Source organism: Moschus berezovskii, chromosome 11 (genome assembly GCF_049115385.1).
Source record: "Moschus berezovskii isolate FMDL1 chromosome 11, NW_MosBer_1.0, whole genome shotgun sequence".
Lineage (NCBI taxonomy): Eukaryota > Metazoa > Chordata > Mammalia > Artiodactyla > Moschidae > Moschus > Moschus berezovskii.
In genome coordinates, this window is record NC_142470.1 from 42,888,323 (window position 1) to 43,032,501 (window position 144,179).

At 41.7% G+C, this 144,179-nt stretch overlaps 1 pseudogene; it reads left to right on the forward strand.

The window, feature by feature from the left end:
* The first annotated feature begins 59,253 nt into the window (after positions 1 to 59,253).
* LOC129539696 (inositol hexakisphosphate kinase 2 pseudogene) lies at positions 59,254 to 60,526 on the forward strand (annotated as a pseudogene).
* The last annotated feature ends 83,653 nt before the right edge of the window (positions 60,527 to 144,179 follow it).

Here is a 144,179-nt window from a genome sequence, read left to right on the forward strand (position 1 = left end):
GTTTGATAGTTCTGTTTCCTACCTAAATGCTAGAATAAAGGGAGAGAGCTCTCTTATGTATGTTGCTTTTACTGTCCAGTGATGCACGGAAAACCTACCCTGGGTGATATTCCAGTTTCAGTTCTCAGATGAACAGATTATGGCCAGAGGAGTCATCATGTCACAGGCACCAAAGATTCCCCCGCAGCCACCATCCATGGACCCAAAGCAGAATCAAACAAGTCCAAAGTCAAGACTGAAGGAAGCACCTCTGTGTCATATGTCAGGGGTTTCAAGCCAGTGTTTGAAATCTCCATCCCCCCAGAGGCCTGCTGTCCCGTGAGGACTCACTTCCTCAAGGACATCTAAAGTTTCCCTAAGTTTTCAAGTTAATAAGGGACAGAAAGGGGCCGAGGGCAGCCAGTTGAAGGAAAGAGGGAACAAGTACAAGAGCTCTATTAAAAACCAGAGAAAGGAATGGCCATGATATCCGTTCCAACCATGGTAAAACAAAGGCTTAAGACAGACTCAGCTTTCTGCCAGGCTCATGTTTACTTGGTAACATTCACCCCCTCACCCCAAGTACGAATGATTGAGGTAAATGAAGCAACTGTATTTCAGCAAATGAACACTATTCCGGTCAAGGAAAGAGTAAAGAATCAGAAAATTCCCATGCATAATGGAGAAGATTCTTATAAGAATCATGGCAAGTTATTGCACATTTTTACCTAATTCTGGCTTAGGGTCGTGGCAGTTCACAGCTTATAGAAATCATCCAGTCCATTTGATCTGGGAAACTGAAGGCCAGAGAGGTGAAGTTCCCTGTACTAACAGAGGACTCTTGATCCTCAACCCAGAGCTGGTTATATCATGCTAATATTTCTTTCTCCCAAATGCAGAAAACAAGTGCGCACTTACACACACTCACAAACACACACAAAAGGAAGACACAGAGGAGTAATCAACACATCACGAGACAGCCATTCATGGAAAATATATGTGACAAAATATTCTCCAAAGAATATACAAACACAGACATTTAAGATTATTATTCTAGTTGCCAAGACGACAAAAGAACAGTGTCAAAGAAAGAAAGAAACAGGAAATCTTCCCCAAGTTCGACACCAAACCACAAGAGACTAAGCATGAGGTACCTCTCACCTTGGGACTGTGTTTGTAGGGAAGGCGCTCAGGACCAAGATATACTTGATCACAGAAACCTGAGCTGCTCCCAACCATGGAAGTACCACACAGCAAAACTATTCCATGCCAGTGTGCTGCAGGCCAGAGTGATCTGAGGACTAATTCCACGCACATGTGCCTAGGAGGTTTGTTTAGGGGAAAGCTATCCAAAAGCCAACTGCAGAGTTCATTTTAATAGCACTGAGGTTGTATGCATGTCTAATCATGGGATCAGCAAATTACATGCCTGGTGCATGGACCATATGACCTTTGTGGGATTGTCGAACAATTGAGTGCATTTCGGAGAAGCACTAAGAATTCACTGAGCACGAGGCCAAGCTGTGAAGCTGTTGCACAGGGAAGACAAGCAGCAGTGATGAGCAACAAACTTGTGAGAATCTCCTAAGCCTGGGGCACTAAACTAGGCACTGGAGGATGATTCACCCCACCCCCAAATTCGCTGTAGAGAAAACTGCATTAACTCCTTTAATGAAAGGGCACCCCACAAAGAAGGTTCTAAATGCTTGTCATCAAAGACAGAGAGATCAGGAGGGGAATAGGGTTGGGAAAGAAGAACCTTCCATCCCTGGGTGTGACCCCTGGGCTCTCTCAGAACTTACTGAATAAAAAGGCCTTGAGGATCTTGAACATGCAAAGGCCCTAGCAGACTAGCACAAAGTTAGTTAACCAGGCATTGCTGATGGTGAGTCAGGAAAAGAAGAGCTAACAGTTTCACAGCATTCTACTCTCTTTTCTGCCTGACCAGGTTTGCATACCTCTCTCAGGACATCATCATCTTCACACAGGACCATATGTGCATGCACACATGCAAACACACACACACAGGACACACTCACAGGAGTTACCAATCTGTGATTGTAAAAAGGCTTGGGCAAGATTAAGTCCTAGAACTTTGGCAATAGGCTATCATGAGATAGGCTGGAAACATCAGGAAAGAGGAGCCTACATACAGGGTCTGAGAAGCCTCTGACTTGAATTTAGAAAAGAAAAGTTAAGGAAAAAAAAAAGAAAAGATGTCCTTTCCCCAAGAAAATCCTCCAGAACATAAAACCCATCCTGACATACAAATGTACATGTGTATGCTCAGTTGCTTAGTCTTTTTCGACGGTTTGTGACCCCATAGACTGTAGCACACCAGGCTCCTCTGTCCATGGAATTTTCCTGGCAAGAATACTGGAGTCAGTTGCCATTTCCTACTCCAGGGTATCTTCCCAACCCAGGGATAGAACCCACATCTCGTGTGTTGGCAGGCAGATTCTTTACTGCTAGACCACCAACTAATTACAAATAGTGCTGTCAATACCGGAATCTTTCCTCCTCTTATTTAATGTTCCCCGAGTTGACTCACTGGAAAAGACTCTGATGCTAGCAAAGGTTGGGGGCAGGAGGAGAAGGGGACGACAGAGAATGAGATGGCTGGATGGCATCACCAACTCGATGGACATGAGTTTGAGTGAACTCCGGGAGTTGGTGATGGACAGGGAGGCCTGGCGTGCTGTGATTCATGGGATCGCGGAGAGTCGGACACGACTGAGCGACTGAACTGAACTGAACTGAACTGAAGGATACACTCTGTGCTGAGGACTAATTTCAAAGCTCCTAAGAAGCAAGGCTTTGTGAGATTTGAGTTCCTCAAAGGTACAGGACATATTTCCATCATCTTTGTGTATCAGTTGTCAGCACTGTGCTATGGGAATGGCCTGCCCACACCACATGCTCACACTCCAAAGAGGTGTTCCCCCAGTGAACACCTCTGCCTCTTACCTGAGATTATGTAGTATAATATCATTAATATCATCTACACTGACCTGGTGGCAAAGCCTGAATATGGCCCCACTTATTGGAAGGACCATGGTGGGAAGTGAATGTTGCCTACTCTGCCATTACTCAGGGATGTCTTCTCTAGTTATTAGGTTAATCAGGACACCTTGATTGAAAGCGACAGAAAAAAAAAATGACAGCTGAAACTGGGTTAAACAAAAAGGATATATGTTGGCTAAGTTCCCCAGAGGATAATCATAGTTCTTTACCAGGAGAAAGGTGAATAGATACTGAGTGGCAAAAAAAAACACAAGTTCACTAGCGTCTTCTGCTTTTACAGCATGGGTGACCCTCATCTTTCCAACTCCTCTCCACACCACAAAAAAGTCGGTCAACAAAACTACACTCTTGACCCACCAGCTGTCTATTCTTCCTCCCAACCAAAAGTTTCTCTCAAATTATTTGTACATATTACACATGCTAGATACTTAAGTTACCCCTTCCATGCCTTAGCATTTTAAACCAATGCAGTGAGTCTTTCTGGAGGTCACCGTGAAGGCTGAATGTTAAAGGCGGAAAGGTGGAGAGTGTGGAGGAGTGACTGACTCCTCAAGGCTTTTTCAGGCCCCTGAAATCATACCATAGGGGCAGCCAGCCATATTGGGTCCAAGTCCTAGGACCCCAGAAGCGAGGTTAAGTGCCAAAGTACATCCAAGGGAGAGTGCTAGGGGTCAAACTGCTAAGGAAAATCAGGTCCAAGCAGTTCACAGAGGAAGAAAGCTCTGAGGTGAGCATTTACTGCTGGAGCTCAGACACCAGGGATTAGAGAGCCACAGAAAGCAAGAGCAAGGAACAGTGAGAGGGGCTAAGCATGGGCTGATGTTGGGGATGGTGGGCATTCTGAGCAGAAATGCTGGTGCTGCTTTCTGCTGGCCCTAAGGTGGGCTGGCTCTTCATATAACGGACTAGATAAATAAAACTTGGTTTCCATCGAAGGCTATGCCCCAGGGCCCTGCTCAGCCCTTTCCTTGGGTCTAGGTTTTTACTCCCTATCCCCATTCTAATGTTTTTCCTAGAACTGAGCCTGCACATAGTGGTTGATCTTCACAAACAACTGAAAATCCTCAATATTTACCAAACACCAAGCATTAGCTCAGCCTTGGGCTATGTGTTGGTGATACACAGATGAAAAGGATGTTATTTTCAACCTTGGAAGAATTTGCTGAGGGTGGGTGAAGCAGTTGAGGTGTTGTTGTTGTTTTTTTTTTCCTTAATGATGATAAAATATTGGTTCTATGACAGAGGCTTATACAAGGTTACCATAGGAACTCTGAAGAGGAGCAATTAACCCAAGTGCTCTTAAGGTTGTGGGAGGGAACAGTAGTCAATGAAGGTAGAAGGAAAGCTAGGCTTGATCCTCCATGGAATGGCACAGAGTGGAAAAAGGAAAAGCAATAGGAATTAAGAGCTGGATCAAAAAAACATGATGATCTGCAATTCTTCCCTAGAGCATGAGCTTTTTGGCATGAGGCCTTCTATCTACAGGGGGCTCCATAAATGTTTGTGAATTAAACAATGAACAGAACGCCTTTGGAACAGAATGCAGACCTGCAAGACCAAGGGGCATTGGTTCCTAAATATTATCACAGCCTTGAATTTCTCATTATGACTCTCTGAGTAGTTTAATTAATAATTGCTATGGGAAGAGGAGTGCAAAGTGATAATTAATAGCTATTGGCCAGAGCCACTGCTGAATTAACAGTCCAATTACAAAATGAACAAAGCACATCCAAAAAGAAGCATGAGTTCCAGGAGCAACGAAAGCCCATGGGTACCAAGGACCCTGGGGGATTTTCTTTATCTGAGCAGCTACTAGGTGAAGTGTATTCCAAACAGAATGAATGAAGAAAGGGTAAATGTGAATATTTGCCAGGAAATGACTCCCTCACCATGGTTTGCACTTCCTAGAAATGCAAAATTTGCCACTGGGTTCCTTTTCCTCCCAACAAATAGCAGAGATTAAAATAAAAACAGAAGACAAGGGGCAGGTTACAGCCATCTTATCCAGGGTGTCAAATGTCCAGGATGCTTCCAGAAGTCCCAGAGCCCCGCAGCACTTCTGAGGTCCACAAATCCCTATGACTTGATGGCTTGTTGATTCCTCCTTCCAAAGGCAGTAACATGTGTTCAGGAAAATGATTACTACAGGACTGTTCATACACAAAGAACCTCAAAAACATCTGTTGTGTAAATAGCTGGGTGGATGACCATTCCACTGATCTCTGGGGGTTAACCTGTGTATTTATCCCCATCGTCCCCATCAGGGACCCTCCTGTTGCTGTCTTTTCCATGCACAATGTCTCTTCAATAACAGCTGGCTTCTCTCCACAATCTCTTCCCCACAAAGCAGGTCTTCAATGTTCAGTCTTTCAGAAAGTTATCACACCCAAACCATTAATATAGCTGCATTTTTACTTTCTTTTATGAAGAGCCTTCTATGAATATGAAATCTTCAGTATTAGGTAACTTAATGAAGGTATGGAAACAACCCAAATGTCTAACAAGAGATGGATGGATGAAGAAGATGTGGTGTATATATATATATACAATGGAATACTACTTAGCCATAAAAAGAAGTAAATGATGTCATTTGCATTAACACTGATTGACTTGGAAGGCATTATACCATTTGAAATAAATCAGAGAAAGACAAATGCCATATGGTATTGCTTATATGTGGAATTTTAAAAATACAATAAACTAGTAAATAAAACAAAAAAGAAGCAGATTCATAGATACAGAGAACAAACAAGTGGTGACTACTGGGGAGACAGAAGGGGAGGGGCAGCACAGGGGGGGAGGCAAAAGGGGGGTTATTATGGGATTGCATGAAGTCAGGTGTGTGAAGATTTTAAAGACTAAAACAGTACAAAGAATTTGAAGAATCGTTCAATAAAAAAGAATTTCTAAACCTGAATCTTTAAGCTGGTGAAATAAGATTGAAAGTTTCAGATTTTTTAAAGAAAAAGGTGTAATTTATAAAACTGTATGTGGTATACTAAAGAAGAAATGGAGCAAAGCAGTAAACACAATAACAATACTCTGGAAAAATTAGCAGAAGAGTAGAAAGGAGTTTTTTTTTTAATAACAGTGATTTCTATAACTTGAAACGACTTTAACTGAAGCACTGACTGAGACAATTCTGTGTTTTTAAAGGTAACTTCTTTTTAAAAATCCCTCTTTTTCCACCACCTAGGAAATGTTGTTAAATGGAGAGGTACATGATATGAAGGTGACATTCTGTGGCTGAGCCAAGGAACTGCAATGGTTTAATCCAAGTGCCCTGGTCTTCCGCACACCCTTCCCCTGCAGAGCTCCATGAACTTGTAGGCTGTAGGCTAACAAACTATTTCTTGACATTTCATAGACTGAACTTCAACTAGGACTCTAGTGGGAGCCTTTCTTTGCAGGTTAAGATCTCAGAGTCAACACTAATTACTTTCAATTCGTCCTTATCAGAGTTTACGTGGCAGAAAGATAGGGATGGTTGAAATTAGAAAGCTAACTTCTAGTCCCATACCTGCTCTCCCTACCTGTTCTCTTGCCCTCTCAGGGTCACTCTTCTCGTTTGTAAAGTGTGGGTGATCATGCCTGCAGTTTCCATCACATAAAAAGGTGTAAATATTTGGAGAGTAGGGGAGTAGACATGATACACAATAGAAATGTGGTATCAAGAGAGTGATTTCCATGGTGCAATGAAAAAGAACTTTCTTTTAGGCAAGGAACTCAATCCACTTGCCAGGTAAACTACAAAGCACCTTCTCCTTGAACCTTTCTCAGGTTTCCCCAATCTTCCTGCTCCTGTCACAGGCCTCAGTTACTGGAAATATCTTGGTCACATCATTCCTCTACATAATGTATATTGTAAATTCAATGTCTAGCTCATTTCCCAAGGCTTGAGTTTCTAGGACCAGTATATTAACATATCAAGAAATGTTGGGCTGGATGAAGCACAAGCTGGAATCAAGATTTCCAGGAGAAATATCAATAACTTCAGATATGCAGATGACACCACCCTTATGGCAGAAAGCGAAGAGGAACTAAAGAGCCTCTAGATCAAAGTGAAAGAGGAGAGTGAAAAAGCTGACTTAAATCTCAACATTCAAAAAACTAAGATCATGGAATCTTGTCCCATCACTTGATGACAAATAGATGAGGAAACAATGGAAATGGTGACAGACTTTATTTTCTTGGGCACCAAAATCACTGCAGATGGTGACTGCAGCTATGAAATTAAAAGACGCTTACTCCTTGGAAGAAAAGCTATGACCAACCTAGACAGCATATTAAAAAGCAGAGACATTACTTTGCTGACAAATGTCCATCTAGTCAAAGCTATGGTTTTTCCAGTAGTCACATATGGATGTGAGAGTTGAACCATAAAGAAAGCGGAGTGCCGAAAAACTGATGCCTTTGAATTGTGGTGCTGGAGAAGACTCTTGAGAGTCCCTTGGACTATAATGAGATCCAACCAGTCAATCCTAAAGGAAATCAGTCCCAAATATTCATCGGAAGGACTGATGCTGAAGCTGAAGCTCCAATACTTTGGCCATCTGATACAAAGAACTGACTCATTAGAACAGAGGATGAGATGGTTGGATGGCATCATCGACTCAATAGACATGAGTTTGAGCAGACTCTGGGAGTTGGTGATGGACAGGAAGGTCTGGGGTGCTGCAGTCCTCGGGGTCACAAAGAGTAGGACACAACTGAGCAAATGAACTGAACTGGGCATCAAGAACAGAGCACTGAACTTGAATCCAGGGTCCTGAATTCAGCAAACCAGTTCCCCCCAAGTTTATATTCCAAGCCACAGGCCAACTTTTACATCATTTGATTCTTTTCTTTGTGGAGGCCAGGAACTAGCAAAGGCTTACTTGGCTAAGCATCTTCCAGAGTGTGGAGGCTTGCTGAATTCCCCTGCGAGTTTTATCTTGACAGGCAGAAGTTTCATTTTCCAGATGGGAGCTTAGGATTTCTCTTTTGCCCCTCTAAAGCAAAAACCAAAACCACTAATATACTGAAACTCTAAATAGATTAAGTCCCAACACTACCTGGCTTCAATTCATCTTTGTATTACCACAGTTGTCCTTTCTCCTCTTCTACTTTTTTTTTTTTTTTTTTTACTTTTATTGGATTTCTGCCTTCCCATCTGTAACAGAAGAGATAGGAAAGAGCAAAATAAGGTAGGGACTTAAAATCAAAACCTATGACGTACTCTTGCCTTTTTCATTTCTTTTATCAGAAGAAGAACACAAAGGTCTATTCGGGGGAGTGGAGAGAGAGAAAAAGAGAGCAATGCATCAGTTATTACCTTCAATGAAGTAAAAGTAAAGTGAGAACGAGTATTTTTCTCCAACACTAAAGACAGATGAAGATCTAGGGTGTGGGATGGTAAAAGATGACAGACTAGGGAAAACTGGTGAGAACTGTACTCACTGTGTTCTTATCTGTGTTCAAGAATACATGATTTTTGGATTTTTCAGTTGTACTGAGATAGTTTCTCCCTTTCTTCTCGAAGATGCCAAAAAGAATTGCACTCAAGGGTAAGGAAACACCTGACAGCCAGGGGATTCTGACAGTGCCCTCGCAGAAGCCACCTTGCAGCTCTGCCCATGACTGAAGGTTTTCAGAATCTCTTCCCCTAGCATAAGCATATGTTTTTCCAAGCCAGTAGTGTTGGCATCAGGCTTCCTTGGTGGCTCAGTGGTAAAGAATCAGCCTGCAATGCAGGAGACCCGGGTTTGATCCCTGAGTTGGGAAGATCCCTTGGAGAAGGAAATCGCAACCCACTCCAGTATTCTTGCCTGCAGCATCCTATGGACAGAGGAGCCTGGCAGTCTACAATCCATGGGGTCGCAAGGAGTCGGACACAACTGAGTGACTGAGAACAGTGCTGGCATCAGCTTAGAGAAGAATCAAACACAAGAGTCCAGTTAGATCCCACTTTATAGGAATTGGATATTGGAGAGAAGACTGGCTAAGGACAGGCCTGCAAGTCCTATCTCTGAAGGTGAGCATGCCCTGCACACACCAGCCCTCCAGGGAGGCTGTGTCCTTGTCTGCGGTGAAAACCAAAAGCCTAATACCTATGTACACCCTGGCAGACTCTCCTTGGTACAACACTCAGGCCTTAAAGGGTTAAAGCACAGCGCTCAGCTAGAGGGAATAACAGAGCTTACTGTGGAGTTTAAACACATTTGGATGGTCATTTAGGCTTTGCAGGTCGTATGGTTTCTTTCACAATTTGTGTTGCCACTGCTGAACTCTGCTGTTGTAGGACAAATAAGTCATGGATATCATGTAAACAAATGAGCATGTATCTCAATAAAACTTTATTGACAAAAGCAGGCAGAGGGGTGAAATTATAGTTGTTTTCTTTTTAAGTGAGGTTTGCTCAGTTGGGGGGAAAAAAGACATATTCAATTAAGAGCAAGGTAAGAGATGGGGGCTTCCCTAGTGGTTCAGTGGTAAAGAATCTGCCAGCCCATGCAGGAGATGCAGGTTCAGTCCCTGGGTGGGGAAGATCCCTTGGAGAAGGAAATGCAACTCACTCCAGTATTCCTTTTGTTTTTTTTTCTTTTAATATTTTTTATTATATATATTTTTAATTGGAGGGCAATTACTTTACAATACTGTGGGGGTTTTGCTGTACATCAACATGAATCAGCCATAGGTATACGTGTCCCCTCCCTCTTGAACTCCCTTTCCACCTCTCTCCCAACTCATCCCTCTAGGTTGTCACAGAGTCTGGGAAATCCCATGAACAGAGGAAGCTGGCAGGGTACAGTCTATGTGGTCACAAAAGAGTTGGACACGACTTAGCGACTAAAACAACAAAAACAAGGCAAGAGATAGCCAATTATGACACTTGCTCATGAAATGCCATAACATCTGAGACCAGTTCTTATTTAAAAACATACCTGTGGCCATGAGAGTTCTGCAATTCGACCACAAAATGTAGATAAACACAATTATCTAAAGTCTATTTTTAAAAATGCCTTTTACTTTGAAAGCTTTGCTACCATCTTATTTAAGCTTCATGCCAAGTATTTGGAGTAGATAGCATATATCTGTTCATGTTAAAGAGGAATTTTATGTAGAAAAGGAAAATGTTTTGCCTGAGAGCTCACAGATTCATCCTGTGTCCTTGAGTCCTACATTGGTGGATTCTCAATTAGTAACTTGCGGAATACAGAAAACTGCTGCTGTTGCTGCTAAGTTGCTTCAGTCATGTCCGACTCTGTGTGACCCCATAGACGGCAGCCCACCAGGCGCCCCCGTCCCTGGGATTCTCTCAGGCAAGAACACTGGAGTGGGTTGCCATTTCCTTCTCCAATGCATGAAAGTGAAAAGTGAAAGGGAAGTCACTCAGTCGTGTCTGACTCTTAGCAACCCCATGGACTGCAGCCCACCAGGCTCCTCCATCCATCGGATTTTCCAGGCAAGAGTACTGGAGTGGGGTGCCATTGCCTCCTTCGAGAGAAAACTGGTTCATCTCATTTTTAAGATCACATTACATCTCCACGACATTTTTTTTTTTTTTACTGTTTTATGTAAACCTTTGAAATGTTTTAGGTGCTGACCTTGCAATTTGCCACCTAAGCACTTGTTTTTCCTTTCCATTCTGTACATGAATGTGAGTCTGAACTGGTTCTACCAGCTCTAAAATATAGCAGTTGGGTCACCACGACAATAAGGTGCTATCACTCATAAAAAGAACAAGCTGAGTCACCTCCTGGACTTTTCACTCTTCAGGTCCCAAACCCCTCGGATTAGATAACTCTCTCTTATTTAGGGGAAAAAGGAGGGTTAGGGGTTAAGTCTCATATCTCAGGGCAACACCTCAGTGAAGAAATACAAAAGAGAAATCCCAATCAGGTAATAAGAATAAGGCAAGGCCACGTTTTGGGGTCCAAGCCACACCTCGAGACAAGCTGAGCTGAACCTCTCCATGACTCCTTCCTGAGAAAACACAAATTGGTAGGAGGAGTCATCCTCCTGACAGCAGTCCCTGGCTGGGCCTCCAGCTCCCAAGACAGCCTTCCTAGCCAGGCGCCTTCTCCTTCTCTGGGCCTCTCATCCTTTTGTTTTCCTGTTGGTCCATTCAGCCCAATAAAGCCAGTTTTTTGCATATTAAAACTTAATTTGTTTAAGAACAAACAGTTGGAGGCCTGCTACCCAGGGGCCCATGTGACAGATCACACAAGGGGCGCATCAGCCTCGGGGACTGCCAATTTGGTAGGTGCCCGACTTGTAGGAGAGACCAGCCCAGCCCGCGAGCTCCTCACTGTCAGGACTCCAAAAGGCATTACCGTGAGCTCCAAGGTGGAGCTGTTTACCAATACCATGATGTCTCCCCAGATGCAGTTGCTGCTGTAGCTAATTAAGAGAACAATTAAGACTCAGGCAATCAGTCAAGTACACAGACCTCAGTCATCTTCCCAGCTCTCGCGTGCCGCGCTGCTCCCAGAGGGCTGAACCATACTCAGTCATTCAGAAAATGACAGGAAGAAGCTATTAGATATCTGAAAACCATAAAAACACAATCATACTGTTCTTTAGCTTCGCCATCCGCCAGAGACCAATGCCCAGCAACTTTAGAAACTTAGCAGTCCTCTCAAATTCACACACTCACAAATAAGATTAATCAAAAGCAGCTCAAATGAAAATTTAATTGTAAGGTGGGAATGGGAGAGGCTGGCCATTCTCCTGGTTTGGTTTTGTTTTGCTTTATGACTGATCAATACCCCTCGTATCAGCCAAATGCATGACAAAGTCCATGGGGTGTCTTTAGAAAGGAAGTAACAGATTAAATATTGAGCTAAACAATTTAATCTTCTTCTGAAAGAATTTTCAGATATTTGTAAATGTAAATCCTATTAGAAGGGTACAGTCTCCACGTGCTAGATTATAATGTCTCATTGGGAGAAGTTCATACACAGATATACAACTCACTAAAACCAAACTTCTCTTAATAGCACAACATACAGATCAGGAAAAAATGCCTTTAAAAAGTACATATACATGTATATATGTGTGTGTGTATTTTTTTAGTAAACATCTTGCAGGACAGACTAAGAATTCTTCCTCTAAGCAGGTATTATTCTCTTTGAGCCCTTGGTGATCTGGAGCTAAGAAATGAGGCTGACCTTCTTAAAAAAAAAGCACCATAATCAAAACATTTCTTATTAAACACCTACTATAGTAATCCAGGCCTATGCCCCAACCAGTAATGCTGAAGAAGCCGAAGTTAATCGGTTCTATGAAGACCTACAAGACCTTTTAGAACTAACACCCAAAAAAGATGTCCTTTTCATTATAGGGGACTGGAATGCAAAAGTAGGAAGTCAAGAAACACCTGGAGTAACTGGCAAATTTGGCCTTGGAGCACGGAATGAAGCAGGGCAAAGGCTAATAGAGTTTTGTCAAGAGAATGCACTGGTCATAGCAAACACCCTCTTCCAACAACACAAGAGAAGACTCTACACATGGACATCACCAGATGGTCAACACCGAAATCAGATTGATTATATTCTTTGCAACCAAAGATGGAGAAGCTGTATACAGTTAGCGAAAACAAGACCAGGAGCTGACTGTGGCTCAGATCATGAACTCCTTATTGCGAAGTTCAGACTTAAATTGAAGAAAGTAGGGAAAACCACTAGACCATTCAGATATGACCTCAATCAAATCCCTTATGATTATGCAGTGGAAGTGAGAAATAGATTTAAGGGACTAGATCTGATTGATAGAGTGCCTGATGAACTCTGGACGGAGGTTCGTGACATTGTACAGGAGACAGGGACCAAGACCATCCCCATGGAAAAGAAATGCAAAAGAGCGAAATGGCTGTCTGAGGAGGCCTTACAAATAGCTGTAAAAAGAAGAGAGGCGAAAAGCAAAGGAGAAAAGGAAAGATATAAGCATCTGAATGCAGAGTTCCAAAGAATAGCAAGGAGAGATAAGAAAGCCTTCCTCAGTGAACAATGCAAAGAAATAGAGGAAAACAACAGAATAGGAAAAACAAGAGACCTCTTCAAGAAAATTAGAGATTCCAAGGGAACTTTTCATGCAAAGATGGGCTCGATAAAGGACAGAAATGGTATGGACCTAACAGAAGCAGAAGATATTAAGAAGAGGTGGCAGGAATACACAGAAGAACTGTACAAAAAAGATCTTCACGACCAAGATAGTAACGATAACGTGATCACTGACCTAGAGCCAGACATCTTGGAATGTGAAGTCAAGTGGGCCTTAGAAAGCATCACTACGAACAAAGCTAGTGGTGGTGATGGAATTCCAGTTGAGCTATTTCAAATCCTGAAAGATGATGCTGTGAAAGTGCTGCACTCAATATGCCAGCAGATTTGGAAAACTCAGCAGTGGCCACAGGACTGGAAGAGGTCAGTCTTCATTCCAATCCCAAAGAAAGGCAATGCCAAAGAATGCTCAAACTACCGCACAATTGCACTCATCTCACACGCTAGTAAAGTCATGCTCAAAATTCTCCAAGCCAGGCTTCAGCAGTATGTAAACCGTGAACTCCCAGATGTTCAAGCAGGTTTTAGAAAAGGCAGAGGCACCAGAGATCAAATTGCCAACATCCGCTGGATCATGGAGAAAGCAAGAGAGTTTCAGAAAAACATCTATTTCTGCTTCATTGACTATGCCAAAGCCTTTGACTGTGTTGATCACAATAAACTGTGGAACATTCTGAAAGAGATGGGAATCCCAGACCATCTGACCTGCCTCTTGAGAAACCTGTATGCAGGTCAGGAAGCAACAGTTAGAACCGGTCATGGAACAACAGACTGGTTCCAAATAGGAAAAGGTGTACGTCAAGGTTGTATATTGTCACCTTGCTTATTTAACTTATATGCAGAGTACATCATGAGGAACGCTGGGCTGGAAGAAGCACAAGCTGGAATCAAGATTGCTGGGAGAAATATCAATAACCTCAGATATGCAGATGACACTACCCTTATGGCAGAAAGTGAAGAGGAACTCAAAAGCCTCTTGATGAAAGTGAAAGAGGAGAGTGAAAAGGTTGGCTTGAAGCTCAACATTCAGAAAACAAAGATCATGGCATCTGGTCCCATCACTTCATGGGAAATAGATGGAAAAACAGTGGAAACAGTGTCAGACTTTGTTTTTTTGGGCTCCAAAATCACTGCAGATGCTGATTGCAGCCATGAAATTAAAAGACGCTTGCTCCTTGGAAGGAAAGTTATGACCAACCTTGATAGTATATTAAAAAGCAGAGACATTACTTTGCCGACCAAGGTCCGTCTAGTCAAGGCAATGGTTTTTCCCGTGGTCATGTATGGATGTGAGAGTTGGACTGTGAAGAAAGCTGATCGCCGAAGAATCGATGCTTTTGAACTGTGGTGTTGGAGAAGACTCTTGAGAGTCCCTTATACTGCAAGGAGATCCAACCAGTCCATTCTAAAGGAGATCAATCCTGGATGTTCATTGGAGGGACTGATGCTAAAGCTGAAACTCCAATACTTTGGCCACCTCATGAGACGAGTTGACTCACTGGAAAAGACTCTGATGCTGGGAAAGGTTGGGGGCGGGAGGAGAAGGGGACGACGGAGAATGAGATGGCTGGATGGCATCACTGACTCTGTGGACATGAGTTTGAGTGTACTCCGGGAGTTGGTGATGGACAGGGAGGCCTGGCGTGCTGTGATTCATGGGGTCGCGGAGAGTCGGACACGACTGAGCGACTGAACTGAACTGAACTGATATGCCTTGTGAGGGATAATGAAGGAATAAATAGAAAGTGTTGCTATATTTGAGCTTGGACTTTCGGAGTCAAACTGGAGTTCAGATTCTCACATATAAGCCTTCATTCTGTTTCATTATTGGTTAAGTAGAAGCTAGTAGTCTTCCAGTTTTAGGGGGTTGTTTGAGGTTTAAATGAGATAATACGTGCAAAGTTCTTAAAACAAGTTCTGACACATGGTAAGTACTCAATAAAGCTATGACAATGATGATTTCTAAAAACCACAATTTGCAGATGACTTGAATAGTCACTGATTTCTATACATGATCTTATTGAATATTCATTACAATTGTATACAATGAATATTATTACTATTATGGTCATTTAAGAGATGAAAGATCGTATCTTACGAAGCCAGGGCTCCCAAGCTAGTGAGCAGGTACCAAGTGAACCAGTCTGGCATTCACAAAAGACTTGAATTTAAGACTTTTGTTTTTAACACCAAATGAGGGCATACGCGGAGAAGGCAATGGCAAGCCACTCCAGTACTATTAACTAGAAAATCCCATGGACGGAGGAGCCTGGTGGGCTGCAGTCCGTGGGGTCGCTAAGGGTCGGACACGACTGAGCGACTTCACTTTCACTTTTCACTTTCACACATTGGAGAGGGAAATGGCAACCCACTCCAGTGTTCTTGCCTGGAGAATCCCGGGGATGGGGGAGCCTGGTGGGCTTCCGTCTATGGGGTCGCACAGAGTCAGACACGATTGAAGTGACTTAGCAGCAGCAGAGGGCATACGATCACAGACAGAAAAGAAGCCAAGATCACTGAAAGAGAAAAACTTAACCATTTTCTCTGGTTAAAGTCCAGGAGGACACATCTTTTAATGTACTATGAATTAACAATTTTTACTAAAATTTAAAATTATCTTATAGACAGAATCATAATACATTGTTTTATGTATTAAAATGTAGATTTGTTCCACGTGAATATTTAAAATGTACCATGATTTTTTAACCTATTCAGGCCTTTTCATCGTTTTTTGTACATCAAAAGCCTCAAAAAAAGGTTGGGGGGAGAATGTCCTGGCTTTGTGGTTCACCTGATTTCACATTATTAATGGATGCCAGGAATGCAGAGGGCTTCCCTGGTGGCTCAGAGGTTAAAGCATCTGCCTTCAATGCGGGAGACCTGGGTTCAATCCCTGGGTCAGGAAGATCCCCTGGAGAAGGAAATGGCAACCCACTCCAGTATTCTTGCCTGGAGAATCCCATGGACAGAGGAGCCTGGTGGGCTACGGTCCACGGGGTCGCAAAGAGTTGGACACGACTGAGCAAGCGACTTAACCTAACCTGGGGAATGCAGAGCTACAGAGAGATGCATCACAGAATACTACCAATGTTTCCACCACAGACAGGACAGTGCCAAGCATCCTCAAGAGCATGTGTTGTGCTGTGCTTAGTTGCTAAGTCATGTCCAACTCTTTGTGACTCCACGGACTATAGCTCATCAAGCTCCTTTGTCCATGGGGATTCTCCAGGCAAGAATATGAGAGTGGGTTGCCATGCCCTTCTTCAGGGGATCTGCCCAACCCAGGGATCAAACCCAGGTCTCCCACATTGTAGGTGGATTTTTTTACCAGCTGATCAACCAGGGAAGCCCCCTCGAGAGCACAGTGCAGCTCAGTTTAGTCACTCAGTCATGTCCGACGCTTTGCGACCCCATTGACAGCAGCACACCAGGCTTCCCTGTCCATCACCAACTCCAGGAGTTTACTCAAACTCATGCCCATTGAGTTGGTGATGCCATCCAACCATCTCATCCTCTGTCGTCCCCTACTCCTCCTGCCTTCAATCTTTCCCAGCATCAGGGTCTTGTCAAATGAGTCAGGTCTTTGCATCAGGTGGCCAAAATATTGTACTTTCAGCTTCAACATCAGTCCTTCCAATGAACATTCAGGACTGATTTCCTTTAGGATTGACTGGTTGGATCTCCTTGCAGTCCAAGGGACTCTCAAGAGTCTTCTCCAACACCACAGTTCAAAAGTATCAATTCTTTGGTGCTCAGCTTTCTTTATAGTCCAACTCTCACATCCATACATGACCACTGGAAAAACCATAGTCTTGACTAGACGGACCTTTGTTGGCAAAGTAAAGTCTCTGCTTTTTAATATGGGACTAGATCTGATAGACAGAGCGCCTGAAGAACTATGGACAGAGGTTCGTGACATTATACAGGAGACAGGAAGCAAGACCATCCCCAAGAAAAGGAAATGCAAAAAAGCAAAATAGCTGTCTGAGGAAGCCTTGCAAACAGCTGTGAAAAGAAGAAAAGCCAAAAGCAAAGGAGAGAAGAAAAGATATACCCTTTTGAATGCAGAGTTCCAAAGAATACCAAGGAGAGATAAGAAAGCCTTCCTCAGGGATCAATGCAAACAGAGGAAAACAATAGAATGGGAAAGACTAGAGATCTCTTCAAGAAAATTAGAGATACCAAGGGAACATTTCATGCAAAGATGGGCTCGATAAAGGACAGAAATGGTATGGAGCTAACAAAAGCAGAAGATATTAGGAAGAGGTGGCAGGAATACACAAAAGAAATGTACAAAAAATATCTTCATGACCCATATAATCACAATGGTGTGATTACTCACCTAGAGCCAGACATCCTGGAATGTGAAGTCAAGTGGGCCTTAGGAAGCATCACTATGAACAAAGCTAGTGGAGGTGATGGAATTCCAGTTGAGCTATTTCAAATCCTCAAGAGCACAGGTAACAGTAAAATTGTAATAAATTAATTAGCAAGGAAAGAACATGGAGCACTTATTACCTTTGTTTTTAACATTCTAAGTTTATACAATTTAATTTTTACTAATGTCTGTATTTAATAACAGCTTGGAAATTTTCTGAAAATCTAAAAAAGAGCTTTCATGGTAAGCAGGAGCCAGATGTAGCACATTACTGACTCCACACAAAGGAGTTCTGTGTACAAAGTACAAACATGAATCTTTTGGAAAGCGCATGTCTCCATATAATAACACTTTAAAGCAAGTCACTTCTGAATAGCTGCTGTTGCTAAGTCACTTCAGTCGTGTCCGACTCTGTGTGACCCCATAGACGGAAGCCCACCAGGTTCCCCCATTCCCTGGGATTCTCCAGGCAAGAACACTGGAGTGGGTTGCCATTTCCTTCTCCATCTGAATAGCTACATACATTTAAAAACATATGCTCAGGTGCATTTCTTTATATTTATAAAAGAATACATGCCTCACACTAGTGCAGGTGAGCTCTCCACAGACACTGCTCTCCCAACCCCCCAAACAGTGTGTTAGTCCATGTGTGCAAACACTGGCACTGCCTGCTACAAAACTTTATTGGAATTGGCCGGGGATGAAAAATACCCACATCCACATGCAGCTGACAGAATAAGCTGGGCTTCACATTGTTAGCTCTCAGCAGACCTAACTTGATGTCACAGATGAGCTGGTGACCTCTAGATGACCACTGGTGGGCTACTTTTCCTCCTTATTTGCTGTTACCAATCAGATCACTCTCCTAACCTTATAAAATGCTCAGAAATTGAATAATCAACATCCACTCAGATCAGAGATTTTTGTTTTTTACATTACTGTGTGCTCATAGGCACACATATACCTACATACATTCACTCCAAAGAAACCTCTAAATATTGCTCTTCTGAAATGTATAATACTTGTAAAATGATATGCTATATTCATTTCCTGATATATAAAATGGGAGCCAAAAAATACATTCTTTTAAGAACTAAATTCTATATCCAGATATATTTCTGCTATATTTTAGTACACCCATGTTACCATTAAAATTTTTTAAGCTACCACATGAAATTTCCTTGTAGCCAAACTACCACTGTTGAAAGGGAACCTGTCCAATTCTTACTGCTTCTCCTTTTATTGGAGATGGGAAACCAATTGACCCAAAATCAATGGCTCACATCTCCACTGAGGAAAAGAGAAGCAAGTTCAAAGCATTTTCTTACTGCTCCAAATCTGAGAAATGTCCACTATGAAAAAAAATCATACAAATTCAAGGGGGAAAACAAAAAACTATGATTTTTCAGGCTCTGCATTTTCCCTGAGTAATTCAAAATGATTTTATAATGATATAATGAGTTTTTCCGGGCCATTAGCCCAAAATGTTGTCTGATAACTATGACTTCTTTGAAAAGGAAAAAGAAATTAAGCAGGAAATAGCCACTGAATTTGTAAATACAGTTATGCCTTTAAGTAGTAGCCTTTTCATCTCTGCCTACATTATACATAGTTGTTTGGTTTTTTTATTTTTCAATCAGAAGAACAACTGGTCTCCACTTGTAAGGTGTAATCTTCTCGGACAGGATTTTCATACAAAAAGTCGATCTCTTGACTCAAGTAGGATCAACTCACTACCAAAGTTCTTTGTTAAGAATCTTCCTCTATCTACCATTCAAAGCAATGTAGAATAAAAAGGGAGGTGGAAAAGAAAGTCCTTTGCAACAGAGGAAAATATTTCATAATAGAAAACAATGCATCTTCCTCTCCAGGGTGGCAAAGATTTATTCACTTTATTTTTAAGTAGATTGTTTAGAAACTGGACAAAGGAATGTCAAGCAAACCCCAAGTGGTGAGCCTCCACAAAGAACAAAATGTCCTAATAATTCGTGAATAGCAGAGAGAAGGAAGGAAATCTCCCTAAACAATTTCATTTACTCCTTTTCTGCCAAAAATACTCACACAGGAGTTCCCTGGGCAGCCATTCTTCTGAAAATTCAGTTCTTAGTCTTCACATCACTTCAAACTAATTTAGAGGTGAAAAACATAAGTCCAGACTGTATTTAAGTAAACGACTCATTGTTTCTTTACTAAGCAAACTGAGTTCATTCAGTTTCTCATTCAGGTTTTGAAAATATCTGCTTGTTAAACTGAATGCAATTTTTCACACTTCTTTCAACAGTTAGAAACACAAAGGGTTTAGAAGAATTATCCAAATAATTTTTGAAATCAACAACTTATTCTGAGGATTGTTATTACTTGGATTTTACTTGGGAAAAAATTATATTGATATGTAGCCTGCTTTCAGTTCAGTTCAGTTCAGTCGTGTCCAACTCTCCGCGACCCCATGAATCACAGCACGCCAGGCCTCCCTGTCCATCACCAACTCTCGGAGTTCACTCAAACTCATGTCCATCGAGTCGGTGATGCCATCCAGCCATCTCATTCTCTGTCATCCCCTTCTCCTCCCACCCCCAATCCTTCCTAGCATCAGACTCTTTTCCAGTGAGTCAACTCGTCGCATGAGGTGGCCAAAGTATTGGAGTTTCAGCTTTAGCATCAGTCCTTCCAATGAACACCCAGGATTGATCTCGGCCTGCTTTAACTGATATGAAAGGTAAGTCCAAGGAAGAAAAAAATTTCCAACAAAAAAGAAAGAAATTTCTAAGAGGAACACCTATCATTACAAACCTCTGGTTTCAGACCTTAATGAGAAACTTGAGCAAAAACTGGGTAGCAACACAGCCAATGTACAGTTTCTGTTGGTAGTCAGGCTAATCCATTCTGTATATTTTCTAAAAATAACAAAATGAAGAGTGAAGAGTGTGTCCCCAGTCATGAGCATACTCTGTGAATCTCATTCCACCTCTAATTTCAAAACTCTCCCAGGTTTCTGACTTCCACTGTGGTTGTGTGTTCAGGTAGGAAAAAAATCGAAAGAGAAACAGAGAATTCAAAATCAGCACGGTGATTCAAGGATGAACCAAGTACCAACATGTTTTTTGTCCTATGCCTAAACCATGATAAAAACAACCACCAAAAAAAAGCCCATCAAAGTCAGTGTCTCTCCCAAGAATTCCTTTTTTCTCCCAACGTCCCTGTTTGTGTCAGTGTACTGAACTCCAATACTTTGGCCAACTCATGCGAAGAGTTGACTCACTGGAAAAGACTCTGATGCTGGGAGGGATTGGGGGCAGGAGGAGAAGGGGACGACAGAGAATGAGATGGCTGGATGGCATCACCAACTCTGTGGACATGAGTTTGAGTGAACTCTGGGAGTTGGTGATGGACAGGGAGGCCTGGCATGCTGTGATTCATGGGGTCGCAAAGAGTCGGACACGACTGAGCGACTGAAATGAACTGAACTGAAATGATCTCTCTTCCATTTTCACAAACTAGAACCTTGAAGTCATCCCTGAAACTCTCCTCTCCTCTGCATTTTGACCTGTTTCCAAGTCTTATTATAGCCCATTTGAATTATTCCTTAGCTTCAGCCCTGTTTCACCATTTCCATGGCCATCAGCCTAGTCACACTTGAACAACCAAGATAACCTCCCATGTGGAGGCCCAACTTCACTCTAGCCTGTGGCACACAAATCCAGAGGTCACACCAGTGTTAGACAAAACCCAAAAGCCCTGTTGTCTTCAAACTGGTGTGTAGAATTAATAAAAGTCCCAAATCTAAATTTCCCTCTCCTACAGCTATGTTATTCCAGTCATCCTATTTGCGGGACATATAAGGAGATGTCCCCCAGTATCCATTGTCATCTTCTTCCTTTAAAACTAGAATCTCAGATTATAGCTGGACACATCACACCTGAAATAAAGGCTACATTTTATGCATTCCTTTGCAAACAGTTGTGCCCCTGCAATCCAGTTCTGGCCAATACAATCAGAACAGAAGTATTATGTATAACCTCTAGGCCATACACTCAAAGTGAAGCAATGTGCCCTGGAATTCTTCTGTTCTTCACACCGACTAGGATGAAGATGTGACAGCCCGATCAGAAACAGCCACTTTAAACACAGAAATGTAAGTCATACACGGGGGACAGCAAAGACACTCTTTCAGCCCTACCAGTTGTCTGCTTTCAGATGGTTAAGTCAAAGGAAATAAATTTACATCTTATATAATCCATTGTTAAGTTGTGCTTCTGTGGCAGTACTCTAACCCATACTCTAATGCATACCCCAGTATATACTATATCCTCAGTTGTTTGATAAAATTAAAAGTGTATATTTTCTAAATTTACTTTTATGTATATAAAACCATGGATCTTTCATTCAAAATCATAGCCACTTTTGGCACACAGCCCAACACAAGCCAGCAATATAGCAATAGTTTCATCATTTCAAACCACTTTTTAAAATCTCCAGTTGAAAATGTTTCTTTATATACATTAGTTAAACTTTTCTGGTGGCATTGTCAGAAACTTAAGAGAAACAGGAAAATTTATACACACAAACACATACACACAAGCCACACAACATACACACGAATAGTATGTAATGGTTCTAATGGCTTTCAAGGAATATCAGGAACTTCCTTCTCTGTTTCTCAAGTCCATTGTCCTGTGTGTCTGTTTTATTCTCCTCTCTCACTATAAACTAGCTTCCTATGCTTCCCTGTTTGAAGGTGGGATACAGCTGCCTATCAATCCTAAGTTTTACATATTATCATTCAGAAACCCAGGGAGAAACTCTTATTGCCTCTTATGAGTTTTACCATGTATTGACCTAGGCAGACCCTGAGAGCAAAGATACATAAAATAAAATTGGTTACCCATTTTTATATATAGCCTGGCAGGCTACAGTACAAGGGGTCACAAAGAGTTCGACATGCCTGAGTGACTAACAAGAACACAACAACAATATATACTTCAGACTATATTACAAAACTACGATAATAAAAGTAGGATGGTATTGGCACAAAAACTGAGAGATAGATTAACGAAAGAGAATAGAGAGCCCAGAAGAACACTCACACACACTTATGGTAAAATAATCTATGATGAAGCAGGCAAGAATATACAATGGAGAAAAGGCAGTCTCTTCAATATGCAGTGCTTGGGTAAACTGGAAAACAACATGTAAAAGAATAAATCAGAACATTTTCTCCTACCATATGTAAAAACAAACTCAAAATGTAAGGCCAGAAACTACAAAACTTCTAGAAGAAAACACAGGTAGAATACTCTTTGACATAAATCATGATAGTTTTTAGATCTTATTCTTTAGGCAAAGGAAACAAAAGTAAAGATAAATAAGACCTAATAAAACTTAGAGATGTTTTTGCACAGCAAAATAAACCATCAACAAAATGAAATGACAAACTACTGAATGGGAGAAAATATTTGCAAACAATGTGACTAACAAAGGACTAATATCCAGAATACATACATAGCTCATAAAACTCAATGTCAAAAAATAAAAAATGCAAAATGACTCAATTTAAAAAAATGGGCAGAAGATCTAAACAGACACATTTCCAAAGAAAACAAACAGATGGTAAACAATAACATTAAGAAATGCTCAAAACTGCTAATCATCAGAGAAATGCATACAAAACCACAGAGAGATATCACCTCACACTGTCAGAATGGCTTTCATCAAAAAGACCACTAATAACAAGCGCTGGTGAGGATGTGGAGGAAAGGGAACCCTTGTACGCTGCTAATGAGAACGTCAACTGGTACAGCCACAGTATGTAAACAGAACTACCACATGATCCAACATGTTTACTCCTGGGTATATCTCTAAAGAAAATGAAGATATTAATTCAAAAAGATACATGCACCCCAAAGTTCAAAGCAACATTATTTATAATAGCCAAGATATGGATGCTACCTAAAAGTCCATAAACAGACAAATGGATAAAGAAGATGTGATGTATATATATATATATATAAACAATGGAATATTAGCCAAAAAAGTGAAATGACAACATACAGCCTTGATGTACTCCTTTTCCTATTTGGAACCAGTATGTTGTTCCATGTCCAGTTCTAACTGTTGCTTCCTGACCTGCATATAGATTTCTCAAGAGGCAGGTCAGGTGATCTGGTATTCCCATCTCTTTCAGAATGTTCCACAGTTTATTGTGATCCACACAGTCAAAGGCTTTGGCATAGTCAATGAAGCAGAAATAGATGTTTTTCTGGAACTCTCTTGCTTTTTCCATGATCCAGCGGATGTTGGCAATTTGATTTCTGGTTCCTCTGCCTTTTCTAAATCCAGCGTGAACATCTGGAAGTTCACAGTTCACATATTGCTGAAGCCTGGCTTGGAGAATTTTGAGCATTCCTTTTTTAGCATGTGAGATGAGTACAATTTTGCAGTCGTTTGAGCATTCTTTGGCATTGTCTTTCTTTGGGATTGGAATGAAAACTGATCTTTTCCAGTCCTGTGGCCATGGCTGAGTTTTCCAAGTTTGCTGACATATTGAATGCAGCATTTTGACAGTATCATCTTTTAGTATTTGAAATAGCTCCACTGGAATTCCATCACCTCCACTAGCTTTGTTCATAGTGATGCTTTCTAAGGCCTACTTGACTTCACATTCCAGGATGTCTGGCTCTAGGTGAGTGATCACACCATCGTGATTATCTGGGTCATGAAGATCTTTTCTGTACTGTTCTTTTGTGTATTCTTGCCACCTCTTATTAATATCACTTCTTCTGTTAGGTCCATACCATTTCTGTCCTTTATCGAGCCCATCTTTGCATGAAATGTTCCCTTGGTATCTCTAATTTTCTTGAAGAGATCTCTAGTCTTTCCCATTCTATTGTTTTCCTCTATTTCTTTGCATTGATCCCTGAGGAAGGTTTTCTTATCTCTCCTTGCTCTTCTTTGGAAGTCTGCATTCAAAAGGGTATATTTTTCCTTTTCTCCTTTGCTTTTGGCTCCTCTTCCTTTCACAGCTATTTGTAAGGCCTCCTCAGACAGCCATTTTGCTTTTTTGCATTTCTTTTTCTTGGGGATGGTCTTGATCCCTGTCTCCTGTACAATGTCATGAACTTCCATCCATAGTTCATCAGGCACTCTATCAGATCTAGTCCCTTAATCTATTTCTCACTTTCACTGTATAATTATAAAGGATTTGATTTAGGTCATACCTGAATGGTCTAGTGGTTTTCCCCACTTTCTTCAATTTAAGTATGAAAATTATAGTACGAGTTGTAGATTTTTCACAAATGCTCTTTTTTTTTTTTTCACATTTAGGAAGTTCTTTTTTTTTTTAATTTATTTATTTTTTATTTAAGGATAACTGCTTTACAGAATTTTGCTATTTTCTGTCAAACTTCAACATGAATCAGCCATAGGTATACATATATCCCCTCCCTTTTGAAACTCCCTCCCATCTCCCTTCCCATCCCACACCTCTAGGTTGATACAGGCCTCTGTTTGAGTTTCCTGAGCCATACAGCAAACTCTCTTTGGCTGTCTATTTTACATACGGTAATGTAAGTTTCCATGTTACTCTTTCCATACATGTCACCCTCTCCTCCCCTCTCCCCATGTCCATAAGTCTCTTCTCTATGTCTGTTTCTCCATTGTTTCCCTGTAAATAAATTCTTCAGGACCATTATCCTAGATTCTGTATTTATGTGTTAGAATATGGTATTTATCTTTCTCTTTCTGACTCACTTCACTCTGTATAATAGGTTCTAGGTTCATCCACCTCATTAGAACTGACTCAAATGCATTCCTTTCTATGGCTGAGTAATATTCCATTGTGTATATCCACTCCAGTACTTTTGCCTGGAAAAATGGAGGAGCCTGGAAGGCTGCAGTCCATGGGGTCGCTGAGAGTCAGACACGACTGAGCGACTTCCCTTTCACGTTTCACTTTTATGCATTGGAGAAGGAAATGGCAACCCACTCCAGTGTTCTTGCTGGAGAATCCCAGGGATGGGGGAGCCTGGTGGGCTGCTGTCTATGGGCTCGCACAGAGTCAGACACGACTGAAGTGACTTAGCAGCATATATACCACAAATTCTCTATCCATTCATCTGTCAATGGACATCTAGGTTGCTTCCATGTTCTAGCTATTGTAAATAGTGTTGCAATGAACAATGGGATACATGTGGCTTTTTCAATTTTGGCTCCCGCAGGGTATATGCCTAAGAGTGGGATTGCTGGGTCATATGGTGGTTTTATTCCTAGTGTTTTAAGGAATCTCCATACCATCTTCCATATTGGCTGTAACAATGTACATTCCCACCAGCAATGCAAGAGTGTGCCCTTTTCTCCACACCGTCTCCAGCATTTATTGTTCATAGACTTTTTGATGAGGGCCATTCTGACCAGTGTGAGGTGATATCTCATTGTAGTTTTGATTTGCTTTTCTCTAATAATGAGCGATGTTGAGCATTTTTTCATGTGTTTGTTAGCCATCTGTATGTCTTCTTTGGAGAAATGTCTGTTTAGGTATTTTTTCCACTTTTTGATTGGGTTGTTTGTTTTTCTGGTATTGAGTCATATGAGCTGCTTGTACATTTTGGAAATTAATCCTTTGTCAATTGTTTCATTTGCTGTTATTTTCTCCCCTTCTGAGGGTTTTCTTTTCACCTTGCTTATAGTTTCCTTTGCTGTATAAAGCTTTTAACTTTAATCAGGTCCCACTTGTCTACTTTTGTTTTTATTTCCATTATTCTAAGAGGTGGATCAGAAAAGATCTGGCTTTGATTTATGTCATCAGGTGTTCTGCCTATGTTTTCCTCCAAGAGTTTTATGGTTTTGGTCTTACAATTAGATCTTTAATCCATTTTGAGTTTATCTTTGTGTGTGATTCATGGGGTCGCGGAGAGTCGGACACAACTGAGCGACTGAACTGAACTGAACTGAATTGATGGTATTAGGAAGTGTTCTAATTTCATTCTTTTACATACAGCTGTCCAGTTTTCCCAGCACCATTTATTGAAGAGGTTGTCTTTGCCTCATAGTAGATTCTTGCCTCCTTTTTCAAGAATAAGGTACCCATAGGTGCATGGGTTTATTTCTGGGTTTTCTATCTTGTTCAATTGGTCTATATTTCTGTTTTTGTGCCAGTACCATACTGTCTTGATGAGTGTAGCTTTGTAGTACAACCTGAACTCAGGAAGTTTGATCCCTCTAGCTCCATTCTTCTTTCTCAAGACTGCTTCAGCTATTCAGGGTCATTTGTGTTTCCATATGAATTGTGAAATTTTTTTGTTCTAGTTCTATGAAAAATGCCATTGGTAATTTGATAGGGATTGCATTAAATCCGTAGATTGCATTTGATAGTATCATCATTTTTACAACATTGATTCTTCCTACCCAGGAACATGGAATATCTCTTTATCTGTTTATGTCATCTTTGATTTATTTCATTAGTGTCTTTTAATTTTCTGTGTACAGTTCTTTCATCTCCTTAGGTAAGTTTATTCCTAGATATTTAATTCTTTTTGTTGCAATGGTGAATGGGATTGATTCCTTAATTGTTTTTTCTGATTCTTCATTGTTAGTATATAGAAATGCAAGTATTTCTGTATATTGATTTTGTATCCTGCAACTTTGCTAAACTCACTGATTAGCTCTAGTAATTTTCTGATACTATCTTTAGGGTTTTCTATGTACAGTATCATGGCACCTGCAAACAGTGAGAGCTTTACTTCTTTTCTGATCTGGATTCCTTTTATTTCTTTTTCTTCTCTGATTGGTGTAGCTAGGACTTCCAGAACTATGTTGAATAATATAGTGGTGAAAGTGGATACCCTTGCCTTGTTCCTGATCTTAGGGGGATGCTTTCAGTTTTTCACCATTGAGAATGTTTGCTATAGGCTTATCATATATCACCTTTACTATGTTGAGGTAGGTTACTTCTGTGCCCATTTTTTGAAGAATTTTAATCATAAATGGTGTTGAATTTTGTCAAAGGCTTTTTCTGCATCTATTGAGATGATCATATAGTTTTTATCTTTCAATTTGTTAATATGGTGTATCACGTTGATTGATTTTCATATATTGAAGAATCCTTGCATCCCAACTTGATCATGGTGTATGAGCTTTTTGACATGTTGTTGAATAAACCCAACTTGATCATGGTGTATGAGCTTTTTGACATGTTGTTGAATTCTGTTTGCTAAAACTCTGTTGAGGATTTTTGCATCTGTATTCATCAGTGATATTGGCCTGTGGTTTTCTTTGTGTTGTCTTTGTCTGGTTTTGGTATCAGGATGATGATGGCCTTGTAGAATGAGTTTGGAGGTGTTCCTTCCTCTGCAATGTTTTGAAAGAGTTTGAGAAGGATAGGCATTAGCTCTTCTCTAAATGTTTGAAAGAATTCTCCTGTGAAGGCATATGGTCCCCGACTTTGTTTTGGGGGAGAGTTTTGATCACAGCTTCAATTTCAGTGCTTGTAATTGGGTTGTTCATAATTTCTGTTTCTTCCTGGTTCAGGCTTGGAAGATTGAACTTTTCTAAGAATCCGTCTATTCTTTCAGGTTATATATTTTATTGCCATATGGTTGTTCATCACAACCACATGGACATCACCAGATGGTCAGCACACATGGACATCACCAGATGGTCAACACTGAAATCAGATTGATTGTATTCTTTGCAGCCAAAGATGGAGAAGGTGTATACAGTTAGCAAAAACAAGACCAGGAGCTGACTGTGGCTCAGATCATGAACTCCTTATTGCCAAATTCAGACTTAAATTGAAGAAAGTAGGGAAAACCACTAGACCATTCAAATTTGACCTAAATCAAATCCCTTATGATTATACAGTGGAAGTAAGAAATAGATTTAAGGGACTAGATCTAATCGATAGAGTGCCTGATGAACTCTGGACGGAGGTTCGTGACATTGTACAGGAGACAGGGACCAAAACCATCCCCATGGAAAAGAAATGCAAAAAAGCAAAATGGCTGTCTGGGGAGGCCTTACAAATAGCTGTGAAAAGAAGAGAAGTGAAAAGCAAAGGAGAAAAGGAAAGATATAAGCATCTGAATGCAGAGTTCCAAAGAATAGCAAGGAGAGATAAGAAAGTCTTCCTCAGTGATCAATGCAAAGAAATAGAGGAAAACAACAGAATAGAAAAGACTAGAGATCTCTTCAAGAAAATTAGAGATTCCAAGGGAACATTTCATGCAAAGATGGGCTCAATAAAGGACAGAAATGGTATGGACCTAACAGAAGCAGAAGATATTAAGAAGAGGTGACAAGAATGCACAGAAGAACTGTACAAAGAAGATCTTCATGACCAAGATGATCATGATAACATGATCACTGACCTAGAGCCAGACATCTTGGAATGTGAAGTCAAGTGGGCCTTAGAAAGCATCACTATGAACAAAGCTAGTGGAGGTGATGGAATTCCAGTTGAGCTATTTCAAGTCTTGAAAGATGATGCTGTGAAAGTGCTGCACTCAATATGCCAGCAGATTTGGAAAACTCAGCAGTGGCCACAGGACTGGAAAAGGTCAGTCTTCATTCCAATCCCAAAGAAAGGCAATGCCAAAGAATGCTCAAATGACCGCACAATTGCACTCATATCACACGCTAGTAAAGTCATGCTCAAAATTCTCCAAGCCAGGCTTCAGCAATATGTGAACCATGAACTCCCAGATGTTCAAGCAGGTTTTAGAAAAGGCAGAGGCACCAGAGATCAAATTGCCAACATGCGCTGGATCATGGAGAAAGCAAGAGAGTTCCAGAAAAACATCTATTTCTGCTTCATTGACTATGCCAAAGCCTTTGATTGTGTGGATCACAATAAACTGTGGAACATTCTGAAAGAGTTGGGCATACTAGACCATCTGACCTGCCTCTTGAGAAACCTGTATGCAGTTCAAGAAGCAACAGTCAGAACTGTACATGGAACAACAGACTGGTTCCAAATAGGAAAAGGAGTACGTCAAGGCTGTATATTGTCACCCTGCTTATTTAACTTATATGCAGAGTACATCATGAGGAACGCTGGGCTGGAAGAAGCACAAGCTGGAATCAAGATTGCTGGGAGAAATATCAATAACCTCAGATATGCAGATGATACCACCTTCATGGCAGAAAGTGAAGAGGAACTAAACAGCCTCTTGATGAAAGTGAAAGAGGAGAGTGAAAAGGTTGGCTTGAAGCTCAACATTCAGAAAACTAAGATCATGGCATCTGGTCCCATCACTTCATGGCAAATAGATGGGAAACAGTGGAAACAGTATCAGACTTTATTTTTGGGGGTTCCAAATTCACTGCGGATGCTGATTGCAGCCATGAAATTAAAAGATGCTTACTCCTTGGAAGGAAAGTTATGACCAACCTAGATAGTATATTAAAAGCAGAGACATTACTTTGCCAACAAAGGTCCATCTAGTCAAGGCTATGGTTTTTCCCGTGGTCATGTATGGATGTGAGAGTTGGACTGTGAAGAAAGCTGATGGCTAAAGAATTGATGCTTTTGAACTGTGGTGCTGGAGAAGACTCCTGGAGAAGACTGCAAGGAGATCCAACCAGTCCATTCTAAAGGAGATCAATCCTGGGTGTTCACTGGAAGGACTGATGCTAAAGCTGAAACTCCATTACTTTGGCCACCTCATGCAACGAGTTGACTCACTGGAAAAGACTCTGATGCTGGGAAGGATTGGGGGCGGGAGGAGAAGGGGACGACAGAGAATGAGACGGCTGGATGGCATCACCAACTCGACGGACATGCGTTTGAGTGAACTCCGGGAGTTGGTGATGGACAGGGAGGCCTGGCGTGCTGTGATTCATGGGGTCACAAAGAGTCGGACACGACTGAGCGACTGAACTGAACTGATGGTTGTTCATAATGGTCTCTTATAATCCTTTGTATTTCTGGATTGTCTGTTGAAACCTCTCCGTTTTCATTTCTAATTTTGTTGATTTGATTCTTCTCTTTTTTTCTTGATGAGTCTTGGCTAAGTGTTTGCCAATTTTGTTTATCTTCTCAAGGAACCAGCTTTTAGTTTTATTAATCTTTATTATTGCTTCTTTCATTTCTTTTTCATTTATTTCTGCTCAGATCTTTATGATTTCTTTCCTTCTACTAATTTTGGGGTTTTTTTCTTCTTTTTCCAGTTGCTTTAGGTGTAGAGTTAGGTTGTCTATTCGATGTTTTTCTTGTTTCTTGAGGTAGGATTGTATTGCTATAAACTTCCCTCTTAGGACTCTTTTTGCTGCATACCATAGGTTTTGAGTTGTCATGTTTTCATTGTCATTTGTTTCTAGAAATTTTTTGATTTCCCTTTTGATTTCTTCAGTAACCTGTTCATTATTTACAAACATGCTGTTTAATCTCCATGTGTTTGTGTTTCTTACAGTTTTTATCTTGTACTTGATATCTAGGCTCATAGCATTGTGGTTGGAGAAGATGCCTGATACAATTTCAGTTTTCTTAAATTTACTGAGGTTTGATTTGTGATCCAAGATGTGGGTCTATCCTGGAGAATGTTCCATGTGCCCTTGGGAAGAAGATGTATTCTTCTGCATTTGGATGGAATGTCCTGAAGATATCAGTGAGATCCCTCTTATCTAATGCATCATTTAAGACTTGCATTTCCTTATTAATTTTCTGTTTAGGAAGTCCCTTTTTACTAGCAGTGTCCTGAGGACTATGACAGATTTTCTAATGTTAAACTCTTTGTATGTTCATTGGGATAAATCTTACATTTACCATACAGTTTTGTCCCACATTTTACTTCTATGTATGCTGTAAGCCTCACAACTCCACATTGCTATCACTGCTTTTAAAAATTCAAACATTTTGAAAAAATTTAAATATGAGAAAGATCTGTTTTCTATTCCCCATATATGCATCATTTTCAGTGCATTTTATTTCTTTGTGGATTAATGTATTTCCATCTAGCATCATTTTCCTTCCACCTGAATGAATTCCTCTTACATTTCTTATCATGCAAGTTGGAAGGCAACATATTTCCTTGTTTTTTCTTAGTCTGGAAACATCTTTTTTTTGCCTTCAGCTTTGAAGCATATTTTTGCTGGGTAAAGAATTCTAGGTTGACAGGTTTGGCAATTTTTTTTTTTCTTTTAAAACTTTAAATATGTTGTTACATTGTCTTATGTATATGATTTTTTTCCTCTGTGTGATCTGTTTCTCCGGCTACTTATAAGATTTACTCATTATTACTTATTTTCTTCAGTTTAATAAAAATGTGCCTTGGTGTGGTTTTCTTCATGCTAATTAGATTTGAGATTTAATAAACATCTTGGAACTGTGGATTTATAGTTTTCCTCAACTTTGAAAATTTATTGCCATTGTTTCTCCAAATAATTTCTTCTGCATCCTCCTCCACCACCTGCCCTTCCTGGGAGTCCAATTATACATATGATAGGAACAGTTGATATTAAACTATAAGTCATTAAAGTTCTATTCATACATTTTTCATTCTACTTCTATCATTTTGGATCATTTATATTACTATGTCTTCAGAGTTACTAATATTTTGTTATGTACATACAATCTGCTATTTAACATCACTCAGGAAAATTACTTCTATTCTTATCTCTAAAAGTTCCATCTGCTTCTTTTAAATATCTTCCATTTCTCTCCTCATATGCATGTTTTTTTCAAATACTCGAACACAGTAATAATAATAATTTAGTATTGTTGTGTGCTGATTCAATAACTTCTGCTTCACTGACTGAGTTTTACTCTAGTTACAATATAAGTCACAATTTCCCTTCTTCACATGTTGAACAACTTTTTATTGAATGTTAAATATTGTATATTTTATGTTTTTGAGTATCTGACTGTCTTGCTTTAAATATCTTTGAGATTTACTTTGGAAGGCACCTAAATTACCTTCTAAGTTTGGTGTGATTTTTTAAGAACTTTTTTTTTTCCATCTTAATAAGACAGCGCTTTTTAAAAATTTATTTGATTGGAGGATAATTACTTTACAATATTGTGATTTTTTTTGCATGCGTCAGTATGAATCAGTCATAGGTATACATGTGTTGCCTCCATCCTGAAATCCCTTCCCATTTCCCTCCCAACCCTATCCCTCCAGGTTGTCATAGAGCACTGGCTTTGGATGCCTTGCTTCATACATCAAACTTAAACTGGTTATCTATTTTACATATTCTAATGTATCTGTTTCAATGTTATTCTCTCATTCCACCCTCTCCTTCTTCCACTGGGGTGTTTCTTAAGACTTTTTAGAGTACAGTAAGCCCCTTACACATGAACAATCAAGTTGTGAACCTTTAAAGATGCAAATATACCCAGAGAAAGGACAAAGTGAGACAAGAGGAAGAAGAAGTAACTAAAAACCAAAGAGATTCGCAACACAGGAAATGGCAAGGGGATTTTCTTTATTTGAGGAGGCACTGTTAATATTTGAGGCCCAGGACCTGAATGTAGAACAGTACATGAAGGTTAGCTGTTTAGAATGAAATCCAGTGCTACTATGTCATCTGTGATGAGAAAAATAGAGCTACTACCCAGACATCACTGGATTTTTTTTTTCTTTAATGAAGGTAAATAGAATTGAATCCAGCAAGGAACCAGAACCTGTATCATCAACGTTAGGTGTAAATGAAATTGCAGCTTGCCTTCCATCTCCTGTTGCTGACAGTCCTTCAACTCTACCATCTCCCACTTCTCCCTCCCTCCAGTCAGAAACTCTTCTTGTTCACTCAATACTAGCTCCTGTATTCCAGCTGTGGTACTGTACTATTGTACTTTTCAAGTTTCTGTAAGATTAAAAATGTTTATTTTTGTTTGTTTTTTTAATGTACTATTTGTGTGAAAAGTATTACAGTTCAGTACTATATAGCCAACTGTGTTAGTTGGGTACCTAGACTAACTATGTCAGGCTTGCAAAAAAAAATTGGACTTAGGAATGCACTCTCAGAATGGAACTTGTTCATATGTAGGGGACTTACTATATGTCTAGAGAGCCCTTTATTTTAGAGTATATTTTAATTCTACTACAATGGTAATTCTACTACAATGCCCTGCATGGTCAACAAAGACTTTCCACTCTCTCTGAGCCTGAACACATCCTAGTCCTGAGTTATCCCTGGGAAACATTCAGCTCTCAGTTTATTTGCATCTCTCAGCAGCATTTCACCCTATGCATGTCAATCACAACTTTCAGCAAAGAGTCAAAGAGACCTTTACACATATTCCTGGAGATATATTTCTGGGCAGCACCTTCATCTCCATAATGCTAACCTTTATGTTACAGTTAACTTACCCAGGTAGCTCAAACTGTAAAGAATCTGCCTGCAATGCAAGAGACTTGGGTTCAATTCCTGGGTACAAAAGATCCCCTGGAGAAGGGCATGGCAACCCACTCCAGTATTCTTGACTAAAGAATTCCATGGACAGAGAAGCCTGATGGACTATAGTCCATGGACTTGCAAAGAGTCAGACACAACTGAGCAACTAACACACACATGATACAGACACTTCAGCTTCCCTGAACTAACATCTCTGTCTCACCTCCATAGAATTGACACGCTTTACTTACTGTTCTTACACCCTGTTCCATGATTCAGAATGTCTCTCCAGGAAGAAAGCTAGGGCCATCACAGGGCTCACCTCACTCGTTTACTTCTTTAAGAAATCACTTCTTTCAGAAATCCTCCCCTACCCATTGTCCAAAATATAAGAGCAATTGTTTCACATGCTTTGTCAAGTCTTCTGGTGTCCTTAGCAAAGGGGTGGTTTATTTTTCTGGTTCCATCATGGACAAAAGTGGGAGTCTGCTATACACTTTTATTTTTATTATTTTTCTCTCAGAGTGAGAGATAATGATGACCAACTTCTTTTGAGTGTCTACTAGGTTCTGAGCACTAGGCTAAAAATTTTTACATTAACCACCTCATTGAGTCTTTATAATAACCTATGTACCATACAATTATATGTACCATATAATACTCCATTTTACAAATGAGGAAAATGGGACTTACAGAAACAATTTTCCTACAGTTACATGGCTGGAAAATAGTGGGATCAGATTTTCAATCCAGCTCTGCTGGACTCTTAACTAATATACTTGGAAAACCCTTTGATCTATCCAATATATTTATCCCATATGACAGCATCTCAAGCATGTACACTAAACGACATCATATAATTTCAAAATGTTTACACAGTGCCTGGAAATGAAGTGCATGGTTTTCTGCCCCCAAAGCACTATACACACACACATCACATGCAAAATATTCAAAGGTAATGTGTGAAGTCAGAAGTAGGAGAATTTTGTACTTGCTTATTGATCAAGGATACTGAAGTCCAAAACTTAATATCTTTGCAATTATTTAACAATTGTAATATACTTCTTTTGTTATTAATTTCATGTAATTCTATTTTTGTCTCATTAAAAAGATTGCAAACAAGCTTCATGAGAATAAAATCATTCCTCTGTATACTCTGCATTGTCTAAAACAATGCCTAGAACAACCTAGTACACACTAGATTTCTTGATAATTGGTTGATTCATCAAGAGAAACTTTTAAATATAATTGCTTTGATTTGTACTTTGCTTTTAAGTATAGATCCCAAAGGATATTACTACTATATTAGATATTTCCTGCTAATTCTTTCTAGATTATAAATTCTTCAAGGGCAAGGATATGTTTTAGGTATCTGTGTCTCTGCTCAACACAGGATGTAGACCCAGAGAAGCCTCCAATACACAACCAATTGCTGGTTTCTGGTATAGATCCACAGGCATGGGGCCCAAATCTGAAGAGATTACCCACTATGCCTACAGGCCCATTGACTAGCACAGAGTAGACCAAGCTCAAATCACCAGAGGATTTTGCATTTCAAGATTCTCTTTAGATATAAAAGTCCTAAACAGTAATAATGTAACTTTATAATAATGTAAGCTAATAATGCAAATGGTCCACATTTGCATCACAGTTTAAAAAACACTTTCATATTACATGTTAGTCATGATCTAGTCAGGAAAATGGAAAATCGCTCTTTCTCCTACAAGCAGAGGAGAGCTAATACAAAGGAACTGATTACATTTTGGTGAGGGAAAAGTTAGGAATACAATCAGGGTCATTGAAGGAACCCTTGCATAACTAATGGGTAGGAAACCACTCTCACCCCATGTCTGGAGGGACAATAGGAAGAAGTGGTGAAACAGCTCAGAACTTGGGGCCATCCAGTGGCTCCTCAGTAATGAGGGAAAGGATGAGCGAAGGATGCCACAGGAAGCCAAGAGGAGAAATGCCCTGGACTCCCTCCACTCAGGCTCTCTAAAATTCTGTCACTGCCTCTCATTGGACAAATCAATCCAGAAGCCAAAGGGCAGGGAAGTCAGGAAAAGAACTGTAGCTTCCTGTGTTACAGAGCAAACCAAGGCAAGGCAGAGAAAGGACCTAAGAGCAATCAGGCAGTTGATTCCACATTTTATCTCACTCTGTGGAAAAGAAAGCGGAGACTTGGAGAACTCTGCTCCTTACTCAAGATCAAATATCAGCAAGTGATAGACCTAGAATTTCTTACATTCTTTTCTGTAGACTATGATTTCCTTTCACAATAGAACAAGAAAGAAGGTGGAAAACTGTATTTGTGCGTATGTACTATTGCAACTGCCTCCTCACAGATTTTCCCATTTTCTATCTTGTCCCCTTCTACGCTCTATTGTCACTACACACAGCTGAATTTCCCCTGGAGTTTTATTTAAAGTGGCATTCACTTTAGAAGTCTCAAGCTGTAAAGAGGACTGTCCTCAGAGCCAAGACCAATGGTGTGCCCCATCCTCCCAGTCACTCCTCATTCCCCTGTGCTCCCAGGGCCCCTTTGACTTCCTTCCCTTGTTGTAGCCACGTGTTCTGGGAAACAAACTCACTCAGAAGAACAATGCAGATAGTGGAGTGCATTTCATCATACCAGTGGGCCCAAGGCAGAGTCTCCTCTTAGCCAAGGACCCCGACCAATTTTTGTGAAAACCTTATATACCTTAAGTGTACATGCTTAAACCCACCTCCCCAGATCCTCTGAAACTAGTCTGAACAAAGGAAAAGATACAGTCAAAGTTAACCCATGATTCGTATGCCTTAAGCCTAGGCAGTTAACAGTGGACAATTATCAATAGGCCTGTGGTCATACCCCAATAAGCATAATAGAATTTATGATTCTATTCAGTTACACAGATAATTAGGGTATTCTTCTACGTGGAGAGTCTAGGTACAATCCCTGGAGTTCTTCCATCCTGAGGGTCTGGTTTTCCAGTTGGTATGTCATTTCCATAGATACTGGGCATAGAATTCAAAGTCCACAGTCCAGCCCAAGATGAAGTCCTGCTTTCAAGTTGGAGCCTGTTCTGTCTGTTTCCTCCTTCACCCTCACAGCACCTCCCACACTGAGCAGCAACTATCTGTTGCCTGCCTCCCTCTTAGATTATGGGAATCAATTCTCAGTCATCTTGATATCCTAGGATAATATCCCTGACCTCCTGATACAACGTCAAGCACATTATCAATACTCTATAAGTGCCTGAATAAATGAGTGTAACTGAAGGTATCCTCCCACCATATAGCTGAAGTATTCAAAATTGAGGCTCCTCAACTATTCTGAAGTCCCTGAAGATTAAGATGCATCAGTTCATAGAAGGTTAGAATCATCAGGATGTTTATTCCTTTAGTCCCAGTGTCTGAGCTCTAGTGCTCCAGCTTTATCGTCATTCAATACAACACTGTTGGAGCCATGCCTCTTTCATTTAGTCACATGGCTGAGAAGGATTAACCCAAGTGAGTTGTTGCCTAGACTGAGAATCCATTCAGATGCCGATATAAAAATACTTAGACAACAAACCCCTGTTTTAGCACTTTCTCTACAGTGATACACAAGAGGCTTTTGTGGGCCCACAACAATTTTGAAGCATAGTTCCAGGGAATAGTGCTATGTAATCATAAAATTACACTCGAGATAAGATTTAATTGTCATTTTCACCTTTCCAACACCTTTCACAAAGTAATACTTAAAAGCTTTGCAAGAAAGAATATTACCCTTAAAGTGATAACATACAACACGAAAGCACAAGAATGAACAACCAACAGGCCAGGCTTTTATGGGAGCTTAGGTTCAGGATGTTATTCAAAATTATTACAAGTGACTGCTGCCTAAGGGAGTTTATAGATTGGCTTCAAAGGGGAAGCCACTGGGAAAAATGAATGGACTCTGTTTCCTAAAAGTGATATTTTCATGTCTCCAGACAGAGAGCTAATAAAAGCCACTGAAAAGCAGACACTGATCACAAGGCAAGATGCATGTCCTCAAAATCATTCCATTTTCACTATGAATCAAAACACACTCAACATTATCATTAATAGAGATGTGCAAGGTAAAGGTGAACATCAATGGAGGCCCTGACCTGTCCTCTAATGGGGACTTCCAAGATGACAACAGCTTGAAGATAATTCTCATCTCTCCTGGATAGGGATATAAGATCATACGTGATATCCTATTTACATTCATACGTTTTCAGCTAATTTTAAGAGCAAACTGTCAAGGTCATTAAGGATAATGAAAATCTGAGAAATTATCGCAGATTAGAGCAACATAATTTCCTACATTGAATCCTACACCCAAGAAAGTATATTAGTGGGAAACTGGTAAGGTGTAAATGAAGTCCAGAGTTTATTTAATAGGACTATGTCAATGCTAATTTCTTAGTTCTGACAAAATAGCATCATTATACAGTATATTAATGTTAGAGGAACCTGGATGAAGGGTATGTAGGAACTCTCTGTAGTCTGTTTGCAACTTTTTTGTAAATCTAAAATCATCCTCAAAAAAAAGTTTATTTTTTAAAGAAGTGATTGCTTAGCAAAGTTCACTCTTCTGGTGGTTCTGTCACTTGTATAAGGACAAGTATAAAACTTCTTCCTAATTTCCAACTTTCCAAAGAAGAAGATCCATCAGACCACATGGAATTATGGAAAGGGCAGGCCAGGCATTAGCTCCTGAAAGGCCCTGAAGGGCAAAAGGAAAACCTGCCACCATTAAATGTTGAGGGATGACCTTAGTTGCTGAGGTTCCCAGAGGAATTTAGCTAGCCTATGGTTCCTAGGATGAACTTCCTCCTTTTGCTGACCAATCAAAGGCATCAGGTATCACTTAGAAAAGACCAAAGTATTTCTTATTTCATATGCATACATGTATATATATATATATGTGTGTGTGTGTGTGTGTGTGTGTATATATATATATATAAATGTAAATAATTTACAAGAATGTGTGCTCATTTTTTTGCTCAGAATACTGAAGAACAAGCTACTAAGAAGACATGTCCCCAAGTTCTGAGAGACCTTTCTACCTTCAGGCTTAAAGGAGAAGATTGATATTGACTTTCAAAGTTATACAAGTTCTGGGAGAAAACAAATGGCATCATCAATCTGAGAAGGATTTAATACAGGGACTGATTCCCAAGGTCCCAGAGAAGTCAATGGCACCCCACTCCAGTACTCTTGCCTGGAAAATCTCATGGACGGAGGGTCCTGGTAGGCTGCAGTCCATGGGGTTGCTAAGAGTCGGACACGACTGAGTGACTTCACTTTCACGTTTCCCTTTCGTGCACTGGAGAAGGAAATGGCAACCCACTCCAGTGTTCTTGCCTGGAGAATCCCAGGGACAGCAGAGCCTGGTGGGTTGTCGTCTACGGGGTCACACAGAGTTGGAAACGACTGAAGCGACTTAGCAGTAGCAGCAGCAGATTCCCAAGGTATGGACACAATTTAGAGAAATCAGCAAGTATCAGTACAGCACATCAGGCCCAGGGATTACGAAGAGCTGTTATGACAGCTCTTATGAAGATGCCCTTATGGTGATGGGACAAACAGGAAGGAGAAGTTACTAAAAACTGAGAGATGGATACATCTAGATGGCCACCTGTAGATCACGTACTGGAGGAGTCAATATGCTGACATTATTCTTCTCTTGCTCTCTGATTCTCTGCTTATGCCTCCTGTTGGCCAAATCCAATTAGAAACCAGAGCACGGAGGAGCCCACAGCTACACCCAACACGGGTCAACCTTCTGAAGGCCCAAAACAGAGTAAGAAAAGGGGTGGAGAATGGATCTGGAGGGGCAATCTTATCCAGGCTATTATGCTGCTGGCCTCATCTTGAATTTTCAATGCTATTGCACTTATTTAATAATAACGCTAATCTATTCACTGGTCAATTGCAGGATTTTTCTGAATCCAGTGCAGATAAATAACTTTGCATTTTGTAAACTGTTTGGTAAGGGTCAAGCCGTACCCTGACAAGACTGAATCACCTCTCAAAAAAGGGACGGTACCTGCCAAACAGCTTAGGGAAGCAGAGTGCAGGGGCCTCTGTATGCAGTATATTTCCACAACTGGATGCTCTTGGAAAGGACCATACCAAGTTTCCCTAAGGGGTCTCACCTTCAAACAATAGTTTTCCCTCTTTTAAGTCTGTCCTTTATATTCCCTTCATTTGTGAAACCCTTTTAAAAAGCCACCAGCAAAGGCTTCTCCCTAGAGACAATAGGGAGAGTGTGGAAGAAGAACAATGAAAACACCACTGGAACACAAAAGGGGGAAAAGGCCAGTAACTGCATATCTGAGAGACTTCTGACTCTCAGAGATTCACTGAGGCTTGTATTGTCTTTTCTTCATCACCTTTCGACTTCTAATTATATGTAAGAAAAACTCCAAAATGGAAGGCATATTTATGTAAGGCAGTTAAAAGAGAGAGAAGTAGATTTCAGGAGCCGAACTTGACAACTGAGATAAGAGAAAGATGGCCAAGAAGGAAAAAACGGGAAGATCAAGGGAGAGAAGACAGAGGTAAGATGAAGCCTCATGTTGGATATGGAGTCATCAAGTTCTCACCTTTGATGTCAGTGAGGCACGAGAAGATACGTGTCAATGAGCTGGCCGAGTGGTAGGACTGGGGTTCCCAGAAAGCATGTGTAAAAGTTAAGTACTGCTTTAATAGTTCAGACACCAAGAAAATCACATTTCTTTGATATTCAAGTTCTAATGACTCCAAGGCTTACCTGCCTGGGTTAACAGTGCTTCTCTTTCCCAGAGAAGCCCAAGAACACACAAGTTGCTCAGTTCATAATGTCAGTCTTGTTTTTTTCATTTCATAGTAGAATTTGTGTTCATTCCATCACTTACTCATTTATCCAATAAATATTTGCTAAGCACCTCCTATCCATCAGTTCAGTTTAGTCGCTCAGTTGTATCCAACTCTTTGCAACCCCTGCCAGGCTTCCCTGTTCATCACCAACTCTCAAAGCTTGCTCAAACTCATGTCCATCGAATCGGTGATGCCATCCAACCATCTCATCCTCTGTCATCCCCTTCTCCCCCCGCCTTCAATCTTTCCCAGCATCAGGGTCTTTTCTAATGAGTCAGTTCTTCTCAAAAGGTGGCCAAAGTATTGGAGCTTCAGGCTTCAACATGCGTCAGGCACTGAGGATGTAGCAGAGAAAAATGAAAACAAGATCCCTTACTCTCCTTTTTGTTGCTGTTTAGTCGCCAAGGTATATCCGACTCTTTGTGACCCCTGTCCTTCACAGTCTCCTGGAGTTTGCTCAAACTCATGTCCATTGAGTCAGCGATGCTATCTAACCATCCTCTGCTGCCCACTTCTTCTCCTGCCCTCAATCTTCCCCAATTAGTCAGCTCTTCCCATCAGGTGGCCAAAGTATAGGAGCTTCAGCTTCAGTATCCATCTTTCCAGTGAATATTCAGGGCTGATTCCCTTTAGGATTGACTGGTTTAGAGTCTTCTCCAGAATCATAATTAGAAAGCATCAGTTCTTTAGTTCTCAGTCTTCTTTATGGTCCAACTCTAACAATTGTACATGACTACTGGAAAAGCCATAGCTTTCACTAGATGGACCTTGGTCAGCAAAGTGATGTCTCTACTTTTTAATCAGCTGTCTAGGTTTGTCACAGCTTTCCTTCCAAGGAGCAGACATCTTTTAACATCATGGCCACAGTCACTATTCACATTAATTTTGGAGTCCAGAAAAATAAAATCTGTCACTACTTCCACTTTTTCCCTTTCTATATGCCATGAAGTGATCGGACTGGATACCATGATCTTGATTTTTTGAATGTTGAATTTTAAGCCAGCTTTTTCACTCCCCTCTTTCACACTCACCAAAAGGCTTTTTAGTTCCTCTCTGCTTTCTGCCATTAGAGTGGTATCTCCTGCATATCTGAGGTTATTGATATTCTCCCTGCAATCTTGATTCCAGTTTGTGATTCATCCAGCCTGGCATTTCGCATGATGTACTCTGCATATAAGTTAAATAAGCAGGATGACAATATACAGCCTTAATGTACTCCTTTCCCAATTTTGAACCAGTCATTGTTCCATGTCCAATTCTAACTGAATCTTCTTGACCTACATACAGGTTTCTCAGCAGATAGGTAAGGTGGCAGCAAAGAAAAATTAAAACAAGATCCCTTACTCTCCTAAGTCAAACATTTTATTGTTAAGGTAGACCAAATAAGCAGAAAATGAACATGATACAATCAAAGATTAACACATCATTGAAGGAAATTAAGTAGAATGGACTTTTAAAGAGGATATGCTGGTGGAAAGATTAGGTTGAGTGGTCTGACAAATAAAACCCCACTGAAGAGGTAGGGTTTGAGCTAAGATCCTAGATGACAGAAAGAAATCAGCCAAGCAACTAAGTGGACCATGAATATTGGAGACTCATGCCTGGAACAGCAAATGCAAAGATCCTAAGGAGGAATGGATTTGTCTGATCTTACAAAGACATCAGAGTCAGGAGGGGTCCAAACCTTGGCCACGGGCTTATGTCCAGAATCAGCCCTTTCTAAGGACAACCTGGGCCCTGGAGGGCTAAGTCCATCAGGCATCTAGAACTCTGAGCCACCTCCTCCCCTGCAAAAGCCTCTAACTCATTCCTATTAGGGCACAGATTTTAATGGAAGCATAGAGTCCTGACAAAAACCACCTGGGAGGAATGGATCATAAAGTCCTTAGAAAGGAGTTTCCACCTCCTCCCAGCACAGTGCAGGAGAGGGGACCTGCTAAACTTCTGGATAACTAAATTTAATTTTGAAGATTTTTTCCCAAAACAAAGAAAGTTCATCAGAAAGTTAGTTGACATTTTTCAATCCTACAAACTAGACTGCTCACAAAGACTGAGGTTTAGACCAAATAGGTTCCCTGCAAGGTGAGCCTAGCTTCTCCTCAGGAGAGGGTTATAAACTAGCTGCAGCTCCTCGATGTAGGTATCACAGTCCCATCCTCAGGACCAGTGTCAAGTAATGAGACCTCATAGAAAATAAGAAACACAAGAAATAAACATCTCAATGTAGAGGAGGTTACAGTCAGCAACAGGGTAGCTTTGAGGAATACTAACCAATTCCTTGATACTCTTATCTTCATACGATGAAGATAATTCCTGTTCACCTATTCTATGTCTAAACCGAACTTAGAGATGTAGGAACAGAATATGGTAGAGGTGACACTGCATGACTCCTAGGACAAGGCCATAAAGGCAAAGTGGCCCCCTCTTTGCTCTCTCTCCTTCTCCCACTCTAGGGAAACCCAGCTGCCCCATCATAAGGACACTCAGGCAGTCATACAAAGAGGCCCATGTGCTAAGAAACTAAGGCCTCCTGCCAATGGTCATGCACAAGAGTAACAGTGGAAGCTGATTCTCCAGCCTCAGTCAAGCTCTCAGATGACTGCAATCCCAAGTGATACTTGGTTATGACCTCGTTAGATATCCAGGTCACTGAGCTAAGCTACTCTCAAATTCCTAACCCACAGAAACTATATCTTCTGAAGTAATAGATATTTGTGTTTAGTCGCTAAGCTCTGCTTGTGCTGATATCTGTTATGTATCAGCAAAAGCAGTGAGGTCTGGAAGCATTTATATCGGGGTCTGTGGCAAGGCACCAAGCCTTGAAATAAATGCAGTTTAATACCCAGATCCTATCTCCAGGCTGGCATGGTATGCAAACAACAGGAAACATATCTGAAACACATCAAATGCATCAAAGAGAGGAAACACCATTTGTTTCCATTTGGAATTATTAAAAATCATACTAATCTTATATGGTTATCATGTTTTATACTGTCACGCAATACTAAGAGAATGACTTAACAGTTTGCTGACAAGCACAACAAAATACTATGACATCAAATCTATCTCAAGACTTAAAGGGGTGAATAAAAAATATTTACTCCAGAGTAAAGATGTCAACCCCTGTGGCAGAGAATATCAGTAGCTTTATAGCAAGCTTATTAGTCTGGGGTCAGATAGAACCTTGCCACCTTGATTACCTGATGCACTAGGCCCCAGACAGACAACATCTTTCCATGAGCCCATGTCTCTCTGTAGGTTAAAAACTTGAAAGATTGCAAACAAGCAGCATTATTTTGGAACCAAGAGATGTTATTCTCAAGCTTAAACGTTTTTACCCTCATCACATCTGCTTCCCAAAATATCAAAAATATTGAAAATCAGGAACTGTCAAAGGCCAATCAAGTCAGATGTGCCTATTCCGAGACCAGCATGTCAATAGTGTTTACACCCCTTCTTACACCACAGAGTCTAATTACCTTTGATTATATATTTAAGGAAACTTCCATGCACTGTAAACACTGAAAAAATACATCCCTTTAGGTTTCTATATCCCCCATCTGGCAAAGACAGGGAGTAAAAGTCAGCTAAAGTCCTTGACTAGGACACTTCATCTATGGGTTAAAGGACAGGGAATAAATGATAACAACAATCCTGAGCAACATCATATCCTTCTTTTATTGCCCATCTTGCCCATCTCATCATCCTCTAAAAACCTCAAGCCTAGGAGACAGTGTTTTACTGAAAATTAAAAATCCATGTAGCACTGGTGCTATCAAATACAACTCCCCACAAACTGACTTGGGGAGTGATGGTGCCACAATTCTTCACCAAATTCAGGGGCAACTGCTAGAGGTGGAAAAACCATAACCAAAGAACTAAGTGAGCAGGACACTGTCCCCAGGATGGCCCTTTGGAGAGAATTATTATGGTTGGACTTTTTTTTCCCTCTGTCCTTAGGTAGCTTTCCAGTGAGTCCTGGGGAATTCTTGCAACTCAGAATCTCATCTATTTTTCCCTGTGTTCCTGTCACCATAGCCTTAGAGTCAAGTGGTTTAAATTCCCAGTGGGCAAACTCCAACCATTTCAGTTTGGGTTTTATTCCCAGAAGAGACTAGGCTTCAAAATCACCCAGTAAACAAAGACAGCATTTTTAGAGGGCTTCTCTCATGGGAGAGTTCATGATTAGTGGAGCTACTGGGGAGAGCTAGGGATCTCAGGGAGTACAAGGATAAGGCAAATAACTTCAGAGGGATGCTATATTTTTATACAGGGAGAGCCCTTAGAGTCCTCTCAAACAGAACAGTCAGAAAAAATGATTGTCATTTTTCTAATATTTAAAAGATGTCCATGATAAGCCCAGTAGTGAATTCAGTACTTCAAGAACACAGTAAAAAAAAAAGGCAACTGGCACTGGTTCCCAAGAAGCTTTTAACTTCAACTCAGTAAAAATGAATTAGCAAATCATACACCCTTATGTTTATATATTTATTCACTTATTAGGCATCTTCTACATACCAGGAATTGTGCTAAACATTAAGTGGGCATTGTTGAACATAGAAAAAGACATGATTCCTCTGCTCTTAGAGTTTAGTCTAGAGAGGGAGATAGAAATTCAATGGATATAGGGGATAGGGAGAAAGAGAGAAAGAATAAAAACATAGAAGTAAGTAACTGATAGCTAGAGACAGTTATATTAAAATGCTATGATCTAGTCAGGGAGGACAGAGAAATATACTAGGAAGGAATGCTGATTGAACTGAATTCTGAGGAAAGAATTTCTGGATTATCTGGGGGCTGGGGAGTGGGGGTAACATAAGATAAAAGGAAAGCCTATGTACAAAGGTCCTGTGGCAGAAAAGGAGAAGAGCATATTTAAAAAACTGAAATAAGACCATTACAGCTGCATTGCAGAGATCAAGAAGCCTGGTATAAGAGAAACCTATAAAGAGGAACAAAGGGCAGACCACAAAGGGCCTTCCAGATCAGGTATGCAAAGGACGAAGGGTCCCTATCCTAATGTAAATGGGAATCTGTGGAAAGGTTTAAGAAAGCAGAGACACAACTAGATTTTTCTTTTAAAGGCACCCTTCTGGTTATAGCCTAGACAGTAAATAGCAGGAAGGCCAGAGGACATTTAAGGAGACTGGGGGGTTCAAGTGAGAGATGGATGCTTGTGCCAGTGTGGTCTGTGGAGCCAGATGTCAATTACTAACCTGCTTTTCAGCCCCACATCTGCCTTTACATCCTCTGCTCTATTCTGCTTGGCTGGGGGGTCTGTGAACCCTAGCTGCAGTTGTTGTTTAGTTGCTCAATCATGTCTGACTCTCTGTGATCCTATAGACTGTAGCCCACCATATTCCTCTGTCCATGGGATTTCCCAGGCAAGAATAGTGGAGTGGGTTGCCCTTTCCTTCTCCAGAAGATCTTCCCCACCCATGGATCAAACCCATTTCTCCTACACTGGTAGGTGGATTCTTTACCACTGAGCTGCCAGGGAAGGCTGTGAACCCCCTCTCCCAGTGTGTTAATTTCTTCTCAACAAATCCTCCTAAAATACTTCACAATGCTCACAATGTGGTTGGAATGGTACAAAAAGTTCAGGGGGATTTCTCTGGATTTGAATAGACTACAACTATAATGCAGCCTCAGTTTGAACTAGGTTTTGTCATTTCTTTTGTTTGTTTTGGAAGTTATTGTTCAATCCACTGTATACCATAGGTCTTAAGGAGAATTAAAAGAGGAGAAAGAGAAGGAAAAGGAGGACAAGAAGGAAAACAGACTAGGGTGACTCCGTCCTAAAGTACCTTAAGAACTAACTGGAAGAATTCTATATAAGCCCATGGTGTGATGAGAAATCACTGCAGCTGATAAATATTGAAGGCTATAATACAATGTATTATACTGGCACTCAAGGTAGGAATGGATTCCTTAGTCTGGAGATAACTTAAGAAAACTTTGGCAAGGAATAGCATTTGAACTAGGGCTTCCCTGCTGGTTCAGTGGTAAAGAATCTGCCTACAACGCAGTAGACCCAGGTTCAATCCCTGAGTCAGGAAGATCCCTGGAGGAGGGCGTGGCAACCCACTCCAGTACTCCTGCCTAGAGAATCCCATGGACAGAGGAGCCTGTCAGTCTATAGTCCATAGGGTCCCACAGAGTCAGACAGACTGAAGCAACTAAGTAGCAGCAGCAGCATTTGAACTTAGTTTTGTGGTTCAGCTGGTAAAGAATCTGCCTGCAACGCGGGAGACCCAGGGTTTGATCCCTGGGTTGGGAAGGTCCCCTGGAGAAGGGAAAGGCTACCCACTCCAGTATTCTGGCCTGGAGAATTCCATGGACTATTCATGGGGTCGCAAAGAGTCAAACACAACTGACTTTCACTTTCAATTTTTAGGTAGAACAGAACTTGAATATGTGGGAAAGTGTAGGAAAGGTATGTCTGTCTAGGAGAATGATGTCATTCACTTACTTTTCACATATTTATTAAGCAACTCTATATTCTTAGCACTGTACTAAGTCCCGAGAAAACGTGGCTGGAAGAACTATTCAAAGATCTTATCATCTAACACACAAAAATGTACAGGAAGGAAACTATGACTTTTACTGCAGGGATGAAAAGTAAGGTAGCTGGATTTTCAAGAGTGAGTTCATAAAGGAAGAGAAAGAAAAAGGAATAGAGAAAGATTGTTTGGGACCACAGTGGAGAGGTATCTTTAATATCAGATTCATAAACTGGAGTTTCACCCTTTTGCTCCAGTTACAATGGCTGTGCTACAAAGTACTCCAAAATATATTGCTTTAAAGCAACCATTTATTATGTCCATAGCTTCTGTGGGCCAAGAATTCAGACAAAGCACAGTGGAGACAGCTTATTTCTGCTCCACAATACCTAGGGCTTACCTGGAAGACTTAAAAGCTGAGATATAAGGGCTTCCCTGGTGGCTCATTGGTAAAGATTCTGTCTCCAGTGCAGGAGACATGGGTTCCATCCCTGACCTAGAAGTTCCCGCATGCCAAGCAGCAACTAAGCCTGTATGCCCCAGCTGTTGAGACTATGCCCTAGCTAGAGCCCATGCTCAGCAACAAGAGAAGCCACTGCAATGAGAAGCCCACACCCCGCAACTAGAGAGTAGCCCCTACTCGCCACAACTAGAGAAAGCCCTTGCACAGCAACAAAGACCCAGCACAGCCAAAAATAAATAAATAAATAAAACTATATTTTTTAGAAAGCTGAAATATGGAATCCACCAACTAAAGTCTCATTCACTTACAGTCTGGATGTTGATGCTGAGAGCTGACTGGGGGGGTCACGGTTCCTCTACACAAGGGCCTCTCCACATAGGCTGGCTCAGACTTTTTCAGAGCCCAGTGGCTGAGTTCCAAGGGAAAGTGCTGAAAGAGAGAGAGGAGGAAATCGTATCCTTTTCATGACCTAACACTGGAAGACAGTCGCATCACTTTTGCATACTCCTGACTGAAGGAGTTACAAGCCCCTTCCTATTTTCAAGGGGAGACCTCACCACTTGGTTACAGGAGTGTTGTCATATTGTAAGAAGAACATATGAAAGGAGCCACCAGTCACTTGTAAGAAGAGGATAGGTACGTAGGTAGGTAGATAGATAGATAGGAGATTAATCTTTGGAAAATACCATCTGCCTCACCTTTAGATAACACAGAGTCCTCTGAATAGAAGAGAAATCCAACAAAATTATATTTTAGGAATATTAACCTGATAGCAAGGACAGCACAAGATGGAGCGTAGAAATGATGTAACAATTACCAAAGTAGAACTAACAAAGAACTTGGCATTTTGGCTTTTTGAGTATGAAGTTTACTATTTTGAATTTTATTCCTTTTCTGCCTCACTATTCTTGATCAGAAATTTTAATGCTATACATTCCAAAGTGTGCTCTATAGAATATCAGTCCCTGAAGATTCTCTAACAAACAAACAAACAAAAAAGACCCTATGTTCAAATAGAGGTAAACATAGTCTATTTACTTAATCTCTCACTTGGAAATTCTCAATGTTTCTTAGCATAGAAAAACTGCTCAGAAAGTCATCAGTAAAATAAAAAAAAACCTGATTAATATTGTTTTATCCAAAGTGTCGCCAACCTTTTTGACCACCTTTTTAGCTTTTCCCTAATTAACATCCTATGGAACTAGCCCAAAGACCACAGTCCTAGCTGCCCTGGGCAGTAATAGTGAAAGGACAGGCAACTAATCAGTCAGCAAGTACTGATCAAATGATACATGTGGCCAGTTCATGCTGATGTATGGCAAAAACCATCTCAATATTGCAATTACCCTCCAATTAAAATAAATTAATTAATTTTTTAAGAAAGAATAAGACTCCAAAAATAAAGGGAACATATATTGATAATAAGCTTTCAGTCAAATAAAGCAAAACAAACAAAAAAAACATAATAAAAGCAGTGGAAACTGAGCTGTTTCAAGAAAGATCTCAATGAAAGACACTCACATGATCTCCTTGAGAATCGAGATTTAACCAAATGAGGCCGGTTCTTGAATGACTGTATACCTCTCAAATTTTGGGCAAGGCTGAATTATTGGGATACTCTTTTACTTTTGAGTGAAAGATGAAAAAATGTTTATTTTCCAAAGGTTGCTTTGCATTAAGATGTGACCATTGCTTGCACACAAAGAGAAAGGGAATCAGCAAAGAACTCCACGCACAGGGGAGTAAACTGCTGAAGAGGGCAGGAGAGCTTCCTATAAATCACACTGGTGTGTCCTGATGGGGCTCAGCTGGTAGAACAGCGATGCTCTGGGAGGAACAAGGCCGGAGTCATGGGCCTCTTTGTCAGTGTGATTGATCACAGACACCATTAGCAGCTTTCCTTTGTGAAAGCCTCCTTTCACCTTTTCCTACTGCTCTTCTTTCTCCAAGATCTTGCTTCTGGCCTTTCCCAACCAATACTTTTATCTGAAGAAGGCAAATTCACTCAAACAGACCTCCTGACTATCTCCTGGCCTGCCAGGTGCCAAACTAACATCTGGAACTCAGGATGCTAGGGGAGTGTGGCAGGGAACTGGCAGTGTTATATATCCGCTTGTGATGTGTCTTCGTGAATCTAAGGCATGGCCATGCGTTATTCTCCATATCTGCATCTCCTGCTTGTGGATGCAGGTATGGAGGAGACAGATAGATGGTATTAAATATGGTTGGGGTTTTGCCAGACTAGTGTCATGGAGTGAGAAAGAGACCAGAGGTCTTTACAACAGAGTGCTTTTAGTATTGGACCATGGAGTCTGTGCTGGGAAAGGAAGTAGTTAAGATAAGGTGAGAGGGTAGAATGTAAAAGAGTTAGGTACAGGAACAAATCAATCAGGGGTCTAGATGAAAATGAAACCTGAGAGGTTAGAAGGTGCTGCTCACAGAATGATAGGTTTGATATATAGCTTTCAAAGCAGACAATTAATTATTGTGCAGCAGAAGAAAGAAAGGCGGCAACCTGTCCTTGCCCAAGAGAGGAACAAGCCACAACCTCTCCACCTGGCCATCACTGACCACCTCTCGACACACTGCCTGTGCATTTTTATGCACAAGAGAATCTCTGCTCCTCATTCTGCCTTGAGATAAGCCATCTCCAATGGCTGCTTTTGTTTGTCTAACTTTGAAATAACTTGGTCCCCACCCAGGAAGGGAGGTAATAGGAAGAAAAGCAAACAGCATCCTCATCTATTAAGACACAGGTTGCTTGTCACACTCTCAAGGAAGCTTCCTCCCAACTCCTCTCTCTACTCCCTCATCAGGATTAGAGAACTTTGGTTAAGCCTCAGAAAGTTTGGGGCGCTTAAGTCTATGGTGTCTTGCCTCACTGCTTCAAAACATCTATGATGTTATCATCACAAGAAAAAATTTTGTTTCTATTTCTTTTATTTTGTACCTATATGAGATAATGTATGTTCACTAAACTCACTGTGATAATCATTTTATGATGTATATAAATCAAATCATTATGCTGTACACCTTAAACTTACACATCACCATATGAGGATTATATCTCAATAAAATTTGGAGAAAAAATTTTAATAAATAAACAAAAATAAAGAGCAATGGGGAAAAGTACACATGTATGGGTCTATCTTCCCCACTAGACTTTGGGCCATATGAGGGCAGGACAATATTTTACTTATTTTTTTTCCTATCACAAAGCCTAGGGCTCAGCATATACTGCTGCTGCTGCTGCTAAGTCACTTCAGTCGTGTCCGACTCTGTGTGACCCCATAGATGGAAGCCCACCAGGCTCCCCCGTCCCTGGGATTCTCCAGGCAAGAACACTGGAGTGGGTTGCCATTTCCTTCTCCAATGTGTGAAAGTGAAAAGTGAAAGTGAAGTCACTCAGTCGTGTCGGACCCTTAGTGACCCCACGGACTGCAGCCTACCAGGCTCCTCCATCCATGGGATTTTCCAGGCAAGAGTACTGGAGTGGCTTGCCATTGCCTTCTCCGCAGCATATACTAGGGAATCATTAATTGCCACTGAATGACTGAAAAAATAAGCGCATGAATTGTACCAGGGAACAGCAGACTGGCACGAATGCTATAATAACACTTGCTGGGCAGACTCCCAGGGCATTGCATCTCTTGTACAGACCAAGAGTCATAATGTTCTCTACTCACTTTGCCCCATAGGACCAACAATAGTAAGCCGACTAAGCATTAGAGACGAAAGGCCCTCGGAGACACCCTGGCCAAACACAGATGTACAGGCCACCTCTAAAATATTTGGGAGTCCTCTGGCACAGACTAAACACAGTTATATCTAATGAGCTGATATTTGCTCAGCTCCCAAAGGTCCTTGGGGAAAATAAACCCTAGGAAAGTTCAAAGTACAAGTCAACTGAATGGGAGGCAACTCTGTTTTTCAAGCACTAGGTGCCTTGTTCCCACTTGAAGTCTGACTTATAATTGCCAACTTATTACTTCCAAAGGTGAGCATTTATTGTCGGGACTAATGGGTGCCTCCAAAAAAATATTTTTACAACTTGCTTTTGAACATTCTGAGAAGTTCCTTTTGGAAGCTACAAATGGGGTCTTTGTGAGAGAATTTGCCTCCTGCTCGGACCATGTATGCCCAGTTGGCCAGCTCCATGCCAACAGGGCCTTCCACCAAGGGGAACCATCTTTTTCCTGGTACTGAAATGAGTCCCTGGAAGGGCAAAGTCAGCTAGAAAACTCTTTGCTTGGACAGAGGGATACTCTCACCCACTGTTTTCAGTAATCTCAGTTGCGGCTCAGGTTCTCTGGAATGAAGACGGGTGGTCACGTCAAGCCAGGTTAGCCCTCTTAGAGCTTCTCACCAACCAAAGATTCTTTGTAGATCTCTCTTCCCCACAGGGTGTCTACCCCATCTTGAGGGACGGTAAACACCTGGACCAGAAACTGGAAATGTATGCTCTAATATCTCTCAAACCAGAGGTAGAAATGTGAGCAAAACCTAGGGAACTTTTTTAAAAAGTGTACATGTTTACACTCCCTCCCAGAGACTCCAATAACCCTCTTCTCATGATAAACATTACAGCTGTTCTGTTACATTTCTATTTGCCATGCTAATACTAAGAGTAAAATTTATAGTGGGCATAGTAAAGGCAGCTGTCAGCAGAAAATTATTCTTATCATTGGAGGTGACAAGCAAGTTGAATCTATGGGTCAACTCTAGCAGTCGGCAGTGGATGCCATGAATTCAGAAGAGTCCTGAAGCCATATCCATATGTAACAGCAACAGGTTCAATTATTGATGTCTGCCATGGATTAAGGGTGTGGCAGTGATGGCACATGGGCCACATATTTGCCTCTGCAGCCTCAATCCTCTACCAAACCAGAAACAAGGCTCAGGGTTCCACCCGCTTTGCCTTCTAAGTGAAATCCCTTCTGTGAAGCCAGAAACTAGTCTTGGTGATACAGTTGCTATACAGTGCTTATTTAAAGATGCGATTGCTAGGACCAGGATGACATCTAAAAAGGAAGTCAGACCCTGTGCTTCCTGGAAACATACCCCCAATACAAAGAAAACATCCTTGCAGAGAGGAAGAAGGAGGCTTCCTAGCAGAAACACAGCTAGGGTGTCTGAGAGAGCGTTAGCAAAGTGGTATCTGCCAGTTCACAGTATTTTCTTTGCATTGCTCAAAGGTAAAGTGAAAAGATAACAACAGTGTTTTGAACATGTTTAGATGTTTTGTTACCAGAGGGAGCTGCAGAAAGTTTGAATTCTCCGAAATGAAAAAGAAAGAACAAAAAGGCACACTGTGCATTTTGCTTACTGCCAGTTATTTCACAGCTTTTCTTAAACATCTGAGGCATGATTTGAAAAAGAGGGGTTGACTGGTAGATATTTTAAATGAAGACAGCTCTCATATATTTTAAAATGCCTTCAAATAAAGGTTACTGGGGACACCCCCAGGTCAGTGTCAGGTCTGACCTTAGTCTTCATTCTGAGTTGACAGGGCCAGAGTGAGCATGGACCAGAACGTCCAACTGCATTCTCCTTTTCCCCAAGTGGACAGCTCTGATGACCCATCCTTTCCAGATCCCCCTCAGCATTTAGCAGCTTTGCTGGTTGAATTTACATCCTGGCTGGCATCTCTCTTGGGTGTGTTCATGCCTATTTACTGGCAGGTCTGATATGTGCTGTGGGAGTGAAAGACTCCACTTGGACTAAGGCAGTCTGAGTTCAGACCAAGCTCTGTGGATACATTCTCTTCATTTAATCACCTACATGAAGTTTGTTCACCTGTAAGTGAAGATAGTAACTTCTTCCCAGGGCTGTGGTGTGAGAACTGAATGACTGTTAAAGCACTCTGTGCATTAAAAAGCAAATGCAAAGCATCCAATGCCAGATTTCCTCACTGTAAATGTCATCTCCTCAGAGAGGTCTTCCCTGACCACACTGAAAATGATCACTTTCCTCCCCTTCCACCCCCTCTTTCCCTGCTTTCCTTTATACTGCTTACTACTCTCTGACATTATCATGTATATAGTTAGCCGGTAATTTATTATCATCTGTCTCTCACAACAGAAACCCATGGACGGGAACTTCTATCTTGCTGCCCACTATGACTCCAGGCCTCAGAACAGCACCTGATCTAAAGTGAGCACTCGATGAGTATTTCTTGAATAGATGAAAGGCTCTTTGCACCCCATTCCACCTAGCTGATGAAGACAGAGGCAGATGACTCTTTCAGTGGACCGTCTATCTCCCAGCTAACCATCAAAAAGAACAACAACAAAAAAATGTGGACAACTACTTAAAGATAAGAACAATCCCTCTGGTTAATGGATATGGGACATTTCATGTAACAAGGAAACATGATCAAAAGTTCATCTGAATAAATCCTAAAATAAATGGATTTTAGTGTCTTTGGAAGTTCTAAGTTCAAAAGCTATAAAAAGCAAAGAAATTTCTCCCTAGAAGGATAAAGGGTGAAAAAACTAAGTATAACCCACTCTGTTTATAAGTCTGTTGCTTAAGTCTGTTGTTCTAAGTCTGTGGCTCAGTTTAAACAATAGGTGAACTCTTTCTCACAGTATTCAACAGAAGCTGGCCTCAGGCAGTGCCTAAAGATGTCAGGCTCACCGAGACAGCTTTCTGGAAACTAGAAAACATAACATCAAGAAGCCTGCTCACCACCTGCTGATGTCAACTATTTCATATTCATGTACAGAAATAATTCAATTCATAGTTCCAAGGCCCATTAAAAGTCTTCATAATGTCCCATCAGCCATTTTTCAAGTTCATAATTAAATAAGCCCAGCTTAGAGAGCAAATCAACTTTAGTCAGGAAACCTGGAAAGCAGTAGTAGAAATAATAATGAAAGACAGTTATATTTGAACCCACTGTGTCAACAATCACCTTCTAACTAACTAGTCTAACATTAAGTGAAAAAGAAGAAAATTTAGTCAGTTTTCAACAAAACTCAAAACCTATCCCCTCTGTTTCAGAGGAGTAATGGCTAACCTTCACATTTCTCATTGAAAATAAATGTTCCCAGATTCAAAAGAATCCATTTGAATTGCTCCTGAAATATTCAGTTCAGTTCAGTTCAGTCGCTCAGTCGTGTCCGACTCTCCGCGACCCCATGAATCACAGCACGCCAGGCCTCCCTGTCCATCACCAACTCCCGGAGTTCACTCAAACTCATGTCCACAGAGTCGGTGATGCCCCTGAAATATTAAACAAGCTCAATCCCAATTCACAGAGAAACCATGTACCCTTAGGTATTGACCCCAGCAGACATGAGGAGAACAATGGAGAAGATGAAGCACTGTCATATTTATAATGGCTTGGAAGCAAGGAGAAGGGAAAGCTCCAATTCATCCACCATCCTTTCATTGGATCTTCACTTCCCATGATAACTTCTCTTAGTCCACCCCTTTTCACACCCCTAATATCTCCATGTAAGATGGCAATAGAGCCTTGGCTCTGCAATTTCCATCTCCAGCCTCTCTCCCAACACACCTACTGAACAGTATATTGTGCTTCAAGTCCACACCTCCTATTTATACCAAACTATCCTTATTCTCTGCTTTTTAATATACTATCTAGGTTGGTCAAAACTTTCCTTCCAAGGAGTAAGCATCTTTTAATTTCATGGCTACAATCAGCATCTTCAGTTATTTTGAAGCCCCAAAAAATAAAGTCTATGGTTTTTCCCGTGGTCATGTATGGATGTGAGAGTTGGACTGTGAAGAAAGCTGATCGCCGAAGAATTGATGCTTTTGAACTGTGGTGTTGGAGAAGACTCTTGAGAGTCCCTTGGACTTGAAGGAGATCCAACCAGTCCATTCTAAAGGAGATCAATCCTGGGTGTTCATTGGAAGGACTGATGCTGAAACTGAAACTGCAATACTTTGGCCACCTCACGCGATGAGTTGAATCACTGGAAAAGACTCTGATGCTGGGAAAGGTTGGGGGCAGGAAGAGAAGGGGACAACAGAGAATGAGATGGCTGGATGGCATCACCGACTCTGTGGACATAAGTTTGAGTGAACTCCGGAAGTTGGTGATAGACAGGGAGGCCTGGCATGCTGTGATTCATGGGGTCGCAGAGAGTCAGACACGACTGAGCAACTGAACTGAACTGATCCTTATTCTGTTCATCACTGTCTACTGAACCCTCCTGCTCTGATGATCTCAACTTTTGGCTTCTGGATCTTCTCACCAAGGAACCCAGGCTCTCATCATATCATTTCCCCAAAATTCTAGCTGGAAAGAAAATCTACTGCATTCTTCTAGGCTCAGCTCAAATGTCATACACACCCTGAACCTTTCCCTGATTCACCACCAAATGTGAATTCATCTCTTCCTGAGCAAGCAGAGCACTCTGTCCTCTCCCTGCTCTTGGGATTTATAGCTTTCTGATGACTTCTTGATGGTTCCTGCTCATAGACGCATCCCCCTTGGTGGGAGGCTCACCTCCCGCTTCCTGTCGAGCTCTCACACCTTCTAGGACTGTCCACTCTACATCACTGCTGCCAACATATGCTCCTTTCTCTTCTCCCCTCGTCTTGCTCAGCTAGTTCTCTGAAGCCAAGTCTCCAGCCACCATTGCCACCATCCACCCCTTTCAGTAAAGGCGGTAAGTCCCTTCCACTCCACGCAGTCTCTGCATCTCCTAATTCCATCTATACTGACACTGAAATATGACTGAGAGTCAAATGTATGTGAGCTAAACCATAAACTTACATAGAGGTTCTGTTCTCAAAGAGCTAAAAATAATCTTACATGACAGACAAAGACAAGTACTGTATGATATCACTTATATGTGGAATCTAAAACATACAACAAACTAGTGAATATAACTAAAAAGAAGTAGACTCACCGATAAAGAGAACAAACTAGTGGTTACCAGTGGGGAGAGGGAAGGAGAGAAAGGGGCAAGAGAAGGGTAGGAGATTAAGAGGGGCAAACTGCTGGATATAAAATAAGCCAAAAGGATATACTGCACAATATAGGGAATATAGCTAGTATTTTATAATAACTATAAATGGAACACAGGGCTTCCCTGGTAGCTCGGTGGTAAAGAATCTGCCTGCAAACATTCTCTGACATAAATCAAAGCAAGATCCTCTATGATCCACCTCCCAGAGTAATGGAAATAAAAACAAAAATAAACAAATGGGACCTAATTAAGGTTAAAAGCTTTTGCACAACGAAGGAAACTATAAGCAAGGTGAAAAGATAGCCTTCACAATGGGAGAAAATAATAGGAAATGAAGCAAATGACAAAGAATTAATCTCCAAAATATACAAGTAGCTCATGTAGCTCAACACCAGAAAAATAAATGACCCAATCAAAAAATGGGCCAAAGCACTAAATAGACATTTTTCCAAAGAAGACATACAGATGGCTAACAAACACATGAAAAGATGCTCAACATCACTCATTATCAGAGAAATGCAAATCAAAATCAAAATGAGGTACCATCTGACACTGGTCAGAATGACTCCCATCAAAAAGTCTGCAAACAAAAGTTGCTGGAGATGGTATGAAAAAAGGGAACCCTCTTACACTGTTGGTGGGAATGCAAACAAGTGCAGCCACTATGGAGAATAGTGTGGAGATTCCTTAAAAAAAAAAAATGGGAATAGAACTGCCATATGACCCAGCAATCCCACTGCTGGGCATACACACTGAGGAAACCAGAATTGAAAGAGACACGTGTACCGCAATGTTCATCGCAGCACTGTTTACAATAGCCAGGACATGGAAGCAACCTAGATGTCCAGGCAAATGAAAGAATAAGGAAATTGTGGTACATATATACACAATGGGATACTACTCAACTATAAAAAAGAACACATTTGAGTCAGTTCTAATGAGGTGGATGAAACTAGAGTCTACTATACAGAGTGAAGTAAGCCAGAAAGAGAAACACCAATACAATATATTGATGTATATATAACTGTGAAAAGAAGGGAAGCGAAAAGCAAAGGCGAAAAGGAAAGGAATACCCATTTGAATGCAGGGTTCCAAGGAATACCAAGGAGAGATAAGAAAGCCTTCCTCAGTGATCAATGCAAAGAAATAGAGGAAAACAATACAATGGGAAAGACTAGAGATCTCTTCAAGAAAATTAGAGATACCAAGGGAACATTTCATGCAAAGATGGGCTCGAAAAAGGACAGAAATGGTAGGGACCTAACAGAAGCAGAAGATATTAAGAAGAGGTGGCAAGAATACACAGAAGAACTGTACAAAATAGATCTTCATGACCCAGATAATCACGATGGTATGATCACTCACCTAGGACCAGACATCCTGGAATGTGAAGTCAAGTGGGCCTTAGGAAGCATCACTACAAACAAAGCTAGTGGAAGTGATGGAATTCCAGTTGAGCTATTTCAAACCCTGAAAGATGATGCTGTGAAAGTGCGGTACTCAATGGGCTAACAAATTTGGAAAACTCAGCCGTGGTCACAGGACTGGAAAAGGTCAGTTTTCATTCCAATCTCAAAGAAAGGCAATGCCAAAGAATGCTCAAACTACCTCACAATTGCACTCATCTCACATGGCAACCCACTCCAGTGTTCCTGCCTGGAGAATCCCAGGGACGGGGGAGCCTGGTGGGCTTCCATCTATGCGGTCACACAGAGTCAGACACGACTGAAGTGACTTAGCAGCAGCAGCAGCACACGCTAGTAAAGTAATCCTTAAAATTCTCCAAGCCAGGTTTCAGCAATATGTGAATCGTGAACTTCCAAATGTTCAGTCTGGTTTTAGAAAAGGCAGAGGAACCAGGGATCAAATTGCCAACATCTGCTGGATCATTGAAAAAACAAGAGTTCCAGAAAAACATCTATTTCTTCTTTATTGACTACGCCAAAGCCTTTGACTGTGTGGATCACAATAAACTGTGGAAAATTCTGAAAGAGATGGGAATACCAGAGCATCTGACCTGCCTCTTGAGAAACCTGTGGGCAGGTCAGGAAGCAACAGTCAGAACTGGACATGAAACAACAGACTGGTTCCAAATAGGAAAAGGAGTCCGTCAAGGCTGTATATTGTCACTGTCTGTTTATTTAACTTATATGCAGAGTGAAAGTGAAGTGAAGTCGCTCAGTCGTGTCTGACTCTTTGCGACCCTGTGGACTGTAGCCTACCAGGCTTCTCGGTCCATGGGATTCTCCAGGCAAGAATACTGGAGTGGGTTACCATTTCCTTCTCCAGGGGATCTTCCCAACCCAGGGATCGAACCCGGGTCTACCACATTGGAGGCAGACGCTTTAACCTCTGAGCCACCAGGGAAGCCCATATGCAGAGTACATCATGTGAAATGCCAGGCTGGATGAAGCACAAGCTGGAATCAAGATTGCCAGGAGAAATATCAATAACCTCAGATATGCAGATGACACCACCCTTATGGCCGAAAGTGAAGAAGAACTAAAAAGCTTCTTGATGAAAGTGAAAAAGGAGAGTGAAAAAGCTGGCTTAAAGCTCAACATTCGGAGGAAGGAAGCTCTGCGGGACCGGGCTGAGGCATCAGAGCGTCCTGGCCCACACGGCCACAGAGCTGAGGCCAGAGAGACGGAAGCACGGACAGACAACAGACGGAGGACGCACTGGCCGCTGTACCCTGCTGCCCTCGCTTCTCCCTGCTGCCTGCACCTGGAGGATGAGCCCAGCCTTCAGGGCCATGGACGTGGAGCCCCGCGACAAGGGCATCCTGCTGGAGCCCTTTGTCCTCCAGGTCGGGTAGCACTCGTGCATGCTCCGCTTCAACGAGACAACCCTGTGCAAGCCCTTGGTCCCCAGGGAGCACCAGTTCTACGAGACTCTCCCAGCTGAGATGAGCAAATTCACTCCCCAGTACAAAGGTGTGGTATCCGTGATCTTCGAAGAAGACGAAGACAGGAACTTGTGTTTAATAGCATATCCATTAAAAGGGGACCATGGAACTGTGGACAGTGTAGATAATTCAGACTGTGAACCAAAAAGTAGCTGCTCAGGTGGACAAACAAAAAACATCACGTTCTGGAAACAGACAAGACCTCTAAGGACTGGGTGTGGCAACACCGGAAGTAGGAAAAGCTCAAGAGCCATAAGTTAGAAGAAGAATTTGAGTGGCTGAAAAAATCTGAAATTTTCTACTACAGTGTAGAGGAAAAGGGGAATGTAAGTTCTCAGCTTAAACACTACAACCCTTGGAACATGAAGTGTCACCAGCAACAGTTACAGAGAAGGAAGGAGAATGCGAAACGCCGGAAGCAATACAAATCTATCTTACTGGAGAACCTGACTTCCCGTTACGAGGTGCCTTGTGTCCTGGCCCTCAAAATGGGGACACGCCAGCATGGTGACGATGCTTCAGAGAAGGCAGCTAACCAGATCCGCAAGTGCCAGCAGAGCACGTCGGCAGTCATCGGTGTGCGTGTGTGCAGCATGCAGGTGTACCAGGCGGGCAGTGGGCAGCTCATGTTCATGAACAAGTACCACGGATGGAAACTGTCCGTACAGGGCTTCAAGGAGGCACTTTTCCAGTTTTTCCACAACGGCCGCTACCTGAGCCGGGACCTCCTGGGCCCAGTGCTCAGGAAGCTGACTGAACTCAAGGGCGTGCTGGAGCGACAAGAATCCTACCGCTTCTACTCAAGCTCCCTGCTGATCATCTATTACGGCAAGGAGCGGCCTGAAGTGGCCCTGGACTCAGACGCGGAGGACTTGAGGACCTGTCGGAGGAGTCTGCTGACGAGTCGGCTGGCGCCTATGCCTACAAGCCCATCGGCACCAGCTCAGTGGACGTGCGCATGATCGATTTCGCACACACCACATGCAGGCTGTATGGTGAGGACAGTGTGGTCCATGAAGGCCAGGATGCTGGCTTTATCTTTGGGCTCCAGAGCCTGATAGACATTGTCACAGAGATAAGTGAGGAGAGCGGGGAGTGAGCTCGCTGGCTGCACCAGCACCTGAGAGACTCTCTGTGTCCCGGGCACAGCTGTGCTGCATCAGGGAGGTGGCCAGTATGGCCAGGCGGTGGCCCTGCAGCCTGGAGCTGATGCGCAGAGGCGTCTGTGAGTCCCAGCCTGAGCCAGCCCTAGCTGTGCTTGGAGTCTTTATTTTAACTATTTCTTTGACATTCCACATTTGATAATGCAGATACCTCTTTCTTCCCTGAGTGTAAATGTTCTAATACAAACCTTTTTGTTAATTGTGAAAAAAAAAAAAAAAAAAAACAACTCAACTTTCGGAAAACTAAGATCATGGCATCTGGTCTTATCACTTCATGGGAAAGAGATGGTGAAATGGTGGAAACAGTGGTTGATTTTATTTTTCTGGGCTCCAAAATCACTGCAGATGCTGATTGTAGCCATGAAACTAAAAGACACTCCTTGGAAGGAAAGTTATGACCAACCTACAGAGCATATTAAAAAGCAGAGACATTACTTTGGCAACAAAGGTACATCTAGTCAAGACTATGGTTTTCCCAGTGGTCATGCATGGATGTGAAAGTTGGACTATAAAGAAAGCTGAGCGCTGAAGAATTGATGCTTTTGAACTGTGGTGCTGGAGAAGATTCTTGAGAGTCCCTTGGACTGCAAGGAGATCCAACCAGTCCATCCTAAAGGAGATCAGTCCTGGGTGTTCACTGGAAGGACTGATGTTGAGGCTGAAACTCCAATCCTTTGGTCACCTGATGCAAAGAGCTGACTCATTTGAAAAGACTATGATGCTGGGAAAGATTGAGGGCAGGAGCAGAAGGGGACGACAGAGGATGAGATGGTTGGATGGCATCTCCAACTCGATGGACATGGGTTTGGGTGGACTCCCGGGGGTTGGTGACGGACAGGGAAGCCTGGCATGCTGCAGTTCATGGGGTCGCAAAGCGTCAGACACGACTGAGCAAATGAACTGAACTGAATGCATATATATGGAATTTAGAAAAATGGTAACGACAATCCTACATGCAAGACAGCAAAAGAGACACAGATTTAAAGAATAGACTTTTGTACTATGTGGGAGAAGGTGAGGGTGGGACCATATGAGAGAAGAGCATTGAGATATGTATATTACCATCTGAAAATAGATGACCAGTGTGAGTTCCCTGCATGAAGCAGGGCACTCGAAGATGGTGCTCTGGGATAACCCAGAGGGATGGGGTAAGGAGGGAGGTGGGGGGGGGGTTCAGGATGGTGGGACACATGTACACCCATGGCTGATTCATGTCAATGTATGGCAAAACCCACCATAATACCATAATTAGCCTCCAATTAAAATAAATTAATTAATTAAAAAGAAACACAATGAGATATATTTTCAATAAACGTTGGACAACAACAACAAAAAGAGAATCTGCCTACAATTCAGGAGTCACAGGAAACGTGGGTTCCATCCCTGGGTCAGGAAGATTCCCTAGAGGAAGAAATGGCAAGCCACTCCAATATTCTTGCCTGGGAAATCCCATGGACAGAGGAGCTTAACAGGCTACAGTCCATGGGGTCACAAACAGCTGGACACAGCACACACATATTGTATATTTGTAACTTACAGGTGGCACTAGTGGTAAAGAACCTGCCTGCCAATGCAGGAAACGTAAGGTTCAATCAAGGTTCAAGGTTCAGTTGAGACTCAGGTTCAGTCCCTGGGTCAGAAAGATACCTTGGAGGAGGAAATGGCAACCCACTCCAGTATTCTTGCCTGGAGAATCTCATAGACAAAGACGCCTGGCAGGCTATAGCCCACAGGGTCACAAAGAGTCAAACAAGACTGAAGTGACTTAGCATGCAGCATGCACATCAGCATGCACATGCAGCATGTACATCAACTGTATATTAATAAAAAAGAAAATAATCTTACAGAATTATTTTTATACATAGTCTTTAATAATCTATTTCTATCATATTGCGTGTCCTATCATTTTCTCTTTTCTTACTCATTTGTCTGACTTAATAGGCTGAAAAATGCTAGAACATACCCAAAAAAACATATATATACCCCAACACTAGAACACACACATACCCCAAAGCTAGAACACACACATAACTCAAAACTAGAACACATAGATACCCCAATGCTGAACACATACATAACCCAAATGCTAGAACACATACATACCTCAAGGCTAGAACATACCCCAAAATACATACAACATACCTAAGATGATTCAACCTTTTTCATGTACATTCATGTGATGGAACCTATACTTTTAATCACCATATCAACATTATCATTCTCTTGTTTTGGATTTTTTTTCAATCATCAGGGAAAATTAGATAAAAGATTTAAATAACTTCATATATAAATATACTGCACAACTAAATCTCTAATTTACCCCTCGCTCTTTCCCCTTGTAACTATAAGTTTGTTTTCTATGTCTGTAAGTCCATTTTGTTTTGTAAATAAATTCCTTTGTATCATTTTTTTTTCCTAATGATACAAACCAAGAGGTCTTTAAAGATGTGACCACTTGGCATCACGTAAACCCCTATAAGTTACTCTAAATGGTTGGTCATATTTAAATCAGATGCTTTCCAAATGAAAAACAGAAAGCCTACAGATAAGAAAACAATGTGTACACTGACATCTTCATCAGATTATATTCCCTCTCATGCAAATCAGTGGAATCCACTTGCAGGGAACTTGACAGCAAGTCTTTCAGCAAAGGCGAAGGAAATTTATTCAGCTTCTTTGGCTCAGAAGTCAACGTGAGCTGTGGCTAGAATGGAGAGGAAATAAAAAGCAAGAGAGGCATCTGTAGAATGTGAGGTCCCTTCACTGGAGGTTTTCATTCGCTCCCTCATAGTGGCAGATATGAGAGCAGGAAAATGTTGAACTTCCGCCTTAAGTGTCATTGCCTATACTGTTCAGGGAATCAGGGAGCTTGAGACCACAGTACCCTCATCACACCGTGATTGTTAACACACACACACCACACACACCATTGAGACTGCCACTGCTTCCTCTGAATCCAGAGTTGGCTCCTCTACTGAGAATCTCTTCCCTGGGAGAGGCGTCAATGGAGCACGGAAATTGTCTCTGCCGCTGGGTGTGTTGCCAGGGCTCCCTCTTTTCAAGGCTCGCCACAGCCGTGCTCCGAGAGACAGTGCTCTGTGCTCCCCTCAGTGTCCCACTGCACCAGAAACAAGCAGCAGCAAAAGAACAGTCATGATTTGTATTTGGCAAGAAAGGCGGCAGTGAAAACCAGGAGGCAGTGGGCCTGAAAATGTCAGACTGAGGATCAGAATGGGGCTGGGACAGCTATCACAGAGGAACAGCCTCAGTGGAGAGGAGCCTCAAGTACAGACAGACAGGAAAGTGATGGGGAAGGAAAGAGAGAGATGGCGGTGGGGAGAGCCCACTACACCCAAGAGCAAACAAACTCAGGTTCAGTGCTGCTGCACTCTGGGACAGAGCACGATGGCTGAGGAGCATCCAGACCCCCAAGCCGAATGTCTGGACTCCTAACTCTGGCTCTGCCACCTGCCATTTACATGATTCCTAAAGGTCAATTTTTTAACCTCTTCATGTCTCTGTCTTCTCATCTGAAGTAGTGATGATGACAGACATACCTAACAGAACTGTCATGAGGCTCAAATGAGCTAATGTTCAGAATGGTTAAGGTGAGAACAAGGCCTGACACATAGGATGTGTTCAGTTCATTCAGTTCAGTCGCTCAGTCGTGTCCCACTCTCCGCGACCCCATGAATCACAGCACGCCAGGCCTCCCTGTCCATCACCAACTCCCAGAGTTCACTCAGACTCATGTCCATCGAGTTGGTGATGCCATCCAGCCATCTCATTCTCTGTCGTCCCCTTCTCCTCCTGCCCCCAACCCCTCCCAGCATCAGACTCTTTTTCCAGTGAGTCAACTCGACTCATGAGGTGGCCAAAGTATTGGAGTTTCACCTTCAGCATCAAGTTGCTAGAATTCAGATGATGATGTGGTAGAAGTAATTTCAATACCCTTGCCTTCCTTTCCTTATGTAGGAAAAGAAGCTAAACCACTTGTTTTCACCTCTAATATTCTCTCATTCTACTCATATCTTTTCCCACATGCCTTGAGGGGAAACTATTGCTAACTGCAGGTAGTAAAAGTGGCTCATTCGTGTTCGACTCTTTGTGACCCCATGGACTACACAGTCCATGGAATTCTCCAGGCCAGAATACTGGAGTGGGTAGCCTTTCCCTTCTCCAGGGAATCTTCCCAACCCAGGGATAGAACCCAGGTCTCCCACACCAAAGGCGGATTCTTTACCAGCTGAGCCACAAGGGAAACCCAACTGCAGATAAGCATCCTATAAACCAGGGCCCCCAGAGTCATGTGACATAAAATCCCCCTGTAGCCAGCGTGACACAGCATGCATCGCCTGAGGTGGGGCCTGGGGGCTCCACGGGGCCAGATTCCTGCCTGGGGGCTGAACTCCAGTCTCTGGTGGACAAAGTTCTAGTAGGAGGTATCATTCACCTTCAGGAAGTCAAAATGCTACTGAACGGGACTCTATGCCAAAATAAAGGAAGTATCAGGTGTTTTCTTCTTCCTTCACGTTTGGATTCAAGGCGGGTCTTTAGACAAATCACGTAGGTAAAATATGTCTTCAAAATCTTTTTTCAGTTTCCGACGTCAAGTCTATCCCAAGCAGAGCTGGGTTAGACAGCAGGAAGGGGTCAGAGGGAAGTTGTGCAGGGATCAATTGATAAGAGGCACTGACACATCACTAGGACACAGAACATTACTAAAAATGTCATCAGATGGTCAAAGATGTGTATTAAATGTGGCTGGCAGACTGTGTAACTCTGGATTTTATCTGGAATCATACTGTTCTGCAGGGTGTGTGGAAACGGGTGGAGGGGAGGGTTTGAGTGGCCACATGCTCCACATGCTTGGAGAGCATCGGGTGGGGCCAGGAACAATAATCCATGAAACAGAACTTTTCTTTCCAAATGCCATTGGCTACGTTGTTTAAAAACAGCACTAAGTGCTCCCAGAGAGCACACACCTTCTAAGGACCATGGTCCAGATAGCCCGGCTCCCCGTTCCCGCCTCCAAAGCCCAGGAAGGAGAGCATGTCCTTGGAGGCAGACTCTGGATTTCCAGGTTACAGAGAAGCTAAGGCTTCCCCTGGCACCTCCCTCCACTGACCCTCAGGGCTTGCTGCCCAGGCCCTGCATTTGGAAATCCAAGACCAACCTCCCTGAAGACAGTGAGTTGTGACCAGCATGCCCTAACTGTCCCCCATGCGGTTTCACATTTAATTCTTACAGCAACTCCTTGACGATGAGCTGCTCACTTTCACAGAATCTCCAGGGGACAGAGAAGGAGACTGGGAGGCCGAAAGTCTGTAATGTAGCCACAATTGCCCTGCAGTCCTCCTCCCAGACTGGCCCAGGGCTCCAGGTTGCACGGCACAACCACCATCTTTGCTGCGCCTGGAAATCACAGGCAGCTCTGGGACTTCCCTGGTGGTCCACTGGTTAATCCTCACATTTCCACTACAAGGGACACACAGGTGGGATCCTCAGTTGGGAAACTAAGATCCCACATGCCATGTGGCACAGCCAAGAAAATTTTAAAAAAGAAAATAAAAAACAAAATATGAGAAGTTCTACAGAGATCCTGCTCCTTCATGTCACTAGCCTCCAAGCCAAGACTCTTGTGACTGTGTCTGATGGGTAAATCAGGGTCACATGTCTATGCCCCAGTGCAAAGGAGTCTGAGAAAACACAGGGCGGGAGACAGTTTCTGACTCTTGACAAGACTGAGAAGCCAAATTTCTCAATGTGAAAAGAAGGCTCAAAAGCAGGTGATGGAAAGAAAAGGCAAGCCTGCAAATAGGGGCTTAGGGAGGAGACTTTACCTTCGGGACTTGACTGCAGTCTTCACCCAAGACTAAGGTGACACATATCCTCAGTGCCGGGACCATCTCCCTTACATCTGTCATTAATAATGGCTCCATCATTAATAACAGTCTTTTCATTTTCAGAAGTATTGAAGTTTGGAGAATAAATAATGATACTGTCACCCTCCCTAAGCTCGTGTCCTGCAATGAACCCCAAACCAGACTTGTTGGACTTCTGCATGTATGTAAATGCATGTGTGCATATGGCCCCAGACTCACTGCCTAAAAACACGTTACAGAGACTAAGTTCTGATACACAGACACTACCTCCACTTCTAGGAACTGCTCCAACCAAATTGAGACTTCAACTTAAGAACGATTCACAGGCAGGAACCACTTCCTCAATAACAGAATTACCTGGACTTGGTATATAATTTGTTGCTTTGCAATTTGAAAACCAGAAAGTGATAACTTCTAGAAAAGATTCTTTCCACTGTGTCTGTTCTGTTAAGTACATTGCTCTAACTCCATTATTTTATCTCACTTCCCTCAGGACTCTGCCCTTAGCTGCCTTCCAAGTAGCAATAAAATTCACCATTCTGCTTCAACTTCAAAATGCCAGCATATTTTAGCCCTTTGGGGATGAGTGGCTGCAGGAGGAATGAGAAAAGAAAAAGAAAAATCCAAAAACGAAAGGTTGAAAGAATAGAGGAAGGAAGTAAAAAGGAAGAAGGAAATTAAGAGGAAAGAAAGAAGAGAGAATCATCTTACATGATGCATCATTCAGATGTGTATTTCCTGGGACTGTAACATGTGTTGGTAAAAGCTAGCAATTCATCAAGCCTGGTGGTCTCAGCCTGATTCCAACGGGTTTCTCCACGTAAACTCGCTCTCAGCATCTGAGCCAGTAAGCACTCTGCCACACATCACAGGACCACAGTGTCCTTCAGAAAAGCCAGAATCCATCCAGCAGACTGCTCTGGAAGGAATGGGTACCTGCGATTATTTAGACTAACATTCCCAATTAACCCTGAACACAGTCTCCTGTTATGCTAATTCCAAGGAAAAACAACCCCAAATATTATCCATCCTTGATCTTGAGTCCTAGCAAAATAAAACTAAGGAACCCTTCCCAAACTGTACATCAACTTTTCCTGGAAAGACCAACTTCTTGAGAAAAGCCTTGCTCATTTTGAAAAATCCTTAGGTCTATTCCATTCAACTCTTCTGTTATTCCCAGTGACATTTTAAAAGAATGGTACCAAATACATATTCCTAAACTGATAGAGGGAAAACCACAGTTTGTGAATTAAGACAATGCCACTTCTAAAAATAAAACACACCCTATAGCTCTGCCTTGTTACTGAGCGGCACAGCCAGCATTTTCTTTCCCTGTTTACAGGTAATTTAGGCCCTCTGGTGTGCTACGATCACTAAATATTGAAAGATTTTTAAAGCTTCTGTTTTAACCCACAACCTCATTCTGATTTGTACATGTCTACAAGGATAGAGCTGGGGAAAATAGCACTTCTTCTGAATGATCCAACCTCACAATTAATAATTGAGAATCTCTTTCTCTTTCTCCCTTGCCTTTTCTCTCCAAACTAGAGTGCACTCTTCAGCTTGTTAAGCTCAGCTCACTCCCACTGATAATTCACTAGAGATCATAATTTATGGACAATTGAAGCTGCAGAAACATCTCTTAGAAGGAATAGAGCAGATCCATAGCAACAATTCTTCAGGGGAATATTAATCCCCGGCTTTATGTAGTGCTAAGTGTACAATAGTAATCAGAACTTGAGTAGAAGCTGCTAATCATTGAGGGAAAAGGCTGTATAAAGAATTCATAATGGAATTAGCCTGCGGCAAACAAAGAAAGACAAAATTAAATCAGCCATCAAATTGCACCAAGGAATTTTAATTTACAGGTTAATGTAGGATTATGTAACTAATCACAGCTAACATTTTCAATGAACAACCAATAAAATTCTGCTCCTTTTTTCCCTCTCTAATGTCACTAATGGTATTCCAATAACATGTTTTTATTACCTTATAATATGTTAGAAATGATTCTCAAAAATTCTAAGTCTTTCCAACTGTCAGTATCAGTGTAAAATGGTAGATCTGAAACAGTCGAAAGTGTGGGTCTAGGAAGATCCACTCCCAAGTTCAGTCCAGACTCAATACTATCTAGGTAAGTTTGCATAAAATAGATTTACATAACCATATAGCTTTAAAGTATATGCATGTTTTTCATGCAGTGCAGGGAGCTAAAATGGGACAAAAGAGACTAAATTAAATATGTGAAACTAATTTGGTGCACAAAGTATATCAGCTAATTCTAAATAAAACCACTGCCATAGATTTATATGTCAATATTGCAGACATATCCAATGGCATACACACTAAGGACCACTCTAATGGGGTTTTCATGGTTTATAAATGTGAACATCATAAAAAGAAATAAGGTTTCCAGGATAAAAAGTTGATTAGCATTTCCCATGGGAGGGGGGTGGAATCTTGTATCGACCCCAGTTATATTTTGATATCAACCAATGCATGACAAAGACAGGAGGAAAAAAAGCCCTCTACACAATTTGAAAAATTGTATGAAACCCACTGCATCATAAATATATAAAAAAAGACAGCATAACTCTTTGCACATTGGCAAGGGAAACTCCAAAATTATACTGTATGCTTAAAAAGACATCAGTTTAATCAAAAAGATCTTTTTCCAACATATGGCAGAAGGAAAATTATTATAAATGGAGTAAAAAAGTATGTTCATAAGCTTTACTTCACAAGAGAAGAATGCTGGGAAGAAAAGGCGACAGCATTCTTCTTGCATATGTTTTTCTTGTCAAGAACAATGTGGGAAAGTCTCATTTTCCTTTAATCTAAATGTTCATTTTATGGAAGCAGCAACATTCGGCCCAGTTATTAGCAAAGGAGTTTTGTTGCTTTATAAAGTCTAATTTTAAGATGCTCACTTCCAAAAAAACATTATGGTGTCAATTGCACTACCCTTCAGCAATCCTGTAATAACTTTATTCAACCATTTCTAATTATAATTATATTTTCAATTCCTTTTAGCTATAGAAACTCTTTATCAATCAGAGCACAAGACAGAAAATTACTTTATTACAGCTACAGCTCGTTAGGCTGAGTGCTCTTAATGAAGCAGCCTCATAATCAGATGAAAATCATGCTGGAGAAAACTTGCATCATTAGTCTGGGCCTTAATTACCAAGAAATATAGTCACTAACAATGATATTCCATTTCATGATATGGTGCATGCACCTTCTACACTAGTTGCAATTAATAATTCCACCGACTGCTACAGAATCCTTTCTATTTATTCACAACAATGGAGGGGGGAAATTCTAAATTTAATTGAGCGCTTCAGATTGAGCTCTCTTCTCCCTCTCTCTCGCGTTCAGATTAAAATGTCACAAGGCTAATATTCTATCTTACAATAATTCATCATTTTAATTACATATTTTATGTATGTGAAATGTCTTTTTCAGCTTTATAGTTGAGGTTGACATTTTTGGGGACGCATCTAGGAAAATGTGTGGCCTCTTGTGAAGGTGGTTCCTACCACCCGAGACCACATCAAGGAAATTTGGGGGGGAAAAAAATCACAACCATCAGTCCATCGACTCCATCCATGTTGGGAAAAGCTGCCAACACGAACAGGGACATTCATTTAAATTAATATCAGCGTCTTCTGATAGGCTTGGAAGGCAGGCTGGCGATGTTCTGGGAGGAACAAGGCCTTGTGTCACAAGTGTCTTTGTTAAGCGTGATTGATCACTGACAGAATCAGCAACTTTCCTTTGTGAAAGCCTCCTTTCTTCTCCCTGTTTCCTTTCACCCTTTCCTGCGTTCCTCTCTCGCCAAGATCCTAGCTCCTGACCTCCTGAGAAATACCTTTAGCCGGGGGAGATCCCCCGACCCTCCTGCTGGGTCCCTGCAGCCCACCTGACTTGTCCTCTCTCCAGGCCAGGCAGGCTTCACTCTAAACTGAGGGTGCTGGTACAACCATTGCTCTTTTTCATACACAAATTAGACAACTGGATGAGGTCAAAGAGCCCTGGAGGAAGGGCAGAGGGCAATGGAATGGGCACAGATAAATGAGATCCCCATCTGACCTCAAGACCCAAGTGTGCCTACAGCTGAACTTCTGCCTGAAGTCTTCCTTGCAAAGGAATCATTGCCAAACAGCTGATTTCATTAATCTGGTCTGTGCTTTCCCCAGTCATCTGCCTTATGAGCACCGAACAGTTTGATAAATGAAATTGATAGAAGGAGAGAATGGCTTGGAAAAATCCACAGGCACAAGATGAACAGTGGGTTACAATAAAAGACAGTGCTAATTTTTTAAACTTTAACAACCAATTTCCGTAGCATGAATTTAAAGATCCCAACTTAAAGAAACTTGGCTTTACACTACTAATAATTAGTGTAGAGCCAGCAAGGGCACAGTTCCTGAAGCAGTAGCAGGAGACATGTTCTTCCCTCCCAAGTTCAGACTCCCAACATATTAATGAATGAATAAAGTAATATATGAAAAACCACCATGGAATAAAATACCAGATGGCAATTAGCATGACAATATTAAAGAACTGACTATCAGGCATCTTTGTTCCTTCTGCTACTGCTAAGGTTTGGAGGGAAGTAATGGCAAGCAGCATTGTATTTCACATGAACATTACAAGGAAAGTGGACTCAGAAGAAGAATTTGGATGATGAGAGCCAGGAGGGCCAGGAGAGTCATGGGGCAGAGCAGGAAGATGTGGCTGCTCAGAGAAGAGCGCTAGGTGGACAACAGGAGGTGGATCTGGACCAAGGCGAAAAAGATACTGGAAGCAGCAGGAAACAAAAGCTGTCCGGGAAGACAGCAGGAGAAGAGGGACATTAATTAAAACCACACAGAGCACATTTCCATAAGAAAAATGCTTGGCATTCTGGACAGTCCAGTAGCTTGTGAAACAGCTTGAAATGTACAAAGATCCCCAAAGACAACTGGTTTGCAAGGCTCAGCCTGATAACCCTCAGAAGCAGCCTCTAAGCAGTCTTAGAGGAGAACCAAGAAAGAGTTAAAGGGAACTGGCTGCATTTACATATTCTCCCATCAACACAGTGTCAGAAGAAGACCTCTGCATTATTGTCCTTGCCTTCAATCCCTCCTTAATGTTTCCTCCTAAGGGCATCTCATTTAAGGACATAAGTCACTGCAGGTGTTTCCATCTGACAGTACTACTCTCTTGGACATGGGAGAGGCCCCAGTGAGCTCTAGACTTTTGCCACGGGCTGTGACCCACATTCTGATGTTCCCACTCTCCGTGTCCGGCAATGTCCACATGCATACTGCATGAGATCTTCCTGGGGCCTGCTGCATACTAGCTGTGGGAGCGGGGGAGATGCCTAGGGGATGGATTTGACTGCTCTGTGCCTCAACTTTCATATGCCCAAATAAGAGCAACAATAGCATCTGCTTCACAGTGTTGCTGCAAAGGTAACCTCAGGTGAGGCAAGTAAACATGCTCATTATACAATCGGGCACATAGTAAGTTTCAATACAATTAGCCTTGCGATACAGTTAGCTCTGATCAACACCATCACTGGCATCATCATATTCATCACCACCGACAAGAGGCAGGAATGACTTCTACTGAAAGTTGGTTCAGATTTCAAACAGTGGTTTTCAAACCTGGCCATATATGGAAATCACTTGCTCTGAATTCCCCCACCCCAGACCAATTAGATCAGAAGCTTCAGTGGTATTCTTTAAAGCTCTTTGCATGACCCCAGTGTGAAACCAGAACTGAAATCCAATGATATGGAGTAACCAGGCACATGCATATTATTTAGAACACGATGTTGCCAGCTAAAAGGTCTGCATCTTGGAAAGTGGCAAAGCCCTCCTCTCAGCCTCCCGGAGAGCAATGGGAATCCTGGAGTTCCACTTTGAGACGTGATAGTTTGGAGCACTTTTGATCCACCAAGGAGCAGCCACAATCTTGGCTGAAGGAATGTGCCTGGCGGCTTCTCCAGCTGGCAGAATGATGCATTTACAACATACAGAATATAATGCATGCAGCCAAATGTTCCCATAAGATACAACTGGGACTTGCACAATCCTCTGTCTGGGGTCAGGGCATGTATGTTCCACAGGGCAAAGGTCGCCTATGGGCACTAGAGAAAGGACTGTCTTCCCCTGTGGTTTAGCAAGGGCAGTCCAAGCAGAAACTGCTCAGAGAGAGCACATTAAGGCCCCAGGAGAGGAAATGACTACTACCCAGATCTCAAGGAGTGAAGACGAACCTGTCAGAATGTACAAACTTTAGATTTGGGCTAACCCTGAATTAATGTGACAAACCTAACCAGTTAAATCCTTAGCTATCTTGTTGACTTTGGCAGCTGTTCGACACTTGCATTTACAGGATCTAGGAAAACTGAAACTTTCAACTACTTAGACTCCTAAAACCAAAATAAATCTGCCAGATGCTCAAAAGACAATCCTCTATTTATTCATTTTTAATATTTAAGACACTTCCGCCACAGAAAGACCTCCAAGACCTAGAATGAAATGATAGAGAAACCACAATTTAAAAAAAGAAATTAAGAACAATAAGCAGCATCTAAACTCATCATTCATTTCAACTCGTGTTTTTCTTCCGGCAGGAAGGGATTAACTTAGACTGTGGTGGTTGCTGGAAACCTGAAAGGGGATCAGTTCATCCAAAGGAGTACAGGTTAGCACAACCCTCCTGTCCTCAAAGGGAGCCAGAAAGGATGGGAGGGTTCAATTTCCTTCCCAATTAGAGACATCAAACTCCCCACTTTGTGTAATTATTTAGGGTTTCACGGAGTTTTGGCTTCAGTGATTTTTTTTAAGGCAAAATCAAAATAAATACAAACTATCCCTTGAAATAACAGAAGCAAATCAGAAAAGGAAGATTTAAGGCATGAGAGATTGACTGACTTAATCAGGAGTCCCTGGGCTATCTCTGACCCTATTGGGCTTAGTGACCTTAGGCACGTTACTGCGCCTCTTGGAGCCTTGGTTTTCTTGTTATTAAAACCAGGGAGTTAAGGAAGAGCACCAAGGCCATGCAATTCTGAAGTCCACCATTCTACACATTTTTTTTCCCTTGCCTCATTCTTCAAGTCTACTGTGGTATTTATGGAAATATCAGAATCACTATAGGCAAGTATTCTCCTCCCTACCAGTTACATAAAGAAAAGAGGATAGAGTTAAGAACAGTTAGATAAAAGTAACTTCACTGCCAAATTTATAGGCAAAGAAACCACAAAAGTTTGCAAACCCCAAGACTGAACATTGTTTTTGACTTTCACTCCTTTATCAGGAAGTGTTTTGATCTGATGAAAGTAGTCTTTTCTTCATGATTGTAAATTATCTAGTTAGAAGTTGTCGGGTCTATGCCTAGCTGAGATTGTGCTTAAGACTCAGGAGACCAGCATTGTCCAGAGTTCATGAAGAGCCAGGTTATCACTACAGCAGAATGCAGTCTCCCCCACCACTGAGATCTTTCTAAACTTTCACTCTTCCCTCTTGGCAATCAGTGCCATGATTTCAAGGGACCAACAACCCAACCACAATCTGCACTGTTAAGTATCTTTTTATCTGACTTTGTCCTTTCTTTCCACTTTGCCTCTGAAGTGTCTGGAAAGGCATTCTGCTTTAGAACTCCTTGCCAAGCAAGGCCCATGGCATCTAGGAGAAAGTAAGAGTTACTGTCAGCCAGCCTCTCAGGGCCACAAACCGTGGAATCTGCACTCCGTTCTTTAGGCCAGCGACTCTCAATTAAAGGAAAATTTGTCCTCATCCCCATTCCAGGGACATTTGGCCACATTTGGAAACATTTTTAATTGTCACAAGTGAGGACACGGGAGCTACTGGCATCTAGCTAGTAGGAGCCAGGGATGCTGGCTAAGCATGCTACAAGGCACAGGATGACCCCTACAACAAAGCAGTACTCAACCCAAACAGTCAATAGTGCCAAGGAACCCTTCTTTATGCTACTGAATATTTCACGGAAATTCTAGAAAATAGATTTTCTCATCCTTATTTTTACAGTTAAAGCTCAAACACATTAAGTAACTTCTCCAAAATCACCTAACAAGGCAATAGAAAGGCCAGAGATGGATCTCAAGTCTCTAGGTCCAAAGCCTCACTGCCCCTCCTTGAATGAATGAATTAACAGAGAATAAATAGCCTGCTGTTCTGTGTCAGGAAAGCCGAAAAAGGGCAGACTGTACTAAAGCCCTAGGCAGACTGACCTGAGACCACCTCACTATTGATGCCCCAAGCCAGATGCTCAGTTAATACATGCTCACAGCCTCTCCATCACTGTTCTCTGGAACTTTCACCCCATGGAATGGAGACAGTAAGGTAAACCAACAGGCCCTCACATCTTCATGACACTGCCTGGCTCCAGGGAACTTCTGGGGAGGGCACAGCTACTACTCCCCAGAGTGGCTCCTGAGGAAGCCGAGAACTGGGACTGCAGAGGTGCACAGGCAGAAACTGTAGGCCATCTGGGGAGGTGGTCCAGTCCCAAGGACCCCTTAGGTCCTTTCTTTCAGGAAATGGAGATGGATGGGGGAACAAATGATTGGGACTGATCCCCCTGCTCTTGACTTTCCCTTTGATAGACCACCTCTCTATCAGCTAACTGCTTCCAGTTTTTTTGAAAAGTAAGCCATTTATTCAGCAGAACCACACATGAGATGATGGTGGTTTTAAAAGATAATAACTCCCTACTCTAGGACTTCCCCAAAAGCCTGCCTTACACTGCTATCTGAGGCTTCCACAGATTGCTGACAAGCACTGGATTTCATGGTGCGGTATGATAGAGAAGGTCAACTTCCAAAACCTGGTCACTGGAACCCACACTTGGGCGGCCCCTTCCCACCCAGTGCCTCCTGGCCCCTCATATCCCCACCAGGCCCTTGGAAACAAGGGCCCACTGTCTGAGCCACTGCAGACCAGTCAGCTGGATGGAGTAATTAAGGGCTGCTTCTGTCAACCCTTTTCTGTGCTGAAAAGTCTTAAGAATATTTAACTCCCACAGGCCTGAGGCATTAATTATATCCTTTTTATCTGCTCTTTCAGACTTTTCTGGAAGCAGAAGGCTGCTGCGGGAGAAGAGAAGCCCTACAGCATGTCACACTGTAGACGTTAAAACCCATCCATCAAGGGTTTGGAAAGTGCCTTCAAGGTGGCTGGGCATCTCGTTCACTCATAAGGGCCACTCTCCCAGGGACCAGACCACAGTGACAGAGATAGATGCGGGTTTGCAGCCGCCGCCCAAGGACACTACAAGGATACTGTAGTTCTAGAGTCATCTCCAAAGCACCCACACCTGGTGGAGCTTTATATATATATATATATATATATATATATATATATATATATATATATATATATATATATATAAACTATTGAGCAAAAGAAACGAAATTTATTACATAATATATGATTAGGTGTTTTTGCTTTCTTTTGTTTTTTTTATGGACTTCCCTGGTGGTTCAGATGGTAAAGAATGTGGCCACAAAGTGGAAGACCCAGGTTTGATCTCTGGGTCAGGCAGATCCCCTAGAGATATTTTTCTTACACTATTAACTAAAAGTCAGACTTTATTTCGATTTTACTAGTTCTTTATTAATGTCTTTTTTTCTGTTCCAAGATTGAGTTCTAAATAACTCGCTGCATTTAGTCGACTGAGTCTCCTCTCATCTCTGTCAATTTTTCAATCTTCGCAGGTTTTTCATGACCCTGACACTTCTGAGTATGGTCAGGTATTTTGCGGAACGTCCCTCAATTTAGGTTTGTTGTTGTTTCGCATAGTTCAGCTGAGGTCCTAGGTTTGGGGGAACAATAACACAGAGGTGAAGTACCTTCTCATCACATCCTACCAGGAGGCATGTGATAATTACACATCCACACATCCCTGGACATGTTCATCCCGATCGCCTGGTTAATGTGAGCAGGGCCGGCTCCTCCACCACAGACTTACTCCTTTCCTCTTTCTGTAGTCTATTCTTCTGAAGCAAGACACTAAGTCCAGCCCACATTCAAGAGGGGGTGAAGCATCTTATCATGTGCTGCCCTAAGACAGACTTCTCAATAAGAAATAGAAATCAATTTTTTTTTTAAAAAAAGCATAATCTGGAAGCAGGGACCTCCTCAGGCTCTAGTCTCAGCTGTGTGCCATGTGATGCGCTACTGCCACTCAGAACGGCTTGCACAGCCAACCCTCTGTAAGACGGGCAGTGTGGCCCTGCCTTCTCAGGAGGGTTGCTGAGGGATCAGAGGAGCCAGACATGGGAAAGGAGTTTCAGCTGCCGTGCTGTACCCCATGGCCATGACAGTCAAAATGCTTCCATCTTCCTTGCTGTCCCCCTGCAACTGAAAACACCCAGCACTTGCCCATTTTTGGCCTCTGTTACCTCTGCTGGAAATGCCACCTTCCCCCAACCCCCTGCTCAAACATGATCTCCCTAGCAAAGTCTTCCTTGACCTTCCTACTTAAAATAACATTCTTGTACACTCTATCCCTTCACCCTGCTGAGATGATTTTTGTGGCTGTCAGCACTACCTGCCATTATATTCTATTTTTAATTCTATTGTTGCCCCCTGGACAAGGTTGCTTTCTTCTTGAAGAGCAAAGACTTAGCATGCTTTATTCCCCCACTGAAGCCTCAGTGCCTAGGACAGAGTCTGGCCAAAGTAGTCAGAGTGTCAAGAGATATTTTTGAATGAAGGAACACATGAAAAGTGAAAGTTAAAGTCACTCAGTCATGTCCAACTCTTTCTGACCCCATGGACTATCCAGTCCACGGAATTCTCCAGGCCAGAATACTGGAGTGGGTAGCCTTTCCCTTCTCCAGGGGATCTTCCCAAACCTGGGATCGAACCCAGGTCTTCCACATTGCAGGTGAATTCTTTACCAGTTGAGCCGCTAGGGAAGCCCAAGAATACTGGAGTGGGTAGCCTATCCCTTCTCCAGCAGATCTTCTCAACCCAGGAATTGAACCATAGTCTCTTGCATTGCAAGCAGATTCTTTACCAACCGAGCTATCAGGGAAGCCCTTAAGGAACACATGGAAATGATATTTCTCTGTATCTTTGCAATGCTTGGTGCCCTTTTAGATTCATGAACCCTCAAGATAATTCTACAACATCATACAACCTTCCACCAGGCTTAGAACCAGTGCCCAAACTATGAGTAACTAAGGTTATAATGTTGGATGAAGATGCCTCAGGCAGGATAAAGACTGTACCACAGGGGTAGGGAGATGGCTTTATCTGCCATTATACCTGGGCTCCATGGGCAGTGGCTGCCTAGAAACTGGTCTAAGAAAGTTCCTGAGACCAAATCTGGATTAAGTGGAAGAATGTAATTGACTGGTTGAGCTGTAATTTTGTAATATCTTCAGTCAGTTAAAGAACAGGAGCAGTGAGGCACATGACATTATTATATTCAGGAGCAGTGAGCTGAAGAAGCTGAAGTTGAACGGTGCTTTGAAGACCTACAAGACCTTTTAGAACTAACACCCAAAAAAGGTGTCCTTTTCATTATAGCGGACTGGAAAGCAAAAGTAGGGAGTCAAGAAACACCTGGAGTAACAGGCAAATTTGGCCTTGGAATACGGAATGAAGCAGGGCAAAGGCTAATACAGTTTTGCCAAGAGAACGCACTGGTCATAGCAAACACCCTCTTCCAACAACATGGACATCACCAGATGGTCAATACCAAAATCAGATTGATTATATTCTTTGCAGCCAAAGATGGAGAAGCTCTATACAGTTAGCAAAAAAAAGACCAGGAGCTGACGGTGGCTCAGATCATGAACTCCTTATTGCGAAATTCAGACTGAAATTGAAGAAAGTAGGGAAAACCACTAGACCATTCAGATATGACCTCAATCAAATCCCTTATGATTATACAGTGGAAGTGAGAAATAGATTTAAGGGACTAGATCTGATAGATAGAGTGCCTGATGAACTGTGGATGGAGGTTCATGACATTGTACAGAAGACAGGGATCAAGACCATCCCCATGGAAAAGAAATGCAAAAAAGCAAAATGGCTGTCTGAGGAGGCCTTACAAATAGCTGTGAAAAGAAGAGAAGCAAAAAGCAAAGGAGAAAAGGAAAGATATAAGCATCTGAATGCAGAGTTCCAAAGAATACCAAGGAGAGATAAGAAAGCCTTCCTCAGTGATCAATGGAAAGATAGAGGAAAACAACAGAATGGGAAAGACTAGAGATCTCTTCAAGAAAATTAGAGATTCCAAGGGAACATTTCATGCAAAGATGGGCTCAATAAAGGACAGAAATGGTATGGACCTAACAGAAGCAGAAGATATTAAGAAGAGGTGGCAAGAATACACAGAAGAACTGTACAAAAAAGATCTTCATGACCCAGATAATCCTGATGGTGTGATCACTCACCTAGAGCCAGACATCCTGGAATGTGAAGTCAAGTGGACCTTAGGAAGCATCACTACGAACAAAGCTAGTGGAAGTGATGGAATACCAGTTGAGTTATTTCAAATCCTGAAAGATGATGCTGTGAAAGTGCTGCACTCAATATGCCAGCAAATTTGGAAAACTCAGCCATGGCCACAGGACTGGAAAAGGTCAGTTTTCATTCCAATCCCAAAGAAAGGCAATGCTAAAGAATGCTCAAATGACCGCACAATTGCACTCATTTCACACGCTAGTAAAGGAATGCTCAAAATTCTCCAAGCCAAGCTTCAGCAATACATGAACCGTGAACTTCCAGATGTTCAAGTGGGTTTTAGAAAAGGCAGAGGAACCAGAGATCAAATTGCCAACATCCGCTAAATCATAATCAAAAAAGCAAGAGAGTTCCAGAAAAACATCTATTTCTGCTTTATTGACTATGCCAAAGACTTTGACTGCATGGATCACAATAAACTGTGGAAAATCCTGAAAAAGATGGGAATCCCAGACCACCTGACCTGCCTCTTGAGAAACCTATATGCAAGTCAGCAAGCAACAGTTAGAACCGGACATGGAGCAACAAACTGGTTCCAAATAGGAAAAGGAGTCCGTCAAGGGTGTATTGTCACCCTACTTATTTAACTTACATGCAGAGTACATCATGAGGAACGTTGGGCTGGAAGAAGCACAAGCTGGAATCAAGATTGACAGGAGAAATATCGATAAACTCAGATATGCAGATGACACTACCCTTATGGCAGAAAGTGAAGAAGAACTAAAGAGCCTCTTGATGAAAGTGAAAGAGGAGATTGAAAAAGTTGGCTTGAAGGTCAACATTCAGAAAACTAAGATCATGGCATCTGGTCCCATCACTTCATGGGAAATAGATTGGGAAACAGTGGAAACAGTATCAGACTTTATTTTTTTGGGCTCCAAAATCACTGCAGATGCTGATTGCAGCCAGGAAATTAAAAGATGTTTACTCCTTGGAAGGAAAGTTATGACAAATCTAGATAGCATATTAAAAAGCAGAGACATTACTTTGCCAACCAAGGTCTGTCTAGTCAAGGCTATGGTTTTTCCAGTGGTCATGTATGGATGTGAGAGTTGGACTGTGAAGAAAGCTGATCGCTGAAGAATGGATGCTTTTGAACTGTGGTGTTGGAGAAGACTCTTGACAGTTCCTTGGACTGCAAGGAGTTCCAACTACTCCCTTCTAAAGGAGATCAATCCTGGGTGTTCATTGGAAGGTCTGATGCTAAAGCTGAAACTCCAATACTTTGGCCACCTCATGCGAAAAGTTGTCTCATTGGAAAAGACTCTGATGCTGGGAGGGATTGGGGGCAGGAGGAGAAGGAGACAATGGCAGATGAGATGGCTGGATGGCATCACTGACTCGATGGACATGAGTTTGAGTGAACTGCAGGAGTTGGTGATGGACAGGGAAGCCTGGCGTGCTGCGGTTCATATGGTCGCAAAGAGTCAGACACTGAGCGACTGAACTGAAATGAACTGAACTAAATTGAACGGAGGTACATGAGATTATATAGAATCTCATTATTCCACTGTGAGTGGGCCTGGTTTTTTAATAAAAAATGATTGCCATTTAACCAAACTCCTGAAAAATAATTACTTATATCAAGAGATGGTAAATTTTATATCTAAAGAGTCATTCAGTTAATTTATTTATATTATTTAGCATTTAGATATATAACAGTCTCTGTGGAAACCACTCAGTTCTGCCACTGTAGCATAAAAGGGTCCATAGACAAAACATACATAGTGGGTGTAGCTGTGTTCCAATAAAACTTAATTTATAAAAACAGGCTTCAGGCTAGACTTGGTGGGCCACTGTTTGCCAGTCTCTGACCACCATAAACTTCCCTTCAAGGAATATCTTTCACCAGCCCACTCTCCCCATCCCCGCTACACACACACAAAAAAACAAGATCTTTAGAAAAACCAAAACTTATTATTCAGCACTGCTAGATCTTCTGACGTCTATCTACCTAGGGTCCACAGAAATTATTGACATATCAACATCTTCTGGCACTTTAAGAGTTATTTAAACTGTCACCAGTCACCAAATGTTTCATTAATGACTGCCAACATCTTTAGAAAAATGCCACAGTGGGTTTCTTTCACCAAGTGATTTATTTCAGATATAATTTCAGTTTAATAAATAGGGGATTTCGTTGTGACCCGGAGGGTGTGAGAATCAGCAGAGAGTCTGTGGTTTGGTTAGGAGAAAACTAGAAACCTGTCTGTGCCTGTAGAAGGAAAATTTAACAAAAAAGAAAGAAAGAAGGCATTTTTTTTTCAGCTGTGAACATTCAGCCAATACCCTCATTAAAGACACTAGTGGAATATCTTAGAAAAGCAAGGTAAAAGGACATGGAGGAGGAATCGAGAGGTACAAGAGAGTGGGGAAATGGGATCTGGCTTACGCATTCCCTGAAAATAAGTCTGTTCCTTAGCTGAACTGCGATCTTCATCTCTACCATACGTTCTTAAAAACCCGAAATCAGCAAAAGCAACACATCAACAGCACGATTTATTAGACTTCGCCTGGCACCACACAGCAAAAGTCAAGAGACATGGTCCCTGCACTTAAGGAGCCAAGTCTTCCTTAAAGTGGCTTCATTTGAACTTCCTGGCACTCTCAAAACATACAATCACTTATCTAAGCAATAAAGTTTATTTTTTGAGGGGTACATTTGGAGAAGAGAGGGTTGTTGTTTTCAATTACCAATAAGCAAAATGCCTCGTCCACATTTCCCAAAACACCAGGTTACATTAGTTTCAGTTTTAATATCCTGCCAAAGAGAGAAAAAGAGGCCCTAAATACGAAACAAATACAGCTGTCTAATATTGCTGTTCAAATGCCACTGCATTAAATAAAATTCCATGCTGTAAAATTTTGCAAGGTGATAAAACAAAAATGATATAATAAATATAAAACATCTGCATTTTTTTAAAAGCAAGACATTTGGAAACGGATTTCATTTATATTTAAACTTGTTTTGAAGTGTTCCTCATTTTGAAAAACATCCTAGTTACAGTATATTAGATTTTTTTTCCCCAGGCGAAAGATTAAAGGGCTGATGCCCAAGTGCAGGAGGACGAGAGGAGGAGAAACCCCCACTGTGCTTTCCAGAATGAACTTTGAATCTTCAGCTGGCTTTCAGTCATAAAAAAGGGAGATGAGCGCCTTCCATCAGCAGGGCTGGAAAATGGATTCTCACACACACACAAAAATGCATTAAAACAACATAAAGTTTCTGGTAACAGCTGAGGCGTATACATTCCAGAAAGAAGAAAGTTTAACAGTGTTTGTGCCTCCCTCCAGGTGCCTAGGCAGGGTAGTTTCTAAAACACTGGGAGAACAGTAAGACCACCCACCACTTTCGATTTTAGGCAGGCTTTGACCTGACGGGGTAGGGCTCAAATAGGGGAACTCTGTCTTTATCATCAGGCTGGGAAACCCAAGGTCTGAGCATCTGGGCACTGGACTTAAAAACAGCTCAAAAGCTCTCAGCTTTCTTTTGGTTTCCCAAGGGAGCACAAATGGCATTTGGGAAAGAGAAGACAATGCATGCATCTGTTTGCTGCAGACAGACATGTATCTGTTTGCTATAATCTTGAGCATCTTCATTCTCCACTGCTAGAGAGAAGAATCTAGGACACCTGAATTCATAGATGGGAACTCTACCACCACTCTACCCAAACACCTAGTATTTACAACACTTATCTTTTGACCCAAAATCTGGCTACAGAGCTGCAAAACTAGGAGTGAGCTCTTTGTTAATTTCATGGCTTCTAACAGTTCTTGCCTGGAGAATCCCAGGGATGGGGGAGCCTGGTGGGCTTCCGTCTATGGGGTCACACAGAGTCGGACACGACTGAAGTGACTTAGCAGCAGCAGCAGCAGAATGCACAACAGGTAAATTGTGCTTGGAACAATCAAGGGAAGGGAATCTGACCTGAGGATGGCTCATAAAATGAGCTTTCAATATTAATATTAGCTAGCATTCATTGAGCAGCTCTTTGTGCCAGGAACTCTACAAACACCACCACATTTCATCTTTACGACCACCGCTGTTGCAGGTGATCATTACCATCACTTCCAAATGAGGATGATGAACTTCAGCAGAGCCAAATGAACCGCCCTGGGTCACAGTGCTGGCCCGTGGCAGAGCAGGAACCTGAACCAAAGTCTGGATGACTATAGAATCACTACAGGTCATTTCTCAGCATCTGGTGAGTAAGAAGTGGGTTGTAGCCAAGTTTTTCATAGAAAGTTTACTGATCAGCCACTGAAGACAGCACCTCTGAATGGATCAAAAGGCTGCTTAGAATGTGAAGAGAAGTACAATTAATATTTTTCGGCTAAGACAGCACTTAGGACTCCATTAACCACATATCAAGTAGAACTAGAATACCACATCTTGATGCACAGTTAATAGTGGTTTGTGTACAACACATGTCACTTATACATAAATGCATTTTTCAAGGCCATTTGCAAAGAATTTGCTCCCACAAACTCAATCTTTCCTACAATGTTATTTATTAATCTGTTTAGGAAACTTTTTTATTGAAGTATACTTAATTTACAGGCTTCCCTTGTGGCTCAGCTGGTAAAGAATCCTGCAATGCGGGAGATCTGGGTTCAATCCCTGGGTTGGGAAGATCCCCTGGAAAAAGGAAAGGCTACCAACTCCAGTATTCTGGCCTGGAGAATTCCATGGACCATTCAATGGGGTTGCAAAGAGTCAGATACAACTGAGCAACTTTCACTTATACTTAATTTACAATGTTTGATTAGTTTCAAGTGTATAACCAAGTGATTCAGTTATTTTATTGATATATATGGTATTTTTCAGATTCTTTTCCATTCAGTTCAGTTCAGTCACTCACTTGTGTCCAACTCTTCGCATTCCCATGGACTGCAGCATGCCAGGCCTCCCTGTCCATCACCAAGTCCCAGAGCTTGCTCAAACTCATGTCCTTTGAGTCGGTGATGCCATCCAGCCATCTCATCATCTGTTGTCCCTTTCTCCTCCCACCTTCAATCTTTCCCAGCATCAGGGTCTTTTCAAATAAGTCAGCTCTTCAGGTGACCAAAGTATTGGAGTTTCAGCTTCAGCATCAGTCCTTCCAATGAATATTTAGGACTGGTTTACTTTAAGACAGACTGGTTGGATCTCCTTGCAGTCCAAAGGACTCTCAAGAGTCTTCTCCAACACCACAGTTCAAAAGCATCAATTCTTCACTGCTCAGCTTTCTTTATAGTGCAACTGTCACATCCATACATGACTACTGGAGAAACCATAGCCTTGACTACATGGACCTTTGCTGACAAAATAATGTCTCTGCTGTTTAATACGCTCTTCAAGCAGGTTATAGCTTTTCTTCCAAGGAACAAGTGTCTTTTAATTTCATGGCTACAGTCACCATCTGCAGTGATTCTGGAGCCCCGCAAAATAAAGTCTTTCACTATTTCCACTCTTTCCCCATCTATTTGCCATGAAGTGACGGGACCAGATGCCATGATTTTAGTTTTCTGAATGTTGAGTTTTAAGCCAACTTTTTCACTCTCCTCTTTCAATCTCATCAAGAGGCTCTTTAGTTCTTCTTCACTTTATGCCATAGGGGTGGTGTCATCTGCATATCTGAGGTTATTGATATTTCTCCCAGCAATCTTGAATCCAACTTGTGCTTCAAGCCCAGCATTTCTCATGATGTACTCTGCATATAAGTTAAATAAGCAGGGTGACAATATACAGCCTTGACGTATTCCATTCCCTATCTGGAACCAGTCTGTTGTTCCATGGCCAGTTATAACTGTTACTTCCTGACCTGCATACAGATTTCTCAGGAGGCAGGTCAGGTGGTCTGGTATTTCCATCTCTTGAGGAATTTCCCACAGTTTGTGGTGATGCACACAGTCAAAGGCTTTGGCATAGTCAATAAAGCAGAAATAGATGTTTTTATGAAACTCTCTTGCTTTTTTTTTGATTATAGGTTATTAAAAGATACTGAGTATAGTTCCCTGTGCTATACAATAGGTCCCTGTTTTATATATAGTAGTATACATATTAATCCCTAATTCCTAATTTCTCTGTCTCATTCCCTACCCTTGCTATCCCCCTCGGTAACCATTATTGTTTTCTATATCTGTGAATCTACTTCTCTCTTATAAATAATTTCATTTATATCATTTTTTAGATTCCACATACAAGTGATATTATGTATTTGTCTTTCTCTGATTTACTTCACTTACTATGGTAATCTCTAGGTGTATCCATGCTGCTATAAATTGCATTCTTTCATTATTTTGTGACTACTACTATTCCATTGTACATACGGATCACATCTTCTTTACTCATTCATGGGTAGATGGACACTTAGATTATTTCCAAGTCTTGGCTATTATAAACAGTATTGTTACGAACATTGGGGTGCATCTACACTTTTGAATTAAAGTTTTCTCCAGACATATGCCCAGGAGTGGGACTGCAGGATCATATGGTATCTCTATTTTTAGTTTTTACGGAATTGTCATACTGTTCTCCATAATAGCTGCACCAATTTACAGTCTCACCAACAGTGTGAGATTGTTCTTTTTTCTCCACATCATCTCCAGCATTATTTGTAGACTTTTTAATGATGGCCATCCTGACAAATATGAAGTGATCCCTCACTGTATTTTTGATTCGCATTTCTAATAATTAGCAATACTGAGCACCTTTTCATGTGCCTGTTGGCCATCTGTATGTCTTGGAAAAATGTCTGTTTAGGACTTCTTTCCATTTTGTAACTGGGTTGTTAGGATATTTTTTATATTAAGCTGCATAAACCTCTTGTATATTTGGGAAATTAATTCCTCGTCGGTCACGCAGTTTGCAGTTATTTTCTCTCAGTCTGTAGGTTGTCTTTTCATTCTGTTTATGATTTCCTTTCCTGTGCAAAAGCTTTTAAGTTTAATTAAGTCCCATTTGTTTATTTTTGTTTTTATTTCCATTATTTTAGGAGATGGATCCAAAAAAATGCTGCTGCGATTTATGTCAAAGAATGTTCTGCCTATGTTTTCCTCTAGGATTTCTATAGGATCAAGTCTTACAGTTAGATCTTTAATCCATTTTGAGTTTATTATTGTATATCGTGTTTATTATCACATATGGTGTTTGAGTATATTATTATATATGGTGTTCTAAATTTATCCTTTTACGTGGAATTGTCCAGTTTAACCAGCACCACTTGCTGAAGAAACTGTCTTTCCTTCATTGCATATATTTACCTCCTTTGCCATAGATTAGTTGGCCATAAGTGCACGGGTTTATTTCTAGGCTTTCTATCCTGTTCAGTTCAGTCGCTCAGTCGTGTCTGACTCTTTGCGACCCCATGAATCACAGCACGTCAGGCCTCCCTGGCCATCACCAGCTCCCGGAGTTCACTCAGACTCACGTCCATCAAGTCAGTGATGCCATCCAGCCATCCCATTCTCTGTCATCCACTTCTCCTCCTGCCCCCAATCCCTCCCAGCATCAGAGTCTTTTCCAATGAGTTAGTTCTTCACATGAGGTGGCCAAAGTATTGGAGTTTCAGCTTTAGCATCAGTCCTTCCAATGAACACCCAAGACTGATCTCCTTTAGAATGGACTGGTTGGATCTCCTTGCAGTCCAAGGGACTCTCAAGAGTCTTCTCCAACACCACAGTTCAAAAGAATAAATTCTTTGGTGATCATCTTTCTTCACAGTCCAACTCTCACATCCATACATGACCATGGGAAAAACCATAGCCTTGACTAGACGGACTTTTGTTGGCAAAGTAATGTCTCTGCTTTTTAATATGCTATCTATGTTGGTCATGACTTTCCTTCCAAGGAGTAAGTGTCTTTTAATTTCATGGCTACAATGAGCATCTGCAGTGATTGTGGAGCCCCAAAAAATAAAGTCTGAAACTGTTTCCACTCTTTCCCCATCTATTTCCCATCAAGTGATGGGACCAGATGCCATGATCTTCATTTTCTGAATGTTGAGCTTTAAGCCAACCTTTTCACTCTCCTCTTTCACTTTCATCAAGAGGCTTTTTAGTTCCTCTTCACTTTCTGCCTTAAGGGTGGTATCATCTACGTATCTGAGGTTATTGATATTTCTCCCGGCAGTCTTGACTCCAGCTTGTGCTTCTTCCAGCCCAGCGTTCCTCATGATGTACTCTGCATATATGTTAAATAAGCAGGGTGACATTATACAGCCTTGACGGACTCCTTTTCTATTTGGAAACAGTCTGTTGTTCCATGTCCAGTTCTAATTGTTGCTTCCTGACCTTACAAATAGCTGTGAAAAGAAGAGAATCGAAAAGCAAAGGAGAAAAGGAAAGATATAAGCATCTGAATGCAGAGTTCCAAAGAATAGCAAGGAGAGATAAGAAAGCCTTCCTCAGCAATCAATGCAAAGAAATAGAGGAAAACAACAGAATAGGAAAAACGTGAAATCTTTTTAAGAAAAACAGAGATATCAAGGGGACATTTCATGCAAAGATGGGCTCGATAAAGGACAGAAATGGTATGGACCTAACAGAAGCAGAAGATATTAAGAAGAGGTGGCAAGAATACACAGAAGAACTGTACAAAAAAGATCTTCATGACGAAGATAATCACGATGGCGTGATCAGTCACCTGGAGCCAGACATCGTGGAATGTGAAGTCAAGTGGGCCTTAGAGAACATCACTACAAACAAAGCTAGTGGAGGTGATGGAATTCCAATTGAGCTATTTCAAATCCTGAAAGCTGATGCTGTGAAAGTGCTGCACTCAATATGCCAGCAAATTTGGAAAACTCAGCAGTGGCCACAGGACTGGAAAAGGTCAGTCTTCATTCCAATCCCCAAAAAAAGGGAATGCCAAAAAATGCTCAAACTACTGGACAATTGCACTCATCTCACACATTAGTAAAGGAATGCTCAAAATTCTCCAAGCCAGGCTTCAGCAATATGTGAACCGTGAACTTCCAGATGTTCAAGCAGGTTTTAGAAAAGGCAGAGGAACCAGAGATCAAATTGCCAACATCCGCTGGATCGTGAAAAAAGCAAGAGAGTTCCAGAAAACCATCTATTTCTGCTTCATTGACTATTCCAAAGCCTTTGACTGTGTGGATCACAATAAACTGTGGAACATTCTGAAAGAGATGGAAATACTAGACCACCTGACCTGCCTCTTGAGAAACCTGTATGCTGGTCAGGAAGCATCAGTTAGAACTGGACATGGAACAACAGACTGGTTCCAAATAGGAAAAGGAGTACGTCAAGGTTGTATATTGTCACCCTGCTTATTTAACTTATATGCAGAGTACATCATGAGAAATGCTGGGCTGGAAGAAGCACAAGCTGGAATCAAGACTGCTGGGAGAAATATCAATAACCTCAGATATGCAGATGACACCACCCTTATGGCAGAAAGTGAAAAGGAACTCAAAAGCCTCTTGATGAAAGTGAAAGAGGAGAGTGAAAAGGTTGGCTTGAAGCTCAACATTCAGAAAACTAAGATCATGGCATCTGGTCCCATCACTTCATGGGAAATAGATGGGGAAACAGTGGAAACAGTGTCAGACTTTATTTTTTTGAGCTCCAAAATCACTGTGATTGTAGCCATGTAATTAAAAGATTCTTACTCCTTGGAAGGAAAGTTATGACCAACCTCCTCCTCCTCCTCCTCCTAAGTCACTTCAGTCGTGTCCGACTCTGTGTGACCCCATAGATGGAAGCCCACCAGGCTCCCCCGTCCCTGGGATTCTCCAGGCAAGAACACTGGAGTGGGTTGCCATTTCCTTCTCCAATGTGTGAAAGTGAAGTCTAGATAGCATATTAAAAAGCAGAGACATTACTTTGCCAACCAAGGTCCGCCTAGTCAAGGCTATGGTTTTTCCCGTGGTCATGTATGGATGTTTTGGACTGTGAAGACAGCTGAGCACCAAAGAATTGATGCTTTTGAACTGTGGTGTTGGAGAAGACTCTTGAGATTCCCTTGGACTGCAAGGAGATCCAACCAGTCCGTTCTAAAGGAGATCAATCCTGGGTGTTCATTGGAAGGACTGATGCTAAAGCTGAAACTCCAATACTTTGGCCTCCTCATGCGACGAGTTGACTCACTGGAAAAGACTCTGATGCTGGCAGGGATTGGGGGCAGGAGGAGAAGGGGACGACAGAGAATGAGATGGCTGGATGGCATCACCGAATCAATGGACATGAGTTTGAGCGAACTCCGGGAGTTGGTGATGGACAGGGAGGCCTGGCTTGCTGTGATTCATGGGGTCGCAAAGAGTCGGACACGACTGAGCGACTGAACTGAACTGAAATGACCTGCATATAGGCTTCTCAAGAGGCAGGTCAGGTGGTCTGGTATTCCCATCTCCTTCAGAATTTTCCACAGTTTATTGTGATCCACACAATCAAAGGCTTTGGCACAGTCAATAAAGCAGAAACAGATGCTCTTCTGGAACTCTCTTGCTTTCTCCATGATCCAGAAGATGTTGGCAATTTGATCCCTGGTTCCTCTGACTTTTCTAAAACTCACTTGAACATCTGGAAGTTCACAGTTCACGTATTGCTGTAGCCTGGCTTGGAGAATTTTAAGCATGACTTTACTAGCGTGTGAGATGAGTACAAATGTGCAGTAATTTGAGCATTCTTTGGCGTTGCCTTTCTTTGGGATTGGAATGAAAACTGACCTTTTCCAGTCCCGTGGCCACTGCTGAGTTTTCCAAATTTGCTGGCATATTGAGTGCAGCACTTTCTATACTGTTACGCTCACCTATATGTCTGTTTTTGTGTGTCAGTACAATACTGTTTTGATTATTGTTGCTTTGTGTATAGTATGAAGTCAGGAAGGGTGATTCCTCTGGCTCTCTTGGGTAATACTGTCATTTTAACAATACTGTTTCTTCCAGTCCAAGAACATGATGTATCTTTCCATCTGTTTGTGTTGCCTTCAATTTCTTTCATCAGTGTCTTATAATTTTTAGACTACAAGTCCTTTGCCTCCATAGGTAGGTTTATTCCTAGGTATTTTATTATTTTTGACATGACGGTAAATGAGATTGTTTCTTTAATTTCTGGGAAACTTTTTCCTCATAACTAGTTTAAAGGTCCGTCTAGTCAAGGCTATGGTTCTTCCAGTGATCATGTATCGATGTGAGAGTTGGACTGTGAAGAAAGCTGATTGCCGAAGAATTGATGCTTTGGAACTGTGGTGTTGGAGAAGACTCTTGAGAGTCCCTTGGACTACAAGGAGATCCAACCAGTCCATTCTAAAGGAGATCAATCCTGGGTGTTCATTGGAAGGACCTATGCTAAAGCTGAAACTCCAATACTTTGGCCACCTCATGTGACGAGTTGACTCACTGGAAAAGACTCTGATGCTGGGAGGGATTGGGGGCAGAAGGAGAAGGGGATGACAGAGAATGAGATGGCTGCATGGCATCACCGACTCGATGGACATGAGTTTGAGTGAACTCCGGGAATTGGTGATGGACAGGGAGGCCGGGCGTGCTGTGATTCATGGGGTCGCAAAGAGTCGGACACGACAGAGCGACTGAACTGAACTGAAGAGTATAACATTACAATGTGACTCAGGCAGAGTGTTTCTGCAAGACTAGAGACCAGATTTACTGGTACCAGGATAGACCTAGACTCTTCATGATCCTTAATTCAAACCCCATTGGCAGAATCTGCTTGAATGAGGACTCTGCTGTAACTCTGTGCTTTGAGTTCAATATGAGTGAGCCCCAAACTGGAGTACACAAGATTCACCTTTTATGTTCAGAATGCTTTTGTCATTCTGAACATAAGAACTAAGAGGAAACGTTCATGAGAGATCAGCAGCAGCATCTCTCTACCTCTACATCACCCTTAAATCTTTCTGCCCTTAGATCACCCTCAAAACAGAGCTCCTTAACACTTTCTTCAAAAAGGAAACTGCCAGACTCTCTGAAAGAGTAAGTGTTCAGATCATTTCATATCATTTTTAAAAAAAATACTCAAAGATACCAATGCAATCTTGGTTTCTTTGAGAAAGTCAAAAAGCACCCAAAACCATTGAATAAGCATGCCCTATTGTAACTAAGGTTATAACTGTGGCTAAGAAAGTGAGAAATTATACCAGTGATTTATTTATTTGCTGCTATAGGCACGTCCCCTGCCCACTTCCCACTTAGCCACCGCATCTCACACAATGCTGGATGCTTTGATTTGAAAAGTTTGTGGCATGGCAGATGGATTGAGGGTTCTTAGGGTTCTGACACTTATTTTCTAGGTGACCTAGGCCAGTCAATTACCTTCTCCTGAACTCAATTTCCTCTTGGGAACAAATGGGGATGGTAACAACACAGCAACTCCTTCAAGAAGTGAGTGAGTTTCCCAGTTCAGAGAACCTCCAAAACATCAGAATCACAGCAGAGGCACCAGATACATTTGCCCATTTTTTACTGAACTGACTCTCTTAAGCAAAACCAGGCAGTTATTTTGGTATTAAACAAGGTAATTTCTTGCTCAAAGCATTCCCTGGCTATTCAATCCAAGCAACAATGACCCACATGCTCAGACCAAAAGCAACGTACAATATTGATCTTGTTTCCCTCACACTCCACATCCTATACACCAGCAAGACAAGTTGGTTATATCCCATATATACCTCAAATCTGATGATCTCTCCCCTCCTCCCACTTTCCTATCCGCATCATTACCACCTCTCTGCTGGATATTGCAGCAGCCTCCTGTCTCCTGCCTCCCCACCCACCTCTCTCCCCACTCACCTCTCTCCAGCCTCCACATGGCAACCAGGTGACATTTCCCGAAGTGCAGATCAGATCAGATCACTCTCCTGCTGAAATACTCTCCTACCTTTCAATAATATTTATAATAGCAATAATAATATCATTAATTTACTGAGCATTTACTATATAAAAAGGACACATATAAAAAATACTTCGGGGCATATTACATTATTTAACTACAGTAACTTTTCAGTGTCTGTTGACAGATGAAGAGATAAAGAAAATGTGGTATATGGTTTAGTCACTAGGTCATGTTCGACTCTTGAGACCCTATGGAATGTAGCCCACCAGGCTCCCTCTGTCCATGGGATTTCCCAGGCAGGAATACTGGAGTGGGTTTCCATTTCCTTCTCCAGGGGATCTTCCCAACCCAGGGGTCAAACCCATATCTCTTGCATCTCTGGCTCGTTACCACTGAGCCATCAGAGAAATCCGTGTCTGCGTGTGTATGTGTTTGTTTGTATAACAGAATAGTATTCAGCCTTGAGAAAGAAGGAAATCCTGTCATTTGCCACAACGTGGATGAAGCTGGCATTATGCTAAGTGAAATAAGTCAGACCTGGAAAGACAAATACTGTATGATTACATTTACATGTGGATACAAAAAAGTTGAACTCATAGAACCAGAACGTAGACTGGCAGTTGCCAAGGGTAGGGGTGGGGGAAATGGGAAGAGGCTGGTCAAAGCATACAAACTTCCAGTAAGAAGATGAGTAAGCTCTGGGGCCTTGATGTACATCATGATTATTATAGTTAATATCACTGTATTATGTGCCTGAAATCAGCTATAAAAGTAGATCTTCAGTGTTCTCCACACATATACACAAAATGGTAACTCAGTGAGGTGATGGATGTGTTAATTAGCTTGACTGTGGTAATCATTTCACAATGTATATTAAATCATCATGCTGTATACCTTGAAAAACACATCGTGTTGTATAAACTAAATATATAAAATTTTTATTTGTCAGTCATATCTCAATAAAGCTGGGAAAAAATAAAATAAAGCTATGCAAGATTGGTAGTGTTCTATTCCCCCTTTCTTATGCATAAAGGTCATACAGTTAGTGGTACAGGATCCAGGAGAAGGCACAAATCCTTTCCCTCCCTGAGAGGCTCTACAAGGATGATCCTGGTGCCAACAAAGGTCCATCAAGTCAAAGCTATGGTTTTTCCAGTAATCACGTATGGATGTGAGAGTTGGACTATAAAGAAAGTAGAGTGTCGAAGAATTGATGCTTGTGGTGTTAAAGAAGACTCTTGAGAGTCCTTTGGACTGCAAGGAGATCCAACCAGTCAATCCTAAAGGAAATCAGTTCTGAATATTCATTGGAAGGACTGATATTGAAGCTGAAACTCCAATCCTTTGGCCACCTGATGCAAAGAACTGACTCATCTGAAAAGACCCTGATTCTGGGAAAGATTGAAGGTGGGTGGAGAAGGGGATGACAGAGGATGAGATGGTTGGATGGAATCACCGACTCAATGGACATGAGTTTGAGCAAGCTCCGGGAGTTAGTAATGGACAGGGAGCCCCGGCGTGCTGCAGTCCATGGGGTCACAAAGAGTCGGACACAACTGAGCAACTTAACTGAACTGAACTGGTGCCATCCACTTCACCACTTCACCTCCTAACACCCACCCTCCCTAAGCTCCTGCCATGTGGCCTTATCTGTCCCCCAAACATACCACAGCTCATATTTTCTCAGGTTCAGAGACTCTTCATCCAGGCTCTGCTCAAAGGTCACCATCATGACCACACTGATGGGTGAAGCACATATGAGTGCTGGTGTTATCACCACCATTATAATCACTTGCAAGAGTTCAGAAGGGTGCTCCCTGAGGACCTCATTGTTTTTTCTGGGGGTTTAAAAACACAGGGAAGAGGAGAATGAGTTTGAGTGCTATGATGTATCATTTCTATCAAGTAGTTCATAAATCACCCCCCACCCCGATTTTAAGTTTGATTCTGAACAATAAAAATGCCTATGGAAAGAGTGGTTTTGGAAGCTGTTTCTTAGAACTGTGAAAAATTTTTTGCCCCCTCAGTGAATGAACTTTACTCTCTGAGAAACTCTGAGCTGAAAACTGACAGTACTGAAAACATTCTCTCACCAAAAAGGGCTTATTTTAACTTTTTAAAAAATATTTATGTTTCTTCAAATATGTCTATGGTTCTTTTTTTAAAAAAGCAATTCAATTTGGGGGAAAACATTATGACAATATGCTTCTTCATGCCAAAGAAAGCTTTTCATTGGCCTCTCCCATGTTTCTGGATTTCTTTTTCCAGCTGTTATATCAGATATAATCATCCAAAACTTCAATTTGTCATCTCTATCAAATTTGGTTTATAATTCTGTGTTGAACTTTATACGAAAACATTTATGGATTAAAACTCAAGAGTAAAGTGAAGATTTCACAAATTAGGGACAAAGTTAATAGTCTTCAAGAGGTTGGATTTCAAGCAGACCTGAAAAACACTGACGTTTATCCCAGATAACAGATACATTACCGCCTGTTCTATTGAAATGTGGTAAAGCAGATTCATACTGCCAAGCCAGTCTGGGAATTCGGTTCCCTCCTACAAGTAACTGAATGATCTGGAGCAGGATAGTGGATAAAAATGAGTTCTTAGACCACTGGATCTGTCAGTCCAAAGAGAAGTATCAAAGCGTCACATTTATGCTCCTCATGGCAGCAACATATTGAGTAATTACTATATAGCAGGCGGTGTGTTGGGGAATTGGCATGCCTTATTTTATTGAATACATGTTTGTAGCATAAGCAGAGGTTCTTTTAATATTTACCTATTTATTTTTATTTGGCTGCATCAGGTTTGAGACTGACATTTTTGTAGGTGAAAGCAGTCCAACAGTAGCAATTTCAAGCAGTTCATTCTAGTACTGTTCTGTGCCTCCTGGCTGACCCAGCACAATGCTTATCACACGCAGCAAAGCACAGTAAGCTCGCATTTCATTTATTCTTGGTTGTACACAGAAACAACCTCTGAGAGGAAGGAAGCAGTATTTCAAGCAAGATTCAACCCAGCCATCTCTGCTGGGTTGTTCTCAGACACACAAGTTTCATCTGAAGTGTCTCAGGCTACTGACTTGCCTTCATCCCCAAGGCTCACTTAGCGAAACAGTGAACCTTCCCTGTGTGTCCTGCCTAGTGTAACTGCAAGGAACTTTGGGACACTTCTGGATCCCCAGGCAACCGACTTTTCCTATCTTGAAAATCAATGTCAAAGCCGCTGGATGGTTAAAAAGCTGCAGAGGAGAGCTCAGGAGGACTGAATCCAGTGCTGGGGTTAACCTTAAAAATTAAATTCTAGACTCAACGTATATCTCAATTAATAATATTTATCATTCTTTAGGAGGTGAAATGGGACCACCAGAAATGAGCGACCAGAAAGAGATTGCATTCCTGACGAAACTGAGGGGCGGTGGTGTGAGGATACTCAGAAACCCCAACAAAAACCCTAGAAATTTAACTAAATGTGAATAGAAAAGCAGTTGAAGCCATTCAGACAAGGGAGTATAAAGTTGTTCTGTTTTAAAACATTGCCTGAGGGAATGTCTTGGCCCAGCCCCTTCTCACCCAACAAAGAAACAAAATGAAACAAACAAAAATAAGCCAGACTCAAAGGTTCCAATTTCACCAGAAGTTAAATTGAAACCAAAGCGCAATGGCTGAACAACAGAGCACATTCCCACATCTCCCACCATCCACTTGAATATTTTACAGACCAGAATAACAGAAGATGAAGATGACTGTCCAGATCTGGTGTGTTTTGAACTAGGAATAATTTGCCTTTCAAGGTGGGGGATGCTGAGCACATTCCAAGCCAATCTCTCTAGCCCACTCGTTACGGAGCAAACAGAGGAATGCCTGTCAGCTCTGAACATGAACCAGCTGATTTATCTACAGACATAAGACACGGAACTTGTGTCCACCTGGTGTACAGGACAACAGGGACGGGACGAGAGGAGGGGGCTGGTTAGGGGAGCACTTTTTAAAACCTAAAGCCAAGAAAGTTCATGAAAGGGCTCACTGTGGCCCACATGTGCTTATGGCTCTTTCCTTCCTTGCCCCATCCCACCCCTTATCCTTATATGTTAACCAATGACACTGAAATCTTGTAGGTTTTTAGCTACTGGAATAACAAATAAGAGATGTGTTCAGCCCTAAAGAGAACAATATGCATGACCAAAAGATCTTTTCTCAATTTTGTGAAAGGAAAAAACATGAAGTAGTTGTGACATAAATCTAATGTGGAAATGCAATACAGGTTGAAAGTTGCCTTGTGTGCACTAAGTGGTTCCCAGAGCACCCACTCTTCTGTAAGGACAGTGGCCATTCCCAGCCCAACAGGATTCAAGATAAGAAAGATTAGGATCTATCCTCCACCAATCCCGATTCAGAGCTGATGCCACATGGGCAGTGACCAGGCTGGGAAAGGCTATACCCTCTTTGGCAAAGGATTCTGCCCTGTGAGCTAGAAGTGTTATAGCAGGAATCAGAATGCAGCATTCCTGCAGAGGGGTTCATTTGTAGCAGCTTCTGGGGGGCAAAAGCCTGGCCCTATCTCCCCTGGTTTATAGCTTCTGTAATTCCTGAGCCATTGGCTCTGAGAGAAGAGGAGTAACTCAGGTGAGGCTTACACTAGATGAATCTTAGAAAGACCCTTGGGTCTTGCTCTTTTCTGCCAACCCATCTTTATCCTGTATTCCATGCCATCCCTCAAATGGACAAGAAGTACACACTCCATTTCAGTCTCCTCTGTTTTCAAGCAAGAAACCCATGGCCCTGTCTAATAATCATCAAAGACATTGCCATTAAAAGTGTGAACTTCAGATTTTGATAACCTGGTTTTGAACCCTGGCCCACCCCTCACCTTGGAGAATTGCTTAACTTCTCACTGCCTAATTTCCTGTGTAAGATCAGGGAGATAACTGCATTTAGCTGCTAGTGTTGTTTAAAGGACTTAGAAAAGTCACTAGTACACAGTGAGCAATTATCATCATCCTTGTTCTAGCTTCCTTTTGTCAAGAAACGAAAACTTCTGTTTTTGGTCTCCCTAGTACACAGTCTCAGGTGGGGATAAAGTGGACATCCAAAACAGCACTGACTAGGTGACGCAGGATATACACTTTGTAGGAGTCAGAATGAAGAGGGAGAAACAGAGAAACAGCGTGAAGAGCTGGGAAAGGTGCATGGAGGAGGGAGGTGCCACGGGACCTCGTACAAAGGCAGTATATGGATGGGTGCATACATGCATGGACGGCCTGATGGATGGAAAGACAAAAGAGGGACTGCAGAATTCAATTTCTTATAAAGGTTCTTTGTAGGGTGTATGTGTGTTGGGGAGGGGGATTCTTTCTATTGTCTGTAAGGGACAACACTATTGAAAAAAGCTCTTCTCTCAGTGACCTCTCCGGAAAATTTTTACATTTAATACGGCCCCAACTGCAAACAAGCAGAGTAAACTCCCACAGTAGCAGTCTCTTCCCCCACCCTCCGTCTAGTCAACACTGTAAACAGAACTGCCGTGTTATTATCGAGAAGGGTGGCAGCTCCCATGCAAACTACATATTTGATTACAATCTGAACTCTTTGCTGAACCATGAATTCGAAATAATTTAGGTGATACATATAAATTTAATTTCTTTGTTCAAACTCCACATCTGAAATGATGCCCTGCAAATGTGGAGCTCTCACTGAGGTCTACAAAATGAGTCTCCCTCCTAACTCGTCTATACTGTGTGGAAATAATCTTCAAGGAAAGGAATAAACCTACTTTAAAAACAGCTGAGTCCTTTAGATCATATACCCTAACCAATTTATGAAGATAAATGGAATTCAGTATTAAAGAAATATATTTTTTCCACTCTTCCAGAAAATGTAAATGCCAGCTACAAAATAAGAAAGAAAAAGACAAAGAAATCAAGAATAAAGCAGCAAAGAAAGAAAACCAGAAAAACCAATTCAAGGACAATTGAAGAACTCTTGACTTATTGTCCTCTTCTGTCTGCTCATCCTCTCACCCCCATCTCCCCCACTGATCCAAAAGCATTGTGTATAAGAATATCACAGAGGAGAGGAGCCCAGGGAAAACAACTGCTAAAGAAAACAGAACTCATGTCCACCATCCGGAAGCAGAGAAGGCACAGTTCTCTATGGAAACAAACCCCCTCTTTCTACAGTGGGGCAGTGTTCACTGCTGGCCATCTTTCCTACATACTCTAATCTCAACTCTAAGCTAATCATCAGGATGGACAAATGGAAAAATAACAAAAGGAGAAAGAGTAAGAAAGGGAAAACAAAGTAACACTGTGAGTGGTTGCTTGTGTCCTATTAATATAATGAATACAAAATACTTTTAAAAAAATGCATTAGATATTGGCTTATGATGGGGTCAATACCACGATTTATTTAACTCTGGGGACAATAAATCTTGATATTGACTGAAAACATAAGTCAATATGTGTACTGTTGTGTGCATTCTATTACAAAAATGAGGTTTTTAACTTTAATAGCTGCTTTTGCAAAGAGGAAAAATAAAAGAACTCTCTCAAAGGTCCTCAAATCACAATCACATCAGCCTGCTAAGAAGGGATTCACTGTCTGGCTCAGCCACTCAGCATCACTGGCTGAGGACTGGTCAGTCAATCAATAAACATCATAAACTGAGTTGCTGATCGTGACTCTTCCTCCCTCCTGCATCCACAATCTTTGATGTTCATCCTCCACAAAGCAGAGGCCACTCCTCAACCTGGGGCTCAGCTTGTGATATTTTAGCCCATGGAATACGGACAAAATTGAGTTTGTCTAATCATTAACAGGCATCCTATGTCCTGTCTGTTTTCTTGTGACTCTGCCATCACAATAAAAAGAGCTTCTCTTCAACTAGATCCTATCTCCTTAGCCTGAACCCCAAAATAAGTCTACATAAACAGACCAGAGGCCATGCCACAGTGTGGAGCCAAGTGCAGCTGGACCTACAAGTAGAAGCAGTTACCCCTTCAGGCTCAGCCTAGATCAGGGCCTCTCATGTCAATCTGCAACTATGTGAGAGATCAATGCTTACTGTGAAAGCCACTGAGATTGGGTGGGTGGTTGTTATGCTAAGACAGGTGGCATCACTCCATTCCGTTCCGTTCAGTCGCTCAGTCGTGTCTGACTCTTTGCGACCCCGTGGACTGTAGCCTACCAGGCTTCTCCGTCCATGGGATTCTCCAGGCAAGAATACTGGAGTGGGTTACCATCTCCTTCTCCAGGGGATCTTCCCGACCCAGGGATCTAACCCGGGTCTCCCACATTGGAGGCGGACGCTTTAACCTCTGAGCCACCAGGGAAGCCCTAGGTGATCATTATTCACAGATCACTATACTTACTCCCTTGTGCGACCTTCAAAAAAAGTTGGAGATACAGGTTCTGTATCCACAGTATAATGGAAAAAGAAGGACACTCACATGATGGACTGTCTCCCCTTAGGTTATGTTCCATATAACCCAGACAACTGTCAGACATCTCCCCATTCCCTTAGCCAGGGGTACTAACATCCTCAATTTCATGCATGTTCAGAAGTTAGACTCAGCCCACTTTCTAGTTTCCAATAAAAATACAGTAATTCCCAGCATTAGGGGTATTTGTAGTTTGGGGGTTTTTGTTTTATTCTAAAGATCAGGAAGACTTCACTGGAATGCCAAATAAGATTTCACACAGAATTCTAAATATTTAATTTTCCCCAGATTCCTCCTCAGTCACAACAGGGCTTTTCTCTTTCCCCTCTTTGGTGACCCAGTGGCCAGCCTCCCCAGTTAATCTGTTCTCCTTCCAGATTACTTTCAAGAGCTCCAGGCTCCTTACTAACCAGAAAATTTCAACTACACCCCAGTTAATACCGCTGAACTTATCAACTCATTCAGTTTTCAGCTAATACTGAGCCTTAAACAACAGAACCATCCTTCAGAAGGCAGTTCAACTATATGAGAAGATCTTTGGTGTCTCAAGACCCCATTCCATGTGGTTGATCGAAGTCTTTTTAAAAAAATATGTATATAAAAACATCCAAAGTAATTCTGGTGGCTGAAATTGTCCTTATATCATTATAATCATTCATTAATGTTTTTCAACATGTATTTACTGAACCAGTCACTGTTGTTTTTGATTTTGTGAAGCATTATTTATTTATTTTGGTCATACCCCATGGCAGGTGGGATCTTAGTTTCCTAATCAGAGACTGAGCCTGTACCTCCTCCTGCATTGGAAGGCAGTCTTAACAACTGGACCAAAAGGGAAGCCCCCCCAACCACTGTTCTAAAGGCTGAGAATTCAGTCGTGAGCAAAAGAGACAAACTCCTTGATCACATGGAGTGTGGTCTTAAGAGCAAAAGACAGACATTAACAATTAAACTCATACATGAAAGTGGCATTGGGCAGGGGTAAGTACTACAGAGAAAATCAGCCAAGGGCAAGGGTATCCACATGCTATTCTAGACAAGGTGATCAGGGAAGGCTCTCTGAGGAGGTGATTTTTGAGCAGACTTGAATTGCGCCTAAATCTCTTGAGCGCTTACTTAGTTCATCCATCAAATAAGTATTTATATCATGCACCTGCTGTTCTGAAGGGTTAGTGTTCACTGAAGGGAACAGAGTAGAACCATAAGTGGATAATCTCCTCAAGGAGATTTAGTCAATAAAAGAGATAAAGCATATGGTTTTGAAAAGAAAAACTATAGGTTTCTCCTGCTACTTGAAACTAGAGTATTCCTATGAAACCTTTCGTAAGCTGAAAGGGTATGAAGAGAAGAAACAGTTACCTTAGGGCACATCATGCTAATGAATGCACAAAATAAATGGAGACAAAGTACAGATGCTCACAGACACCGTTCAAAGCTATGATGGCTGGATGCTGAGATGCTGAGCGTAGTTCGCAGGGAAGGAGCTTGGGGTGTGCTGCCTCTACAACAGGTCCAGCAAAACCAGTACTGAATGCTGTTCTCCCTTTATGCCTCTTCTCATAAAAGCAAAATTCCTCTTCAGATTTCTTTCAGTTAACAAAAACAGGTACTAGAGTGGATATTTCATAAAAGTGAAGTGGCATAAAGCAAACTTTCAAAAAGTAGGGGATACCTGTTGACATTAAGATAGAAGATACTATGTGCCATGTAGACAGGATACCAGGGAGATTTGAGGAGTGAGAAACCATACCATAAGAAATCAACAGATCCTTTTACAATTATAAATTTTAAATAAACAATTTTCTGAAGAATCTAAAGTAACTTTATCAAAAGTAGAAGGATTGTCACACCCCAAATTTCCAGATCCTTTACATTCAACATAAGCTATATATGACAATTTAAAGTGTAAACCAACAATCTATATTTTATGCCTAAATCTTATGACATATAAGGAAAAATTTTAGTTTTTTTTTTTTTTACTTTCTTGTTTTCTTTCATCTTATTTACTGAGTGTGATGAGAGTGGCAGATAATTAAGTAAAATATGATTTTTCTATCCATTTTTCAAAATTATTCTTACAACATAAATCAGTACACTTGGAAGCACAGAATAAACTCTGAGATTAGGGATTCAAGCAGAGGTGGGGTCAGAGAATGTTCTTAGAGACGCCGATAGTAGCATTGGTTGTTCCCCCAGTTCTATGATTGGTTGACTGATAGACAAAGAAGTTAGAGACACCACTCACAACAAGAAGAGCCATGCTCTGAATTGTCTTTCTTTCTTTGAATTCCTATAGATTTCTGCTGATTAGCCATATCTCCAGCTCAGTTGAATGGATTTGTAGTATATAGGCTATAGTGGAAGAGCAGGTTTGAGGAATGTGACAGATACTTCTAGTTAACTGTCAATATCCTTTTTAATTTAGTAGAAGAAAACTCTGTGGAGTTTTAGCTGGGTCCATGGATGTCCAGCAAAGCAGCACATTTCCCAGACATTCTTGCAATGGAATGTGACCATGTTCTGCTAAAGTCAGGTGAGCAAAGGCAATACATTCTAAAGAGCGTGCCCTTAAGAAAAATGGACAGGCAATCTTCATGCCTTTCCTCCCTCTTTCCTTCCCATTGGTTAGAAATGGACACAGAGACAAAAATCACATCAACGACAGTAAAGATACCCTACCAAGTTCTGGATCTCTGACTTCTGTATTAGAGAGAAATAAATTTCTATCACGGTTAATCCTCTATACTTGAGTTTCTAGTATAGCAGCTTACTCTGTTCCCTAAGCCATACAGGAGAGACAGCAATATGAGGGCCATTAAACTCACCAAAATTAACTAGCCCAAATGAACGTGCTCATGGCCGAGTTTCTGAAAGGAGTGCCATCAACAGAAGAAAGAGTCTGCCCAAGTCAGGACTTTGCATTAATTACCTGGCTATTTTCTCCCTTGGACATGACCATGTACTCACAGTTTCCACACATGACTTAATGTTCGCTCATGCTACGTGGTCACTGACAAAAATGCTTTCTGGACCAGAGGAACCAAGTCATTCAGCAACACTAGGTGTGAAGAGCAACCATTCCAGGAATCAGGACAAGCATTTTCCAAAACTCTGAAAAAAGTGTGAGCCTCTCTGCTGCTTTTCAGATCTAAAATTTCATGCTTCTTGAGTTTCTTAGCTGATAATGTCCCTCCCATCTTATTTCCTAATAGAAACTGAACTTATTTTCTAAGCTGTAGCTTCACAAAGAAAACATTTCCGCTTTGATAACAAGCAATGTGAGAGAGAGCAACTCCAGGGAACGGGAATTTCTTTCCCCTGAATACAGTCCCTCTATGGGGGAACCTAAGAAATAAAGGACTCTCATATCAGATTGTTGAGGTTGACCAGATGCTTAATTTAGAACTCTAATTAAAGCTTTATCTCAACAAATATTTACATCAGTTCAATTAAAGGTATAGGGCTGGGGATGGGGAGAAAGAGCACAAAAAGGTAAATATTATAAATATAAAGATCTCCTGAAATCCAAGGGCAGGAAACAGAGTAGAAGTGGGATGGACACTGTGTGGTTGCAGACTCAGGGCAGTTACTGGGATCTATCAGCAGATACCCCTGGGTCTTCATTTTACTCTTCAGATTTACCTGAATCAACTCCTCCCACAGGAATCCACTGTGTTTTGTCCTGCTACCCACCAGCTTGGGCTCTGAATATCCAAATTCCTGGATCCTTTCAACAAAGCCTAAGAGCACAGGCAGTTCCCAGAGAAAAGAAAAGTGGACTAAGGGTGAATCAAGAATCCCAAAACTACCCCACTACCCCAGTGGTTGGGGGACAATACAGACACCTGGAATTTTCAGGCTATGCTGAGGGAGAGGGCTGAATTCTTGATGCTTTCTAGCTCTGTGATAAATACTTTTGGCCAAGGTCATCTAAGCTAAGAGATCTTAATTCATCTATTTATTTATTCATTCAAACATTCATTCAATAAACATTTATGAGCACTTGCTCTGTGCTATGGACTAGGAAAGCAAAATTGAATGAAAAAAAAAAGAAGAAAAAAGGATCTCATTCGTTCAGAAGCTCACAGGCAAACACATAAACAGTTACTTCCCAGAGAGCTGCGGTATCTGGGGAAGGTCACATATAACTGAAAACATGAATTTAAAAATAACTGGTTGATATATGGTTTGAAATGGTTTTAATGTAAACTGATGTTTAAACTAAATGTGAATTCATTTACATAAGTAAACGTATTTTCACAAAAACCATCCATATTTCTTGAAGAGGTCAGCTGACACTAGATCAGAGCATGCAGGATGATCGTCCTTGTTCTAGCAAGACCCTCCTTACTGCAGATGGGATCTGCATCTACCCAACTCTGCCACTGTTGCTAAGGGTCTCAAATGCCAGTTTTATGTCTCCTACTGCTGTTTAATATTGTTTAATCAGTAAAAGATGAATCAAGGATACCTTCTGTTCCAAGAGCATCAAAGAAACATTTTCCTTGTCTGACACAGATTAATCCAGGTACATTCTTTTTGCTCATTGTCAGTGGATCTAAACCAGCATTGCCTTACCAAGGTTGTTATAATAGGTCATTCCGGTTTTTTAAGTCAGTCTCATGGATTGACTAAGGATATAAAAAATTATTTCATCTTTAAAAAAAAAAACCTTAAACCATTTACATTTCCTTGATATGTATAATTTAATTGGTTTGGTTTTGGTTTTATATTTTACCCTTTTATACATCGGTCCATGGTTTTAAGTTTTTGTGGTACATTAAGTAACTGCATGGGTTTTTCCCCTTCCCAATGTCTGAAGTGACTAGTTAACTTTATATTTAACCATATAACCATTCACTAACACTGTACTATTACAATTTGCCCAAGTGGCTGCTACTGATGTACATTATACATTTAATGGGGTATTGCTATGTTACAGTAAACAACTTAGTAACTATATAGTTTCAAACAAGAGAAATCTACAGATTCTTTGTAATTTAATATTTTTGCTGCTGCTAAGTCACGTCAGTCATGTCTGACTCTGTGCGACCCCATAGATGGCAGCCTACCAGGCTCCCCCGTCCCTGGGATTCTCCAGGCAAGAACACTGGAGTGGGTTGCCATTTCCTTCTCCAATGCATGAAAGTGAATAGTGAAAGTGAAGTCGTTCAGTCGTGGCCGACTCTTAGTGACCCCATGGACTGCAGCCTACCAGGCTCCTCCCTCCATGGGAGTTTCCAGGCAAGAGTACTGGAGTGGGTCGCCAGTATGTTTAAAAAAAAACACAGTCTACAAAGTGGGTGATGCAAACACGGATAACCAAAAATAGACAACAGTTGCCTTGGAGAAGGCAATGGCAAGCCACTCCAGTACTCTTGCCTAGAAAATCCCATGGATGGAGGAGCCTGGTTGGCTGCAGTCCATAGGGTCGCTAAGGGTCGGACACGACTGAGCGACTTCACTTTCCACTTTGACACATTGGAGAAGGAAATGGCAACCCACTCCAGTGTTCTTGCCTGGAGAATCCCAGGGACAGGGGAGCCTGGTGGGCTTCTGTCTATGGGGTCGCACAGAGTCGGACAAGACTGAAGTGACTCAGCAGCAGCAGCATATGACAAAACATTACCTTGGTACTTTTCCAGGTCAAAGAAGGGTATGACTAGTGTCACAGGGAAGGTGGGATTAGGTGAGACCCTGCTGGGGAGGGGTGCACAGGTAGGTGTCAAGGAAAAGCTGCACAGAGAAAACAGTTCTCATAAAATAACTATTAATGGAAATAAAAGAAAACTTTGTTTTTTCAAAACTAACACAGAGAGGGTATATGATGGCCTAACTGGAAACAACAGTTAGAACTGGACATGGAACAACAGACTGGTTCCAAATAGGAAAAGGAGTCCATCAGGGCTGTATATTGTTACTGTGCTTATTTAACTTATATACAGAGTACTTCATGAGAAATGCTGGGCTGGAGGAAGCACAAGCTGGAATCAAGACTGCCGGGAGAAATATCAACAACCTCAGATATGCAGATGACACCACCCTTATATCAGAAAGTGAAGAAGAACTAAAGAGCCTCTTGATGAGAATGAAAGAGGAGAGACAAAAAGTTGGCTTAAAGCTCAACATTCAGAAAACTAAGATCATGGCATCTGATCCCATCACTTTATGGCAAATAGATGGGGAAACAGTGGAAACAGTGGCTGGCTTTATTTTTGAGGGCTCTAAAATCACTGCAGATGCTGATTGCAGCCATGAAATTAAAAGACGCTTACTACTTGGAAGGAAAGTTATGACCAGCCTAGATAGCATATTAAAAAGCAGAGACATTACTTTGCCAACAAACGTCCATCTAGTCAAGGCTATGGTTTTTCCCGTGGTCATGTATGGATGTGACAGTTGGACTGTGAAGAAAGCTGATCACCGAAGAATTGATGCTATTGAACTGTGGTGTTGGAGAGGACTCTTGAGAGTCCCTTGGACTGCAAAGAGATCCAACCAGTCTATTCTAAAGGAGATCAATCCTGGGTGTTCATTGGAAGGACTGATGCTGAAGCTGAAACTGCAATACTTTGGCCACCTCATGTGACGAGTTGACTCACTGGAAAAGACTCTGATGCTGGGAAAGGTTGGGGGCGGGAGGAGAAGGGGACGACCGAGAATGAGATGGCTGGATGGCATCACCAACTCTGTGGACATGAGTTTGAGTGAACCCCGGGAGTTGGTGATGGACAGGGAGGCCTGGCGTGCTGTGATTCATGGGGTCATGGAGAGTCGGACATGACTGAGCGACTGAACTGAACTGAACTGAACTGAAAATCACTGCAGATGGTGACTGCAACCATGAAATTAAAAGACGCTTACTCCTTGGAAGCAAAGTTATGATCAACCCAGCCAGCATATTAAAAAGCAGAGACATTACTTTGTCAACAAAGCTCTGTCTTGTCAAGGCTGTGGTTTTTCCAGTAGTCATGTATGGATGTGACAGTTGGACTATAAAGAAAGCTGAGTGCAGAAGAATTGATGCTTTTTGAACGGTGGTGTTAGAGAAGACTCTTGAGAGTCCCTTGGACTGCAAGGAGATCCAACCAGTCCATCCTAAAGGAGATCAGTCCTGGGTGTTCATTACAAAGACTGATGTTGAAGCTGAAACTCCAATATTTTGGCCACCTGATGCGAAGAGCTGACTCATTTGAAAAGACCCTGATGTTGGGAAAGATGAAGGCAGGAGGAGAAGGGGACGACAGAGGATGAGATGGTTAGATGGCATCACCAACTGAATGGATATGAGTTTGGGTAAACTCCAGGAGTTGGTAATAGATAGGGAGACCTGGCTGAGGTTCATGGGGTCACAAAGAGTCGGACACGACTGAGCAACTGAACTGAAATGAACTGCCCTAGAAATTGAGGACTTCTTACAGAGAAGAGTCGGCATTCATATAGTCAATGTAAGGGCAGACATTCTCTGTGCCACTGCTGAGAAGCAATGGCATATGTCCTGCTGTTAAGGCGTATTCCAAACAAGATAATTATTTCCATAAACTTCCCCTCCAACCACTTCTCTCTCAACAATACCTAAAGGCATTATAATAGCAAAAGGGCCTTCAAAAAAACAAATGCAAAAGTCTACTTGGCCAACTAACTTTTATCTTCTTCCTGTATAACAGAATGGTATGTGGCCCATAAAAGCAGAACCTTTCAGACTCCCATTCAACTTAGTCACACACTTTTCAAAAAAAAGTTGCAAGTCAAAATACTGTTGGTTCCCTTTCAAGAAAAAAATTTAAAAATGCAGAAAATAGCCCATTAGTATTTTTCCCCAAAATAATTTAAGAAAAAATAATAAAAATAAAATAACCATGAAAACCCTACCATTCTTCATAATACTTTTTTCCTCATATTTAGGCCGCCATCACTGATTTTAAGTCATCTTCCACTTAAATTGCCTCAAAGCGTTTCACTTGGTGTACCTGGGAACAGATGCAATGCAAACAATAACAATGTAACAGCTTACTTATCCCCTTCCTCCTTCCCAAGACACTGCAAGGACCTGGGTACAAGAGGTAGTGAAGAAAATCTCCTTTCTATTATCTTTTCTTTTCTCCCTTTCTCTTTTCCTCCCTGATACCTTTAAAGACTTCCCTTAGAACGAAAGTGGAACTCATCATTTGATGATGAATTTGCATGTCGATCGGCAGCCAGTGTAGCAGCCCTCAGATTAGGGACATTCCGCTGCACACTAAAAGGCACAAAGAACAAGAAGTGCATTTCCATCTGCCCTTCCTTTCCAGTCAGTGCATTCCCAGCCGTGTCTATTGATGAGCACTTGGAACAATACCAAAATGCAGTGTAAGATCAATCCTGCTGTTTACTTCGCTGAGCTAAAGGAACAAAGAACAGAAGAAAGGCCTTAAACCCAGCCATCGTAAAGGAGAGGGATGAAGGATGAAAAATGGGTCTGATGGGCAGCTGCACCGAGTAAACGTATTTGGAGAAGCAGCAGCTCCAGCTGAGATAAAACCAATGATGATTTGTATTTTGTACCGTATCTTCAGGGGATAAAAGCACTTCTATCAGATAGCATTGGAGGCACACTTGAAACACTGCAGTAAAGCACGATGTTCCCTGCCAGGGAGAGAATAAAACCTCCCATAATTGCTGAGGAGTATTAAATATCTGATTGTGCATGCCTCTCTCCTCCCATGGTGAGGCAACTCAACCAGGTCCTCTTTTTAACTCTACCAGCCCCTGGTAACCTAACAGTTGGCTGGGCTCTGCTGTCAACAAAGCAACAGGATACTGGGTTTTACTTGAGTAAATACCAGTAATTGTAATTTGTGGGATTATTTGTCTTTAAGCCTTTTAAAAGTTATTTCCAATAGGAAGCCCAGCAACTTCACTGCTTACAAAGTAAGAGTTGCAGGGGGAGCAGAGAGCCACAAGATGAAAGGGGTGAGGCAGGGTTAGCATTCAAATGCAAATATTTTGAGAAAGAGAAAGCAGGGTTACAAGGCCATTAAAGCAAAGGTGGGCGTTTTCTTTCTGAATAAAGAGCAGATGCAACCTATACTGCTTCACCATTTGGCAAGACCAAATGTAATAGTGGCCAGCCGCAATGATGGGGCACACCAGGTAAGGGTATGAGGAAGGCAAAGGCCAGAAACACACAAGCAAAATCGGGCACCTCCTCCTTGGCGTGCCCTGCTCAGTTCTCCTCCCAGAGCTGATGCAACTCATCCCTTAGCCTTGCAACTCAAGTGCGGCCCAAAGACCAGCTGCCTCAGCATCACCTGCGAGCTTGTTAGAAATGCAGAATCTCATGGCCCATCCCAGACCTGCGGAATCAGAGTCTGAAGAGGTGGGACCCAATTTATCCAAAAAACAGCTTTCCTGACTCCTTCAGCACTCAGCAAACCTTCTCTTCTCTGAATCCTCCTGCCAACCACAAGGTTTTAACATATGCCTTTACAAACAGCGGGGATCCAACAAACACTTGTTGCTTTGCCTTAGCCTTGATGTTTTCCTGAGTATTTATGTGATTTACCCATTCGATACCAAATTCCTTGAGGACAAGAATTCTATCTTTAAACCTTCTCTATGCCTGGTACACATTGGTGCTCATTAATTGTTGAAGGTTGATCTTGGCATTGGGCCTCCTGTTTCTATTGGAGGATATTATTGTAAATAGTATTGAGTAGACTCTTCACTGGTAAGAAAAGGTAAGCATTTCTCTACTCTTGTTATCCTGACAAAAGGACATGTCAGCCTAAACAGAGCTCCCTTGGACTCTCTGATCATCTTCAAGTGACTCAGTTCCTCTCATCTGCAAAGGAGGCATGGAAAATCATAGATGCATAAGTAAATATTTTGTAGAGATATTAAAAATTAACTGAAAAACATTTATCCTTGGGAGGAAAAAAGTTTAGTAGATTCAATCTAGCATAACCTGTGAATTTATAAGAAGTCAATGCACCCTTTTAACTTGGCTTTTTATGCAAAAGCCCATCTCTGAGTTAAAAGCATTCTATGGAAGGGATCCATTTTAATCCCCAAACAACTAAATGAACTGAATATAATTTATTCTAAAGTAGGATAAGAAAACTGAGGCCCAATAAGATGAAATAATTTGCCCAAATCCACCAGGTTACTCAGTAAAGCACATATTCTAATACTGGAAGATTCCAGAGCCCATGCCTGTTCTTACACATCCCACTGGAGGAACAAAAAATGGGGAATTAAACAATTCATCCAAATGTAACCTGAAGGTCTTTCTGTATACTCACAGGAATGGAAATGCCTGCCAACTGGAGGGACCTAAACTTTATCCACCAGAAGACAGATATGCTCAATGTGGCAACTTTGTAATTATATAGCACAGATAGGGGAAAGAAATAGCATAGCATAAATCTATGTCTACACAATGTCACATGATTCAATAAAAATATTTCACTAATCATCAAGATATTTATAAATAGCAGTTCCCTGATTTTTTTTCCTTTTTTCCTAAAATGTTTGGGAGACATATAGACTTAAATGTCCTAAACATCTTAAAGAGATTTGCCCCCAAAAAGAACTCTGACATTGACCAAAAAAAAAAAAAAATCAAGGCTCTTATGATGTTTCTTATTGTTCATGTTATCTGAGCACAGAAAATACACTAGACACCATACAGAACATTAAGGGAGACTCAATTTCAATCGAGAGGACTCATAATATAAATTAGACAGACACAATCTAAATTAAATAGACACAGTCTAAATTAGATAAACAACATCATCAGAGTTCTGATTCTTTCCCAGCAGGGACTGTAGGAAAGAAAGTTTCCCAGAGTTTCTACCACACAGAAAGGTCTGAGTTTCCCAGGTCATTCTGTTAAATTATATTGTGCATCCTCTGGCTCCAAATACTGACCGTGGTGTTTTCTGACTGAGTCCAGCATGATCAAAAATAACATTGATGTCATTTGGTGGAGTGGAAGCATTAAGAGGGAGAATTTTACAGTTTGAAATATGTTTCACAAGAATTGCATTTTCTTAGGAAATTTCAGCTTGACTAGAAAGGCTTAATTATCACCACAAAAGGCAGAAAGAACTTCCTGCCTTGCTTGTTCTATATTCTTCCACCCAAGAGTGAGCCTGGTGCAGATGCAGAGTGCCTTCAATGTATTCTCCTAAGTATCAGGAGGGAGTGGCTGCCTGCACCCCAGACAACATGCAAAGTCTAGCACTTTACACATGAAAATGAGACCATTAGCATCTGGTAACTGTACAATTTTCTAACAGTTTTTTTTGTTTGTTTGTTTTTCCTTTCTTAACTAACAAAGACTCTGAACAGCCGCTTCCATTGAGATCTAAGGTACAGAACGGTCAGATGGCTTATTCAAGGTCACATGGAATCAGCGCAGAAGCAGCACTACAACCAGCTCTCTGGACACTCTGTCCACTGCTCTCCCTTTTGCCTGGTGCCACAAGGGTACCGCCTTCTAGCAGAACTGGTCAAGGTAAATACACTGCAAGCACAAATGTAAGCCACATATGTCTTTTTACATTTTCTAATAGTTGTATTTTTAAAAGTAAGAAGAAAAGGTAAAACTAGTTTTAATGATAGATATCACTTAACCCAATATAACTATCTTCTCAACAAGTTGCTGCTGCTGAGTCACTTCAGTCGTGTCCGACTCTGTGTGACCCCATAGACGGAAGCCCACCAGGCTCCTCCGTCCCTGGGATTCTCCAGGCAAGAACACTGGAGTGGGTTGCCATTCCCTTCTCAACAAGTAGTCAATATTAAAAAACTGTTAAGGAAATATTTCACATTACTTTTTTTGCATGAAGTCTTCAAAATCTTGGGTGTATTTCACACTTTCAGCATATCCCAATTTAGATGAGGCTCATTCCAATAGGTGAATGGCCACACATGACCACTTTCTTGAATAAGACAGCATTATAGTGTCTGTCTAAAATACTTGAAAAGCACAGCCCTGCACATCCAGCCATGGATCAGACAGCTCCTTAGTGGTCAGAACTAAGTGGTCTCACTTCCACCACTGGAAGTGAGACCAACCAAAGCTCCATTGAGAAGTAGGAGAGAGGTTTCCAGATAGCCTCCAACAATAAGGAGACTTTTACACCTAATATAAAACCCCAGAAGCCTGCTAACCCCTCCCATCCCTACACCACCAAGCAGACAGCATGCTCACCCGGCATTCTACAAGCCCTGAAGGGACACTGTAGAAGACAGCTGCATCACATGTCTCTTGCAGATTATTATTTTATTAAGAAAAATAGAGAAAACATATTTAGTATTGCCACAAATATCTACTGGGTGACAACCCACTGTGTAGCACATGGAACTTTGCTCAGTGTTATGCGGCAGCCTGAATAGGAGGGGAATTTGGGGGAGAATGGATGCATGTATATGTGCAGCACCTGAGACTAATACAAAGTTGTTAATTGGCTCTACCCCGATACAAAATTAAAAATTCAACAAAAACCAGAAAGTACGTTAGGCCATTATTTATATTACCACTTAACCTCATGATAATCTTGTAAATCAAATCCTGTCATCTCCATTTCACACACAAAGGTCAAACCACTAGTATGCAGAATAGTCAGGGTTCAAGGTCAGTACAAACAGCACCATTCTCTTTCTATTCTATCATGATGGCATTCACTTTTATATCATGTGTATTTGTTGAGCAGCAACAAGGAACAGAAACTGTACTAACCGTGTGTGGGCTGGAAAGAGCCCCTGCTTTAAGAACTGAACTTCAAGTCATTGAAAATAATATTTCTAAAAAGCACTGAAATGCAGACATCAAGCATCACAGCATGGTGGATGAGGGATTACCAATGGGCTGCATCTCTTGAGGATGACTGAGAATGGTGTGGCAGTATCTGGGCTCAAGGCCAAGAAGGCCATAATCAATAAGCTATGTGTGTCATGGCTGGGGACAGATAGAATAGACATACTTGCTAAGTATTCATCATCCTTGAGGCCATTATAAACCCTGGAACAAACCCCTGGATCCTGGACTAAGAAATAGATCTAACCTGAGACCACATTTGGTTAAATGCCGGTCAAAATCAGTGAGTTTTGCTGACCCTGGTTGAGGAAATAGTTAGCATTCTGGGGCCTCATCATCAGACCCAAGACCTTCACAGGACTTAGAGCAAATCCATGGATGCTGAACTGCCTACTAGGTAGATTCAGCCGCAGACCACTCCTAGTAAACATCGTACCAAAGCTTCAGCAAGGTGGGCTTAGTAGTTGACAATAAAATTACATGGCAGTTGTAACCTTTTTTTGTAATTTATTATTAAATTACTTGTGTGTAAACTGTTAAATTTACATCAAGGTGAACATTTAGTCATTTTCCACTAATAATTTTGTTGTATTTTAAAAGCCTCAGGATAAAAGTACTTCTTTCAGGTTATATAAGCACACATGGGTTTCCCCATTGTAAAGTAAAGGATTTGCCTGCAGTGCAGGAAACACAGGAGACATGGGTTCAGTCCCTGGGTCAGGAAGATTCCCTGGAGGAGGGCATGGCAATCCACTCCTGTATTCTTGTCTGAAGAATCCTATGGACAGAAGAACCTGGCAGGCTATAGCCCATAGGGTAGCAAAGAGTCGGACATGACTGAAGAGACTGAGCATGCGCGCACAAATACCTGGGCAAGCAGAACCGACAGGTGTTTCCTTCTAACACCGAGGCCCCTAGTGGGCAGACATCACTTTAGGTCAGCAGTGTCTACATGGGATACTGAGCTGGGGACAAACTAGGTTACCAGTGCCATTTCTCTCCTTAGGGACAGACTGGTACCTACATCACATGTCCCACCAAGCCTGGGGAGGACTTCCAAAAACCAGAGGAATCGCACATAACACAACAGCACACCCTGTGCAGCTCAGGCTCCTTCCCCATCCTCTCTAATCCCGGAAAACGGTTATATTACCTTCCAACAGAGACCACCTCAAAACCTTCTCCTACCTCGCCAACCTAAACCCTGATATTACAGTGTTTTCCACAACAGTCAGTCATAGGGAACGTGAAAATCTCCCTCCCTTCCGATCATGGCACAGTCACAGGAGAACATAATCTTTGGATGAGCAAACTTCCTCTTCAAACAAAGGCATACTTCTCCCTGTGCGGCGGGAGACATTTAGCCCCTCTAATATCCCCTGTTGTGGAAGGTGAGCCTTCCAGGCTTCAGTGATGGGGATAATTATAAGGGGATTTGCCGTCAGGACCTGCAGGTGGGAAGGAGGGAGGGCAGGAGGAAAAAAAGCAAAAATCCAGACAGTTTTTTCATGTCAGGGAGACACCTTTGTGCTCAAAATGAGCACAGCTTCTTGATAACTGACCTCCTCCTCACAGAAAAAGTCTCCTTATTTGTGAAAAGGTGCTTGTAACTATGGTTCCCACCGCCTGAAATGCTGGCACGGCTGAGAGATGGTACCACTTCTCAGCCCAGGCCACAGCAGTACGATGCCAGGCAGGCATTCTCACAGTCTCTGCTATCTTTGACTTCACATTGTCATGCAAACAGCCAAGGTACATGCTGACAGTCACTTTACATGTAAAGATATCTACACATGCAAAAAAAAAAAAAACAGAAAGCCTACTGCTTGGAGCGTCCAGGCACCCACCAGTCCATCAGCTTCCACTACTGAGCCACGCAGAAGCCTGCTTTCAAGGGCAAAGTATCAGAGAAGAGGAGAGATGTAAAAGACAAGAGGGCATCTGACTGCCGTCTAAGGTGAAAGTCTCTGTGGACAGGCACATTTCCAGTTCAGTGATCTGAGCTGGAAACCAGGGCATGGGCTGTTCTGAAGAGCTTGTACAGAGCCATATGCTCCAGTGAGCAAAGGGACACCCTGCCCTTGTCTAAGTGCGTGGTGAGATCCTGTCAGCCTCTCCACCACCTGGAACTTTTGCAGCACCTGGGTAGATGGGGCACCACTCCTCATGAGGAAAAGAATGAGACTTTATTCAAAGAACATAGCACAAGATGCATTTCAAAATGTACTCAGTATCTCTGTATTCCTTTATTTTGGTTGATTGGTTGGTTAATTTAACTTACCCTCTTTACACCCCCTTGTAACCAGATGTCAAGCCCCTCAGTGGGAAAAAGCAAAAAGGAAAGATGATTCTTCAAAGGATAGTAGGTTAGGGTATGTTATTTCTTAAGGAGAGCAATGTGGAATAATACTTGCAATGGGTTTGTCTATGGTACTCAGAATAAAAATACATTTGGCCTCTGTTCCCAGAAGAACCACCTCCCTGAGCCCTGCATCTCAGGAAAGGGATTGAACTTCACACTTTTCCCTTCCCTGCATGTCCAGACGACTCTGCTTCCAAGATGTTAGTGGAGCAATGAAGTGATCAGGAAGGAAGAGAACTACTAACATCATTAAACTTCTGCTATTTTATTACATACTTTGAAATACATTCAATTTCCTGTAGTTCTGTTTTTCAAAGATTATTCGCAAACACACAGTATTTAGCAACACAAAGAATGTGAACGCGCAGTTCCCTTTCCCTGGTGTGCACCGCCTGAAGGACAGAGTGTTCCAGGGCACAGGGGACTTGGTCCCCTTGCAGATGGGGGACTGCAGAAGCTGGATGTGGAGAGACATGCCCGAAGTCAAACAGGCAGCTCTGACACTGGAGCTAAACTTCACCGAAATGTGTGAACTCAAAAGGGAAGGAAAGAAGAAACAAAGGAAGCCTAAGAAGACAGAAAGGAGAGGATGGAGGAAAGGGGAGAAAGATGCTAGAGCCTTGAATTGTTTCCTGTTCTCGCCCACCTTTCTCTTGCTTGAGCCGCTGGGAAAGTAAGCAGGGGGAGGTCACAGGACGGACTGACATCCTCCCCCTTCTACTATGTCACCCTCCTTGACACAAGTGTCCTTCCTGTGAAAGCTTTCTTTCTTCATCTCTCCTTCCCTCCGTCTTCCTCTTACTCTGAAAAGTTTCTTCTGTGTCTACAGTCCTCTTGTTTCTTTCCACGTCTGCTCTCATCCAGTTTTCCTTCAAATTCTATTTCAAAAGTAGTTGCTCTTTTCCAAACTGAACATGAGCCCAGACCCAGAATAACCTTCGGAATCATCCACTCCTCTGCACTTTTCCTCCTTTACAGCCAGTGTTCCCCTATATGTGTCCCATTCCCCCACAACAAGGGCTTCTCTAGTCTTTAGATTGAAAGTCCACTGCTTCCTGGCCAAGATTTTCCAACAGGGCCCCACCATCAGTTAGAGTAGATGTTCCCCCCAGACAGGTATAATAAACATATGCTGGGATCAAAGACACTATTAATAATAATACCATTAAACAGGCCCTGGCAGGCTGGGGTTAATCTGGAAACACACATGCTCATCACACATGAAGCCCATAATACACGATGAGGGAGAATCTTAATTCCTCAACTCACTAGCCTTCATTTATATTCCAAAGTCTCCACCTCTCTCCTGACGGAATCATTCAGCACAGTAGGATTTTCTCTGCTCAAACCCACCTTCACTTTAAAAGAATAGAAAAGGCTGGGTTTAGCTCTTGTCGCGGGCATCAAGGCTTTTTCTCTTTGACAACTAGCCCAGGGATCTGCAGCTTCATCTCTTCTTTTCCTGTACACACATATGCAAAACCCACAGCATCTTTATTGGAAGCAACATGTAAGTGATATACATAAGGGTTCACATTGACCTAGCCCTGGCTAATTGTGCAAGCTAGAATAATAAGATATTAATTTTTTACCAATATGGATTAAAATGAGCTAGCCCCAAAGTCAAAAAGAGAAAGACAAATATTGTATATTAATGCATATACATGGAATCTAGAAAAATGGTACTGATGAACCTATTTGCAGGGCAGCAATAGAGATGCAGACATAGAAAACAGACTTGTGGACACAGTGGCTGGGAAGGAGAGGTTGGGGCGAATTGAGAGAGTAGTACTAAAAGATACACATTACCGTATGTAAAATAGACAGCCAGTGGGAATTTGCTGTATGACACAGGAAGATGAATCTGGTTTCTGTGACAACTGAGAGAAATGGGATGGGGTGAGGAGTGGGTGGGAGGTTCAAGAGGGAGGAGACATATATACCAACAGCTGATTCATGTTGATGTACGGCAGAAACCAATGCAACACTGTAAAACAATTATTCTCCAATTTAAAAAATTAATAAACTGAAAAAAAAATGTTTTGGAAAAAAAAAAAAATACTGAGCTGGCCGTTCCCTGAGAAGAAACCCAGAGGCTGTCTGTCTCACCTCTCATTTGACTTTAATAGAATCTTCCCCACAAAGAAATCAGGGTAGTGACAAAAGCTTGGCTCCACAGCTGCCACCCCTGAAAGCAGTTGCTCTGAGCATCCATTCTAGCCAGGAGCAGCAGGGTCTGTATGTAATGTCAATGGGAAGCCAAAACACACACCAGCCCACCAACCAACCTGGAGCTGAACCCGCAGAGTCTGCTCTGTCGCCTGCGGTTAGCAAATCACACCTGGAATTTCCCTGAACCCAGGCAGGAACCATCTGGGTCAGCCAAAGGGTCCATCTGTTTTTTCCGAGAAGCCATCACCTGTTTTTTTTGTTTTTTAAAAAAAGCCTACATGGAGCATCCTGCACCACCCCTAGATTATCTAGAAACATGCCGCTCCTGACTCCATTGTCTTCCAATCCGGACTATGCAAAACTGCAGGTGGCTCCCCTTATCTCCAAGAATGCTGAGAAATTCTTAGATTCAATTCTCAAGACAAAACTCATACCATTCCGTTTCATTTTTGAAAGTGCTTAGCACTACATTTCAGAGTAAATAGAGAGTAAATTAAAGTTAAGCAAAGGACTACTAAAACTCTTGTATCCCTCGAAATAATGATACTATTAAGTGTATTACATGCAGGACAAAAATATTCAAGTCATCTGATTCACTGCAGACCTTTTAACTTTAAAGAAGTACTGAATCCAGGGGTTTTAAGCAGCTCTTTTGCTTTGTGCATAGAGGTAAACTCTGGCGCAAACTGTATTTTCCCATCCAGCCACTCCTTCACAGATATGAGCTCAGATTGGTGATGATCTGCACCACTGCCTTCTGTTTTCCTTTCCCCAAACTAGGAGGGGGAACTCATGTACACCCGGGGCGAATTCATGTCAATGTATGGCAAAACCAACCAATATAATATTGTAAAATAATTAGCCTCCAATAAAATATAAATTAATTTTAAAAAAAAAAGAAATACAATCATAGACATAGACGTGCTCTCACTGTATGAAACAGTGGCCATTTCTGCAGATGAAATATAATTTAAGGTCCTGTATTACAGCCATGAAATTAAAAGACTCTTACTCCTTGGAAGGAAAGTTATGATCAACCTTGATGATATATTAAAAAGCGGAGACATTACTTTGCCAACAAAGGTCCATCTAGTCTAGGCTATGGTTTTTCCCGTGGTCATGTATGGATGTGAGAGTTGGACCATAAAGAAAGCTGAGCACCGAAGAATTGATGCTTTTGAACTGTGGTGTTGGAGAAGACTCTTGAGAGTCCCTTGTACCGCAAGGAGATCCAACCAGTCCATTCTAAGGGAGATCGATCCTGGGTGTTCATTGGAAGGACTGATGCTAAAGCTGAAACTCCAATACTTTGGCCACCTCATGCGACGAGTTGACTCACTGGAAAAGACTCTGATGCTGGGAAGGGTTGGGGGCGGGAGGGGAAGGGGATGACCAAGAATGAGATGGCTGGATGGCATCACCGACTCTGTGGACATGAGTTTGAGTGTACTCCGGGAGTTGGTGATGGACAGGGAGGCCTGGCGTGCTGTGATTCATGGGGTCGCGGAGAGTCGGACACGACTGAGCGACTGAACTGAACTGAACTGAATTCTTAGACACATCAATCTTTTTATTCATTCCCTCACTCATTCATTCATTCATCATTCAACAAGTAAGAATGGAGCCTCTATTCTCTACCAGATCCAATGTTAGGTGGCTGGGATACAGAAGTGAAAAAGAATAACCTATCCTTCTCCCATGAAGCTGATATTAATAATATGTGACTAAAATGAAATTAAAAGACCCTTGCTCCTTAGAAGAAAAGCTATGACCAACCTAGACAGCATATTAAAAAGCACAGACATTACTTTGCCAACAAAGGTCCGTCTAGTCAAGGCTATGGTTTTTCCAGTGGTCATATATGGGAGAGTTGGACCATAAAGAAAGCTAAATGCCGAACAATTAATGCCTTTGAACTGTGGTGTTAGAGAAGACTCTTGAGAGTCCCTTGGACTGCAAAGAGATCCAACCAGTCCATCCTAAAGGAAATCAGTCCTGAATTTTCACTGGAAGGACTGATGCTGAAGCTGAAACTGCAATACTTTGGCCACCTGATGAGAAGAACTGACTCACTGGAAAAGACCCTGATGCTGGGAAAGATTGAAGGCAGGAGGAGAAGGGGACGACAGAAGATGAGATGGCTGGATGGCATCACCGACTCAGTGGACACGAGTTTGAGCAAGCTCCAGGAGTTGATGATGGACATGGAAGCCTGGTTTGCTGCAGTCCACAGGGTCTCAAAGAGTCAGACGCGACTGAGCGACTGAACTGACCTGAACTGAAAATAACTGCAGATTAGAGTAAGTGGCAATGAAAAGATAAACAAGATCTAAGAAACTAACAGACTAACAGTTCAAGTAGTCTTGAACTACATTTAAGGAGGTGGCATTTAATCAGAGACTGACTAAAAGAAGGAGAAGGATCTAAATTCCAGGCTAATCCTGGGCATTGCCTTTTAATTACATTCTAGGGGAGGAGGAGCAAGGGTAAAGACCCTGAGGTTGGAAAGAACTTGGTGAGTGTAGGGATTACAAGTACCGTTTGCCTGGTGCATAGTAACCAAGGGGAGAGTGGTACAGGACACAATGCCCACTACTGTGTTACAGGTGTGCCCAACTCTCTGCCTGCTCCCTCTTCTGAGGGAGATATGTCAGAATGCGGTCGGGAAGAAAGATGACATAGAGATGGCCTTGAATCTGCTTTAATTTGTTTAAAAAAAAAAAGCCATCACAAGCATTGAGACTTTAAACAGCATGAGTAATAAAACAGTTTGTGGCACATCACACCATCATCTTGGAACACCATGTTTGAAAATCTGGAGTTCCACAATCCTGGTTGCTAACCCTAGTCCACTCAGGCTCCAGCTGACACATGGTGAGATCTGCTAACAGGACTGTTTAAGAAACCAAATCTTCACTAAATGCTACACTACGTAGCAGTCCTGTGGATATTTACTTAAAACTCATTAACTGATTGATACTTTGTCTAACAACTTTGGTTTAATCCACTCTTAGAATTCATTTGCCCAGCAACACAAAAATGAATGTTCTATAGTAGTGCTTTTCAATAAAAACATAATGTGAGCCACAAGTATGAGCCACCTGTATAATTTTAAATTTTCTAGAAGTCATATTAGAAAAAAGGTTTTTAAACACAGAGAAATCAATAATATATTTAACGAATATATCCAAATCATTATAATTTTAACATATAATCAATGTTTATAAAAGTATTAATGAGATATTTTACACTCCCTTTTTTGTACTGTCCTGGAAAATGGGTATATATTTCACGCTCACAGCACATGTCAATTCAAACTAGTCACATTTCAAGTGCTTAACAGCCCCATGAAGCTCCTGGTTACTATAATAGATAGTGCACCTCTACAGGGATAATCGAGGGCTTCCCTGCTGGCTCAGTTGTAAAGAATCCACCTGCAAAGCAGGAGACTCAGGCTCAAACCCTGGGTTGGGAAGACTATCTATAGAGAAGGAAATTACTGCCCACTCCAGTATTCTTGCCTGAGAAATCCAATGGACAGAGGAGGCTGGTGGGCTACAGTCCATGGTGTCACAAAAAGAATCAGACACAACTTAGCGACTAAACAATAACAAACAGAGATAATCAGACTTTCAGACATGTGTGCTCTATGAGTTATCTTTAATATAATTGCAAGACAGATGAATTGCAAGGTTAAGGAAAAATAAACAAGGCAATAAAGAGAGAGTCAGTCCTATGCTTAAAAATTCATTCTGGTTTCTGAGTGTTGATGAAACTTTTAGCTTTCCTGGCTTCCTGAACTAATTTTCATGAAGCATTAATTTAATCATCAATGTATTCACTCAATCAACAAACAGTAACTAAGCACTTTCTACTGTATAAGTACCAGGGATGTAGACATGAACAAGCATAATTCTCGCCTACAAGATGCTCACTATATAGGTAGGAATCTTTGAACCCAATAAGTTGTCAGCTTTATAAGTCAATTCCTCAAGACTTCTCCCTCCCCAGCTAGAATTTTGGAGAAATCGATTCTAGTTTTGACTCTTCTACTAAGAAACTCTAAATCCCAGAGAAAGCATTTTCCCTATCACAGCCTTTGCTTCCTTTTCTGCAAATTGTGAGTTGATCTGAATAACCACTAAGCGTCCTTTCAGGCTGAGATGGCAGCTTCAGCCTGAACCCCATTACCCTATTTCTTATCCTAATGATGTTTGGGCACACAGGAGAGCAAGCTGAAGAAAGCCCCCTCCCCTAACCCCACCCCCAGGAGAAGATGCAGCTTTGATTTCTTCAGAATCCTTTCCCTCCTGGGCCTTCTGTGGTTGCCAGTGGTCTAGCTTTGTTTTACTTTGCTTTGTTTTAATTACACTCAAAATTAGCAAAACAATCCCCATGATCCACCTAGAAGAGTAATTGGCCCATTTGGTACATCTGACTGTGTGGCGAGACCCCCTTGTCATTACACCAGAGCCCCACATATATTCTGCTCCCAGGTAGATGATGGCTAAGTAACCCAGAGAGCTCATTCAGCCCATCATTAACCTCATTTTGAGACAGCCCCAGAGGCAGTCCTTTAGCCACCGGCACAGCCGGCTGTCAATTGTGTCAAGCCAGTAACATATTAGTTAGCAGGGGAGCAATCCAAAGAGGTAGCCATACATCCAAATGCCTAAAAGATATTCTGGAATGCAGTAATTATGTCCTGCAGCTGCCAAGGGTGTCCTCTGTGAGTTCACAGATAGGAGTTGTACCATGGAAAGAAGAGGATGGATAACAGCAGCCAAGCTGTTAATAACAAACAATAGGTTTTGGTTCGAACTCACCAAACAGTCCTCAACACTTCACTCATGAGCCATCTTCAGGTTCATACAACTATTCCCAGGAGACTCTGGTCCCCTTAATGCTACTGTGTATTCTCTCCCTGAACATAAGAGATAAGGTGCAAGGGAAAAGGAGAATAAAGTTAAGAATAAATAACAGGAGCTTTAAGAGGAGAACAGTCTTGGTGTTACCATGGATTCTATAGCTCTATTCTTATAAGTGAAATTTCCTAATTTCTAAGTTCTTTTTAAATGGGCAATTTTCATACTTTTTAATAGTTCATTTGTTTGTATTACTAAGCAGTATTCCGCTGTACATATACCAAATTTTTTTATCCACTAACTTGTTGATAAACATCGAGTGGTTTACAGGTTTGTGCTTTCACAAATACTGTGAACATTTGTGTGCAAGAGAGAATGTGGCAAATGTCAGTTAACATTTGGTGAATTTAGGTGATGGGTATGTGGGTTCACTGCACTATTGTTGCAACTCCTCTATGTTTGAAACTGTTTCAACATAAAAACATACAAAATGAAGTACAATTCTTACCAAACCTGATTAAAAGACACTTAAAACATTTTTAAACAATTATCATAAGACAAAGTTCATTTGTACTGTACAGCTCAATGAACTTTAAGACACATAAAAATATGTAACCTCTACCACAACTGAATATTCCCATCGCTCCAAAAAGAAACCCCTCTGCTATGCCTCTATACTTATACCGTCTCCAAAACCTGACCCCTGGCAACCAATGATCTCACACTCCAACCATTCTCTTTTCAAGAATGTCATATACATGGAATCATACTGTAGCTAACCTTTGAGACTGGCTGCAGCATAATGTCTTTAAGATGCTGCATAGCATCCACCTGTTATACACTTGGGTTAGTTCCTATTTGAGGCCATTAAGGCTAGAACTTATATAAACATTTGTATATAGGTTTTTGTGTGAGCACAAGTTTCATTTCTCTAGGAAAAATATACAGGAGCATGACTGCCAGGTCTTTAAAGTATACGTCTAACTTTACAAGAAATTGTCAAACTTTTTTTGAACACCTGCCAGGATGGATGTGTGTTCCCAGTTGCCCCATATCTTAATCAGCAATTTGGTGGTGTCAGGTTTTAGTGTGTATAGGTATAGGATTGTGGTTTTTTTAAACTGAGGCATAGCTGACTTATAATATTATAATAATTTAAAATATAGTGCATAGCTATATTAGGTGTTGTTTTTGCTCTTTGGGATTACCCTGATATCTCAGTTGTTAAAGAATCCACCTGCAGTACAGGAGACCCCAGTTCAATTCCTAGGTCAGGAAGATCTGCTGGAGAAGGGATAGGCTACCCACTCTAGTATTCTTGGGATTCTCTTGTGGCTCAGCTGGTAAAGAATCTGCCTGCAAATGTGGGAGACCTGGGTTCAACCCCTGGGTTGGGAAGATCCCCTGGAGAAGGAAAAGGCGACCCACTCCAGTGTTCTGGCCTAGAGAATTCCATGGACTTTATAGGCCATGGGGTTGCAAAGAGTTAGACATGACAGCAACTTTCACTTTACTTTGCTCTTTAGTCACTAAGTTTTGTCTAACTCTTTTGTCACTAAGTTTTGTCTAACTCTTTTGTGACCCCGCGGACTGTAGCTGACCAGGTTCTTCTATCCATGGGATTTCCCAGGCAAGAACACTGGAGTCAGTGTTGCAGCTTATTTATTTTATGCATATCACCTTGTACTTCTTAATCCCCTACCCCTATCTGAGACCCAATTTCCTTCCCTCTGCCCACTGGCAACCACTGGTTTGTTCCATGTTATGAGTTTGTTGCTTTCTCTTTTGTTGTATTCACTTGTTATTTTTTACATTCTATATATAAGTGATGGAAAGAAAGTGTTATCACTCAGTCGTGTCCAACTCTTTGTGACACCAGGGACTGTAGCCCATGAGGTTCCTCTGTCCATGGGACTCTCCTGGAAAGAATACTGGATTGGTTGCCATTTCCCCTCCAGGGGATCTTGTCAACCCAGGGACTGAATCTGTGTCGCTTGCCTTGCAGGTGGATTCTTTACAGTTTGAGCCATCTGGGAAGCCTTTTTACCTCTTTAGGTAGGTTTACTCCTAGGGATTTTATTCCTTCTGATGCAATTTCAAATAAGATTATTGCTTTACTGTCTCTTTCTGATAGTTCATTGATAGTGTATAGAAAAGCAGCAGATTTCTGTATATTAATTTTGTATCCTACCACTTTATACTGAATGCATTAGTGAGCTCTAGTAGTTTTTGGTGGCATCTTTAGGATTTTCTTTGCACAGTATATTGCCATCTTCAGTGACAGTTTTAAACTTTCTTTCCAATTTGGATTCCTTTTATTTCTTTTCCTTGTCTGCAATGTGGCTTCTAATAATATGCTGAATAGAAACAGTGAGAGCGGGTATACTTGTCTTGTTCCGGATCTTAGAGGAAACACTTTCAGCTTTTCACCATTGAATATGATGTTAGCTGTGGGCTTAATACATATGACCTTTATTATGTTGAGGTATATTCCTCTATACACACTTTCTGCACAGCTTTTTTCATAAATAAATGTTTAAATTTGTCAAAAGCTTTTTCTGCATCTATTGAGAGCATCATATGGTTTTTATTCTTCAATCTGTTAATGTGGCCTATCATGTTGACTGACTTGCAAATACCGAACCATCTTTCATCCCTGGGATAAACACAACTTGATCGTGGTGTATGATCCCTTTAATATATTGTTGAATATGGTTTGCTAATATTGGTTGAGGACTTTTGCATCCGTGTTCATCAATGATATTGACCTGTATTTTTCTTTTTGTGTGTGTGATAACTTTGTCTTGGTATCAGAGTGATGGTGGCCTCCTAAAATGAGTTCAGAAGCATTTCTTACTGTGTCATTTAAAGTGAGTATTTCCTTATTGATTTTCTGTCTGGAAAACCTGCCCATTGATGTAAGTATTGTGTTAAAGTTCTCGACTACTATTTTGTCACTGTCAATTTCTCCTTTTACGTCTGTTACTATTAGCTTTATTTAGATGCTCCAATGGAGCATCATTTAGATACTCCAATTGGAGTATTTAGATGCTCCAATGTTGGGTGAATATATATTTATAATTATTATATCTTCTTCTTAGATCGGTTCCTTTATCATTACGTAATGTCCTTGTCTCTTATTACAGTCTTCGTTTTAAGTCTATTTTGTTCAATGTAACTACTGCTACCTGGCTTTGATTTTCACTGACATGGAATACCTTTTTCTATACCCTCACTTTCAGTCTCTGTGTATCTTTAGATCTGAAGTAAGTCTTTTGTATGCAGCATAGATGTGAGTCTCGTATCCATTCAGCCACTCTACATCTTTGACTGGAGTATTAATTCCATTTACATTTAAAGTAATTATTGTCATTTTGTTCATTGTTTTGGGGTTGCTTTGTGGTTATTTATTTCCTGTCTTTTGTTCTTTTCCCTTGTTATTTCACAACTATCTTTAATCTTACGTTTGAATTCCTTTCTCCTTTTTCTGTATTTATTAGAGTTTTTGGTTTGTGGTTACCATGAGATTTATATATTACAGTCAATACATATACATGACTGTTTTAAGTTGCTAATCTCTTAATGTCAAGCACATTTTAACAACCCTGCATTTGTACTCTCTTCCCCTCGCCATTACTGTTTATGACATTATATTGTACATCTAATTGTTTTATGTATCCCTTAACTGCTTATCGTGGTTATGAACGATTTTACTACTTCTGTGTTTTAACCTTCCTACTAGCTTTACATATGAATCATTTATACCTTTGCAGCATATTTGCCTTTACCAATAAATTTTTCCTTTTCATAATTTTATTTCCAGCTGTTCCTTTTTCTTTCTCATTTAGAGAAGTCCCTTTATTTTTTATAGCATTGGTTTGGTTTTTACATATGTGTAAATCTTTTTCTCTCTCCATAAGATCAGAATGAGAAAGAATCTTGTCAGGTAGAGTATTCTTTGTTGCTATTTAGTCTCTAAGCTGTGTCCAACTCCTCAAAACCCCATGGACTAGAGAATGCCAGGCTCCTCTGTGCTCCACTGTCTCTTGGAGTTTGATCAAATCAGTGATGCTATCCAACCATCTCATCATCTGCCATCCCCTTTCCCTTTTGCCTTCAATCTTTCCCAGCATCAGGGTCTTTTCCAATGAGTCAGCTCTTCACATCAAGTGGCCAAAGTATCAGAGCTTCAGTATCAGTCCTTCCAATGAATATTTATGGTTGCTTTCCTTTAGGATTGACTCGTTTGATTTTTTGCAGTCCAAGGAACTCTCAAGAGTCTTCTTCAGTATCACAATTTGAAAGCATCAATTCTCAGCCTTCTTTGTGGTTCAACTCTCATACATTATGACCAAACTTGATAGTATATTAAAAAGCAGAGACATTACTTTGCCAACCAAGGTCCGTCTAGTCAAGGCTATGGTTTTTCCCGTGGTCATGTATGGATGTGACAGTTGGACTGTGAAGAAACCTGATCGCCGAAGAATTGATGCTTTTGAACTGTGGTGCTGGAGAAGACTCTTGAGAGTCCCTTGGACAGCAAGGAGATCCAACCAGTCCATTCTAAAGGAGATCAATCCTGGGTGTTCATTGGAAGGACTAATGCTAAAGCTGAAACTCCAATACTTTGGCCACCTCATGCGACGAGTTGACTCACTGGAAAAGACTGATGCTGGGAAAGGTTGGGGGCAGGAGGAGAAGGGGATGACCGAGAATGAGATGGCTGGATGGCATCACCGACTCTGTGGACATGAGTTTAAGTGAACTCCGGGAGTTGGTGATGGACAGGGAGGCCTGGTGTGCTGTGATTCATGGGGTCGTGGAGAGTCGGACACGACTGAGTAACTGAACTGAACTGAACTGAACTGGAAAAGTCATAGCTTTGACTAGATGAATCTTTGTTGGCAAAGTAATGTCTCTGCTTTTTAATATGTCTTATTGGTTTATCATAACTTTTCTTCCAAGGAGCAAGTACCTTTTAATTTCACTTATGCACTCACTGTTTGCAGTGATTTTGGATCCCCCAAAATAAAATCTGTCACTACTTCTACTTTTTCCCCTTCTATCTGTTGTGAAACCATGGGACCAGATGCCATGATCTTAGTTTTTTGAATGTTGAGTTTCAAGCCAGCTTTTTCACCATCCTTTTCCACCTTCATCAAGAGGTTCTTTAGTTCCTCTTCACTTTCTGCCATTAAAATGTTATCATCTGCATTTCTGATGTTGTTGACATTTTCCCCCAGCAATTTTGTTTCCAATTGGTGGATGTCTGTTTCCTTTCTCAGATTAGGGAGATATTCAAATATTATGTCATCAAATATGTTATTTGCTCCTTTCTCACTTCTCCATCTGGGACCCATATAATACAAATGTTAGTGCACTTGATGTTGCCCCATATGTCTCTCGAACTGCCCCCATTTCTTTTTATTCTTTTTTCTGTTCAGTTCAGTTCAGTCGCTCAGTCGTGTCCGACTCTCCGCGACCCCATGAATCACAGCACGCCAGGCCTCTCTGTCCATCACCAACTCCCGGAGTTCACTTAAACTCATGTCCATCTAGTCGGTGATGCCATCCAGCCATCTCATTCTCTGTCGTCCCCTTCTCCTCCTGCCCCCAATCCCTCCCAGCATCAGAGTCTTTTCCAATGAGTCAACTCTTCACATGAGGTGGCCAAAGTATTGGAGTTTCAGCTTTAGCATTAGTCCTTCCAATGAACACCCAGGATTGATCTCCTCGAGAATGGACTGGTTGGATCTCCTTGCAGTCCAAGGGACTCTCAAGAGTCTTCTCCAACACCACAGTTCAAAAGCATCAATTCTTCAGTGCTCAGCTTTCTTTGTAGTCCAACTCTCACATCCATACACAACCACTGGAAAAACCATAGCCTTGACTAGACGGACCTTGGTTGGCAAAGTAATGTCTCTCATTTTTAATATACTATCTGGGTTGGTCATAACTTTCCTTCCAAGGAGTAAGTGTCTTAATTTCATGGCTGCAGTCAGTATCTTCAGTGATTTTGGAGCCCAAACAAGTAAAGTCTGACACTGTTTCCACTGTTTTTCCATCTATTTCCCATGAAGTGATGGGACCAGATGCCATGATCTTAGTTTTCTGAATGTTGAGCTTCAAGTCAACTTTTTCACTCTCCTCTTTCACTTTCATCAAGAGGTTTTTTAGTTCCTCTTCACTTTCTGCCATAAGGGTGGTGTCATCTGTATATCTGAGGTTATTGATGTTTCTCCTGGCAATCTTGATTCCAGCTTGTGCTTCTTCCAGCCCAGCGTTCCTCATGATGTACTCTGCATATAAGCTATGATTTCCACTACTCTATCTTCCAGCTTGCTGATCTGTTTCTCTATGTCAGCCTATTGTTGATTACTTCTAGTGTGTTTTTCATTTCAGTTATTGTATTCTTCACCTCTAGTTGTTCTCTATATTTTCTAAGCTTTTGTTAAACTTAACTTCTTTCTCTGTTCATCCATTCTTCTCCTGAGTTCTTTGATCATCTTACAACCATTAACTTGAACTCTTTCTCAGGTAGATTGCCTATATCCACTTCACTTCTTCTTTTTCTGGTGTTTTATCTTCTTCCTTCATTTGGAACTTATTCCTCTGTCACCTCATTTTGTCTAACTTGCTGTTTTTTGTTTCTATGTATAGGGTAGTGTGTGTTAGTTGCTCAGCCCTGTCTGACTCTCCGAGCCCAGGGACTGTAGCCCACCAAGCTCCTCTGTCCATGGAATTCTCCAGCAAGAATAATGGAGTGGGCTGTCATTTCCTTCTCCACTGTATAGGATACGTTGGTTACATCTCTCAACCTTGGAGAGAGATGTGGCCTTTCACAGAAGATGTCCTAGTATTCCAGCAGCACACTGCCCTTATCACCAGAGCTACATGCTCTAAGCATGATCCCTATGTGGGCTACTTGGGTCCTTCTGTTGTGGTGGGCTGACTACTGTGGGTAGTCTGGGGGTGTGTTACTGATCCCTGGTCTGGTTGATTGCCAGACTTCCTTCTGTAAAGGCTGCCAGCCACTGGGTGCACACGATGACTGGCTGCAGAATCTGGCAGTAGGAGGAGGATAATGCTAACTTACTGGCTGGTATAGTCAAGGTCCAGATAATCCCAGGGCTGGTTTCCTCTCACCAGTGGGTTAAGTCAGTTCCTGGGGCTAGAACAGGTCCACTAGCAGGCAAAGCTGGGTCTTAGAGTCTGGATACAGGGCCCAGGGGTCCCAGAGCTGGTGTGGAATTGCTGGTAAGTGGGGTCAGTTTCTGATATATCTGGCGACAGGCCTGGGATGTCTCAAAACTTCTGTTGGCCTGCTAGTGGGCTGGGCCAGGGCCCTGTCAATCCCAGGGCTAATGCTAGCCTGGGTAAGTGGTTGGGTCTTCAGGTAAGTGGATTGGGCCTACAGGTTATGGTGTTGTGGTTGTCTTGGGGCTGATGTCCACCCACTGTTGGGTCAGGCAAGTCCCAAGGCTACAGCACGGTCAATGGTGGGCAGGGCTGGGGGTTCTCAGGCTGGTGCCTGTGGGTTCTGAGTATAACAGCAAAAACTAAGGAACCTGATCACCCAAATTTCCAGTTATTAGTGAACAACAGTGATCCTTCAACCTAACTTAGAATCAAAATGTGTATTTGGAACAATCACTCCATGCAGTCCACTAAGATACACCATCAAAAAACCAAAATAATTTTCTACCTGCAGAGCATTAAGTTAGACTTGTCCTTTTGTCTGGTCTTCTAGATGTGTATGAGGTAGACAAAAAGATGGATAGAGAGAAAGACAGAAAGAGATGCAGCCTTATAAAAATTAGTTATAACTGTCCCTTTAATGCAAGGCATTTGAAAACTAAATCATCACTGAATCACAACTGAATATCCTGTCCTTTGGGGCTTCAGTAACCATATGACAATTTGCCAGGACCTAAGGCAAGAAAGATGCAGCTCTTACTATGCTCCTTTCTTGTTTAGCTTTTTATTAAGATTCCCACTTTTATTACATGTAATAGAGGTTGGTTTCATTACTGCCAATCTGTAAGCTGCTACAGTCACTCTGGGAGACATTAGCCTGTCATCACTGAACTAGCTGGGTCACAGAATTCAGCAATACATCTCACTTTTTACCTTCAAGAACAACAACAAAAAAATTAACCACAGAGAGAAAACAGCATTACCTGACTTTCAACATCACCCCAGGACAACAGCAGTGAAAAATTGACGTGATTCGGTGCCTGCAGAGCTGCAATACCATGACCAGAGGCCAAATCCACTTGGCAGCTCCAAAGAAACTTTCCAAAGAAACTACCACCACTGAACTTGAAGCTGGGCAGAAGTGCCCTCTAAGGAGACATATGTTGAACAAGACTATTATGACATGAAAAGTCATTATTCCACTGTGGAAAAATGATGCCACTGTTGCTTAATATGAGTATAATTAGAAAGAAAGAAAGAAAAACACCAAAATATTGATGATTATTAGCTCAGGGATACTATATTACAGTTACTTTTTATTTATTTTTTGCTTGTCTGTGTTTTCTAAATTTTCTGTAATGAAAAGATTAAAACATTACTTTTATAAGGTTAAAAATTTTAATAATGATAATAGCCACTGCAATTCATTTTGGCAACAAGCTAACCTAGTCACATATGAGCCTTGAATAAATTAAAGAGGCAAGACAATGTCTGAGCTTGTTTAAGCGTGGCAAAAAACTTCTTCATTTTTTTGAGCTATATATATCAGGCATTTACTAAATGGCAGAAGGGTTGCCCAGGTAGCTCACTGGTAAAAAATTCTCCTGCAAAGCAGGAGATGTGGGTTCAATCCCTGGGTTGGAAAGATCCCCTAGAAAAGAAAACGCAACCCACTCCAGTATTCTTGCCTGAGAAATTCTAAGGGCAGAGGAGCCTGACAGGCTACAGTCTATGGGGTCACAAAGAGCTGGACATGACTCAGTGACTAAACAACAAATGGCAGATACTGCTCCTAGAGGGGAGAATGCAGTATTAAACAAGGTAAGCAAGGTCCCCTGTGGGAGCAGAGGAAAGACAATAAAATACACTAAGTGATGACCAACCTAGATAGCGTATTAAAAAGCAGAGACTACTTTGCCAACAAAGGTCCGTCTAGTCAAGGCTCTGGTTTTTCCAGTGGTCATGTATGAATGCGAGAGTTGGACTGTGAAGAAAGCTGAGCACTGAAGAATTGATGCTTTTGAACTGTGGTGCTGGAGAAGACTCTTGAGAGTCCCTTGGACTGCAAGGAGATCCAACCAGTCCATTCTCAAGGAGGTCAGTCCTGGGTGTTCATTGGAAAGACTGATGCTAAAGCTGAAACTCCAATACTTTGGCCACCTCATGTAGGGAGTTGACTCACTGGAAAAGACTCTGATGCTGGGAAAGGTTGGGGGCAGGAGGAGAAGGGGACGACAGAGAATGAGATGGCTGGATGGCATCACCGACTTGATGGACATGAGTTTGAGTGAACTCCAGGAGTTGGTGATGGACAGGGAGGCCTGGCGTGCTGTGACTCATGGGTTCGCAAAGAGTCGGACACGAGTGAGCGACTGAACTGAACTGAACTGAAATGTCAGGTAGGTCTAAGTGCAATGGTAAAACAAGGCAGGTGCTGGGATAGACAGTGACTGGGGGCCTCTTTATGGTGGGTGGGGGGAGAAGGTAACTCTAAAGAGGGAACATCTGAGCTGAGACCTGAATGAGGAAAAAAGGAGTTGGCCATAAGAAAAAGCAGGAAGAGCATTTCAGGCATAGGGGACAGCCAGAGGAAAAGCCCCTCTGCGGAGACAAGCCAGATGAGCCCATGGACAGGAAGAAGGGTCAGTGTGACCAGAGCTTTCTGAACAAGGAAGCAGATGGAACAGCATGAGATCAGAGAGGCAAGCAGCAGCGAGGTCACTGAGGGCCCTGTGACTGTTTCAAATATGGTCGGGGGGAGAAGGTTGTATCAAAAGCTGTTGAGAGGACCAGCAAGCTGAAAACAAAATGTTGACCATAGAATTTAAAAACATAAAGGTCATCAGTGACCCTGATACAGCAGTATCAGTAAAAAGGCAGAATTGGGAGTAGATCAGAGGAGAATGCGAAGGAAGTAGAGCGAGAAACTATAAATGACAATTATCAAGATGTTCTGCTGTGGTTAGGGGCAGAAAAATGAATGTAGTACAAGTAGCTAATGTGTGTGTTTAAAGATAGAAAATACTGGAACATGTGTAGATGTTCATTGGAGGAAACATCCTAGAGGAATGGTGAAACAGAAAACAGAGAAGACTGCAGCACAAACTTCTTGAGAAAGGATGGGACAGGATCCAGAACACAAGCAGATGGGCTGCATTTAAATAAGGACCAAACACTGTAACAAGGGGGAAGGTGGAAAGTGTGGGGACAGGTACAGATTCGGGTGGTGGGAAGCACAGAGAATTCTTAGCTAATTGATTTTCTTGTTTTAATGCACAAACAAAGCTGCTCAACTGGGAGTGAATCAAGAGAGAGTGTGAGACATTTTAGGAAGGAAGGTGTTAGGAACGTGGTGAGGAAGTACTTGCTTACTAGGGAAAGGCAGTAGCAATGCCATGTAGCTAAGACTTCATTTGAGATTTGCAGTCCAGACTTTAATATGAGATTAGCTGGCCCAACTGTATGTTCTCTCCAAGAAGTTCCAGCTACTCAAGTACAGACATGGAAGAGACAGTTGGATGGTGTTTAAGAACTGGGTCTTATCAGGAGACCCAGAGTGGGACACAGGAGGCAGGAATGATCCTAACCAGCAAGGGAATTCTATCTGGGAAGGGTGAAAAGTGTGGAGCTGAGGATAAGAAAGGATAGAAAATGGGGGAAGTACCCTAGCCAAAAATCTCAATATAGTGATAAGGTCATGATTGTATCAGAGGGAGTGGGCAGCGGAGTTGGGAGGAGAAGAAGATTCTGGAGGTGAAGGTAAAGGGATAGAACAACTGAGAAGCTACAATACTCACGAATCAAATACCTGAATACTAGAGTCCCCATCACCAACAACGGAGAAAGGACTAGCACGAGAAGGACAGCAGGGAGCTAACCACTAAGTGCATCAAAGAGTTTGGTACGTAGACTAGACAGTTTCCAATTGCACCCTCACTATTTATCTCCATCCTGCACTGTATGGACCTATGAACAGGTTCCCTGGCCCCCTGGCTTCCAAATGGAAAACTGGAGAGAAAGAGAAGAGTGACCTGGAAATATTTACCTCCTTTGCTTCACTGTTTTCAGGATTGCTGGAGACCAGCCTTATCTGGTTAACAGAGAGACTCCACTCCAGTTAACAGTATCCTCAAACAGCCTTCCTCACACTCACACCCACGCCCCCAACCCTTCTTTCTGTCTGGTAACAAAGGAACTCTACTGTCACTAGCCCCAGGCACACCCTGCTTGGGATTTCCCTCACCCTAACCACACTTTTGTAAATAGTCCCTTTATTAAAGTCCTCTAAAATTATCCTAATTTGAGTGAGCCATCTGTTTCCTTCTGGGAGCCTGTGATACAGTAGATGGACAGCAAAGTGAATACCTACCTTGCAGGGTTCTTGTAAAGATGAGAGAAAATGTATGCAAGGCATCGAGCACGCTGGCACATCAAACACTTAATGAATAGTGGGGAGGGGGGTTAGGGTGGGGGAGATAGCTGTTTAGTTATTGTTGATATAAAAGTATATACTCAGGTCCAAGCAGGTCCTGTAATTTGTAACTAGTCGTTACTGCAGTCCACAGTGAAGCACCTGGCTTCTGCTACTACCAAGGTACTCTCAGGTCTAGCAGCAGCCAGCCAAGTCATTCAAAGCAATGATGTGAACAAGTACATTCAAAGAAAATGGAAGATTTGAAGAAAGATTTCAGCAAAGCAGTTTACCTCTGGATGCCTATAGACAAGCTGCCTGGCAAGATGGTAAATACAAGTCTATTCTGGGCAAGTGAGGGAAGTCGCTGGAGAATCAGAGCATGGGGACGCACCCACATCTCACACCTTGGACACACTTCCCTTCTACTACACATTCAACTGAAATCTCCTTCCAGTGCCCAAAAGAAGAATGGCCATCTCAACACCATTTGGTTACAGATTTCATATTTTAATCATAATACATTGTAAATGAAATTATTTATTTACAAACTAACAAAGTTTACCTAAATGTTGTTAGCATGCAGGACCCAGGCCCCAGACAAGAGCTGGACGTTTCACCAAGGTTCACAGCCAGGATTAGCTGGGGCCACAGAGGTTGTCCAGAGACTGACTTTATAGGGGAACAGCTTCCCACTTCAAAGCCAGACCCCTTCTCTAGAATGGCAAATACAGAAACCATAGATGAAAACTCCAAATTTAGAGCCTCCTTATATTGGTGAAAAATCTGGACAAGTTTGATGGGGAAAAATATCAAAGAGGCAAGAATAAACTCAGAAAGGATTCATCTGTCCATTTTGCAATACAAAAAGGAAACACATGTGTGCTGCCAAACCAATGCTCAGTGGAAACCAAGTCAGATAAGAATGCTCCCTTTTGTGGCCCATTGATCATGCCATACCCCCCTGCTTAAAACTTTCAATGTTTTCCACTGCCCTCTCAGGAGAAACCAAAATCCCTCACACTGTCTCAATCTGTATGACTCCTTACAACCCACCCTTGACTCCATCTGGCTTTTCCGTTGCTCACTGTACTATGCTCTTCCAACATCAGAGCCCAGCAGTGAGCATACATTCTCCCCTCTTACTGTCCTCCTCTCCTACCACCCTACTCAGTACTCAGTAATTCTTATTTATACTTCAGGACTCAATATATATTATGTCCTCCAGAAATCATTCCATGCTGTCCCAGGAGAGTTAGGTCAGCCTGTATTAGGCTCATCTAGCCCTCTGTACTGAAAAAATTCAGCAGTTTTTACATTTTGATGTCTGCCTTCCCCACCAGAAAATGTAATCCATGAGGGAAAAAATGTATTTGTCCTGCCCTAAAAGACTGCCCAAATATCTGGTACAGAGCAGTTTGTCAATAAACATTTATTGAATAAATAGATGGCATGCATAATGCATGTAGAAAAATACTGTGCAGAACTGCTAAAAACACACAAGTCGTATAGTTATGTTTACAACAAAAATGGTACACTGCAGTTCAGTTTAGTTCAATTCAGTCGCTCACTCATGTTCGACTCTTTGAAATCCCATGGACCGTAGCACTCCAGGCCTCCAGGCCCATCACCAACTCCCAGAGTTTACTCAAACTCATGTCCATTGACTCAGTGATGCCATCCTACCATCTCATCCTCTGTCGACCCCTTCTCCTCCCACCTTCAATCTTGCCCAGCATCAGGGTCTTTTCAAATAAGTCAGTTCTTCATGTCAGGTGGCCAAAGTATTAGAGTTTCAGCTTCAGCATCAGTCCTTCCAAAGAGTATTCGGGACTGATTTCCTTTAGGATGGACTGGTTGGATCTCCTTGCAGTCCAAGGGACTCTCAAGAGTCTTCTCTAACACCACAGTTCAAAAGCATCAAGTCTTTGGGGCTCAGCTTTCTTTATGGTCCAAATCCCACATCCATACATGACCACTGGAAAAACCATAGCCTTGACTAGATGGAACTTTGTTGGCAAAGTAATGTCTCTGCTTTTTAATATGCTGTCTAGGTCGGTCATAATTTTTCTTCCAAGGAGTAAGTGTCTTTTAATTTCATGGCTGCAGTCACCACCTGCAGTGATTTTGGAGCTCCAAAAAATAAAGTCTGCCACTGTTTATACTGTTTCCCCATCTATTTCCCATGAAGTGATGGGACCAGATGCCATGATCTTAGATTTCTGAATGTTGAGTTTTAAGCCAAATTTTTCACTCTCTTCTTTCATTTTCATTAAGAGACTCTTTAGTTCTTCCTCACTTTCTGCCATAAGGGTGGGGTTATCTGCATACCTGAGGCTATTGATATTTCTCCCAGCAATCTTGATTCCAGCTTGTGCTTCTTCCAGCCCAGAGTGTCTCATGAGGTACTCTGCATATAAGTTAAATAAGCAGGGTGACAATATACAGATTTGACGTACTCCTTTGGAACCAGTCCGTTGTTCCATGTGCAGTTCTAACTGTTGCTTCCTGACCTGCATACAGGTTTCTCAGGAGGCACATCAGGTGGTCTGGTATTCCCTTCTCTTTCAGAATTTTCCACAGTTTATTGTGATACACACAGTCAAAGGCTTTGGAATAGTCAATAAAGCAGAAATAGATGTTTTTCTGGAACTCTCTTGCTTTTTCCATGATCCAACGGATGTTTGCAATTTGATTTCTGGTGCCTCTACCTTTTCTAAACCCTGCTTGAACATCTGGAAGTTCATGTTCACGTACTGCTGAAGCCTGGCTTGGAGAATTTTGAGCATGAATTTACTAGCGTGTGAGATGAGTGCAATTGTGCGGTCGTTTGAGCAATCTTTGGCATTGCCTTTCTTTGGGATTGGGATGAAGACTGACCTTTTCCAGTCCTGTGGCCACGGCTGAGTTTTCCAAATTTGCTGGCATATTGAGTGCAGCATTTCACAGCATCATCTTTCAGGATTTGAAATAGCTCAACTGGAATTCCATCATCTCCACTATCTTTGGAGAAGGCAATGGCAAGCCACTCCAGTACTCTTGCCTAGAGAATCCCATGGATGGAAGAGCCTGGTGGGCTGCAGTCCATGGGGTCACGAAGAGTTGGACACGACTGAGCGACTTCACTTTCACTTTTCACTTTCACACATTGGAGAAGGAAATGGCAACCCACTCCAGTGTTCTTGCCTGGAGAATCCCAGGGATGGGGGAGCCTGGTGGGCTGCCGTCTATGGGGTCGCACAGAGTCGGACACGACTGAAGTGACTTAGCAGCAGCAGCAGCAGCCACTATCTTTGTTCGTAGTGATGTTTCCTAAGGCCCACTTGACTTTATATTCCAGAATGTCTAGCTCTAGGTGAGTGATCACACCATCTTGATTATGTGGGTCATGAAGATCTTTTTTGTACAGTTCTTCTGTGTATTCTTGCCACCTCTTCCTAATATCTTCTACTTCTGTTAGGTTCATACCATTTCTGTCCTTTATTGTGCCCATCTTTGCATGAAATGTTCCCTTGGTATCTCTAATTTTCTTGAAGAAATCTCTAGTCTTTCCCATTCTGTTGTTTTCCTCTATTTCTTTGCATTGGTCACTGAGCAAGGCTTTCTTTTCTCTTTTTGCTATTCTTTGGAATTCTGAATTCAAATGGGTATATCTTTCCTTTTCTTCTTTGCTTTTGGCTTCTCTTCTTTTCACAGCTAATTGTAAGGCCTCCTCAGATAACCATTTTGCTTTTTTGCATTTCTTTTCCATGGGGATGGTCTTGATCCCTGTCTCCTGTGCAATGTCACAAACCTCTGTCCATAGTTCTTCAGGCACTCTTGTCTATCAGATCTAATCCCTTGAATCTATTCCTCACTTACACCATATAATCATAAGGGAATTGATTTAGGTCATACATGAATGGTCTAGTGGTTTTCCTTACTTTCTTCAATTTAAGTCTGAATTTGGCAATAAGGAGTTCATGATCTGAGCCACAGTCAGCTCCTGGTCTTGTTTTTGCTGACTGTATAGAACTTCTCCATCTGTGGCTGCAAAGAATATAATCAATGTGATTTCGGTGTTGACCATCTGGTGATGTACATGTGTAGAGTCTTCCCTTGTGTTGTTGGAAGAGGGTGTATACTGCAATCTATATATAAAATAGAATATAAAAAACTAGAAATTGCTGGTTTCCAATGCACTGGTCATAGCAAACACCCTCTTCCAACAACACAAGAGAAGACTCTACACATGGACATCACCAGATGGTCAACACCGAAATCACATTGATTATATTCTTTGCAGCCACAGATGGAAAAGCTCTATACAGTCAGCAAAAACAAGACCAGGAGCTGACTATGGCTCAGATAATGAACTCCTTATTGCCAAATTCAGACTTAAATTGAAGAAAGTAGGGAAAACCACTAGACCATTCAGATTTGACCTAAATCAAATCCCTTATGATTATACAGTGGAAGTGAGAAATAGATTTAAGGGACTAGATTAGATAGACAGAGTGCCTGATGAACTATTGACAGAGGTTCGTGACACTGTACAGGAGACAGGGATCAAGACCATCCCCATGGAAAGAAATGCAAAAAAAAAAAAAATGGCTGTCTGAGGAGGCCTTACAAATAGCTGTGAAAAGAAGAGAAAGCAAAGGAGAAAAGGAAAGATAAAAGCATCTGAATGCAGAGTTCCAAAGAATAGCAAGGAGAGATAAGAAAGATTTCCTCAGTGATCAATGCAAAGAAATAGAGGAAAACAACAGAATAGGAAAAACAAGAGACCTCTTCAAGAAAATTAGAGATTCCAAGGGAACATTTCATGCAAAGATGGGCTCGATAAAGGACAGAAATGGTATGGACCTAAGACAAGCAGAAGATATTAGGAAGAGGTGGCAAGAATACACAGAAGAACTGTACAAAAAAGATCTTCACAACCCAGATAATCAAGATGGTATGATCACTCACCTAGAGCCAGACATCTTGGAATGTGAGGCAAGTGGGCCTTAGAAAGCATCATTATGAACAAAGCTAGTGGAGATGATGGAATTCCAGTTGAGCTATTTCAAATCCTGAAAGATGATGCTGTGAAATGCTGCACTCAATATGCCAGCAAATTTGGAAAACTCAGCAGTGGCCACAGGACTGGAAAAGGTCAGTCTTTATCCCAATCCTGAAGAAAGGCAATGCCAAAGAATGCTCAAACGACCGCACAATTGAACTCATCTCACATGCTAGTAAAGTCATGCTCAAAATTTTCCAAGCCAGGATTCAGCAATATGTGAACCGTGAACTTCCAGATGTTCAAGCAGGTTTTAGAAAAGGCAGAGGGACCAGAGATCAAATTGCCAACATCCGTTGGATCATGGAAAAAGCAAGAGAGTTCAGAAAAACATCTATTTCTGCTTCATTGACTATTCCAAAGCCTTTGACTGTGTGGATCACAATAAACTGTGGAAAATTCTGAAAGAGATGGAAATATCAGACTACCTGACCTACCTCTTGAGAAACCTGTATGCAGGTCAGGAAGCAACAGTTAGAACTAGACATGGAACAATAGACTGGTTCCAAATAGGAAAAGGGGTACGTCAAGGTTGTATACTGTCACTTTGCTTATTTAACTTATATGCAGAGTACATCATAAGAAACATTGGGCCGGAAGAAGCACAAGCTGGAATCAAGATTGCCGAGAGAAATATCAATAACCTCAGATATGCAGATGACACCACCCTTATGGCAGAAAGTGAAGAGGAACTCAAAAGCCTCTTGATGAAAGTGAAAGAGGAGAGTGAAAAGGTTGGCTTGAAGCTCAACATTCAGAAACCTAAGATCATGGCATCTGGTCTCATCACTTCATGGGAAACAGATGGAGAAACAGTGGAAACAGTGTCAGACTTTATTTTGGGGGGCTCCAAAATCACTGAGGATGCTGATTGCAGCCATAAAATTAAAAGACACTTGCTCCTTGGAAGGAAAGTTATGACCAACCTAGATAGCATATTAAAAGCAGGGATATTACTTTGCAACCAAGGTTCGTCTTATCAAGGCTATGGTTTTTTCAGTGGTCATGTATGGATGTGAGAGTTGGACTGTGAAGAAAGCTGATCGCCGAAGAATTGATGCTTTTGAACTGTGGTGTTGGAGAAGACTCTTGAGAGTCCCTTGGACTGAAAGGAGATCCAACCAGTCCATTCTAAAGGAGATCAATCCTTGGTGTTCATTGGAAGGACTGATGCTAAAGCTGAAACTCCAATACTTTGGCCACCTCATGCAACGAGTTGACTCACTGGAAAAGACTCCGATGCTAGGAGGGATTGGGGGTAGGAGGAGATGGGGACGACAGAGAATGAGATGGCTGGATGGCATCACCAACTCAATGGACATGAGTTTGAGTGAACTCAGGGAGTTGGTGATGGACAGGGAGGCCTGGTGTTCTGTGATTTGTGAGGTTGCAAAGAGTCGGACATGACTGAGCGACTGAACTGAACTGAACTTAAAGAAAGTGTGAAAGTGAAAGTCGCTCAATCATGTCCAACAATTGTGACCCCATGGACTATTGAGTCCATGGAATTCTCCAGGCCAGAATATTGGAGTGGGTAGCCTTTCCCTTATCCAGGGATCTTCCCAACCCAGGTATTAAACCCAGGTCTCCAGCACTGCGGGCAGACTCTTTACCAGCTGAGCCACAAGGGAAGCCCAAAGTTAAAATTTGTCTGTAATAATTTCATTTATAATGTGTTGCAAATAAAAAATAAAGTCATTTACCAAACAATTGTAAGAGAGTTCTTTAGAAAGAAAGTGAAAAATGCTGGGGGTCTCAAGGATTCGCAACAAAGAATCATTACACATCAATCCTTTATTTTTTAATAGGGTCAATGAATTGTATGTCAGAAAAATGTTTCAGAATTCAGAGGGCAGTTTATTCATTCAATATGCTTACTGAGCCTTTACTGTGCATTAGAAGCTGGAAGTATGATACAGCACTGGGCAAGATTCCTGCCTTTATATAGCCCACAAGTGCTCTCCTACATTGGGAAATGAAGGCGGAGAAACATTACATTGAGTTGAGTCAATAATGGTTGATTTGGGAACCAGCAAGTCGTCTTGGCTCTGCCATCACAAATGAAGCTGAAGATCTAGATGATTTGTCACATTTCTGATAGAAGTGGCCCTGGGTTTTAAAGGGAACTGCATTTCAACAGCCATAAAAAGGTTGCTTTCGTTGACCTAGTAATTTGACCCCTACAATTTATACTAGGAATTTACCCTGTGAAAATAATTCAAAAGAGGAAAGTATAAAAATATGCAAAAATATCATTGTTGCAGTATTTTTATAATGGTTAAATACAGGGGAAAGCCTGATTGTCCAACAATAGAATAATGTATAATATATTATGGCATAACCACAAGGCAAAACACTATGCAACTGCTCCACATTTTCATTTTGAGGACTGTAACAATCTGAAAAATACTTAAAAGTGTCATTTTAAAACCAGTCTACAAAATTTTGTTTTATGGAAGGCAACTATGCTCACACTATACCACCAACATTGTACTTGTCTATTGTATGACACAAAGTCGTATAGTTTTTTCCTGCATATGAAATAAAAAATAAGGAGAACATTATGATAGTATGTTAGGAAAATCATGTGGGTTTTTTTTTAACTTCTGATGTTTTTATTTCCAATTTTGTTAAAATAAAAGTATTTTAATTATGTTGTTAGTTGTTCAGTTGTTCCGTCATATCCAACCTCTGCGACCCCATGGACTGCAGCACACCAGGCTTCCCTATCTTTCACTACGTCCCAGAATTTGCTCAAACTCATGTCCATTGAGCCAATGATGCCATCCAACCATCTCATCCTCTGTCATTCTCTTCTCCTCCTGCCCTCCATCTTTCCCAGCATCAGGGTCTTTTCCAATGAGTCAGCTCTTCACATAGGTGGCCAAAGTTTTGGAGCATCAGCTTCAGCATTAGTCTTTCCAATGAATATTCATGTTGATTTCCTTCAGGATTGATTGGTTTGATCTCCTTGCTGTCCAAGGGACTCTCAAGAGTCTTCTCCAGGACCCCACTTTGAAAGCTTGAATTCTTTAGCGCTCCTCCTTCTTTATGGTCCAATTCTCATATCCATACATAACTACTGGAAAAATCATAGATAGCTTTGACTCTATGGACATTTGTTAGCAAAGTGATATCTCTGCTTTTTAATACACTGTCTAGATTTGTCATAGCTTTTTGTCCAAGGAGCAAACGTCTTTTAATTCCACGCCTACCATCAACATCTGCAGTGATTTTGGAGTCCAAGAAAATAGTCTGTCACTGTCTCCTTTTTCCCCATATACTTGCCATGAAGTGATGGGACCAGATGCCATGATTTTAGTTTTCTAAATGTTGAGTTTTAAGCCAGCTTTTTCACTCTCCTCTTTCACTCTCATCAAGTGATTCTTTAGTTCCTCTTCGCTTTCTGCCATAAGGTGGTGTCATCTGCATATCTAAGGTTACTGATATTTCTCCTGGCAATCTTGAATCCAGTTTGTGATTAATCCATCCTGGCATTTTACATGATGTACTCTGTTTCCCTGGTGGCTCAGAGGAAAAGAATCTGCCTGCAATGTGGAGACGGGTGGGAAGATTCCCTGGACAGAGGAGCCTGGCAGGCTACAGTCCATAAGGTCACAAAGAGTCAGACATGACTAAAGTGACTGAGCATGCACATACAAGCTCTGCATATAAAGTTAAATGACTAGGGTGACAAGATATAGCCTTGAGGTACCAATTTTGTACTAGTCCTTTGTTCCGTTTGGTTCTAACTGTTGTTTTTTGAACTGCCTACAAGTTTCTCAGGAGGCAGGTAAGGTGGTCTGGTATTCCCATCTCTTTAAGAATTTTCTATAGTTTGTTGTGATCCACACAGTTCAGAAGCATATGTTTTTCTGGAATTCTCTTGCTTTTTCTGTGATCCAGCGGATGTTGGCATATTGCTCTTTGGTTTCTCTGCCTTTCTAAATCCAGCTGGTACAACTGGAAGTTCTCAGTTCACATACTATTGAAGCCTAGCTTGGAGGATTTTGAGCATTACGGCACTAGCATGTGAGATGAGTGCAATTGTGTGGTAGTTTGGCATTCTTTGGCATTGCCCTTCTTAGGGACTGGAATGAAAACTGACCTTTTCCAGTCCACTGAAAACCACTGCTGAGCTTTCCAAATTTGCTGGCATATTGAGTGTAGCACTTTAACAGCATCATCTTTTAGGATTTGAAATACCTCAGCTGAAATTCTATCACCTCCACTAGTTTGTTCAGAGCAATGCTTCGTTCATAGGAATGCTTTGTTCATAGGAATGCTTTGTTCGTAGTAATTTTAATTATAAAACCCTTAAAAATGCCAGGTGGCTTACCATATTTTCATTGGATACATCAGGATTCAGAAAGAAAAATTCATTTTTTAAGGCTTATTAAGGATTAAGCTCTTATTGAAGCTCAAAGCAACAGTTCTATTAAAAAAAGAAGAAGAAAAAACCAGACAGGTGACTTCCTGTCACTGACATGAAAAAGACCTGGAGGCTTTCATTCCTGAAGATTTTAGATCAGCAAACAGTGTAATGTGGTTGTTAACAGAAGAAATTCAGAGCGTGCTAATAAAGCAACTTGGGAAGAATCTGTTCCTTACATTCCCTGACAATCAGACCACACTTTGGGAATGCTCCAGCTCTCTGTGTCAGCCTTGACTAGATATCTGATAAACTAGGTTAAACTCCATAGAGAACTGACCAAGACAATGAGAGATCTGAAACACCTCCATTTCAATACAAGGGACTGTTGAGGGAACAGGGGATACTAACCCAGAGAAGATGTCACATTTGTATGATTCTTATCTAGTGGATGAAAGTTTTATTGAATGGTACTTTTTATCATGTGAAATGCCGGGATGGCTGAAGCATAAGCTGGAATCAAGATTGCCAGGAGAAATATCAATAACCTCAGATATGCAGAGGATACCACCCTTACGGTAGAAAGCAAAGAAAAACTAAAGAGCCTCTTGATGAAAGTGAAAGAGGAGAGTGAAAAAGCTGGCTTAAAACTCAACATTCATAAAACTAAGGTCATGGAATCTTGTTCCATCACTTCATGGCAAATAGATGTGGAAACAACAGAAACAGTGAGAGAGTTTATTTTCTTGGACTTCAAAATCACTGCAGATGGTGACTGCAGCCATGAAATTAAAAGACACTTGTTCCTTGGAAGAAAAGCTATGACCAGTCTAGACAGCATATTAAAAAGCAGAGACATTACTTTGCCAACAAAGCTCCATCTAGTCAAGGCTGTGGTTTTTTGAGTAGTTATGGATGGATATGAGAGTTGGACTGTAAAGAAAGCTGAGCACCAAAGAATTGATGTTTTTGAACTGTGGTGTTAGAGAAGACTCTTGAGAGTCCCTTGGACTGCAAGGAGATCCAACCAGTCCGTCCTAAAGGAGATCAGTCCTGGGTGTTCATTGGAAGAACTGACGTCAAAGCTGTAACTCCAATACTTTGGCCACCTCATGTGAAGAATTGACTCACTGGAAAAGAACCTCATGCTGGACAAGATTGAAGGTGGGAGAAGAAGGGGACGACAGAGGATGAGATGGTTGGATGTCATCACCAACTCAATGGACATGAGTTTGAGCAGGCTCCGGGAGTTGATGATGGACAGGGAAGCCTGGGTGCTGCATTCCACGGAGTCGCAAAGAGTCAGACATGACTGAGTGACTTAACAGAACTTTTTTTTTCATCTAGTAATCAAAGTAATTGTGGCAAATTTCCACCTCTATCACAATTCAAACTGCCTAATGCTGGACTCTGCCCTCCCTTGCCACAGGCCTCATGCACTCTCTACACCCCACACCTCATCAAGGTGCACCCACAACCTGGTCTATCCAAACCGCTCACAGATCCTCAAATGCACATTATTTTTCCAGGCCTGCTTGCTCTTCCCATTCTCCAGAACTGTCCCACTGCTGTGGTGATTTTGCATTTGTGACTCACTCCCTCTGACCACCCAAGAGAGCTTACCCCTTCCTTCCCTGGGCTCCTATGGCATCTGGCATGGGCCTCCATTGGGAAATACATTTCACTTTACAATGGAGTGACTTATCCCCATTCACCACTCGCTGTGAGGTT